Here is a 144,179-nt window from a genome sequence, read left to right as displayed (position 1 = left end):
GCAGCTGCCAATGCAAGTGAAACCCACATACCTCCTGGGTGTGGTGTTCTGTCTTCCCTAGTGTCACCGAGGCCACTTAGAGAGAGAGATTAATGAGCCTGCTACAGTCTTAGCTAAGGGCCATGTGGCTTTTAGCTCATGCAGTAGAGGCTCATGCATTTAGCTCCAGAGGTTCCCAGGTTCAATCCCGTCTACCAATGACCGGTGTCTGTTGGTGTTACAAAAGGACTATGGGTATTTTTGCATCTCCCTCCTCAAGTGGGATTTCTCTGGCAAAATTTATGATCTTCTGCCCGCAAAATCTGTCATTTACTGTGTACTTGTACAACCTCTCCCACCCCCTTCCTCCCCCCGGATGAAGTCTCTAGGTGTTACCACAATATGAATGTCAAATAAATAATAATAATGATTAAGGGCCATAGTGGCCATTTTGCATCACTGAGACGTTACTGGGCCTTCAGGTGGCTGCATCTTCCATTTTCTGGATGGTGATGTCTAAAAACAAAGCGGAGATTGTAGCAGCATCCAGAGATGTATTGGGTGTGGGCATAACATGAAGCAAATGCTCCTGACCCTTGTGAGCCATGTTCCTGAAATAATGAAGGGTTCTGAACAATGCTGGGATTTCCCAAATTGTGCAGGGGCTATTGGCAGAACACCCTTCCCAATTCTTTGCCCTCACAATTAGGCCATGGAGCTCTACAACCAAAATTCTTACTCTGCTCTGGTGGATCACAGATGGTGCTCTACGGATGCAAACGTTGGCTCACCTGGCAGGGTTCATAATGCCAGGACATTAAAAAATTCCATCCTGTGAAGGAAGAGACAACCAGGGATTCTGTTCCCCCAACACATCAGAGAAATATGTGGTGTATCTGCGCCAGCTGTGATTCTTTGCAAACCAGCCTACTCTGGCTAATGCAGCCATAGTCACATCAGGAGGATGTCAACAAAGGGTCATTAATACCACTTTGGTGATGTGACACAGACAGCAAGTGTTTGGGAGACTGAAGGGGAAATGGCAATTCCTACTGAAGCGAAATGGCACAGACTTGGAGTACATCCCTACAGTCATGGCTGCTTGCCTTGTGCTCCCTGTTGTTTGGAAAAGCTGGGAGAACACATGGGATGCTGAGGCTGGGCTTTTTCCTCAACTCACTGTGAGCCCCAGCACTTGACGTCTGGCATTCATGGTTGTATGTCATAAAATGAAGCATGTATTGAACTCTGTTCCCGGGCTTTTTATGCAGGCACATGTCATCACAGAACAGGATTTTTATGAGGAAAACAATCATGCAAAACACTTTTGGGGCTGTGCAAGCTGGAACAAAAGTGGCATTTAAATGTCAGCTCTGCTGCTTGCTTGCAGTTGATGGGTCACAGGGAGGTGACAGTTTTTGTCTCTTTCCATGCCGTACTGGTGGGAAGCAGTTCTGAGATTCCAGGATGGGGAGGAGGCATCAAGTTTGGAAGGTTGAATCACAGAATCGTAGAATCATAGAATATCAGTGAAATCTTAACAGTGAAATCCTTGATCTTAAAACACAAAAAAGAGGCTTACAAGAAGTGGAAGATTGGACAAATGACCAGGGATGAGTATATAAATATTGCTCGAGCATGTCGGAATGGAATCAGGAAGGCTGAATCACACCTGGAGTTGCAGCTAGCGAGGGATGTTAAGCGTAACAAGAAGGGTTTGTTCAGGTATGTTGGCAATAAGAAGAAAGCCAAGGAAAGTGTGGGCCCCTTACTAAATGAGGGAGGCAACCTAGTGACAGAGGATGTGGAAAAAGCTAATGTACTCAATGCTTTTTTTGCCTCTGTCTTCACGAACAAGGTCAGCTCCCAGACTACTGCACTGGGCAGCACAGCATGGGGAGGAGGTGGCCAGCTCTCTGTGAAGGAAGAAGTGGTTCGGGACTATTTCGAAAAACTGGACATGTACAAGCCCATGGGGCTGGATGCGTTGCATCCGAGAGTGCTAAAGGAATTGGCGGATGTGATTGCAGAGCCATTGGCCATTATCTTTGAAAACTCATGGCAATCGGAGGAAGTCCCGGAAGATTGGAAAAAGGCTAATGTAGTGCCCATCTTTAAAAAAGGGAAGAAGGATGATCCTGGGAACTACAGGCCGGTCAGCCTCACCTCAGTCCCCGGAAAAATCAAGGAGCATGTCCTCAAGGAATCAATTCTGAAGCACTTAGAGGAGAGGAAAGTGATCAGGAACAGTCAGCATGGATTCACCAAGGGAAAGTTATGCCTGACTAATCTAATTGCCTTCTATGATGAGATAACTGGTTCTGTGGATGAAGGGAAAGCAGTGGACGTGTTATTCCTCGACTTTAGCAAAGCTTTTGACACGGTCTCCCACAGTATTCTTGTCAGCAAGTTAAAGAAGTATGGGCTGGATGGATGCGCTACAAGGTGGGTAGAAAGTTGGCTAGATTGTCGGGCTCAACGGGTAGTGATCAATGGCTCCATGTCTAGTTGGCAGCCGGTATCTAGCGGAGTGCCCCAAGGGTCTGTCCTGGGGCCGGTTTTGTTCAATATCTTCATAAATGATCTGGAGGATGGTGTGAATTGCACCCTCAGCAAGTTTGCGGATGACACTAAACTGGGAGGAGTGGTAGATACGCTGGAGGGTAGGGATAGGATACAGAGGGACCTAGACAAATCGGAGGATTGGGCCAAAAGAAATCTGATGAGGTTCAACAAGGACAAGTGCAGAGTCCTGCACTTAGGACGGAAGAATCCAATGCACCGCTACAGACTAGGGACCGAACGGCTAGGCAGCAGTTCTGCAGAGAAGGACCTAGGGGTGACAGTGGACGAGAAGCTGGATATGAGTCAACAGCGTGCCCTTGTTGCCAAGAAGGCCAATGGCATTTTGGGGTGTATAAGTAGGGGCATTACCAGCAGATCAAGGGACGTGATCGTTCCCCTCTATTCGACATTGGTGAGGCCTCATCTGGAGTACTGTGTCCAGTTTTGGGCCCCACACTACAAGAAGGATGTGGAGAAATTGGAGAGAGTCCAGCAAAGGGCAACAAAAATGATTAGGGGACTGGAACACATGAGTTATGAGGAGAGGCTGAGGGAGCTGGGATTGTTTAGTCTGCGGAAGAGAAGAAGGAGGGGGGATTTGATAGCTGCTTTTAACTACCTGAAAGGTGGATCCAAAGAGGATGGATCTAGACTATTCTCAGAGATAGCAGATGACAGGACAAGGAGTAATGGTCTCAAGTTGCAGTGGGGGAGGTTTAGGCTGGATATTAGGAAAAACTTTTTCACTAGGAGGGTGGTGAAACACTGGAATGTGTTAGCTAGGGAGGTGGTGGAATCCCCTTCCTTAGAAGTTTTTAAGGTCAGGCTTGACAATGCCCTGGCTGGGATGATTTAGTTGGGATTGGTCCTGCTCTGGGCAGGGGGTTGGACTAGATGGCCTCCAGAGGTCCCTTCCAACTCTGTTATTCTATGATTCTATGATCAGGGTTGGAAGGGACCTCAGGAAGTCATCTAGTCCAATCCCCTGCTCAAAGCAGGACCAATTCCCAACTAAATCATCCCAGCCAGGGCTTTGTCAAGCCTCACCTTAAAAACTTGTAAGGAAGGAGATTCCACCACCTCCCTAGGTAACGCATTCCAATGTTTCACCACCCTCCTAGTGAAAAAGTTTTTCCTAATATCCAACCTAGAGCTCCCCCACTGCAACTTGAGACCATTACTCCTTGTCCTGTCATCTGCTATCTCTGAGAACAGTCTAGATCCATCCTCTTTGGAACCCCCTTTCAGGTAGTTAAAAGCAGCTATCAAATCCCCCCTCATTCTTCTCTTCCTCATACTAAACAATCCCAGTTCTCTGTCACCATTTCCATCATGTGACTCTATGCTTCCAAAGACTTTCTTCTGCTGCCTCTCCACCATCCTCCGCCTTCCTTTGATGGCTTCCCACTATCCCCAAAACACCAACATGCAGTCATCTCAAGAGGATCCAAGCACCTGCTCTCCTGTAGGAGACACTAGATACAACACAGGCACTATGTGTTTTGATAAAACCCTTTTTCCACTTCCAGCCCAGTTTCATTTTTTTCTGGGTCCTGCCATGACGTTGTAATGCTGTGCTTCATGATGGCTCCCGCTGGAAGCTATGCATGTCAGGAAAATCAGAATTTTGAATTTGCTGCAGGAAAGGAAGAGAGCTGGGATGGAGCAAACCTTCTTTCCACACAAATTGATTGCTAATTAGCAAACGAGAGTTTTATGGTTTTCATCTCCTGTACATGAAAGTTTCCCTCAGTCTGCAGGTCCCTCTTTAAAATACACTGTGGATCAGAAAGCATCCTTTATTTTTGCATTTCCACATCACTTCCCAGTGCTCTATCATTAATGTAAGTGCAGCCCTGAGGGTATCTCTATTTGTGTTAGAGGGTGTCAGTCTCATTTATGGTTAATTTGGGAGAGATCAACTCCACTTTGCTTTGCAGGACTGTAGCACAGATCTGTTTATGAGACACACTTTATTACAAATAGTGGTGCCCTCAGGGTACCACATCAATTTATAAATACTTAGTCCCCCTTACTCTCGTAACCCATTAATTGCCAGCATTTTCCATTTTGTTAGCTAAATAATAAGATGATTTATGGCTATACTCTGTTTCCACCTGGAAAGTGACATCCTAACGAATGAAACTGGGGTAAGAGAGATTTATTTGCAATCTAATAATACTAATGGGATATTTACATAGCAGCTTTTTGTCCAAGGATCTCAATGAACTTTACACACACTGAGGCCTGGTCTACACTACGAGTGTATGTCAGATTTAGCAGCGTTAAATCTGAATTAACCCTGCACCTGTCCACACAAAGAAGCCATTTTTTCGACATAAAGGGCTCTTAAAACCGATTTCTGTACTCCTCCCCAACGAGGGGATTAGCACTGAAAGCGACATCGCCATTTCGAATTAGGGTTAGTGTGGACGCAATTTGAAGGTATTGGCCTCCAGGAGCTATCCCACAGTGCACCTTTGTGACTGCTCTGGACAGCACTCTGAACTCGGATGCACTGGCCAGGTATACAGGAAAAGCCCCAGGAACTTTTGAATCTCATTTCCTGTTTGGCCAGGCGAGCTTATCAGCACAGGTGACCATGCAGAGCTCATCAGCACAGATAACCATGCAGTCCCAGAATCAAAAAAGAGCTCCAGCATGGACCAAATGGGAGGTACTGGATCTGATCGCTGTATGGGGAGAGGAATCTGTGCTATCAGAACTATGTTCCAAAAGACAAAATGCCAAAACATTTCAAAAAGTCTCAGAGGCTGTGAGGGTCAGAGGCTACATCAGGGACGCAACACAGTGCCGTGTGAAACTTAAGGAGCTCAGACAAGCGTACCAGAAAACCAAAGAATCAAACGGACGCTCTGGGACAGAGCCCCAGACATGCCGCTTCTACGCTGAGCTGCATGCAATTCTAGGGGGGCCACCACCACTACCCCACTGTCTGTGGACACCGATGATGGGGTACACTCCGCCATGCCTGAGGATTTTGCCAAGGATGGGAAAGATGAGGGGGAGGAGGATGAGCTTGGGGAGACCACACAGCACACCGTTCTCCCCGACAGCCAGGATCTTTTTATCACCCTGACTGAAATATCCTCCCAACCCAACGAAGCTGGAGAAGGGACCTCTGGTGAGGGTATGTTCTTAAATATAATACATGTTATAAAAGCAAGTGTTTAATGATTAAGTAGCCCTGAGGACTTGGGATGCATTCATGGCCAGTACTGCTACTGGAAAAGTCTGTTAACGTGTCTGGGGATGGAGCGGAAATCCTCCAGTGACATCTCCATGAAGCTGTCCTGGAGGTACTCTAAAAGCCTTTGCAGAAGGTTTCTGGGGAGAGCAGCCTTATTCCGTCCTCCATGGTAGGACACTTTACCACGCCATGCTAGTAGCAAGTAATCTGGTATCGTTGCATGACAAAACCTGGCAGCATATGGTCCCGGTGTTTGCTGGCATTCAAGTAACATCTGTTCTTTATCTCTCCATGTTAACCTCAGGAGAGTGATATCGTTCATGGTAACCTGGTTTAAATAGGGGAATTTAATTAAGCCGACATTCAGAGGTGCCCGTTCCTACTGGGCTGTTTGCCTGTGGCTGAAAAGAAATCCTCCCCACAGTTAGCCACATGGTGATGGGGGCATTGGCGCTGAGCTGTTCGCATTTGGCTAGCGGGGATCTTCCCTGATACCAGCCAGGCAGTGGGGGGATGGGAAAAGTGATCATCGCAGAGAATTGGATGGGGGGAGGGGGTTAGTTTGCTTTCTGCTGCTGCACGTTAACAGGAAAACCGCAGCACTAAATGGCCAACTCAATGGGCTTTGCTTGGTATGGGAAAGGAGGGCGCTGCTGTTATGCAGGTTGCAGAAGCCACAGGACTATGGCTTACCATGGCTACCTGCAAATCGAATTCTGTTGCCCGGCACTGCGTGTGTGATCTCTAACACCAAAGCCGCAGGCACTCAATATAAGATGCAAAATGCGACTTTGTACCAAATCACATGTGCTATGTAATGTGAATAGTGTTGTTCACCGTGAAAGAGTATAGCCATTGTTCTGTAAAATGTATCTTTTTAAATACTTCACTCCCTTTTTTTCCTCCAGCAGCTGCAAATATTTCAAGCCTCCCTCCTCTGTCCATCTCAGATAGGGCGGTAAAAAAAAACAAAAAAAAAACACACATGCGGTGAAATGTTCTCTGAGCTCATGCAGTCGTCCAGCACTGACAGAGCTGTGTGGAGGGACACAATAGCAGAGTACAGGACAGTGGCTGATGAAGGCTGTCATTCAACAAGTTTTAAAGTGGCCTTTTCCTTCCCTCCTCCCACACCCCACCCAGGCTACCTTGTGAGTTATCTCCCTATTTTTATAATCAATTAATAAAGAATATATGTTTTTTAAATGATAGTGACTTTATTTCCTTTGCAAGCAAGCTGTGATCGAAGGGGGGAGAGCAGGTGGCTTACAGGGAATTTAGAGGCAACCAAGGGAGAGGGTTTTCATCAAGGAGAAACAAACGGAAGTGTCACACAGTACCCTGGCCAGTCATGAAACTGGTTTTCAAAGCTTCTCTGATGCGCTCTTCTAACTGCCCTGGTGTCTGGCTGTGCGTATTCAGTGGCCAGGTGATTTGCATCAACCTCCCACCCAGCCATAAATGTCTCCCACTTACTCTCACAGAGATTGTGGAGCACACAGCAAGCAGCAATAACAATAGGAATATAGGTTTCGCTGAGGTCTGAGTGAGTCAGCAAACTGCACCAGCGACCCTTTAAATGTCCAAATGCACACTCTACCACCATTCTGCACTTGTTCAGCCTATAGCTGAACAGCTCCTTACTAGCGTCCAGGGTGCCTGTGTGCGGCTTCATAAGCCAGGGCATTAAGGGGTAGGCTGGGTCCCCAAGGATAACTATAGGCATTTCAACATCCCCAACAGTTATTTTCTGGTCTGGGAAGTAAATCCCTTCCTGCAGCCGTTTAAACAGACCAGAGTTCCTGAAGACGTGAGCGTCATGAACCTTTCCCGGCCATCCCATGTTGATGTTGGTGAAACATCCCTTGTGATTCACCAGTGCTTGCAGCACCATTGAAAAGTACCCCTTGCGGTTTATGTACTGGCTGCCCTGGTGGTCCAGTCCCAAGATAGGGATATGTGTTCCATCTATAGCCCCACCACAGTTAGGGAATCCCATTGCAGCAAAGCCATCTAGGATTACCTGCATATTTCCCAGAGTCACTACCTTTGATAGAAGCAGCTCAATGATTGCGTTGGCTACTTGCATCACAGCAACCCCCACAATAGATTTGCCCACTCCAAATTGATTACTGACTGACCGGTAGCTGTCTGGCGTTGCAAACTTCCACAGGGCTATTGCCACTCACTTGTGAACTGTGAGGGCTGCTCTCATCTTGGTATTCTTGCACTTCAGGGCAGGGGAAAGCAAGTCAAAGTTCCATGAAAGTGCCCTTACACATGCGAAAATTTTGGAGCCACTGGGAATCATCCCAGACCTGCAACACTATGCGGACCCACCACTCTGTGCTTGTTTCCCAGGCCCAGAATCGGTGTTCCATGGCATGAGCCTGCCCCATTAACACCATGATCTCCAAATTGTGGGGGAATGCGGTTTTAGAGAAAAAAGTGTGTTCATGTCCTCATCACCACACTTCCGTCACCTCCTCGCCTGTTTTTTCAGGTGCTGGTTCTGCATAAACTGAATGATAATGCGCGAGGTGTTTATAATGGTCATAACTGCCGTGGTGAGCTGAACGGGCTCCATGCTTGCTGTGCTATGGCGTCTGCTCCAGCTTGGGCAATCCAGGGAAAAGGGCACAAAACGATTGTTTGCCATTGCTCTGACGGAGGGAGGGGCAACCAACAACATGGCTTACAGGGTTGGCTTACAGGGAATTAAAATCAACAAAGGGGGTGGCCCCCTCAAGGGTAGAACTCAAAACCTCAAGGATAGAAGTCAAAATTGGGTTTAGCAGGCTGTTGATTTCACGGAGGGAGGGAGGAGAAAATGAATACAAAACAAATCTGGTCTATTTCTTGTTTTGATCCACTTCATCTATCTTTATACATCTTGCTGGCTGCAGACTGTGCAGTGTGGCCGCTAGCCATCGTCATCTCCTGGGTGCTCGGCAGAAGATGGTGCAGTAGGACTGCCAGTAGGACTGAATCGCCATGAGACGAAACTTAAAAGGGTAATGACCTGGCTGAGTCACTCTCATGTTTGCCCAGGCGCCCCTGACCTCATCGAGGTCGGTTAAAAGAGCAGTCTGGAATATGTTGATGACGGCTACCAGTCATACTGCACTGTCTGCTGCCAAGGCAATAAGCTGCTGCTGTGTAGCAATGCAGTACCGCCTCTGCCAGCACCCAGCAGACATACGGTGATGGTTAGCTGAGCGGGCTCCATGCTTGCCATGGTATGGCGTCTGCACAGGTAACCCAGGAAAAAAGGCACGAAAATGATTGTCTGCCGTTGCTTTCACGGAGGGAGGGAGGGAAGGGGGGGCCTGATGATATGTACCCAGAACCACCCGCGACAATGTTTTAGGCCCATCAGGCATTGGGATTTCTACCCAGAATTCAAATGGGCAGTGGAGACTGCGGGAACTGTGGGATAGCTACCCACAGTGCAACGCTCCGGAAGTTGATAGTTGCCTCGGTACTGTAGACGTGCTACCCCGACTACATGCACTTAGAGCATTTGTGTGGGGACACACACAATCGACTGTATAAAAACACTTTCTACAAAACTGACTTCAATAAATTCGACCTAATTTTATAGTATAGACAAAGCCTTCGAGAGCAGTTATGAGGATGAAGAAGGGATTAAGGACAAAATCCTCATGTGACACCTTGTCAGGGTGTGGGAGTGCAATCCAGACCAGTGAGGGGTTGTGTCACCACCTGTCCTGTAACCTTGGGTGCCTCACAATGCTTTGCTGGTTATAGCTCCCAACCTGGAATGCTCACAACCAGCCTGCCAGAATGCAGGTCACACCCTGAGTGTCTGTGTGCTATACAGCTCATACCCCAGCCCTTCTGTAGCCACACTCTGGCTTCCACCAACCTTAGTTATTACTTGCAGGGAGACCCCCCCAACACACTCCCAGTTCCAGATTTCCCCAAAACCATGTGCTTTGCATGTCCAGCCTTTCCCTGGACAGTTCAGAGAAAAATATGGTTTGATTGTTCCTTTAAAGACACAAAAACACATCGTGTAAATTTAACTGGGGGTAAATACACCCTTCCCTTTAAACACAGCACTGATTTAGTTTATGGATAAAATGAAATAAATGTATTAACAAAATAGACATAGGATTAAGTGAGGTCAAGTAGAAGGTAAAACAAAACAGAGCATGCTTCTAAAAGTCTAAAACCCAGTCTAGCAAGATTCAAGCTTTGTTCCAGATGTTTTCTCTCACCAATCATTATTCTTCCCAGTATGTCTGACTTTCCCTCAGTCAGCACCTTCCACAAAAGCACAAGGTGCTGGCATCCCTTGTCTTTCTAGATGAAAGAGCTTTGCCTAAGCAGGTTTCTCACCTATATTCAGCTCCAGAGCCTTCAACCCCTGCTTGGTTGAAGGACTCATCTTTCTCAACTTGCAAGAGCTCTGGCCTCTTGCCTCTGTCTAGTGATAGATGCCAAAGATGGCTTCGGTCCTTGCTTTTATCTTCCAAAGTTCTATGAACTTGTTTTAAGAGACAGGATGACCTCATGCTGTTCTTCCCTTCCTGTGGGCTTCCCCTTCCTCTGTACGATTTCTATGTGAACAGAGCTTTCATTGTTTCTGATTCCACCATGCTTAATTTACATAGAAGAGAGGTAGATACCTGTGACATTCCCTGCTATCTGGGCACACTGTACAGTCTAATATCAATGAGTACCCCTTACATAGTGTTAATACATACATTTCAAAATGATATTAATCACCAGTATGGCATTAGCTTTCAGTGAAGACCTCACTTTATACACTCTTATAATATAGTAATATTGTATAAAATCAGTCAATTCAATTTCTTTTCACTTGGAGGTTCAGAACCACCACAACCACCACCTCTGTCTTTATAGACCAATAAACCTTTGAAATGGGTTCTTCTGGGGGTTACCCCTCAAAGTAAAGTTTATTTAAGCTATGAGGAAGACAACATGGAGTCTGGTGGTGAAGGAAGCTCTGTGCTCTTCTTCCCCCACTTGTGTTTGCTGAAATGCAAATTGTTCTGTTTCTTGCCACTTCCTCTCCTTGCTGTCTTGATGGTCCTGTTTCTGCTTTTATGCAAATAAGGACCTTTGTTGTCATTGCTTGAAGATTGGACTGGTCGGAGAATCAAATATGCATACCTTTGTCTAAAGCAACCTGTTGACCAACTCCCCTTATGCGCCTGTCTAGTTTTCAGTCCAGCATATGTCCATAACTCTTAATATCCACCATGTACATACATCATGGAAGATTATTAATGATCAGTGAGTTATTCATTTTCAAATGATACCACACAAGGTATATTTTGTACAAAGATTATTGCAGTAGTGTGCAGGCTGTGAATACCGGGATGCTCAACTAGCTCTACTGAAGTCAATGCAAAACTCCAAAGAACTTCAATAGAGCAGGATTTCATTCCAAGTCTTCCAATGCCCAGAAGATAGGTAAACATTGTTATCCCCATTTTATAAATGGGCAGAGAGGTGAAGTGACTTGTCCAAGCTTACACAGCAAGCCTGTGGCAGAGACAGGAATAGAAGCTGCATCTCCTAACTTCCCAAGCCATCCCTTGCTCACTAGATCATGCTGTCATTCATTTCTGACAGTTTGTGTTTGGAAGATGAATGGGAAGCCAGGGAAATTCTATCCATGCAGAACTACTCCCTGTCTCTAAACATTGAATTACCTTCCACCCACGGCTTGGACTTTCATTTGTTAAGTAGATTACAGAACATCATTCCATTTACTGATTTGCAGTGTCAGAGCTACAAAATTAGCGGACCCTTCATGCTTTCCCTGCTCTGTTCTTTTCCACTTAATGCCCATCAGCCATTCTGAGTGACCATCCTTTGTAGTAAGCCTGTGTGAACATGTTGATTGGGTAGTTCCTCCCAGATGACAATTGGTTATCGAGAGAGAGACCAAGGAATCCTCCTCCTCCTCCACCATAGTGTCCACCAAACTTTGACCAGTGGTATTTGTCCAGACAGTAAATGGCCTGATTAATCATCAGCTCAGAATGCTTTCAATCAGTGTCAGACCCGAGTACCTCCTATTGCAAAGACATCTCCCCCTACCTTATGGATAAGGTCACCCTATCTAAGACAATCTCTCCAGCACTGAAGTGAAGGACTGCAAGCAGAGGTTAATGAACATGATTTCAGTCCAGTCTCACAACCAAATGTCCTGAGAGTACTGAGAGAAGCCAGCATCACCATACATGGAGGGGGATCCATGTCCCTATTAGTTGAAGTCTGGATCTGCCACTGCCCAAGAACTTCAGAGAAGAGAGCTACCAGCAAACATGAAATACACAATAATCCAGCCTGTGCTTGGGAAATCATCACTCAGTCCAACCAAATATTCCAGCTAATACCCTGACTCCAACCTTTCCTTTTCTGGCAAGCTTATCATGAAGTTGTTAGTGACTCAAATCCAGGAGCAACTGATCTTTCCTGGTTATCCTTCACCTTCTAAATCAAGCTTCAGATCAGGTTATTATAGAGCTGGTGCTAGCAGCATTCATTGAGGATCTCCTTTGCCGTGTCTCCATGGCTGATACTTTTAGGTCTATTACCACCTTTCACAGCAATCATGAGGTGCTGTTCCTCTGTGATCCCACAGGAGCTGAGACCAGCTGATGCTCCTGTCCCCTTGCTTTAATCATGAGGAGGCTGCTGACAGGGTGTTCTCAGTGAGGACTTCTCATTTCCCTCATCAGTTCAATGCAGCCTGGATTTGTTTACCTTCTGGTCACACTGCAACACTTCTCTGTTTCCCCAGGACTTTCTCAAGACAACTGAATGCTCGCTGGGTGAGGGTAGCATGAGATCTTGGCTTTTCTTCAGAAGAGCGATAGGTTCTGAAGGCTGCAAAGAGGCCCAGCCCTTGTTTTCATAACACTGGGCCTAATGTGTGACTGATAAACTAAGGCTGTATTGTGAGTAGGGGATGGGGCACTATCAGGAGTCAAAAGAAAATAAATAACTCAAAAAGAAAGAGGTGTTCATTTTGAAAAGAGAACTTCCTCTCTATTAAAAGTTACTAGTAGAGCTGGTCAAAAACTAGCCATCAGCATTTTTCCAATGAAAAATGTTTTTTTCAGTAAGTGGACATTTTCACACAAAAAAAGAAATTCTGTTCTCAAACATTTTTCAGTTCTCAAAATCCTAAAATTTGAATTTCTCAATGAAAACCAGAAGAAGTTCAACAAAGACAAAAAATTTCCATTTTTGTCAACATTTCTGCAGGGAAAGGGGGGAATCTTATCCCAGCCAGCTCTAGTTACTATCTTAAAATAGCCCCTTTTTACTCTACATATTGGCCCATGAATGATTTCAAGTTGTATCTGCTTGCTTCACTGAGAAAAAAAAATGCTTTCAGTCACTGCCTTTGTAACCATCACAGAGCAGTCTGCCTCATTTAGAGTTGCCAACTCTGACTGATGCCATTCCAGGAGATTCCCCCCCCCGTGACAGGGTTAAGGTGGGCAGATGGGGTCCACCTTAACCCTGTCACAGGGGGAGGGGGGAAGTGCACCTGCCTTTCTCAGGGAATAGGGGCTGGCGCACAAGCCTTTGTGCCTATCTCCGTCTGCTCAAGTCCGCATGTCTGGGCTTAGCTATGGGGTAGAGTGGCCCAATGGCCAGAATTTATGAAAAATGCCCCGCTCGTTTGGGGTAGTATGGCCTACCGGCCGGAGTCTATGAAACTTGCCCCTACTGTCAGGGCAGTGTGGCCCAATGGCCAGGGTCTATGGAAAATGCCCCACTCATTTGGGGTAGTTTGGCCTAGCAGCTGGAGTCCAGGAAACTTGCCCCTACTGTCAGGGCAATGTAGCCCAATGGCCAGAGTCTATGGTCGCTGCCGGCCAGAGGGTCAGCGGGGCCCCAGTAGGGGGGCTCAGACCCACCTGACCCCACCAGGCCCTGACCCAGGGCCCTAGTAGCGGTGGTACAACCAGCTACCAGCTCAGCCGGGAGTCCCACCAAAACACTCCAAGCTTACCTCCGTGGGAGATACCACTCCAACACCCCCCCCCCCCGGGTCACTTCCTACCGTAGTCTCGTGTGTTGCGGTCCAAGAGGCATTCAGATCTTTTAGTTCATCAGCAGTGGCTGCTCCCTGGGGCTCCATGGGCTGCTGGGGTCTAAGGCTGTGGTCTATGTCTCCACTCGCCTCTGGTACAGGCTGGAGGCCATCCTCAGCAGGAGCTCCTGGCACACATCCTTCCCCGCCAGCATCTCCTCCAGCCTGAGCTGGGGTGCATTCTTTTATACTGGTATAGCTGGAGCATGCCCAGTAGGGAGGTGGGTGCATGGCCTCCTCAGCCCACAATGTGGCATTAACCCCTTCCCGTCCAGTGAGGGGCGAGTGCACCCCATCACACCACCAACATAACGTAGTGTCATTTTCTTAAAATAGCCTATTAAAATCTCCAGGATTGCTTTCAATAGTCACCAGGAGATCGATGCCGACTCCAGGTCAACCCTGGAGGGTTGGCAGCCCTAGCCTCATTGCACCATCAGAAGAATGATTAAGCTTCTAATTGAAGAATCTTTATTCTACCGAGTATGAGGCAGAAAGTACAACAGCTTGATTTTCAGATGTCGGGGCAGTTTGTAGCTCTGGTTAGATTTGCTATGGAAATCATTGCAAGAGAATAAAGATGGAACCCCTGCAATGGCAGTTTTACTCCCATTTTTTGATTACAATCACACTTTAAGCAGCTTTTGTGCAGGAAAGACCTGGGTGAAAATGAGGACAAATCAGGGAACTGCAGGAAATGGCAATAGGAAGAACATGTCAAAAGAGTGTAATGGTCATCTTGCTTATGATGATGGACTGAATATTTCAGCACCCAGCATTTTAAAGCCCTGGGATTATCCTGGCTATGTGCCGTTGCAATTCATTATTAAATCATATTTAACTAATATGGTATTAACTGTGATTGTGACAAGTATTTCTGTATGATTTCCACTGTAATGCAGACATACTGAATGCAACATTAGTTTAAAGCATTGGCCTTGAATGGATAAGTTTCATGCCAGTTCCAGCTGGGAATATGGGATCAGCCTCTGTCTACAGAGGTTAAAAAAGGATGGATACATCCTTGCTACTATCTTCAATCCTGCACTTTTGACTCTCACGTTAAAAATAATCCATTTGCAAAAGCAGAGTCTTAATTGTGCTGTCTTGGCCAAATCCCAGCAGGGATAATTTTGCTGGCCTAGACAGAGAAGTTATCCTTCATTTCCCTTCAAAAACCTGCTGCATACTGTTGCTGTCACAGAAAGATTGCAGCGCTCCACCCCGGGTGTAGCTGTTTTTCAGTAGTTGGCCAGCGGCCCCTGTAGATACATTCTATCCAGTACTTCAGACCCCTGCAGGGGTGAGGATCACGCTAGTGAAAGGCCTTGATTCTCAAACACATGCAAGGCCATTCATCAGATGCATGTAATAAGGTCATTTTTTCAGTTATAATACTTCTCCAGGATGGACCAAAAAAAGCAGGTGACAGAGCTGGAAGTTCTAAGCCTGTAAGTGGAAAGTGAGGGTTCCCTCGAAGGTTTCATCTTTGCTATCCCAGGCTTTATGGAACACTAAAGCATTGTCACACTTGCCTCCATCTTCCTCTTTTATTATTTCCCTCTCCCCCTCATTGTTAAAGCTGACATAAGAATTGTGAAAACAACACCAGCAATTCCTGGAAGTTTTCCTGAGCTTTATGGAACGCTCCTAGTAACATGTATCCAGATGCAGTGACTGTGGCATCGATTGTCTCTATATATTGGGGATGGCTGGACTTTTTTTTTCCTAATCTTTCCGTTACCTACAATATTTTTACACACAAAGGGTTTATTGCTTAGAAAACAGTTACTGTCAGCCTTTGCACAGCTGAAGAGCTTCAGCATCTTAATGGAAAGTAAATTATTGGTGCTTTCACAATCAAAGACGTTTTGTAACCTGATGGGAATCTTACCCGTTTAATGTCTTTTTTTTTTTAATTTGTCTGCTCTTTTCAAAGTGAATGAGAATTTTGCAGAACAGTTACGGCATGTGCCGTAGCAGTGCTAGCTTCCCCACCAAGGTGTTTTGACCCTGAGCCAGATGGGCTTTCTTCTAGGGAGAGAGGATATTTCAGTTGGCCTGCCCATCCGTGCATTACCCCCTTCTGACTGCGAAAGGAGGATACCTAATGAATACCTGTCCCGTGGGACTTGGACTGACTTCAACTCTTCAATTTCACAGAGGCTACAACACTACAGTCAGATGGTGACAACTATTGGTGCAGTTGCATTCAGCCTGATTTCTTCGAGGCTACATATCCCATTGTCATTACCCTGATTCACTCACACTCTCAATCCGCTGGCAGTTTCAACAGGATTCTGTATTCATCACTCCACCTCCACTGTTGAGAAGTGTAGTTACTGCTAAAAAGTTGCTGTGTTTCAGTCTGGAAGGGCCTGTCTTTTAGCTGTGGGTGAAGTGCATGGGGAGGGGGTGCGCGGAGAGTTTGTAAAGTACTTTGGGATTCTTTGGGGACCAAACGTTGGCTGCCTTTACACCCTATAGAATCTCATTTATTAACCCGGGGCTCCACAAAGTGTATGTCACTGTTCAGATAGGTTCATATGAATAATTTCACATGTGCACACACACAGACGCTATCACACACAACTCTTAAAAGATAAAAGATCTTTCTACCTTTGTTGAAAAGGGTAAGGCAGAAGCCAAACTACCCACCTCAGAAAACAAAATCGTACCCAGGCTTGAAACACTCAATAGCTTCTCAGCAAAGGTGTGTGGCCGAGGACAGACACAGAGAGGCTCTGGCTAGGAAGCCAGTAAATAGAGGACAAAATTATCTCCAGTCTCTATGGTAGGACTCGACTCTGATATTTTGCTCTCCCTCCCTGTGACATAAATGGGAGGTCTGCATCTGTAGGGAGAATATCCTCCCACCTGTAGGTCTGGTTTGGCTGCCTGTCACCTCCTGACTGACAGCTAGACTGTAAGCTCTCTCTCAGGCAGGGAGTGTCTTGGTCACATGTCTGTACAGCACCACGTACAACAGGGTGCCCTACATGATTTGGATCCTAGATGCTACCATAACACAAATAATCCTGTGATGCTGATAGACCAGGTGCCAGCTCTTACCAAGTCTGTAGGAATCAGCTGAGCACTGACAAACTCATAGCTGGAAACCAGACCAGCTCAACTATATATTAGTATTGTTTGAGATAGGTGTTAGACGTGTAAGGATGTGGTTAGATTTTTGGATTCTATAAAGTGCTTGTAAGTTGCTGCCTGCATTAATCCTACTTGCAATGTCTGTATCCTGCAATAGAAAGTTTTGCTTTATAATTGTGAAAGGCCTGCTCTGATCTTGTGAAACTAGGCAGGAAGCGTGGTTCCCCCACTCATCAAGAAGGACCATCACAACTAAATGAACCATTGTATGAAAAAACTTTGTTGATTGCCCATCCACGCATGAAGAAGTTACGTGCAGGAGTGCTCATCCCATTGGTTTGAATTACGGGGGAAAGGTCATATAAATATGCTCACAAGACAAAATAGTTATCTCTTTGCTGTTTGGACTCTCATAAGGGCTGGAGATCCCTAGGGTCAACCTGGGTTAGACAGATTACTACATTTCTGTCACCTTTGGTAACCATCGATTGTAACTCATTTGTGCTTTAACCTGTAGAGAACTCTCTCACCTCTTTTAGGATATGTCTACACTACGAAATCAGGTCGATTTTATAGAAGTCAATTTTTACAGTCAATTGTGTATGTCCCCACTAAGCACATTAAGTCGGCGGAGTGTGTCCTTAATACCATGGCTAGCATCAACTTACGGAGTGGTACACTGTGGGTAGCTATCCCACAGTTCCCGCAGTCTCCGCTGCCCATTGGAATTCTGGGTTAAGCCCAATGCCTGATGGGGCAAAAACATTGTCGCAGGTGATTTTGGGTACATTTCGTCAGTTGCCCCTCCCTGCGTGAAAGCAACGGCAGAAATTGTTTTGCGCTTTTTTTCCTGGGTTACCCATGCAGACACCATACCATGGCAAACATGGAGCCCGCTCAGCTCACCACTGCTGTTGTGAGCATTGTAAACACCTCGTGCATTATCCTGGCATATATGCCGAACTGGGCTGAGACACCAGCATGAGGAGGATTTTGATGAGGCCATGGACACAGACGTTTCTGAAAGCACGGGCTGTGGAAATTGGGACGTCATGGTGGCAGTGGGGTGGACGATACAGTGGAACACCGATTCCGGGCCCGGCAAACAAACACAGACTGGTGGGACTGCATAGCGTTGCAGGTATGGGATGATTCACATTGGCTGCAAAACTTTCACATGCATAACGCCACTTTCCTTGAACTTTGTGAGTTGCTTTCCCCCCACCCTGAAGCGCAGGAATACCAAGATGAGAGCTGCCCTAAGAGATGAGAAGCGAGTGGCAATAGCCCTGTGGAAACTTGCAATGCCTGACTGCTACTGGTCAGTCGGGAATCAGTTTGGAGTGGGCAAGTCTACTGTGGGGACTGCTATGATCCAAATAGCCAATGCAAACACTGACGTTCTGCTGTCAAGGGTAGTGACTCTGGGAAATGTGCAGGTCATACTGGATGGCTTTGCTGCAGTGGTGTTCCCTAACTGTGCTGGGGCAATAGACGGAACATATATCCCTATCTTGACACTGGACCACCTTGCCAACCAGTACGTAAACCACAAGGGGTACTTCTCAATGGTGCTGCAAGCACAGGACACAGGGACGTTTCACCAACATCACAGTGGGATGGCTGGGAAAGGTGCATGACGCTCGCATCTTTAGGAATTCCAGGCTGTTCGAGCAGTTGCAAGAAGGGACTTACTTCCCAGACCAGAAAATAACCATTGGGGATGTTGAAATGCCAATAGTTATCCTTGGGGACCCAGCCTACCCCTTGCTCCGATGGCTCATGAAGCCGTAGACAGGTAGCCTGGACAGTAGTAAGGAGCAGTTCAATTATAGGTTGAGCAAGTGCAGAATGGTGGTAGAATGTGCCTTTGGACATTTAAAAGCTCGCTGGCGCAGTTTGCTGACTAGGTTAGACATCAGTGCAACCAACATTCCCATTGTTATTGCTGCTTGCTGTGTGCTCCATAATATCTGTGAGAGCAAGGGGGAGACATTTACGGTGGGGTAGGAGGTTGAGGCAAATTGCCTGGTGGCCGATTTTGAGGAGCCAGACACCAAGGCGATTAGAAGAGCACAGGTAGGTGCACTGCGCAACAGAGAGGCTTTGAAAACCAGTTTCATGACTGGCCAAGCTAGAGAGTGATAGTTGTGTGTGTTTCTCCTTGCTGCAAACCCACCCCCTTTGTTGATTTTATTTCCCTGTAAGCCAACCCCCTCCCCCTTCAATCACAACTGGCAAAGGAAATAAAGTAACTATTGTTTTGAAACCATGCATTCTTTCTTTATTAATTAAAAAAAAGTGAGATAACTGACAAGGTAGCCCGGGTGTAGTGGGGTGCGGAAGGAGGGAAGGACAAGGCCACATTGCTTATTGTAGTCACACTACAAATCAAAACTGTTTGAATGACAGCCTTCTGTTGCTTGGGCCATCCTCTGGAGTGGAGGGGCTGGGTGCCCGGAGCCTCCCCCCACCTCGTGTTCTTGAGCATTTGGGTGAGGAGGATATGGAACTTGGGGAGGAGGGCAGGCGGTTATACAATGGATGCAGTGGGGGTCTGTGCTCTTGTTGGTTTTCCTGCAGCTCCAACAGATGCTTCATCATGTCCGTTTGCTCCCCCATTAGCCTCGGCATCGCCTCCTGCCTCTGCTCTTCGCACTCCTGCCTCTGCTCTTCGTGCTCACTTAATGCTTTCCTGGCCTCTAGCACTGAATGCCTCCATGCATTAAGCTGTGCCTTCTCAGTGCGGGAGGACTGCATGAGCTTGGAAAACATGTCATCAAAAGTGCGTATTTTTTTGCCTTCTAATCTGCAATAACCTCAGGAAAGGAGATGATAGGGGGAGCATAGAAACATTTGCAAGTGGGGGGAGATAAAAAGGGAGAGTAAAATTTAAGATGATACATTTCTGAGAACATTTCTGACTCTTTCACAGTGAATCAAGCAATTCACAGCAGACAGCAGTTGCTTTAGGTACAAGGTCGTATTTTGCCTTTTATATTGAGCGCCTGCCGGTATGGTGACACATCACACACAGCTGGGCAACAGAATTCGGTTTCCAGGCAGCCATAGTAAGCCTTTTGGTATGCGGGGTTGGCTTCTTACGCCTTCATAACATGTGGGAATGGTTTCAAACTGCAGCGCCATCCTTTCCCATAGCAAGCAATGCCGGTCAGGTTTCACATTTAAAAGGAGGGGCTGCGGTTTTTGGGTGGATGTTCAGCACACACCTCCCCCCACTCCACCGCGTGGCTATTCTCTGGGATGATCCCTTCACCCCTCCCCCCACCACGTGGCTATTCTCTGGGATGATCCCTTTTAGCCAAGTGCAAACAACCCAGCACGAAGGGAGTCCTTTTACTGTTCCCTTACAAAAATTTCCCTATTTCAACCAGGTGACCATGAATGATATCTCTCTCCTGAGGCTAATACAGAAAGATAAAGACCGAATGTTGCTTAAATGCGACCAAAACCCAGGACCATTCGCTGCCATGCTTTGTGCTGCAATGATTCCAGACTACTTGATACTGGCTTGGCATGGTAAAGTGTCCTACCATGGAGGATGAAATCAGGCAGCCCTCCCCAGAAACCTTCTGCAAAGGCTTTCAAAGTACCTCCAGGAGAGCTTCATGGAGATGTCCCTGGAGAATTCCCGTTCCATCCCCAGACACGTTGACAGACTTTTCCAGTAGCTGTACTGGCTGCGAATGCATCCCAAGTCTTCAGGGAAAATCAAACATAAATACTATTGCTTTTAAACCTTGTACTGTAGTTACAAATGTGCACTCACCAGAGCTGCCTTCTCCAGCTTCAGGCTCGGGGATCCTGCCTTGGGAGGGTATTGGCTCCAGGGTGATGAAAAGGTCCTGGCTGCCGGGGAGAATGGATTCACCACTTGCCTGCTGCGCATTCTCCTCCTCCTCCTCCTCTTCCTCATCCACAAAATCCTCCTCCCTGTTGCATGAGACTCCCCCTTTGCAGGTGTCCATGGACAGTGGTGGGGTAGTGGTAGGGTCCCCTCCTAGAATGCCATGAAGCTGATCATAGAAGCGGCATATATTGGGCTCTGACCTGGAACGACCATTTGCCTCCTTTGTCTTTTGGTAGGCTTGCCTGAGCTACTTAACTTTCACGCGGCACTGCTGTGTGTCCCTGTTGTAGCCTCACTCCACCATGCCCTGTGCGATTTTGGCATATATATTAGCATTTCTGCTTTTTGATCAGAGTTTGGCCTCCACAGGTTCTTCTCCCCATACAGCAATCAGATCCAGTGTCTCCCTTTTGGTCCATGCTGGAGCTCGTTTGCGATTCTGCATGGTCACCTGTGCTGCTGAGCTCGCCACACTGACCAAACAGGAAATGAAATTCAAAAGTTCCCAGGGCTTTTCTGTGTACCTGGCTAGTGCATCGGAGTTCAAAGTGCTGTCCAGAGCGGTCACATTGAAGCACTCTGGTATAGCTCCCAGAGGCCAATACAGTCGAATTGTGTCGGCACTACCCCAAATTTGACGCAGCCAGGTCGATTTTAGCGCTACTCCCCTCACCGGGGAGGAGTACAGAAGTCGATTTTAAGAGCCCTTTAGGTTGACGGAATGGGGTTGGTTGTGTAGACGCATTCATTATAAAATCGACTTAAACAGCTAAATTTGACCTAACCCTGTAGTGTAGATCAGGGCTTAGTTAATAAATCCTTAGTTAGGTTACTATAAGATTGGCTACCAGTGTTATCTTTGGTGTGAGATATAAGGTACCAATTGATTTGGGGTAAGTGACTGGTCTCTTGGGACTGGGAATAAGCTGAATATTTTGTGATTTTTTTTGGTGTAAGTGACCGTTGATCACGATGTCCAGCTTGCTGGGGTGGCATGATACTCTGGAGAGCCCAAGGGGACTGTCTGTGATGCCATGGTAAGACTGTTATAGTACTTCAGGAGTTCACACTTGTTACTGGGTCAGTGAAATCTAATTATAGAACATGCCACCAGTTTGGGGCATCTGCCCTGGTTTTTGACAGCCTGTCCTGAAGTTGGCACTCAAAGTTTTGAACCACTCCAGGCAGCATGACAAATACTACTAAATCCTATTATGTGGCTGTGAGAGGAGCATTGTACACCACTGAGATGTGAAAGTAGGGACGGCAGTTCCCCTAGTTTTTGTTCCTCACCACTAAACCTACAAATTATTGCTGGAAAGGTATTTTACTCCCAGCTATATAGATGAGTTAATAAGCATATAATGTGTGGTCTACAATATAGACATCAATAGGAGTGTACATAGTGTAAAGCAGGTCAGAATATAGTCCACATGATAAGAAGCTCATATTATATATAAAAAACCTGGCTTTCTTTCGCTGTAATTTTCTTAACCCTGTTAAAGGGAAGGATTGAATTTAGCTCCTGACAGGTGAAAGATTTATGTCTAGAAATGTGAAGGATGGTGACCCCTTTCATCAGCAGCCCACATGCCTAGTGTGTGAGAAGCTGTGATACAACAAGGTCATAGTCATTACATACACCCTCACCCCGAGACACAGATGACAACTGCACTTCATCCTTCAGCCAGGAAGGCTGTAGTCCAGGCTGCTAAGGCAGCAGTGGTAATCCACACAACTCATTTTATTCCACCCCCAAAGAAAATTAACAATTTCACTTGTGATCCTAAATCCGATTCTAACCTAGGTGTCTAGATGGCAAAGGCAATTGCTTTAATCCATTAAGCTACTTTAGCTCCCTGTCTTTATCTGAAACTTGCAGACAGGAAGTGTCACTGGGAACTTGATGGACTTAAATACTTAGTGCAATCAAAGTTCACTGTGTGTAAATTACATTTTCTTGGGTAGCTTGTTTAAAAGGGAAAAAGCGAAAAACCGATCCTTATCACAAGCCTGGACTCTTCGGATACAGCTGTGGCCATGTTAAACAAACCATGGCAGTGAAGGATTTGAGAAGAGCTGGGGACAGAAGTGGTTTGTTTGTTGTTATTAATTTGGAAGTGGCTGCAGCCTGGCAGACAAGCCATTTTTAAGGGTGATGCTAACCCAACAAGAAAAAACAACAGAGCCTGTTAAATCAGTGATATTACGAGTAGACATTTGTGTGACATGTTGATTTCTTAGGTTTCAGAGTAGCAGCCGTGTTAGTCTGTATCCGCAAAAAGAAAAGGAGGACTTGTGGCACCTTAGAGACTAAGCATTTATTATGCTCAAATAAATTTGTTAGTCTCTAAGGTGCCACAAGTCCTCCTTTTCTTTTTGTTGATTTCTTAGTCTCTCCCTATTATTTGCTAAACTGCATAAGGTTTCCAACAACTTTATGCTGAATCTAGCTGTCACAGAACTGTAATTTAGCATATACACAGGAATCAGTGTTTGATGATTGGTAGCAGAGAGATGCCTAATGTCAGCCTTTTTGGCCTCAGGCATTTTAAATCCTCTAAAGCTGTTGTTATGTTTAGATTCTGATTGTGGAGAACATAAAACCTGCATCCAGAACTGCCCATCTGAAGGGGTAAGAGACTGCCATGCTCAGAAGCCCTCTTTCATTTACATTGAGCTTTCTTGTGCTACCTCAGTTCAAGATTTTAGAAAGTCCAGGGTTTGATTGTACTAACTCCCTAGGAAAGTCCTTCAGGGACTAAATGGTTTGAAAAGGAGTTGGACCTGAGATTGGAAACGTGGTCAGCTTTTCATGCTCATGCCCAAGGGCTGAAAATGAGAAAGGCTGGAAGCAGAGATACCTTTGCATTGAACAATCTGCTGGTGGCAACACACATGTTGACCCCATCTTGAAAAATTGGCCTCTTAATACCTTCAGGGAGTGTTACTTCCTAGTCCATGCTCATTAGTAGGGTGGACACAAATTGATGTTTAAAAAAACCCAGATTTTTTTAAAAATGTAAGTCACAAGTAAAAAATCAATACGTTAGTAAAAAGTTAAACTCTATAATTGCTTAAATAAATGTGTATAGCTTTAATGTATCCTCCTAGTTAACAAAACAGAAGCCCCAAAATTTAGTGTATTAATTGCAAATCAACATGTTTTAATGGTTGCCAACCACTGAGAATTCTTTAGGAAAATAATTATAAAATATATATACAAAACACGATTAAAATCGATTATGTAAACCAAGGTTTCCTGCTTGCTGATTTAAATCATGATTAAAATTGGAGATTTAAATGGTGATTAGTAAGAAAGCAGTCAAATTGAACACAAAGAGTCAGGGTCCTAGAAGGAAAAGCGTGTTTTCAATTGAGTAATAATTTGAACCATAGCTGCTTCTAAATGTCTTCCCTGATTTGCTGCAAGAGTAGTTTAATCTTGGAAAAGTTGGCTGAGATTTTCTTAAACCCTTGCATCATAACCACCCTACCCATGCTATGTAACTCAGCTTGACAGAAAACCTAAAATGCTTCATTACCTTTCATGAGATTATTAAAGCCAGTGAACTAATGGATTTTCAGAGATAGAAGCCACTGCAAGAGGCACTAACTCAGCAATGGGTGTTGAATCTGAATAAACTACCCTCTTACCAGGCTTTTAAAGTCCCAAAGAGAAGTGCAAGAAGCTCTGTTCTTGTGCTGGCTTAAATAATCCACATAGTCGTACGTCCATCTATTTCCCTGGACACGTTACTCCCAAAAGGCCAGATTCTGCTGTCTGGCTGCAATAATAGAATCCTACTGCAGCCACTTGCTGCACTGTTCTTGACTAGACTCTTCCAGAACCTTCCTTGCATGAGAGTTAAAATCAGAGGAGTCATTATGGACAATTAACTTTTATAGGAGGCACAGCAAGGACCCTGGAAATTTACAGATGAAGCTAAAATGTTGTCCTTTGTTCATTCCATTCTAATGAGGTTTTCCAGCTCATACACTCTCTCCTTGCTGCAGTCTGTAACTATTATTAAAATAAAGGAGTTTTGCATGCTGCAGCTGAGGAGCAATAGGGTTTAGGGTTGCCTTGTGTTCAGCTGCTTGTTGACAAAATTGTCCATAATGAGGAAAGATGAAGAATATTTCAGGTTTAGCTTTATTTGTGCGGAATTAAACTGGTCCCTTTATATAGCCTTTTTTAAACAGCCATCACATTTTTACAGTAGTCCTTCTAGCGCTAAAGGTAGGGTGACCAGACATCCTGTTTTTAAAGGGACAGTTCTGTATTTAAGCCCTCCTGCAGGTGTCCTGACTTTTTATTAAAAACAGACAAATTGTCCCATATTTTCTGCCTCCCTCACATAAGTACTGGCGTGTCCTGCTCCTGCTGGATCCCTGCTCGCCAGCCGCCCGCCCACCAGTGGCTGATGATGGGGGTGGGGGTGCGAGGCTGGAGGTGGGGAAAAGATGCACTGTGTGGGGCCAGCCACTCCCCCTGCCGGTCCATCAGCACAGCCCCCGCTGCGTGTTGGCTCTTGGCCAGCAGGTCCCCACCCCCAGTCCCATTTCCGGCCAGCACTGGCTGCACGGTGCAAGCTGCAGTGGCTGGTGAGTGTGGGCAGGCATCAGGCAGGGACCAGTTATGTGTCACCTCTGTTGCCCACCCGTCAGCCCTTTACATGTTCCCTCTCCTGCTGTCCTCTTCCTGCTTTGCCCCTTCACCCCACCAACCCCACTGCTCCTCCATATCCCTCCCCCCTGACGGGGCACGTTCCACTCCCAGCACCGTGTAGAGAACCAGTCCCTGGTCAGAGCAGTCAGCTCACCAACAGCCTGGTCAGCGGGCTCCTTCCTTCCCCCACTGCCTCTGGCTGGGCTGGCGCCCTGGAGAAGCCCAAGACCCTCCAGCCCAAAACCTCTCACAGCACTGGCATAGGGAAGCCTCTCTGCCCGTCAGCTAAGCTCTGGAGTGGCGGTGGGCAGAAAGGGGGCAAAGCGATTTCCAGCCTGTTCATGCCCTGAACCTGCAGGCGCCACAGCAATCCCCAGGGCAGGGGCCTAGCACCCTCTTCACCTGTGCCTCCCCTGCATCCTGCCCCTAGGGAGCGCGGGGCTGCTCCATGCCCTAGGCACCCTCCTCTGCTGAGCCACCTCTCTGGCTGGGTTCGCTGAAGCCCTTGCAGTGAGGTTCCCTGGGCCCTGGTGCATAATGCATCCTTAGGGCTTAACCCCATCTTGTCGTGCTGTAGCTGGGGGACAGGCGGTGGCTGGTGGTGGTGGCCAGCAGCAGCCTGGAGGTGTTAGCTGCCTTTCAACACTGTGGACAGGAAGGGACAAGCTGCTTCCAGCCACACAGGAGGGGACGGGAGGGGAAGAGATGAGCTCTGCAAAGACACGGGCCAGGTCATCCCTTCCCCTTTCTCCTCCCCTGCAGCTGGAAGCAGCTCCCATCCCTTCCCTCCCTCACAGTGTCGAAAGGCTGCTGCTGGCCACATTCTGATGCGACCCCTGGAGGAAATCTGGGGAGGAGGCATGGTGACCATGCATGACCCCCACGTGCTGCCTTGGGAGGACACGGTGCCAGATACTAGGAGAGGCGGGTCTGTCTTGGGGGCTCAGCCAGCCATGGAGGGCGGAGAGCGCTAGGCAGGGAAGATCAGGTCAGTCGGTCACCATCCTTGTGTGAGAGAGGTGTACAGGAGTGTGTGTGTGTCACTTCTCCCCGTGTGTGTGTGGGGGGGGGGTAAGAATGTGTGTTACCTCTCCCTGTGTGAACCCTAAAGCCTTCAAGATAAAAAGGTAAATAAAAAGAATCCAGCTACACAGTATTTCTTTTTAACAGGGGCTCAGACAACTTGATGTTAATTTGAACGTTTGTACAATTGATGGCCCTTGAGCTCATTTGAATACGAGTAATTTTACCAGGTGTCCCATATTCAGTATAGGGAAATACAATCACTCTATTTAAAGGAGACCTACAAAGGGTTATTAAGAAACTGCTCCCTTTTCACTCCTTTATAGTGTAGAAAGAGAACCTGATTTTGTTTAATTTGTTCTAAAAAAGTTCCTGCTTGTTTTTTCCCTTAGGAATATCAGGAACATTAAGTCTACTCTTCTCTGGTTTTGCTGGAGGATGTGTGGGAGGTCTTAGAGATAGCATCCTAATGGAAGACGGGAGGGTGGCAAAGCCTTAACAAAAGTTCCCTTTATTCAAAGTGTTGGTCAATCACTGAGGTCAAGTAAGTGTTAGCAAAAACAGTTTTAAAATAAAACTAAAAGTACATACATTTTAAGTAGTCTAACAAAAAATCCCATCCCTGTCAAGTTGTTCAACTTTCACTCTCCTGGGTCTTGTGATGTCACCATTTCACTAGTCTCCACACCTGGGGCAAATTGTCCCATTTTCCCCCCCCCCCCCCCGAGCAGCTCTGTAGCTTCCCTTTCCCTACTGTTTTTGTTGAGGGATGGCTGCTTCTGTTCCTTTGTCCACTGATTCCTTGGACTCATTCTCAGAGCACTGGGCAGTTTCTGGGCTTCTCTGCTTAATGTCCCCCTCTGGATTCCTTGTTCTGACTCTGTGACGTGCACCTCCACATCTGTTTTTTCATTCTTTGTCCCCTGTAAGCTGGGCTCTGTGGCCCCTCACATCTGAGGGGGTGGACCTTTCATTCTTTCTGTGGATTCTGCCCACCAACCCACAATCCAGGTAGGCTGACCTCTTTCGTGAGCATTAAAGTCATGGGCAGGATTTAAAAAGGAAGCGAAAACATGATTTTTTTTTTTTTAAAGAACACTTTTCTCTTACACTCCTCAGAATTTGCTCTCAGAGAGCTGCAGACCTGAGCCCGGCACAACCTGCCCTGTGCATTGTGGAAAAGCATTATCCTCTGCTGAAGCATTGCTCCCGCTGGCCAAATGGAGTCTGCTCAGGTATGTAGACTCCTAGGTTCAAAATGGTTAAACTATTTGCCAAATGCTGCTGCTGCTATTGCCCACAAACAAAAACAAACAAACAAACAAACAAACGCACAAACATGAGATGATTTAGGCTGCTTTGTCATAACCTCGTGTCTGCTCCAAGACACAGGATGTTACTAGCTCACAAGTAAGAATAATGACCACATGGTTAAAAACCAAGAGCAAATTGAAGGCCCCCTTGAAAACAGATGTTCAGACGACTCAGACCCTCTCTCCATTAATTTCAGAATTTAAATGCCCGTTAATTCCTCTTTTTATTGCACAGTGCCACACTGCAGCAGGTTCAATGTCAGAGAGAACCATCCTGCGGGGACACTTGATTGATCAAATCTGAAGGTCACTTAAAAATGTGGGAACTTTCAAAACAACGGGGGTGAAGGAGGGTGGTGCTTCAAGTGGCAAGTTTCCATTAGGAACCATCACGTTATATCGAACAGCTGCTGAAAATAGAAACAGTTAGATGTGGGGAGCTGGCAGCGACGACTTTGCCCATGACCTGTAGAAAGAGGGGGAAGAAGGCAATACACACAAAGGGATTTAACTGTGGAAGTTACCCAACTCCTAGCCAAATAACCGCTGGAAACTGGTGAATGTCTAGTTTCAAGGAGGGGCAGATGGGAGTGTTTTGGCAGCTGGTGAAGAGATTAAAGGGTATCCATTCTGCCATGTTTTCTCCTCTTTTTATTCTGCCTCTCTCCCTCTTGCTTCAGTCTACTTACCCCATCCACTCCCTCCCCTAATCTTCACCCTTTTCCCTCTCCCTCACTCTCTTTCCCAGACACTCATTCTGTCACATTCCCTCTATCTTGTTTCCTGTTTCCTCTACCTACCACCATTCAGCACTCCCCTCTCCTACAGAGAAAGTAAACAAAAGCACAGACGCCTTCCCCAGTGACTATATCTGGAGAAGGGGGTGGCTGAGTTGCTTATAGCCTTGCCGCTTAACCACTGCATAGTCTCCGACTCTCTATGGAACTCTAAATGTAGAGGAAGGCTGCCTCTGGAAGATTCACCGGGAGTTCTCACTGAGGACAGAAACATATGACCAACCTAGTGGATGGTGGATCTAGGAGACACACAACACAGCACCAGGCTGCTCTCAATTTCACCAGTTCAGCTGGCCAATGGCTATTTCAGAAAGCCAGAATCAGCAGCAGACGCAAATGCAATAAAGAGCCTATAAGACCAAGTAAATGGTCTATTCCATTTAGCATCCCTATATACATCTTCTTAGACTCGTCTATGGTGGAAGCTTGTCAGTTTGATATCTATAAAGTCAGAAGAAATCATAATTGAGAATATGTCCAACTGGTGCAGTATTAATTATCTGTAACAAACATGTCAAGTCATTATGCTGCTTGTACACATAAGAGTAGCTTCAGTTAGTACATTAAAAGGTCAGCAGGAAGGAGAGAGAAAATGAGAGATGTGAAAAATAACATCTCTGATGTTGGGGGATACGCTGTGGGTACTCCTGAGAGATTGTCTCCAGAGTATTCCAGTCCCATTCCCTAAATTAGCTGTACTTTCCTTCCATACAGTTACTATTAATCATGATGCTGTCAGTATAAAGGCATAGGAATATGTTATGTTAGCCAATGACTTTCCAATTAATTCCAACTCTTCTGTCCATAGAATATAAATCCTTTACCCACAGAAATATTATTTCTGATGGTCATCTAAGAGCCGCTCCTTAAAAGAACAGTAAGTGTTATGGCACTCTGCAATCATAAATGATATTACTACATGATAAAATTCAGGGTGGACTAGAACCTATTCAGAATATACATTACTCCCTTAGGACTAACAAAGTATCTTAATAATTCAAGAGAGATATCCAAGGTACAGGTTAGACATATTGATCATCTGATGCTGGTAATGAATTGAGGCACTATTTAGAAGTCTCCAAGGAATATGCTAATTGAGAAGGTATTGTTATGTTGCTACAGTGTGATGCATTAGTGACTATTAGACTTCTGTTTAATGGATAAAGACTAGGTGAAGGAGCCACCTCCAACCCATGCAAAGCAAGCAGATAAGACTAGAATATTTTTTAAATTTTTCCATATGGACAATATAGGCAAAAAGCCACGAAAGAATGGGTGGTCCTTTCTATGATGGTGTTCTATTTTGCTGAGTACATCACCCCTATCAATGCTGTTCAGAGTTATGTGTGCATCAAGGAAAGAATATAAACCAGTTTGAGCTGCAAAGTCTAGTTACAATGGAGTCAACTAAACAATAAGATTTCAGCCTTATCTGTAAATAATCCAGGCTTTTGTAGGTTTCCTTTAAACCTCAGACCTGCAACACTTTAGAGAATGTAGAAACCTACCTCAGAGAATACAGATTTGCAGATACATGGGTTAGTCTGTATTTTTAACTGAAAAAGCTGTTACAGCTCTAGTTGTATTTTGTAAATCTGTAATTGAGCTGATTTTACAGTGTATAAATTATTTAAACATGTGAGGAACATATATACTAAAGATAATGAAAACCATTCATATGCTGATTAAATATTTTAAATGTTACTAAAATAAAGTAGAGATTTGTAAGGACCTAACTCAATATTGTGGATTAACAGTGTAAAATAGTACTAAATCATGCCAGCTTTGAATTATAGACACCAGCTATTCAAGGATAGCAAACTATTTCCTTCCAGTCTTCCATTTTATGGATTCTGCTCTCCTCTCCCCCAAGATGTATAACACATGTAACTAGGAGTTAAAGACAAAGACATTAAATAACTTTCACCACACACGGAATCTTAAACCTTTGAAAACAGGGGTTTATAATGTAAATATTGACATACTGCTATGTCCTGAGCCCTTGCCACTAAAAACAGTAAGAAAGACCAGAACAGCCTTGTCACTCCAAGCATCACACTGTATCCAACTGTGATGTTCATCCCATTTACTAATATGAACAGACTTCTGATTTTATTTTTATTTTTTTGAGGCTACATGGATGAATGTCATTAGCATTGGCATCAGTTGCTACTTTCCTCCCCATTGTAGCCTGTTTGCTACAGATAAGTGTGACAAGTTACATTTATGCTGCAACAGAAGGGACTGATGAAAAAAATATTAAATCTAAATGAGGATTTTAATATAGCTTTTTTTCCAAAGGAGATGGCAGAAGACCTTCAGGAAGGCCATAATAATTCACATATATAGAGCCACTGAATCTTATCAAGTGATTAATGAAATTATTCGTCTTTTTAATTCTAAATGACTAAAATAGCCTCTTAGTTGAATGGCTAACTTTAATATCATATTGATTAAGATTTTGCCTCAGGGAACTTGCATCCTATACTAACAATCCAATCCGAGGAACCCATTTAACACTCTTATTAGCTCTATACAAAGATTAATTAAGCAATAATCTCTTCAAAATGGCTCCTCATCAGTGGTTAATAACAGGTTTGTTAGTTAACTTCCTAAAGCAAGATCCACAGTGGTGAATGTTCTAGCAAGCTGGTTAATTGTTTTAATGATTTTTGCAGCTTTTATTGCTGATTTAAATTCTACTTCACAATTTGTAACAGGAGTAATGTTCATAAATAATTATCCACAAGATGCTGTTATGGCAGCACAGATGGAAAAAGTCAGTCATTTAACTAAAGGGGTTCTGGAATTCATTTAGAATGAAGGCCAAAATTTACAGCAAGTAATTCTTTTTAATGCATTTTCAAATGTATCTAGGATTTCTTGGTTTAGCATTTTGATTTAATTTTTTTTATTATTGCTATCTAATACCATTTCATCATTTCCTTTTAACCTACACTCCAGAAAGCATAAATGTCTCCACTACCAAGCAAACAAAAACCACAACCACAGCAGAAGTGGAGGCTGGAGCAGGTGAGAAACATCTAAGGCCTATAAATAGGCCTGGCTATCAAATATAAAGACTCAAAGCTACATTAAAACTTACTATTGTAAAGTCTGGTAGAGCCCTTGGTAGATGCTGATGACTAGTATCCAACTGATTTCACCAACTACCTGTGCCTTGGAAAGATTTGCAGTGAAAAAAATAAAAATACAACCCCCTATTAAGAGATATGCTGACTTCTCAGAGGCGCTCTCACAAGATACGGCCAGAAGCAGACAATTTCAACTACACAGTGAAGACTGTAGCTAAAGGATTTCTCTTGCACCTGCAGACCTTGCATTGTTATAATCTGCTTAAAACAAACAAAATCTACCTAACTATCTATCTATCTAGTGTAAGCCAGGGTCTGAATGAGCTTTCCTCTGCTGTCTGTTGATGAACTGGGGGGAAAAGACCTCAGGAACTGACTGTATTTGCATAGACACACCTACTTTGCCTCAGTGATCAGCAGACAGACCTGCCTTGCCAAAGAGATTGATTTTGGTGTTTTGGGTTAAAATCCATTTTAGTCTTGGATGCAGGAGCAGTGAAAGTTAATTATCCTTATTGTTAGCATAACAGACAGCAGAACTGTACTTAATATGCCTTAATTGAGGGAGTCACCTTACACTGAACCTCACTGGCTAAGCAGGGGGTAGCGATGCTAACTTCAAGAGAAAGTCAGAGGGTGGGTGTAGCGTCCCTGAGGATACTCAGGGGGGTGTGGCACCTCACCAACACCTGCCTTTAGCGAGAGGAAGCCCTTGTTTTTGGCTCCTCTAGATCAGCTCCCTGAAACTATGAGGCTTTAGCAGCACAAGCAATACAATCCAGGCCTTGATGGCCCTGTGTGGGTAGTGACAGGCACACAGCGAGCTTCAAGTTTACTGAGCATTCCCCCTTTCCAATGAACACTCAACAGAATTACCAGGCCTGCTGTTCTCAAAGGAACACGTCACATCAGCTTGTAAGATTCAACTCAGGACCAGCACTTGCTTAACACCACAGCATTAGATATATTTATAGTGAAAACAAGAATATGTTTATTATCAAAGAACAGAGATTCAAGTGACAGTGAGTAAGAACACTGGAAAGAAGAGGTTACACTCAACTTGTGCAGCAACTGGAGTTCTTCGAGATATATGTCCCTATGGTTGTTCCACTTCAGGTATGCTCACACCCCATGCAACTTTAATCAGAGGTACTTGGTAGTAGTCTCTGTTTGACCAGTGCATGCACCTTATGTATCCCTGTGCCCCACTTGGAGGCTATATAGGGCTGCACGGGCAAACTGCCCTCAGTTCCTTCTCCATCACAAAGTCTCCAGAGGTAACTCCAAAGCAGAGGGGAAGGAGTGCAGGTGGTGAAGCACCCATATGGACATACATCTTGAAGAACTCCAGTTACCGCACAAGGTGAGTAACCTCTCCTTTTTAAAGTAGTGTCCTTAGGGTGTTCCACTTCAGGTAACTACCGAGCAGTGCCCCCAGTGCGGGAGGGGAGCCTTTGGAACCAAGTTCAAGACTCAAGACAAGATAACATTTCCAATCTAGAAGACTGGGCCACTGCAGAATGCTCGGGAAAAGTATGTATGGAGGTCCAGGTGGCAGCCTTACAAATGTCCAGAATAGGAATCCTCTTGAGTAATGCCATAGATATATAAAGAGAGATCTCATGGGCCAATACCCTAGGAGGCAGCTCTATGTCTGCAGCTACATAGTATAATCAGAAATCCCTCCAGAGAGTCTCTAGGTGGAAATTGCCAACCTTTAGACCTATCAGCAAGGGACACAAATATTCTGGTGATTTTCTAAATTACTTAGTTCTGTCCAAACGAAAGGCTAATGCCCTCCTAACATCCAAAGTGTGCAAAACAGCCTCCTCTCTGGACTCATGCAGCTTTGGGGCGGGGGAAACCACAAGATGGATATCTTGGTTGATGTTACACCTGGGGTAAAAATTTTGTGTGTGGACATAAAACTTTGTCCTTGAAAAATATTGTAAATGGAGGGCACACAACCATTAGAGACTCTTTCTCCAACCCTTTGGGCAGCGGTAACAGCCACCAGCTAGGCCATCTTCAGAGATAAATTAATGAGGGAAGTAGCTGCCATTGGCTCAAAAGGAGAATCCATAAAATCCTAAATTCAAATTCCAAATCAGAGTGGGATCCTTAACTGGAAGGGAAAGGTTCTCCGACCTTACAGTTGTGGGATGAGCGAAAACTGAGAATCTCTCAACCAGGGAATGAAAGGCTATCATAGTCACCAAGTGGTCCCTGATAGAACTCATAGATAGTTCTGTCTTTTTGGTCTCTAGGAGGTAATCTAGAAGTATTGAGAGGGAAGAGTGAGCAGATGCAAAATGTCTCTGGACACACGGAAGGCTGAACCTTTTCCACCTGTGATGGTAAATATAGCTTGTGGAATCTTTTCTACTGTTCAATAACACCTGTTGTATCTCCTCAGAACAAGTAGATTCTATTCTCACAAACCATTGAGGAGCCAAACTTTGAGACGAAGAATCTACAGATTTGGGTGAAGAGTCCTACCAGCATCTTGAGAAAGAACATGAGGCATGGGTGGAAGGCTGATTACCTGACAAGTGGGTGGGTAAAACATGTCTGTCTGGGCCACACTGAAACTATTAATATGATCTTGCTTGATTTTACCACTTTCAGAATCCAGGGTGTTGGTGGAAATGTATATAGAAGGCCTCTTGTCCACTGAAGAAGGAAGGCATTTTCCAATGAGAAAGGGCCTGACACCTCCCCCACCCCCTCAAGCAAAAGTGTTTACATTTCTTGTTGTTAACCGTGGAAAAGAGATCTACTTCTGGAAATCCCCAAGCCAGAAAGATTTGATTGAGAATCCAGGAATCTAACTCCCAGCATAGTTGTGGGAGAAGTGTTATCTGAGGTCATTCACTATCCTGTTTTGTTCCCTGGGAGGTAAATTACTGAGATTAGAATGCAATTGGCTATGCACCAGTTCCAGAACTTCATCACTTCAGCACAAAAGGAAGGAGATCTGACCCCTCCTTGTTGACTGATATAAAACATGCAAGGCTATACTGTCTGTCAAGATCTTTATGGACCTGTCTCTGATTAAAAGCAGGAAGTGGATATAAGGATTTCTGTCTGCCCTCAGCTTGAGGAGGTTGATATGTCGCCATGCCTCTTAGGCAGACCATTTGCTCTGAGTGGTGGAGGTCCCTAAAGGTGCTCCCACCCCACCCAGCTCATCAGGGTTGCATCTGTTGTTATGGTGAAGGAAGGAGGAAGTTGAACAAATAAAATCCCCATGCAGACATTATCTGGATCTTTCCACCAATTGAGAAACTCTCATGCTTGACAAGGGACCAGCACCAGCTTGTTCAGGCTGTGTTTGTTTGGAGTGTATAAACAGTCCTGAGCCAACCCAAAACATCAAAGGCAGAGCCTGGCATGTTGTGTCACAAAGGTGCAAGCTGCCATATGAGTGAGTAGTTAAAGACAAATTCTTCTTGATGTCTGTGGGCTGATTTGAATCTTTGAGATGAGATTTGTTAACATCAAGAATCTGTCAAGGGAAGATAAGTCTGGGGTGATATTGCATCTAAGGATGCTCCTGTGAACTCTAGTCTTTGTACCGGCCTCAAAGTGGATTTCTCGATGTTGAGCTGCAAACCTAGCTAACACAACAGGGATCTTATCTTTATGACAGCAAAAACTTCATTATAAGATTGGCCCTTGAGTAGCCAGTTCATCCCCAGGTGCTGAAGGTAAGCTGCAACCACTGCCAATATGTTCAAGAAGACTCTTGGGGAGAAAGAAAGGCCAAAAGGAATTACATGATACTGGAAGTGATCCTGACCTATCAAAAACTTCAGGAATTGTTTGTGAGATGAATGAATTGCAATCTGAAAATAGGCATCATGAAGATTGAGGGCTGAAAAACAGTCCCGCAGTTGTAATGATGGAATTATAACTGTGAGAGACACCATCCTGAATTTTTCTGATTTCACAAAGTTGTTAAGGAGTATTACAGCCAAAATCAGTCTCCATCCCCCATTCTTCTTCGTGACCAAAAAATAGTTGGAGTAAAAGCCCCTCCCCCTCTGTGCTGAACTGGAAATGGTTCTACAGCTCCTATGTGCAGAATGGAATTGACTTCCTGCTTTAAAAGGTACCTGTGAGAGGTGTTCCTGAGGCGAGATGAAGAACAGAGGTAGATAGAGGAGAAGGAGGTAAAATGGATGGAGTACCTGTTTTATAACCCAGCACCCATTTGGCTGACAATATTTGCTCCCATCAGGATTGAAAGTGGGAGAGACTGTCTCCAAAGGAAGGGAGGTGGGTAGAATGGTATAGATGCAGCTCAGTTTAATGGAGTTGTTCTGGGTCCTCGACCAGCCTGTCAGAACTGTCATTTAGATGATAATGGATGCTCAATAGTGGACACAGAAGAAGTAGATGGTCTCCTGCTCTGGAACCTTGATTTCTTCCAGGGTGATTCATAAGGTCTCTGAAACTTTGAGAATGGAGCGTGGTGGGATCTTTGGGGATCTGCTAAAGTTTCATTTGCTTGTAAGTGTGTACATCCTAAGGGATCTCAAGGTGGCTCTGAAATCCTTAAGGATATACTAGGACTCATCATTGGATTGAGTGAACAGTATGAGACCATTGGAGGGAAGTCCTCAACTGTATTTGGGACCTCCCTTGGGAATCCGGACAGCTGGAGCCAGGACACCTTCTGCATGACCACTGTCATAGATATGGATTGAGCAGCAGTGTTGGTCACATCCAGCAAGGCCTGTGCTAACAGTTTGCCCTCGTTAATAGCCTGAAACTGTTCACGCTGTTCAGCTGGCAGCTGCTCAATAAAGGTGGTGAACTTGGCATAATTTGAGTGGTTGTGTGGTGTCTTCTCAGTACTGAAGACATCTAGTGGTCAACTTGGATACAGACTGTACTTAAGGAGACCGTAGGTACTGATCTCATAGAGTACCTCTACACTGAAATAAAAATCCATGGCATAGCTGTGGCTGGTCCAGGTCAGCTGTCTCAGCCAACAGGGCTCAGGGGTGGGGCTAAAAATTGCTATGTAGATGTTTGGGCTCGGGCTGGAGCTTGAGCTCTGGGGCTCTCTCACCTTGTATGGTCCCAGAGCTCAGACTACAGCCTGAGCCCGAATGTTTACATAGCAATTTTACAGCCCCTCAGCCCAACCCCCATGCGTGAACTGTGTGGTGCTCTCTCAATGCTACGGGAAGCAGCTCTGATCGAGATAGATCATCATCTGCTGATGTACAGCACCTCAGATTAAAGATGAGATAGACCACGGGCTGCCATGAGGAATACTTTGGACCACATTCCAGAATGTGTTACTGCAGAGGGGTCAAATAGCAGGTGTCTAATTCTTTCCAAAGACTGCTCTATTTTATTTTTATTATTTAAATCCACAATCACAAAACATCTCAAATCACATCAAGTACAGTGTGTCATGCTTGGGAATGTTCCAGAATCCATTTGCTGCTGCTGTATGATTACAGAAATTCAATAATTCAGATGAGTAGAAATCCAGTACAGACGTTTTGCCTGCTCTCCATTTAATTTGCTGGTCCCAAACGCATCTCCTATCAAAGAAAAATACATTTCAGGGGTAATCAGGGCCCAACAACAGTCAAAAGATTATGCTGGTGCTGTTAACCTGTTACATTTGCTCCTCTTTTGACACTCAAATCAATACACCACTGACTAGTTGCTCTGAACATTGTCAGAAATATTTGTGTTGCTGTAAAGACAAACAAAACAAAAGAGAGTCTTCTTCACTATTCTTAAAGACTACAGTGCTGAAAACCAATTTCTGCCATTTAAAAGCAAGCACAGAAGGAAAACATCTTTCCAGGTATTAGATTTATCCACTTTGGGAGTATGCCATTTTAGTCATGTCATTCTCTTCACAGTTCATACTTTTTTCTACAAGTGAAAATGAGAGTTGAATCACCCATATGTAAACGTGATTATTCCTCTTCATCCAAAAGTGTGTGGTTGATTTAAGGCTAGGACTGATGTAGACCCCTTGCCAAATGAAAAAAAAAAATCGGACTATGAAATTCCTTGTCCAGCTACCTAATTCATTAACTAACCAGTACATTTTATTACAGGCTTCAGCAAATTAATGTGAAATGGGCCCATTTTATGCTATCATGGTATATGAGCAATGTAAAATTGCTTTTCCTAAAAAGGTACTCAAGTGTTGCCCTAACTTGAGTGTTTCCTTATGAACAAACACAGCAGCAATGCAGTATTTCCTTTGATGATATTTGCATATCCACTGAGAGGCCATTGCTCCAGTGCTCCCACTGAAACACTCATGTATCCCCATAAAAATGCACAAGGGATGTAGCAATTTTGCCTTTCACTTGTTTGAGATGACGAAGACCACTGCTAATATCAGTATATTTAAGTCTTCAGGAGATCTAGCAAGATCTCACACTTCCACCTGGACCACAGGAGACAGTAATTTATGTTAAGATGTCCTCAGATAGCTTTCCAATTTTTAGCACGTTTACTAGAAGTATGCAGTGAACTAAACCAATAAAATGTATGTTTATGAATCATTCTGCTAAGGACTCACTCATTCTAGAATGTACTGTACGGACTCAAATTTGTGTGCCAAAAAAGGGGGAATGGGTTAGAGTACAGCAATTAAAAAATGAAAGGGATGAGTATTTCTCAAATTTATTATTCTATAATTTCCAGTTTACTTTTGAGTTCAGGTTCTGACAGTCAGTGAATGTTTAGACAAAATTTGTAAGGAAAGGTACCACTGCCTAGCAGTGGCGAACAGAGCACATGCTGCTCAGTGTGGACACAATAATATGTAGCATTCCCCGAAAAGATATTTCCTTTTATCAGTTGAATTTGCCACTTCTCCATTTCATTGAATGTCTCCTTGTGTTACGAGACAGGAAGAACAAAAGCTCCCCGTCCACTTTCTCCGTACCATTATTTCATATATTTTATCATGTACTCTCATTCATCTCCTCGCCAAGGTAAACAAACCCAATCATTTTAATCTCGTTTTAGATGAGTTTTTCCATGTCCCTAAATCATTTTTGTCCCTTTCTCTGAACCTTTTCTAGTTCTGCAATATTCTTTTTGAGATGGGATGAATACTTCAGAGTATTCTTGATGAGGCTGCACTATTGATGATATATAATGACATTTTCCATATTATGCTCTGTCCCATTTCCTATTCATTCTAACATCGTTTGCTTTTTTGACTGCAGCTGTACATTGAGCACAGGTGTTCATTAAACTATCTGCAGTTATACTCAGCTCCCTTTCCTGGATTGATATAGTTAATTTAGAACCCTGAAAGACGTGCTAATAGTTCACTGTTTATTGATTTGCATTTGTCAACAGTGAATTTCATTTGCCGGCATGTTATCCATTCACTTTAGTTTGGTCTCTGAAATTCCTCACAGTTTTCTCTGGTTTTAACTTATCTAAATAAATGTATAATCTGTAACTTTTGCTACCTCACTACTTGCTCCTCTCTCACCACCACCCTTCCATGTCATTATTATATTAAACACGGGACCTGGAACGGAATCTTGAAGCACCCCCACTGTTAACCTTTTGCCATGAAGAAAACTGACCATTTATCCTCTGTGTCCTGTCTTCTAGCCAGCTTTTGATCCACAATACTTTGCCTCTTGACTAGTTAGTTTCTTTAATAGCCTCATGAGGGACCACATCACAGGTCTTTTGCAAGCCTAAACAAACTAAGTGAACTGGTTGTCCCGTAGCCGTTACTTTGACATGTTCAAAGAATTCTAATACATAAGGGATAGATTTTCTTTTGCAGAAGCCATGGTTAGACCCTATTCTATTTAACTTTCAGGTGTTTTACTCTATTTTTAATGATCATTTCAACAAATTTGCCCAGTACAGATGTAAGACTTACTAGTCTAATTACTCAGATGATGCCAAAGCCTTTTTTCAATACAGGTACAACATTTGCTACCCAACACTCCTCTCGTACACTAGCTGTTTCTAATGAGAGATTGATTGTTTTTGCCAACAGCTCAGCCACTTCACAGTGGAACTCCTTCAGAATTCTTGTATGTTTACCATCTAGGTCTAGTGATGCCTTGCTTTTTACATCATCAATTTGTTCTAGCCCATCTTCCGACACTTCAGTCTTTGATATTACCTCAACTTTGGGTTTGTCTACGCTACCACTAAAGTCGATGTAACTTACGTCACTCAGGGGTGTGAAAAAACACCTCCCTAAGCAACGTAAGTTACGCTGACTTAAAGCAGTGTCTCTACCATGCTATGTTGATGGGAGATGCTCTCCCGCCTGCATAGCTTCTGCCTTTCATTGAGGTGGAGTACTTACATCAATAGGAGAGTGCTCTCCAATCAACACAGCGCATCTTCACCAGATGCGCTACATGGGTGCAGCTGCACCAATGTAACTCAGTAGTGAAGACAAGCCCTTTGTTGCCAGAAAAGAGCAGGACAGGAGTCAGTATCTTCACAAACATCCTCTGTGGTGAAGATTGATGCAAGAAATTATTTAAGTGCTCCTTTTAGCCCCTCGGAAACCAACAGACCAACTTTTGGGGGGTTGGGAAGAGTGAGCTGCCTTCTTCTGATCTTTTTGTTTTTACACCTTTGGCTATTTGTTCTCTGAATTCCATTTTAACCCTTCTAACATCTTGCCTACTATAATGTGTCCTCCTAGTGTCAAATTTCCAAATTGTGAAGCATTTCTGTTTGGTCTTGAACGTTTCCCTTTAGACAGATCGGTTTACTCCTTGCCTCCCTGAGTCCCTTGTTGCTCAGCAATCCTATACCTCAAGAGCGAACGATGGTCCAGCTAGCCATCACTGGCGGTAAGAAGGAAGTGAAGGGGTGTGGGGTTGGCAGGGCCCTATTTTGGGCACCATGAAGGCGTGACTCCAGGGAGCGCCCAGGCCAACCCTACGGAGGCTGCTAAGGGAAAAATCTTCCGGCTGGTGTGCACGCGGCGCGCACACACCTGATTGGAATGGACATGAACAAGCACTCGAAGAACACCTCCAACAGGGGAGAGAGACAGCTGGACCCCAAAATAATCCTAGTGGTTAGGGCACTCACTTGCAATATGGGAAGCCTAAGTTCAAATCCCTGCTCTGACCCACACAGAGTGGGGACTTGAACCCAGCTCTTTCACGTGAATGTGCTAACCACAGGGCTAGAGGGTGTACCAGGAGGTAGGCTATGGCTCTCAAACTCCAGCCCATGGAGACCCCTGGTTGGCTGTAGAATGTTTTTTTAGAAGTAATCAGTGGGTGAATATGTCGTTGAAAAAGAAGTTAGTAGCCTTGCAGCAATCTGTATTCTAGTGTGATCCACAGCATGAAAGATTTAGACAGCCACTTATAAGGATTCTATAAATGCCCAAAAGAGAAATTTCTGGATGGAAAGGGCCAGAAGAGTAACCAAATAGAAAAGACCGTTACCTTTTCCGTAACTAGTGTGCTCCGAGATGTGTTGCTCATGTCCATTCCACAATAGGTGTGCATGCTTGCCACGTGCACCGGTGTCAGAAGTTTTTCCCCTAGCAGTACCCGTAGGGGAGGGCCCCTCATGCCCCCTGGAGTAGTGCCACCATGGTGCAGTATAAGGGGTGCTGCGCGCTCCCCCCACCCTCAGTTCCTTCTTGCCAGACAACTCCAACAGAGGGGAAGGAGGATGGGATGTGGAATGGACCTGAGCAACATATCTTGAAGAACACCAGTTCTTCTTCGAGTTATTGCTCGTGCATTCCACAATTGGTGATTCCAAGCTATATCTGTTGGAGGTGGGTAGGAGTTCACAGACACTCGGGACAGAATACAGCCCGGCCAAACCCGATGTCCTCCCTGGTTTGGGAGATGATCACATATTGCGAAGTGAATGTGTGAACTGAAGACCATATGGCAGCCCTACAAATGTCCTGGATGGGGACATGGGCCAAAAATGCAGCCGACAAGGCTTACGCCCTAGTCGAGTGGGCCCAGAGCTCCGAGACCCTAGTGTATGTGATCGCCCCCAGGAAGGCCACCTTCCATGAGAGGTGCGACCAGGAGCTTGTAGCTAGCAGTTCAAACAGGGGACCCGCAAACCTGGTCAGCATCAAGTTCAGGTCCCACTGTGGGACTGGGGGCCTAACATATGGGAAAAGACGATCCAAACCCTTAAGGAATTGGCCAGTCATGGCATGGGAGAACACTGTGTAGCCCTGCATCAGTGGGTGGAAGGCCAATATGGCCACCAAGTGCACCTTGATGGACAAGGGCGCTAGGCCTTGGGCTTTAAGGTGAAGGAGATAGTCTAAAATGAGCTGAATCGGAGCAGCCACAGGTGAAACGCCCTGATCAGCTGCCCATCCCAGGAAAACCGAGACCACTTTGTCAGGTAGGCCCGACATGTGGAGGGCTGTCTGCTTTCCAGGAGGACGCGCTGAACTCCTTCCGAGCAAGTCCTCTCCTCCTGGCCTAACCATTGAGCAGCAACACCGTGAGGTGGAGTGCCGCTAGGTTAGGGTGGAGGAGGCAGCCCTGGTCCTGGGATAGCAGGTCCGGGAGGGATGGCAGCGGCCACGGCGGGGCAACCGCCAGGCTCATGAGAGTCCTGTACCAATGTTGCTTGGGCCATGCCGGGGTGATCAGAAGGACCTGGGCCCTGTCGGCTTTTATCTTTTCCAAGACCTTGCCAATCAGCAGGACTGGGGGAAAGGCATAGAGAAACCGGCTGACCAGGACAGGAGGAAGGCATTGAAGATGGCGCCTATGCCCACCCCCCATCGGGGCAGAAGTGGGGACACCAGCAGTTCTGCCGTGTCGCGAACAGGTCCACCTGGGGAATGCCCCATGTTTGGAAAAGCCTGTGTACCATCTCCGGGTGTAGTGACCACTCATGCTGAGAGACGTCTCAGCTCAGGCAATCCACCAGAGAATTCTAGGCACCCAGTAAGTGGTGGGCTTCCAGGCAAACATCGTGAGCTATCCAGAAGTCCCACAGCCTGAGGGCTTCCTGGCAGAGGGCTGAGGAATGGGCCCTGTCTTGTAGAACATCGACACCGTATTGTCCATGAGAACCCTAACCACTCTGCCCTCCAGGTGCAAGTGAAAGGCCACGCACGCCAGACGGACGGCCCTGAGCTCCTTGACATCTATATGGAGGGCAAGGTCCTGCATGGACCACAGATGTTGGGGCTGAACATTCCCCACATTAACTCCCCACCCCAGGTCCGACACTGTGGACACCAGTTCCACTGACGGGGGCTGGCCCCTGAACAGGACCCCGTGGAGTACGTTCCCTGGGGAGGACCACCATCACAGAGAGGTGATCACTGGTTCAGACACAGTGAGGACTTTGTCCATCCGGCCTCTGGACTGGGAGAACACTGAGGCCAACCAGAGCTGGAGGGGCCATATCCTGAACCTGCTGTGGCAAACCACATATGTGCACGCCGACATACGACCCAGGAGCTGGAAGCACGCTCTGGCTGTGGTCACGGGGCACCTTGTAATTGTGCTGATGAGCTCCCTTAGGGTCTCGAATGTGTCCAGTGGGAGGGAGGCCCTGGCCGACATCACGTCCAGAACTGCCCCAATAAACTATGCGCTACACTGGGACTAACGTGGACTTGGTGTCATTTACCAACAGGCCCAGAGTGGCACAGGTGGACAGGAGTCCCACATGATCCTGCACCTGCGACCTGGAGCTGCCCTTGACCAGCCAGTCATCGAGATAGGAGTTCTGCGCCTTGCTGGACAATACAGACAGCAGGAGCAACGACGCCATCCTCTGACACCGCGTGGGCCACAGACTTTGCACCTGTAAGGCTGCCTGACGGGCCGCCCTGGCAGCAGCCGTACCCTCCTCCACCAGAGCCTTAAACTCTTTTTTATTGTCACACTCTTGGAGGGAGTCCTCAAATTTGGGCAGAGAGACCCACAAATTGAACTCATATCTCCCCAGGAGGGCTTGATGATTCACCACCATCAGTTGGAAACTTGAGGACTAATAAACCTTTCTACCGCATAGATCCAGTCTCCTCGAGTCCTTATTCTTAAGAGCAGGGGCTGGTTGGCCTTGCCTCTCCCTGTGGTTGACTGACTCAACCACTAGGGAGTTGGGGGCAGGGTCGGTGTACAGGTACTCATGCCCCTTGGTGGGCACGAAGTACTTCCGTTCTGCCCTCTTACAGATGGGGGGCAAGGAAGCCCGGGTTTGCCACAAAGTGTTTGAGATCTTTGCCACCCCTTCATGGAGTGGGAGAGTCACTCTGCCTGGTGCCAAAGCCGAGAGGACGTTGAAGAGGGAGTCCAAGGGTTCCTCCACCTCCTCGGCTTGAAGGTTGAGGCTCGATGCCACCTATTTCAACAGTTCCTGGTGGGTTTTAGTCCTCCTGTGGAACAGGCGGAGGAGGGGCCGTGATCGCCTCATCCGGGGAGGATGAGGATGGGGGTGCGGTACTCTGCATACCCACTAGTACCGTAGGTCCCACCACTTGGTCCCCTTCTGGGCACGGAACCGGGGATAAACGCTCCACCGACTCCTTTTCTTATGAGGTTGAGAAAGGTTCCAGCCACTTAGTGAGCCACCACTGAGGGCTGCGTTGGGGGTGTGACGTTGCACCCCATAATGCTTGATGGAAATATGCTTATGAGTGTAAATATGACATAACTGGAATATGTTTTGTGCTAGGTATGCCATGTAACATATCTTTGCAAAGGTTATGTTCTTCTGCATGTATGCATCCTATTTGTATGCATGCATCATTTTTGTGTTAGAAGTTATGAATATTGGCTGTTACTCCACCCCCAAAGGATACCTGAAAGAAACTGGAACAAAGGACAGTAACCACAGGGGTATGAGTGATTGCTGGACCCAGACTAGAAGGAGGCTAGTCTGTAAAAGAAAGTTATTGGAACATCTCTGAGGCTGAGATTTCATCTATAATCACTTTCTTAGTGTATTAGGCTTAGACTTCCGTGTTTTATTTTATTTTGCTTGGTAATTCATTTTGTTCTGTCTATTACTACTTGGAACCACTTAAATCCTCTTTTTGTATTTAATAAAATCACTGTTTATTTATTAAACAGCTGTGCATCTCAATATCAGCGTTATAGAGGGTGAACAATTTATGAGTTTACCCTACATAAGCTTTATACAGGGTAAAACTGATTTATTTGGGGTTTGGACCCCATTGGGAATTCAGTATCTGAGTGCTGGAGACGGGAGCACGTCTTAAGCTGTTTTCAGTTAAGCCAGCAGCTTTTGGGGGACACAGTTCAGATCTGGGTCTGTGTTTGTAGCAGGCTAGCGTGTCTGGCTCAAACCAGGCCAGGCACTGAAGTCCCAAGCTGCCAGGGAAAACGGGCTCAGAGGTAGTCTTGGCACGTCAGGTGGCAGTCCCCAAGGGGGTTTCTGTGATCCAACCCGTCACAGGGGGCCACTGGGCCCATTGGTACCATGGTGCCAGTCAAGGAGCCCAGTTCCACTGCACCTGCTGTGGCACCGGCGGAGCAGTCTGTTCAGCTTGACTAGCCTGGCCCATCAACTGACCGCAAAGGGAGGCTGGGCTGGCATATGATCTGCTGCTCTCCCGAGACCAGGACGAGCGGTGGCATCGGGAACGGTGCTGACCACAAGACTGTGATCCCGGCATGGAGGGGCGGGAGTACTGCCAGTAGCAGCTGCTCCGTGACTGGCTCTGACAGGCGGATCCGCGATGGCAAGGTGCCAGCAATTGACGCCCGGGACAGCGGGAATGGTGCTGTGGCTGGGACCTTGAGCAAGACAAAGAACGGGAGCAGCGTTGATGCCCGTACCATGAAGGGTTATGGTAGCCTCTCGGAGACAAGGACCTCCGGCGCCGTCTGTCCCGGCCTCGACGGGACACTCTCCTTGCAAGGTCTATGGTCCCTTGAGGCAGAGCCTGGAACCCCTGCCAGTTGGTACCCAGCCAGACAACCTGGTAGGGGTTGACGGGGACCGGCGCGGACTGCACACAGGGAGTCACTGAGTGGGGAAAGGCATCGGGATCCTTCCTTCGACCTTGAGTGGTACCGTCCAGGCGGCAACTGCGGGGGTCTGAGCTGTGGCTTGCCTCTGGAAGCTGATGATGGCAGTGCTACCGGTACCGGTAGAGACATAACATCTCGAGCCGCCTGCAGAGCCTCTGGCATTGAGGGCACCTGGATGTTCAGGGAGGTCGGCTAAGGGTGGGCCAGGCTACTCCGCTCAACTTGAGTCGGAGGCCAGGAGGCTGATGGGGACCAAGAGCTGCCCAACATGGGTCTAGTCTCGCCCCTGGTCTTGCTCCGGTGTCTCAGGGGAGAAGAGCTCTTCTTAGCCTTTTTGGAGTATCCCATGGATGGGGAGCAGTGCCGGCTGGTGGAAGGCACCGAAGGGTCACCGTGCACCAACACTGCGGTGCTTGGTGCAGACTCGGAGTGGCTCAACGGTGTTGGGGTCAAGGCTGACTCCATCAAAATGACTCAGAGCCGAATGTCCCACTCCTCCTTGGTCCGAGGCCTGAAGGATCTGCAAATCTTGCAGCTATCTCTGAGATGGGTTTCCCCCCAGACAGCATGAACAGTCCATGGGCAGATCACTCACGGGCATCGACTGCTTGCAAGTGTCGCACGACTTAAAGCTCGGGGCATGCCCTGACCCCAGGTGCACTAAACTACATGTACTACTAACTATGAACTAGCAGAGTCCAAAAGGGAAGCTGCAGCAAAGCTGGAGCAGAGCAGTTCCGACACACCTTCACTGGCAACAAGAAGGAACTGAAGGTGGGGGGAGCACGCAGCGCCCCTTATACCATGCCATGGCGGCGCCACTCCAGGGGTCGCTAGGGGTGCTGCCCTATGGGTAGTGCTAGGAGAAAAACTTCCAGCACCGGTGTATGGGACGAGCACGCACACCTATTGTGGAATGCACATGAGCAATCACTCGAAGAACTGATTGTCACATTTCTATCTCATTGGTTGTTGCTCACACTCATTATATCTGATATACACTACGGCAGTGGTTCTCAACCTATTTACTGTTGTGGGCCCCACATGCAGCCCTCTATGTATAACGTGGGCTGCATTCACACAATATATATACTACCTGTATGGTACTGAGGATGTCACATGGGCCACAGCTGTGAGCTGTTTGGGCCGCAAGTGGCCCACAGGCTGCAGGTTGAGAACTACTGCACTACAGCCTTTTCAGAGCCAGGATTGTTTTAGGTTTTTTTTTTTTAAATAAAAGATGCCTGAAAACCTCCTAGCACCCGCTGGGCATATCATCAATAGGGTGGACTACCTACTAACAGAAATTCCAGGTTAGAATACAAATACTGTACAGTGTGTGCATATGACTGATCACACCACACTGAAAGTGATGGTAATGAGTCACCACTGCAAGAACTTGTGGAGACTGCTAGAACCATAACAATGAGTCACTTCAGCTACAGAAATGTCACTTCAGGAAACAAATTAGCAAAAACAGTTTGTAATGCCATAAAAAACGGTTCCTTGGAACAGCTAGTCTCATAAAAGGTGAGAAGCTATTCTTGATGCAATCCCTGATAACATTAGGAATGGTTCAGGATGTAGGGTTAGACTAAAAGTTTTACAGCCAGTGGACAGAAGTGAAATTCCCCTTCCCTAAACTATTGTAAAATCAGCTAAATGCACTATGAGGGTTTTATAACTTATATTCTGAATTGGCCTCTCAGACAGGATTCCTGGCAATTCTTATGTTCTCCAAAACCAGAGGACTTCCCCACCTATAAACACATTCACATCACTTTTTGGGGCCTGTTGTTGCAATGACTGTGCAGGTGCGTTGCATAGAACTTTTTTCAGAGTCCCTCACTGCTACTACCAAAGCATCCAGGTTTCCTGCAGAGCACTGTAATGCACTTCTACATTCACAGGCAGAGCAAAGCCTCTCCACAGCACTCACATTTCTTGTCACACTGGAAGCAAAAGAGCATACTTGATTACTAGGGTTGAATTCAGTGCTGATTTCATGCAATACCATTAGATGAGGGTATATATCAGTGCTGCATTTGGCCCTTAATGTAAACAGCTACTGAGTGAAACACTCCACCACTAGCCCATCAAACCTACTCTATTTTGCATTGTTTATAGCGCAAAGTGAAAAATATTCTTCTACACGTTCAATGTGTATATAGACTCTGACTGTTTTACAAAGAAGATGAATAAAGAAAGTTCATTGTAATTACAGACCAAACAGTGAATCTATTTTGTGTACTACAGTCTTAAACAAGACTGTTTTAGCAATGAAACGTGTGTTTTGGAAAAGGAGACTAAAATAGGCTTTAACACAATTGGAAGCTATGATTTAATACATTCAGCTCAAAGGTTGCCTTGCCTTGTAGCTATAAAATAAGTAGAGCACTTTTAATGCCTAGACAGAACAGGTACGTTAACTCTTGCTCAGTTTAAACTACTGGTGTGTGTTTAAAATACACATTAAATCATAAAAAGAGATTAACAGCTATAAAACACGTAGGGAAGACCCCAACAGAATTAAAGTAATATAAGCCGTTCCAAAAATGTTAACGTGAGAGAGATAGAAAGAACGTAAGTTTTATATGGGCCACATTTTAGTTTAATGAGCATAAAACCAAAATTGTAAAACTTATGCAAAGGCATACCCTATACAGGTATAAATATACCTATATGTGTGCATACAACAAAGCTGCATATTTTCTTTAAAAAAATAACATGATTCTCTAAAAGCTACACTATTAGCATTTTGTGTGCATAACAGAGCTGGATGCCTGCATACTAGGAAAGCATTGTGGTACAAAATGGTTGCCTTTATGCAGAGCTACCTAAAAAAAGCTGAATTTGATTTGATGTTGATGGTCACACTGTTTTTAAGTATCTGAAATAATATATAAATTACTGGTCCCACAAAAAATTATTTCAGAATGGAGAAAAAAAGATACACAGACAGTTTTCTTCCTCCTTTAATATCAGGTGATGCAACAGACTTCTAAAAATGGACACCTTGAAATTATTACACTTGATGCATAAAACAGGTATGTGTTACAGTGTAAGATTCAATGTTATAAAAGTTGAAATGACCTGAAAACAAAGATCTTTGTATTTTTACTATTAGTTATTCCCTCTAAACACATAATAGAATTACCTGTAAAAACAGTCTTTTCTCCCATGTCTTACAGCTGCTTTCCAACCAAATCAAAAAGTTCAAAAGCTATAAATATCAACATTACTGATGGGAGATAAACTAGGAGTTCCAAAGTAGATATTGGCTTAAGACACACATACTTCCTGCTGGATATTTGGCTGTGGAAGTTTAGTATCTTCTGTTTTTTCCTGCCCAGGTCCTTGGCACACAGTCTTGCGTTTAAATAATCGTAGACTCAACCTTAACAAGTCACTGTCTACTACTGGGGAATTCGTGTAAGTTTGTTTTGTTGTGCCCTGTTTGGATTGAAGAAAGAAAAATCAGTGGCTTTTTGACAAGTGAGCTGAGATGTTAAGACTCAAATATCCTCAATAATTAAATAAATAACCATATATTCTTGGAAATGGTTCCTCCTGGCATTAATTCTAATAGTAATTTTGCCTTTTCTATTGACATGCAAAGTCAGGACGCCTAATTCAGCACGTGACAACTGACAAATCCTTACAGAAAATATTTTACGGGAATATTCAGTAATATTCCTAAACTAGAAAACTATACTTTTAAAAACATCATTTGTACAAAAGCTCATAGTATCCAAAGACATCAAGGGATTATTCAAAAACCATCCCTGCAACCACATCTTTAAATTATTTTAATTTATATATTTCACCTTTACAAAAGAGTGTTCCCGGAATTTAATTCAAATCTAGCATATGAGGGAGCACTCACCTCTAGTCACACATCTCAAATTAATCTCTTAGGCTAAAGTAAAATAAAAACCCCATGACCACTTAATGACAATGGAAGCCCGTCCTCCATTACATTTTAGTCAGTAAACATTGATTTTACCACACACATACAGACAAAAAAATATTTCCATCAATAATCAAAATGTACAAATAGGAAAAGTAAGAAAAAAAGCTGCTCGAGAACTCACTTTGATTTAAGAATATTCGTTTTGTATGTTTTGACATGTGAGGTTGACAACCTGTGTTTTAACGGTTATAAAACTTCAACATTGTGAACGTCACCATCTGCTGCCAAATACAATCTGACCTGACCACTCCCTTAATTTTGCACAACTGTGAAAATTTAAATCAATACAAATTGAAAAAATGCTTAAATACAAACATTGATATTATCCACTGAAATTATGAAAAAATAATCAAATTCTCCCAAGTCTCATTATTTGTTCATGGAGGGGGGGGTGAGAACAGAAATAGATCAGCAATGACATGTAAACTATATCAGAAGAAAAAGTTATATCATTGTAGAAATATTTTGAAGACAAAGACAATTTATGTTCTTATATTTTGTATGCTTTATGTAATCCATGCACTTGCCTTTTCATTTTTCACTAGCTGCTTGCGAATTGCAGAATCCCTTCTAAAGCACAGGGCTTTACAGCAAGGACCAAGGTTACTAAGAAGACCTGCTCTCTCTTCTTTTCGCAGTAATGCAGCCATGTTCAGGGCCCCAAGTTCATGTTCAAACAAATTTTCTGCATCTACAAAGAGATGATCAGCATATATAAGAATAACTTTGCCGACTGTGAAATATTTTTGTCCCACAGAAGAGTGAATTTGGTGAAGTTAAAAATTCTCACATGTGATTTATAGACTCCCTGGTCACGTATTATTTCTAAAATTCTTGCCTAAAGTTGAATTCAGTGTTGGAGGAAATAGGAGACGAGGTGACTCTTGGCCTCTGAGAAGAATACAAACAACAGTTCTTCACTTCACCCTTTCCACTGATTGGTGGAGCAGCATTAAATAGAAGAGTCTAAAATGAGTGTGCTTTTCACCTTCAGCACTGTAGAGAAAGGATTATGATGGCAGTCATAACTGAGGGTTAAAAACTTGGGCACAGCTCTAGAACGGAAGAATGGACTTCCTCGATGATCAGATGAGTGGGTGTGAAGACAAGGGGGTTCAAAGTTGGCATTAATCAAAGTCCTATGTTCCCCTTTTGTGTATGACATCACCATCAAAATGGACCAGAGGTAGCTAAACAGATGTGAGATGTAAAATATTTCCCCTTTCCCTAGTGCAGTTGCCACATCTCCCTCTGCAAAAGGGTGCCCAGGAACCATAGAGAACAAGTCAGGAAATAGATATTCTAACCAGCACACTTTTCCTAGGAGTCTCTCCCACCCCCAAAAAACTATCCTGTTAATGTTAAATCCATCCTCATCATCGTGTCCACTCATTATACTCCACACCTGAACATAGCCATTATATGAACAACATATCCTCATATCTCAATGTCTGTACTTTGACCCGTTAAACTTTTACCCCCAATTGGGGAGACTGCAGATTATGTATTCCTTACGCCACCCATTCCTAAACTGAATTTCACACCCCTTGATAATCTGTACCTTATTCCCTGATAACCAGAAACTTCTATGCTTAAACTCTGTACCGTTTTCTTTTTACTTCAACATCACCTTAATAAAATTATTTCCCCTTTCCCTAGTGCAGTTGCCACATCTCCCTCTGCAAAAGGGTGCCCAGGAAACATGGAGAACAAGTTAGGAAATAGATATTCTAACCACCACACTCTTCCTAGGAGTCTCTCCCACCACCAAAAAACTATCCTGTTAATGCTATTTGGAATGGAAGCATTAATACTTCCTCTATGTTCTGTAGAATATCTCTGCCAGAAGTGTCAGTGGGCAGCTGCAGCAGAGGAGGCCAGCCCCATTGCCACTGCTTTTTGTTGGGGGAATCACAGAGAAGTGTGGATTTGGACCTGAGCTTCCTTCTACTATTTTCGAGGTCACAACCTCTAACCCAGATAACATTGCCATCCATCGAAGAATAAAAAGGAGAGGACATATCCAAACTCACCTCTGATTAATGTAAAAACAGAGGGATAACATATTAAAGCATAACAGTGTGATCAAAAAACTTAAGTTACAAAGTATAATGGGACATGCTACAGAAAAAAAGCATGGTCTTAGGTACAATTCAGTGACATCTAGATATCAAAACTGTTTTATTTGGTGCTTGGCAGAGATCATGAGCATTTTACATGAAGCCTCACATATGGCACTGTAAAAAGCAAGAGACCTGGGACAAGTCTAACGGATAAAGGTTCGAAGGCTAATGCAGAGATCTAGGCAGAATACATACAGGGCATGAGGATACATTTTTTTAATCCACTTACAGAGTGATCTTTTGACCAGACTGAGCAGGACATTTTTCAGACAAGGTAGAAATAAAGAGGTACTCAGAATCAAGGATGGGTCAAAGAAAATAACAATGAAGTTGCCAAGACAATCCAGATGGCTAATCAGGAACTCAAGTAAATGACAGACCAACAGGCAACTTCAAAGCCAGCCTGTAACCAGCCTGTGGAGTCTGCCAAGGTACCAGATGCTGTTGCTCAAAGAGCATGTTTCACAGCTGAGCACCTGGGTCCTAAGAAGAAACAGTTGTAAATAGTAGATGGGGAGGAAACAACTAAAGACTAGAGAATTAAATTCCAGCACTTGCTAGAAAATGGATAAGCAAACGAGAATCCCAAAAGTGGTTTTCTTCCTTTTGTACTTCAATTCACTGATGGAAGCAAGAGATCCATGGATATGAATAGGTGAAAAAGTAAACACAAATCAACCTAAATCAATGGAGCCACTACAATAATACAAATATACACCTATACCGGCAAGTATCAACATAATATCTATGTGCGTCTTGAAACTAAAATGCTTACTAGTTCATTCTTTTCAAAGACACTTTATAGACTCATAGAAGATTAGGGTTGGAAGAGACCTCAGGAGGTCATCTAGTCCAAACCCCTGCCCTGCTCAAAGCAGGACCAACCCCAATTAAATCATCCCATCTAGCGCTTTGTTACTTTACTAATCCTGAAATGGCATTTTATCCCAGAGGGAAACAGAATTACCTTTAGGTTTTTCTAAAACTCTCTGGCAGGTTTCTTTAATTTTGGTGAAGAGTTCAGGGCCTGCCAGTCGTTTGGAAATGCCAACTCTCAACATAACAGCACATGGTGTGAATTTTAAGAGTGCCGCCCCAGGCTCCCGTGGCTCTTTTGGCTGCTTTGGCATAAGACTGGACCAATCCACATCTATGACATCAACAGGATCTGCAAAAAGATACAATGGAGAATGAGCTATCACATCGTCATCCCTTATTATGAATGGCTAGCTTCATCTGGCGGCTTGAAGGTAGTATAAATCAGCTGAATATTGTTCAGAAGCCCTCTCAAAAGGTGAATTCTTTCATATTTCAGAATTAAGATTGTGGTGTCAAACTCATGATGGTGGTGGTAAGCTGGATTAAGGGATTCCTCCAAAATCTAGGTCTCCTGTTTGTATTTAAAAAGAAAACCCAATTTCTGTTTTTAATATTCTTGAAACCTCTTGAGGAAGTGACTGCTTAGGCTCTGCTGAATCTGCGGGTCTGGAAATAGTCACTTCAGTAGGCATAGAAATCATAATAAAACTAAGAACACACTACAATGGACCTGATTTAAAATATTTAACTGATTGGTGTATGGATTAGACCTTTGGCTGCTATTCTCTGCTGCAGCATTGGTGCAGGCAATAAAATATATCTGCTCTTTAAGGAGACATGTGATTTACTGGACAGAACTGGAGCGGTGTTTTTGTCTAACATAGCAGGTATGTTGTAGCCAGCATGAACATATCCCACAGGACTTAGTATGAAATGTCTTTCCTACATTGGGTAGGTTGATAGGCATTCAATTCATTAAGATACATTGAAAAATATGAATCTTGGAACCATTACAGTATCTCTAAAATTTCATGTCCCTTTCAAACACACCAGTTCCCTAGTAATAATAATGAATGGGATACAAAGATACTTATCATTGAGTCAGCTGGTCCAATTTTTGCATTCAACTGCTAGTAAAAAGGGATTTACTATATATTTTACCTGGCATCTTCTCATCCTCCTGTTGATCCTCCCTCTTTTCAGCATCATCTGCCAGAATTTCATCTAGTTCATCATCACTGATTGGCTCATATTCTCCAGCAGCAGATCCCAGTGATTGCACATCATCTATCTTGGACTCATCTTCTCCTCCTACAGAAACAGACATGCACTGCAAGCTTAAAAAACAGTCATTTTTTAACATTTCAGCATCCTGATAACTAGGCTACTGCATGTACAGGCTTGAGCAAATAAACCTGATAGCTTTCTTGTGGAAGCACATTCAACACTGATAGAAGCTGTTCAGTTCTGTGGGTGGTCAAATAATTTTTTACACCTGACAGATAATAAACCCTTGAATTTAACCTGGCTCAAGTGAATTTCTACTTGTGCAATGTTAGGCAGCATGCATACTCAGGGTCAATAGGGTTAAAAGGAATACAGAAAGTGGTGCAAGTTTCATGAAGGTAGGTGTGTGTATCTTACACTTTCAAGCCCCTTTCTGGGAAGTGTAGAAAGGAGCTTGAAGACGGTTACACCAGGTTCTCTTAGTCTCTGTTTTGCTTGTTTGATAATTTGCAAACAAATTATACTACCCTGCACATCACCCCTAAATTCTATCCTTTGAATTAGAAACACCACACTGATGTCATAATTACAATAACTTATGTCATCTTGCAGCCCATGGAGAAATGGCTGGGACTGTGCCCCTCCTCTGGGATTGAAAGCCCACCCAAAGCAGTAATTCACCAGCACAGCCCACATGCAACCCACACTCCAGATGGGTACCCACAATCCAGATAAGGATGTGTACAGCCAACTGGTGGTCATCTACTCCGTAAGTCACCTCAAAGACAGCATCTACAAGCAGGAGTAGACTTTCTGGATCTGGGCACCTAGGAGATGTACTGATTCAATCCACTGAGTGAGCGGCCTCTGCCAGCAGGACTCTGATCAAGAAAGAGCTGGAATGTACAGATACCCTCTCCTTGTAGAGTGTAGCAGAAATATTGCCACCTCTCTTCCTCGCCCAGAAGCGAAACTCTGTGTGTGGAAGCTACCTCCAAGGGTATAGTTTGCTTGCCCTTGATACATTAAAAAATTATAAATCAATGCAGAAAACTCCGGGAAAGACAATAGTAAGAGTGTAAATTAACTACTCAGAACACCTGTCACTGCTTTGCAGGGAGTACAGCATCTCTGGCATCATTAAAGTCTTCACTTGACGCAAACACATTAAACGTTCAACACAAAATCATAACTAAGTAATTAAATCCTCACACATTTTATGTTAGGCCTATACACAATGACTGTAGCCTAAACAGAACAAGATAGCTGGTGCTGCACCAACAACAGAGTTGAAAGTTGTATTAAGACACAGTCTCTTTTCTCTCGAAAGGGAAATTTTAGAATCTACACTAAATTTCACTCTGGATCTCATCATAATTTTCAGTGTCAAAACTTATGTAACAAACTCCAGATTTTCATGATACATCCTCTATTTTCTAATAGACCCTCTGAATACTGTACTACTGAACACAGCCGTTCACATTTTTTCTCAACTACATGCTTGAGTAGAGCAGATATTTTCTGATTTTCAAAAATCGAATGACCTCCTTATGAAACAACATATGTGGCACACAAAATGTGCATGAGCCATAATGCAAACCTAACCACCAAAGTTCTTAGGTAATAATCAGTAGAAAGAATAGGAGAAAGAATGTGCATCACCCTTTTGTTTTAGCTCCCATTTTAAGAAATATTTTGCTTTGAATTACTGGAAGTGAATTAATTTATCTCTTTTCCTTGACACACACAAATTAAAACTCTGCTGTAATTAAAAAGGTAAATATAAACAAACAGATTTCAGACTGCTAAAAAGAATACAATACAACCAGGAAAATGAGTGACAAAATAATTAGGGAAGGAAAGTATGTGATCCTTTGGGAGAAGGTATGGACAATATAAACGTAGCAGGAAGAATTTATTGAATGTCAGAGACATGCACTGAGAATACAGTTTCTTATTCAGTCACAAATTTGTGCGTGTTCTTTTAGATTTTCCAAATAGGTTATGGAATTTTTCCCTGCTTCATAATGGACCAGACAATTCAATCTCTCTTAGATAAGTGCCAAACTCAAGCGACTTAGTTCAGCTCTTCCTTAGTGGGTTTTAAACGTAGTTTTCGCCTGAAGTGTTTGCCCATGTCTATGTTACCTTGTTTCTTAAACCAAAGCACATATTTTTTCAGAGCCAGAAAAACTCGCAAATTTTATTTGTGTTGAATAAAATTACTTTTCTGAAGTTATTCCTGGACAAGACCTATCGATCTATATGCTAAGAACTACACACATCTTAAAACTGTATCATCATCAGTTCTCCAGCAACTGGCTCTGTGGGAAAAAATAGCAAGACTGAGACATCACAAGTACTACCCTTTAATGATGCAACGTTTTTTAAAATGTAGGAAAATAAGACTGTCATCAATTTTCTTCTCCTAAACTGCTTTCTATCTCTCTACAGTTTTCCGTTTTAACTCTTCTTACCAATATCCTCCTTAGCTGCCACTCCCACACTGACAAAAAGGCTAATAGTGTAATGGGGTGATGAAGAAAAGGGAATTTTTGTTCTTTAAACCACCTTACTATTCAGAAATGTGGTGCCTAAGCAAATTATACCTGGTCTCATTTAGGTTTATTTGTCTCAAGACTGCTTTGAAAGTACACAATTAATGAAACACATGCTATAAAAGCTACTCATAGGGATTATGTCTCAGGGTACCTGCTTCTACAGTGGAAAAGCTGGAGCCAATCTGCATATCAGAGAGTGACCTTTCAGTGGAAAATTATTCTGATATACTGTAGTTCGATGTTATGCTAAAAGGGGAAGAAGTAAAATAATTGACACACTAGTTTCTGTTCCAGAACATCTCACCTTCTAAGCTCTCCACTTTCTCAGCTTCATTTCCATCTTCAAATCCTTGTGAAGTTCCCAAGTCCTTTTCTGTCCTTTCCTTCTCCAAAGCTGTAGTGTCCCGGCAAACCCCATCAGATTCCTTTTCATGATCCCTGTCCAGTTTTGGTTCATTGCGCTTTGTCTCTGTTTGAGAAGAAGTGTCAAGAGTTCTGTCCCTGTCTCTGTCTCTTTCAGTAGTATCAGGAAGTTGTCTCTCTCTTTCCCTGTCCAAGTCTCTTCTTTTTTCCCTCTCTCGCTCTCTGATTCTGTCACGATTCCGTGGCCAGTCTTTATCTACATCCCGGTCCCATTCTCTCTGCCTTACATCCCTCCTTTCTCTGTCTCGTTCACGATCGTGATCATGTCTATCTCGTTCCTGAAGCCTCTCCCGGCTATCAAAGGACCCAGATCTGGAATGGACCTGACGATCTGATTCAGGAGAACTTCTTCTTGAACTGTGGCTTCTTGAATCTTGACGATCTGAATAAAATATTAAAGAGACATGACTGTAGCAAATGACTGCAGTACACATTTATCTGTATCAAAACAGACAAAAATATCAAACACAACATTTTTACAAACTCTGATGTCAAAACAGACCTTTGAGGGCAAGAACAACACAGAATGAAGATTTCTTCACAAAAATCACCTTTATGTATTTGACCTTATTCAAGGGCATGACTTCATTCTTAATTAACCCCTCCCCCCCGGAAACATTTTTCAAAAGCTAAAAACTGCTTCTTTAAAAATCAAACTGTAGGCATTTCTGTATTTTGTATGTGAAACAAAAGGAGGGAAAACAAGTGTCAACATTTTGAAAATTTGCCATTCTGAAATCCAGTAAAGCCATGGTTGGCAAATAAATTTGTTTTGCAATGTCATCAGATGTCAATTTAAATCAAGATGTGGACTGACATTGGACTGGGGCCCTCCAGGATATACCAAACTGTGGCAAGAATTTTGCATTTCCCCCTTGAGTCAGTACTGAACGAATTCTCCAGCATGGTTTTAGGAAATAGTGTGTTGGTGGAGGATGCGTTCTAACCCATAGAAGAGGAAAATCAATTATCTGATCACTTGTAATCATCAACCATTTCAAATCAAGCAATGGTTTCTGCCTAATTTCCCCTTGCAATTCCATTCAGAGACTATTCTTCACTTACAAGAAGTACTTTGTAGCACTGCATGAAATGTTAAAACAGCTTTGTTCAAACAGACATGGCCATATTTCCACAGCGGGTGAAAATATTTTCTATACATTCCTTACCTGCCCTCAACAATCTTTAAATGAAAGGTCCTAGGCATGCGCAAGTTACGAAGATTGACATGTTTATTAACTAAGAGCTACCAGTATAGCTTTCTTCCCCCACTGAAGTTAAAGACCCAGTAGAAAGGCCGACAGTATTGTCAGGCCATCACACATAACCACTGCCCAGCAACAAGAGTACAGGATAGAGACAGAGGACCAAGTAACCGCTGCCCAATTCTCTGCAAAACAATTGAAAGTTTAAAACAAATATTCCACTGTGTCCAGTATCACCTAAAGGAAACCATTACCTACATAAAGCTTGCTATTGTATTTAAAGATCCATAACTTTAATTAGCATGTGTAAATGCTGTTTATTTTGAAATGTTTTCATATGGATATATTTGTGTTCTTGACAGTATCTTACTGTAAGAACATAAGAATGGCCATACTGGGTCACACCAAAGGTCCATCTAGCCCAGTATCCCGTCTTCCGACAGTGGCCAATACCAGGTGCCCCAGAGGGAATGAACAGAACTGGTAATCATCAAGTGATCCATCCCCTGTCACCCATTCCCAGCTTCTGGCAAAGAGAGGCTAGGAACACCATCCCTGCTCATCCTGTCTAACAGCCATTGATGGCCCTATTCTCCATGAATTTATCTAGTTTTTTTGAACCCTGTTATAGTCTTTGCCTTCACAACATACTCTGGCAAGGAGTTCCACAGGTTGACTGTGCGTTGTGTGAAAAAATACTTCCTTTTGTTTATGGCAAACCTTTACATATTTGAACCCATCAGGTTTAAAAAGTGTGGCACAAAGTCCATGGTATTTTCTTGATGCTAAATCAAGACGTTTTAGGAGAAGCTTGGTATGATTATTATCCTAATTTGAACTGAACTGGACTAGAAAGTGCAGGAGAAGACTCTGGAGGCTTGTCCAGACCCCTGAGGAGACAACTGGAAGTCACAGCCACATTTTTTCATCAGAAGACTGTAGGGAATAAGTTGGACAACAGAAACATCACCACAGAAGGTGCTGATGGAGATTTTACCTTAAAATGGAATCTGTAAATAAAATAAGGATACATAATATAGGGACATATTTTAACGTCCTAGAGGGTTGAATCCTCTGTTCATGGTTTAGCAATTAAGTTTGAAGATCATCCCTCTGGAGCAAGAAAATTTTTTCAATATAACAGCCTACCTGAAACAAACAGGGCGGGCGGGGGCGGAGAGACTTGAAAAACAATGCTATCTGGTCAGGGGTCAGGTCAAGTCTTTCAACCCCACAGCAGCAATCTCAGATTGCTATGTGTCAACAAAAATTATCTGCCATCTGAAAAGGTTAAAAAATAAATCAGAGTTTGGGACACAGATGCATGCCAATTTTGTCCTGACAACATCCAGGCTGCTCTTACTTTTTCCCTGCTCTCTTTTCATATGGAAGAACATCCACTGATGACTCTATCAGGCAAACATGTAATTGTTCCCCTTCTGCCAAGTGGGTGAAAAGCATTTTCAGTACTGCTAAGTTACGTATGATGTAGTACAGGAAGCAAGAAGAAAGCTGGAGCTCTCAAGCAGCCAGTTTGTTTCATGAGACCAGTAACTCTCCAATGAAGGGACCTAACATCTTAAATAATTTCTTGCCCGTTTTTCTCACTCTCCACGGGCATAAAGCTAAGCAATTCAGTTCCAACTGATTATTTTGGTTTAGGGCAAAGATGATTTTCATTTGTATTAAACTTACTATTAAGGGCCGCAACCTAATCACTTCACCACAAATTTCTCTCAGGAACCATGTTGAACATAGCTCCCTGAAACATGTAAAATTTAACTTCATGCATATAATTTCATAATTTCAGTATTAAAATTTAATTTCTATTTGTTTATAATTTTTAAAGTACATTTTATATAATAAAATTACTACTATGCTCTGCGTTAGCATAAGAGCTTTTCTAATTTAAAAGTTTAATTAATTCTACAGATATGTTTTAACCCTTACAGCATAAATTGCTATTTCTTGTTGAATATTCCAGGCTCAGCAAAGGGATAATTCATCCCCATTGATGCCAAGAGTTTTAAATCATAATCTGAAGGAATATTCAATTCCCTCTAATTTTGTTATGGAGGCAGAAGAGGCTTTTCCTTTCATATCCAGTGAACCAAGAGCTTAAGGCCATGCTAGAAGGATTTGGAAGTGGAGTCTGTTCACTTTCACACAGTATGATATAAATCACTCGTTAGGACAGTATCTTATTACCTGAAGACGTGCTGCGGCTGGGTTCCCCTCGTTTCAACTGATCAATTCTGGACTTCCGTTCCCCAGTGATTTCTAAGCTTTTTTTCTCTCTGTCCCTGGAGCTGCTGTGCAGGACCCTTTTCCGACCTGTCTGGTCATCTCCACTGCGATGAGCAGATTCATTGGAGGGTGATCGAAGTCTGCTTGATGTATGACTTCGATTGCTACCAAGACTGCTGCTGCGCTTCTGATCCACAGGTTTGCGATGAGGTGCATCTTCTATAGTAACATGTGGGGTTTCTACCTTGTCTCCCCTCAGTCTATGGCTTTTCCTGTGGGATTCTTCAGTGCTTCTTTCTGGAACAATGATTTCACCACGTTCTGGAACATCTTCATCTGACCAGTCACTAAATGTTGTGTCTTCTCTTTTTGGAGCAGCTTCTACTGCCACCGCTTTCTCAGCTACTGCTTCAACCAACTCCTCTTTTGTTGTTACAGGGGGAGTTCTTGGGCCTTTTTTCTTTTTATGGTGCGGGACAATTTCTTCATCAGAAACCTCAGAATCACCCTTTGACCTCTTACGCTTCTTCTCAACATTCTTCTTTTTTGGAACTTTCTTGGGTGAAAAGACCTGGCCCTCCTCTACAGTTGACTCAGTGTACCGTTCCACCCCGATGTCGTCATCTTTTTTCTTCTTTGCGGTCTTTTTCTGCACTTTAGATTTCTTCTTATTCTCCTCATGTATTCTATCAGATGCATCTTGTTCTTCAGAAGGGCGATGTCCTAAGCTCTCTTGAACCCTGGTCCGTGAGCTTTCAGTGACTTCTGTTTGTTCTCTCTGCTTATCTCCTGAAGACACCCTCTCTTTGAACTCTGGTTCTTCGTAACGTCTTGAACTTTCCTTTCTCTCTGGCTTTCGACTCTGCCTGTCTTCTGTAAGGTGCGTGGGGCTGAGAGATCGGGATTCTTGTGGTCGCACAACCTGACTTAACAGCCTGTGCTTCTCATCTACAAGTGGAAAAGATATATATTTTTATTGTTCAGGAAGGGGAAAATACACATTTTGTGCATCCTGTACATACCAAAGGAAGAGTCAATCAAAGCAATCCATTATTTCCAGCTACATTCTTCAAGCTTTTAGACATCTGGAGTATCAATGGATTTTTTCCACTTTTAATAGATATGCATCTTAAAGACAAATGTTGGGGCTACTGCCCCAGGACAATACCATTATAACAAAATTAGCATATAGAATAAACAATATGTCAAATATGTAGCCCCACCACTCAACAAGAAAAACAGCCTTACAATGAAAAAACAGGGAGACGACACTTTGAAAAGCTTAATCCCTCATTTTCTATTTAAGATTGCAAGAAACTTCTTCATAGTTACAGGTTAGCCTACATACTGTGGCAGAGACAACCCACTTTTACTTACTTTTATCATCTCCACTGTTGTAGGTATCGCTGTCAGGAGAATGCTCACGGCGGCGCTTGGGTGATGGACGAGGACTAGGGCTACTTTCATTTCTGTGACGCTTCCTATATTGGAAAAATAAATGCAAATTCCATGCAGATTCCTTTTAAAAAAACAGCTGTATTTCTTTATCACCTCTGCAAATATCAGAACCACCACCTGTACTCTATGCACCTCTCTCAAAATACAAGATACTAAAAGATGTCCCACAATTTTCTAGCTTCATTAGCAATACAGTTTCAAGTAAGATCAGTTTTGTTTGCACTCCAAATACTTAAAATACTTTCCTTGATGAGACTTCCCAACTTTTAAACAAAACATTATTTAAGATGATCACTGTCTTTTAGACAAAGGGAACTTCCAACCTTGTTAAGTATTGTTTCTGAGATGATCTTAATATCAATATTTTTTGTGACAAAGGTCCCACACTAGTCCATACAGATACCTAGAATCCTATGAACAGCAACACAGGCTATGCCAGAGGGGCAGTCATAACCTGCAGCACCCTGGTGGGCAGTTCAGCCACACCAGCCTTAAACTCCTAGGCTACGTCTACACTGCACTTTGGTCGGTAAAACTTTTGTTGATCAGAGATGTGAAAAAAACCACACCCTGACCGACAAAAGTTTTACCAACTAAAAGCACCGGTACAGACAGCACCACGTCGGCAGGAGACACTTGCCCACTAACAAAGCTACTTCAACTTGTTGAGGGTGCTTTTATTTTGTCACCGGGAGAGCACTCTCCTGTTGACAAAGAGCAGCTACATTGCATACCTTACAATGGTACGGCTGTAGTAGCTCAGCAGTGCTGCTGTGAAGTGCGCACTGTAGACACAGCCTTAGTGATGTTTCATCCTCTTTCTTCTAGGTTGATGCTCAGAATTCCAGTACCAAAAACCCTTTAGGACCTTTTTCTTGCCCCTTGGTAAGACAACCAAAAATGACACAGAAGTGACCTTAAAAGGAGTTCCTGCTTGAGGCTGAAGAAGAGATGGTGCCAACAAGGAGCCCACACTCAATGGCCTTTGGGTGTGGAACTAACTTTCTTAGCACTGAGGAAGATCCTGGCACTGTGTGAGTAGTCACACATTGTTCCACAGGAACAAATCTGTTCGGTGCCAAAGGTGTCTTCTGCACCAATACACCAACAGGTTCTTGCTTGTGACCTGGACCATACTTATAAGATCACCTTGGTAAGAAAGGCATAGAACCCACACTGCCTATTGGTCTGGGTTCCAAGTGTGACGGCCCTCCACACCAAGAATGATCCAGAGAAAAAAGCTTTTCCCAGGAAGTACATACATACAGACATGTGTATCTACTTCCAGGAGGAAGGAGCAGCATGATGAATACCACTTAAATCAATCTGGCATTTCTGTCCAAGTCTTTGGAGATACATCTGACGAAGGCCCAAAATAAAAACAAAGGACCAGAGTCTGGCCCCTGTTCCCACTCCTTTGCATGACTCAAGTGGTGTTCAGGCTGCAAAGACCAGGAAGCTCAAAATTCTACTGGAGTGCTGGAATCACTGGTAATTTAGAGTCAAGGAGGGGTTGGTTGCCTGAATACAGCTGTACATCTGGATGCAGAATGGGCCCTTGAGGGCTATTGCAACTTCACATAGTATAAGCTGCCTGGAGACTGCTCTAACTTAGACTAACAGTTAAACTGGGCCCTAGTTTATTTGCATTTATTTGTAAGCATGCCTTCTACTTGGAAAGGAAAGTGGAAAGGTCTGAGGCAATTCTTTGTTCCTGTGGGAGTTCCACAGTTTTGCACTAGCAACTGAGGCCTTAACTTTTGTAGACAAAACAGTGGAGGTGCACACTGAAATGCTTCTCCTGCCGATGTAACTCCCCTGGTATGCAGACACAATAAAACCACCTCAACAAGAGGCGTAGGGCTTATGTCAGCGTAGTTAGGACAATGCAGCGTCTGTATAGAAGACCCTGCATTCTTTACATTGGCTTCTCGCTGGGAGCATGGCAGCTGACCCGACTACAGGTGTGGATCTCCCCACCAGAAGTGAGAAGCCCGAGGTGGCTGACCCCTGCTCCTGGCTGGAAGTGCTGAGGTGAGAAGCCCGAGGTGGCAGCGTGGAGCTGCATGGAGCTGAGAACCCTCGCTTTCACTCCCACACATTGCCCCTCTTCAGTCAGTGAAAGCGCTCCTGGTGATGACACGCACCACTGACAGAAAGAGGGTTGTGTGGCCATCAGCCACTGCAGTAATTAATGCGGTGGCTCTAAGTCGACCTAACAAAGGTCGACTTACCTTTGTAGTACAGACATAGCCGAAGAAAGCACAAATAAACTTAACCCTTTCATTAAACTATTTAATTGTGCCAGTGGAATGGAGATGATTTGCAGCTTGATCCAGAGCATGAAACTCTCAAGTATTGCTGGGACAGCTGAGGAACTGGTCCTAAAAGTGAAACAGTGCAAGCTATTTCCTTTACAAACTAGCTAACCAACAATATATGAGAAATTAAAGGAGCTTTGAATAAAACCCAAGAAATTGCTTTGAATGCAGTGAAAAGATCCCAACATCCACAGCTGGCTACATAAAGAACGGATTGGGGTTAGTCTTGTAGCCCCATTGAGCACTGCTTTAAAGACAGTTCACAAAACTCAGACGTGCATCCTACAAGTGGAAATATACAGAGATCACGCCAATGGAGAATCAAGAATTTATTTGCCAGAAAGATCAAGAAAAAAGTGCAAAATCTATATTATCCTTCTAAACTTTTTAATTATTTAAACTAATTAGATTTTTAAAGAAAATTAATTCTGTATTTAAAGAGTAAATGCTGTAAGTTCAGGGAGGATACTCTATCTTATTCTCACATAACAGAGGTTTCATCTCACCTTTAAGCAAGAATCTCAACACAACCACAACCTAGGATCTGCTACAGTAACATCTGAATGAGACAAAGTGAACTCTCAGAGATCTGCTAGGGGCTCTGGCGTCAACACAGAACCTTTACAGGCTACTACTAGCAGGTGCGCTACTTGTGCCGTAGCAAATATTTGGTTTACAACAGTGAAAACAGAAACAGTTACACCATGAAACATTAAAGGATCGCATGGTATTTTACATTTTTGGTGAGAAAATAAATCACATGCAGAATCACTTACTTAGATTTCCTCTCCTCATGGACATCTCTTGTATTCCTTTCTTCTCGGACATCCTCTCTCTTATCTCTGCGGTCATCCCTTCCTTTTTCTTTATCCTCCCAGTCTCTCGGACGTTCTCGTTCCTTATCCCTGTCGCGACCCCGTTCTCTCTCTCGCTCTCGTTCTCTCTCCCGCTCTCGTTCTCTCTCCCGCTCTCGTTCCTCCCTCTCTCGCTCTCTTTCTTTCTCTCTCTCCCTTTCTCTCTCTCTCTCCCTCTCTCTGTCATGGTCTCGGTCTCTGTCCCGTTCGCGTTCTCTGTCTTTGTCCCGCTCTCTCTCTCTCTCTCGTTCTCGGGCACGATCTCGTTCTAGTTCTCTTTCCTTTTCTCTCTCCCTCTCCCGGTCTCTCTCTCTTTCCCTCTCTCGTTCTCTCTCCCTCTCTCGTTCCCTCTCCCTGGCCCTTTCATCTCTCCTATCATCAACCCGGTCTACCCTTCGTTCTTCTCTCCTTTCATCACGCTCAAGATCATCGCTCCTTCCTTGGTGCCGTACTGGTGAGCTTGGTCTTTGATCTGTAAAGAAAGTCAAGTTTCATTGCCAGTGACTAATTAAATGGATACGCCTCTCACAGTACACTAATCATTTAAAATTAGAATAGAAGCTTCTGTATTCTTATTGAAGTAGAAGGATACTATCTATATATCTGCATTAAACATAAACCAGAAGCTTCTTACAGAATGCTGGAAAAGGTTCTGAATAACATGAGGGGAAGGGCACTATCTTGAAATATTTTTAAAATTAAGAAATTTAAGTCTTTTCTACTTAAGCTTAAGGTCACTACAAACCATGACTATAAAGGTTTTATTTTGTATAAGTCTATTCGCAGTAATTTCAAACCTTTATCTGCTTGCCATTTGACTACTACTATTGCCAAGACCATGATCAGATATTTTCTATATGATTTCAATTAAACAGATGCTTAAAACGGACACTCATTTTAAAATGAAGTTTATCATTCTATTAAAGAATGCAGGATTTTACTTTACTTCAATCCATTCTCAGTTCTACGGTCCCTCTAGCCAGCACTTTCAATACTTAGAAAAATATGAAACAGACTGGCCCAGTGGCTCATCATCTGATCATTCAGGTGACTCAGACCAAGAGAAGGAGGCAAAGGGGAAATATTGGAAACATCAGAACTGAAATCATTTGAACATTCCTTGCGGCTTCACATGCAAAGCTGTTATAGGCATAGCCCACAGGAACTGGTGGTGATGGATGGGGGAAGAATACATGTGTAAATAGGAAATAACTAGTCTAGAATCACAGGGAAAGCCCTATTTAACTTGAATATTAGCAGCAGCAGGGGAGGAGGAAAGACTAGAAAGGAAGACAAATTCTGATGCCTAGGACCTTAGCAACAAAAAATATACATAGTTGCAGACATGTAAATCTCACTTAAGTGGATATAAATTGCAACTAATTTGCATCAATAACTATACTGTTATCTTAATTCCATTTTAGTAAAGAATAATGGAAAAATCCTCCATGGTGTATGCTAAAGACTTTACATAAAGGGGTGGAAGAAACATTTGTATGAATAAAGGAAAATGCAGATTTGATTTTTTGTCCATTATTGCAAAGCTGACATAATGCATATCTCCATACATTATTGAGAGAATATCCTTCAGGGGCATACATGTGGAGTTTGAACAGAACTGAGTCAATAAAACATACGTTCCCATCAGTTTAATCAATTTTCACCTGCGAGTGAATTAATAATGACTTAATGCTCCCTTGATTCCAGGTAAAATTAAAAGTAAATAGGAATGACATTTCCTGCTATGGCCGAAACAATCATTTTTTGGATATGAATCGTTAGTTCAGGCAACTTGGGTCCAGATACAGGATTTACATTCTTTATGCTGGTATGCCCACATCATTTCAATACCACTTATTGCAAGAGTACTACACTGTAATTCAAGGTCTTCATGTTTAAACTATTATTTTTCCACATTGTACGCCATGAGGAGTGGTATTAAGTATCTGCAAACAATGCTTAAATGTGAAACACGACAGACATCTGGAAGTATATATTTGCTAAATGCACATGGGTATGGATGGATTAATAATTACTACACTATACGTTCACATCTTTCTCCTTTGAAACACTATACTTGTGTTCGGAAACATCAGATTTAACTTTAAAAGTATTTCTGTTTTAGCTGAATATACGATACCTAATCCAGAAAATCTGTATTTTAAACCATATTAAAAACGACTCCTAGTGTATTTGGGAAGAAGTAAAATTTTCTCGTATGTGTTCCCTTTTTAAAGTACTCTCTTAGTATTTCTCAAACATCATGTAAATCGGTACTTAAAATTAACTCTTGGAGAAGATTTTAATGTTAGAAAAACTCCAGTTTTTTTTTTTTTTTTTTTTTAGAAACAGAGCAAAGTAAAACCATAGGAGCTAAGGAAAGATACTTAAGCCTGAGTAATTCTATTAGAGCTCCTTACAAACATTTATTGCCCTAATGAAATTCACTTCACTCTAAAACAAATGGCTTGCCTCCCATAAATTTCCTTTGTTTTACTGGTATCTTTATATTTACTTCTAAGTTTAAGATTTTTACTTAGGACTCAATAAGACATGAAAGTTCAAACTGCACTCTAATTTAATCAGCTGGTTACTGCAAAGGAGATAGAGATAAAAAGTAATTAGAAACTGCCAATGTCCAGGACACTTTCAGACTGCAGTCTATAGGCTAAGGACCAGAAGGAAGCTGCGGATTAGGTTCAACAAAATCCTTCATTGAAGGCAGAAGAAAAACTAAAGCAGAGCAGCAGTTAGAAAAACTTCCAGAGCTTTTCACAGGAACAGAAGACATGACATATTGCTGTTCTGTGGAGAGAAGAAAACTTGGCAGAGTAGTGCCAAGGAATGAACACAGGCAGCATCTGGGATTCAATGGCCACATCCAACACAATCAAAAGCTCCCTGAAGATCAAAAATTCATTGTAAGTTTACATTTATTCTCCTCACTGTCCCTAAACCCTGAGTTTGCCTTAATTAAGCTCTCTTGTTCTGCTAAGTGAGGAAGTCAGCAAGCCAACTTTTTCAGAAGCCAACTCTAGGATGACTCTTCAGACTGAATGTTAGAACAGAACTCCCTAGGGACAATTTCAGCACTCTTTCTGCTATGAAAATGAAGTATCTCATGCTAAGTCCAAAATGGCAGACGCTTATAAAAAATTGGACTCTCCCCATTCTCACCAGCATCTGTACCAAGATTTATTAGCCATATGACACTGACCACAGCAAAGCATTAATCAATATTAAATTCCCAAGTCAATAAAATGTCATACTGTATTAATCACAGTATTATACTGTGCCTTACTTTAATAGCCAGTCAAGGTTAGCTAAACTTTCACAACAGCATATTTAAATACTAAGACAAAAAATATTCTGTATGAGTCTATATCAACAAGTAACATTGTATTGAAATGTGACAGTAGGCACATGCTCATGTATATAAATAGGTAACATCCTCCAGAAAATAACAATGAAAAATGTGCAGTTCTTTTCAACTTATTCATTTTACACTGAAGTCACTCCAAGCTGTTTGCTTAAAACATAATGAATGAATAAAAACAGCAGTGGGGGAATGCCATAAGCCAGTCCTGGGAGAAAAAGAGCATATATTATATAGCTGTGTTAATGACCATTTGTACTAGATATGTCAATTTTCATTAGCCTCAGCACAAGACTGATGCCAAACTCCAATATCAGGTCGGCTGTATGTTTCTGAATTAGTGCATGCATGTTTGCATACCTCTCTCTCTGTTGTCACGTCTGTCCCTTTCTCCATGTCTTCTTTCAAAGGATGAATCCCTTGCTTGCTCTCGATTGTCATAGCGGTCTCGGTCAGGATAGCTACTCCGTGATTCCCAGCTGTCATGGTAGTTGCCACTACTGCTATGACTGTCAACTTGAGATCCTCTGGTTGCCCTACTTCCTATTGAAAACATTTTCACCCGCCGTATGAGTTCAGGTGTAAGAAAATCCCTTGACATTTCACAACAATTAACTATAAGATTTAAAATATCTAAGTTCATTTCATTATACCATTGAAACAGAAGTTAAATTCTAAATTCTATTTGACACAGAAAACTGTTTCAATGCTCAACTCCCCATCCTGATGGATTTAAAAGTTTATAGTTAACAAATCTGATACACGTATTTGGGATAATGAGATGACAACCTACCAAAACCAGAATTAAGATGCTGCACTTGTGTTCTAGGCAGCTGCAAATTATATACACCATGCCCAAATACTGTATTCTATTTTCAGGAGAAATCAACTTCCTCTAGTTACAATATGGGGCTTTCTGACTGGTAATAAGGTAGCAAGAAGGTGGCAGAAATTTGTCCTTAGAAGAACATAAGCCTGCAGACAATGTGCAGAAGGAAATGAGCAGACCAAACAGTCAAGAGATAATGGAGGTTATTTTAAAATTATTGGAAGCTTTTTAAAAAGAAAATAAAAAAAATTGTTACATTAAAAATAAGAAACCAAAGCAAAAAACAATGAATACAGATGACCAAATGGTGATAATATAAAAGAATTAACAGTTCTTCAAATACAAATTACAATGGAACGGGTTTTGGAAAGCCATAGATAAAGTTACATATTTTGTATGTGAGAAAAATGGGAGAAGTTGAACCTGGGTATACATGAGTATTTGAGAAGGAAGAGGGGTTGTGCAATGCATATGGTTAGAGAATCTGCCTCTGCTAGTCTTTCATTACACTTCAGGCTCTTATTTGTATTTCATGGCCCTTGGGAGAAGCTAAGGTTGCAGATACATTAAACAGAGTGGTGCAGGATTTTTAAGTACTATGGCAGAATGCCAATGCTACACTGTTTTAATGAATGGAAAACAGAGGAGTGCTATGCATTTAAGCAATAGCAGTTCTGTTTTGGTGAAAATACCACTTAAGATAGCTTTAACAGCATATGCTTATTTGGCAGAAGTTCATCATCAAATAATGTAGTACAGACATTTGAAAAAATAAATCATATAGTACCTTTGTCAGATAATTCTGGACCTCTGCCTCGACTTCTGCCAGTCCGGTCACTTCTAGTTTCATTTCTTGACTCATTTCTGGATTCATTCCGTGTGTCAGCACGGGAATTCTCTTCTCTACCATGGGTTCTTCCATAACTGCGTGGTTCCTCCTGATACTGGTCTTCCTTTTTATGGGTATCTCGATTCTCTCTGTCTCTGTAGTCATGGGTATCTCGTATAGAACGTGAGTCTCTCTGATCACGGCTATCTTTATTATCTCTGCTGTAATCCCTTGTATCCCTGGAGTCTCGAGTGTCCCTAGATTCCCTTGGCTCCCTGCGGTCTCTGTTATCCCTGGTATCCCTCCGATCCCTTCCATCCCGAGATTCTCGGTCATCTCTATGATCCCTGGAGGTACTCTGCTCTTGATCATAATCTCGTTCCTCTCTGGTTTCCCTCTCTTTTTCCCTTTTTCCTCTAGTTTCTGGAAAACAAAAAATTTAAATGTAATATTCAGCTTGATTAAAGTCTGTAATACTAGATTTTAACAATCCAAAGTAGAAAGGATATAAAATGATACAAGCAAATTAGATTTCTTACACAAAAGCCTACGGGGAGAGATTTACAAAGGCACAAATTGGAGTTGAGTGCCTAACTACCCTTGTTGCTTTAGAAAAATCTCCCCCATGGATTTGAATCTGTGACCTAGTGAGTATCACATTTCATTGTTTAGAGATTAAATGTATTCAGTAACCTCAAAATGCGTTAGGACGATGATTTGCTGCAATAATTTTAGGACCAGGAGCATATTCCTTTACAGAGTGCTGAGTTCAAGTGCTTTTCTTGTGGTAATTTCTCTTTTCAATTCCTTATTTACCTGACAATGTGCTCGGAGTGTATCTATGCTATCATCTTTGTTAAGATCTCTCATCACTGAAACCTGATTTTTAAAATATTTATTCACAATATGTTCCTATTATATATACACAGCAGAACCCTATTTATCCGATCTAATTGGAACTGGGGCCAGACTGGATCATCAAAAATTCAGATAATCCAGAATGGGAAAGTGTGAGACTGCAGCACCATCTAGCGGCTACCAGACAGATCGCTCACTTCTGGACCTGTGCGCACTGGTTGTTCGGTTAATATGGAGAGACGGATAATGGAAGGTCAGATAAATGGGGTTCTATTGTATTGTCTTATAGCTGGCCTATAAATCTTGACAAATGTTCTCTTCATAGGTTTGGGGGTGACAGTATTTTTGTTCATCAAGACTTGATAGGCTATGTGGCAGAGGGAGTGCTATAATCTTCCTTTGCACTTAGCTAACTAAAAACCACGGAGGGAGTCATCAGAGAGGATTGGATGATATACTTGGGCTCTTCCTGGTGAAAGGGGAGACAGTCATTTACAACTCTAGAGTTTTCTCTCAGCTGGTCCACTGGCAGGTATTTGGCATCTTGACAGAAGACCACTATCCTACTGTGATTGGTGCAGTCACTGCCATATACAGGAAAGAGTGGTTAAATGCTAGAGAGAAAAAATGAAGGCCTTTCTGGACTTAAACACATATCATATAGGTGAGACCTAATACAATGAAAGAGACCTTGCCTAAACGATCATTCTTGTTAAAGTCTCTCCCCTTTGCACTATCCCGGATACAGCGGGAACAGGAGTGCTGGCATAGATGTCTGCTGGCATTTTAACCAATGTGTTGTCCCACTGCTTGGAGCTCATTAGATGACACGATTAAAATAATCAGGTTTTTAAATTGTCAGCTAACTACAGTTTGGGGGCAATGTAAAACGTTTCTGAAAAGCATATTCTTCTTCGTACCATCCCTCCTTTCGTGGCGTCTATCATGCGACTGTGAAGTCCGGTCACGATCATGCCTCCCCTTCTCTCTCCCTGGGGATTGATGTCTTGAAGGACTTCGCTTCCTCTGAGGAGAGGATGAAGAGCGCGGGGGATAGGGAGAGGAGGAACGCCTCACAGGTGGGGAAGCTGTCCTTTGATAGGCTGGAGAAGGAGTTCTTTTGCGGCGGGGGGAAGGGGAATGTCTTTGAACAGAGGAGCCTGATTGTGATGAAGAGGAGTGATGTCTTGATGATATGGGAGAGTGATGCTGCCCTGGTGGGGAAGCAGACCTGCAGGACACATCATTAAAATAGTCACCACGTGCACTTTTTTATGATACTGTAAAATAAATAATAAACCCTCAATACAAAAAAAAAAATCTATTGAAAAAAATAAAATAATTTCTATATTCTCCGCCCTCTAGCCATCAACTGGAAAATAAAATCCTTCTAATTTCTAAAATATATAAATCGCGCCCCTCTCTCCCATGCATATCTACTGTTATCTCAAAAATAAAGATACTTTAAGAGTTTGTTATAACCACTCTATATTCCTAGTTTGATCTTTAGATAATATTCAAGAGCAGGTCATCCAGAAAAAAACCTAAATATTTCAGGGAAAAAAAGCACCTTCGATTACACAATGACAAGAACTTTGTTGCTTATGAAACATGCAGTTTTCCCCAACAACATAGCTATTTTACTAAATATGAGGTGCTTTCAAGAAATCCTGGTAACATGCAGCAGACAAATTATACATTTTCTTTCTTGGGTACACACTCTTAAGTATAGCTATATACAGCATCCCTGTGGCAAGAAACACTGACTTCTTAATTTCTGTTTTTGACAATTTAGGCCCCAATCCTGCAAACTCTTATGCACGTACATAACTTTATTCACCTGAATAACTACAGTGACGTCAACAGAACTACATATCTGCTTAAAGTTATGCGGGTGAGAAAGTTTGAAGGACCAGGGATTCACAGCTACTCATGTTAACAGTAAAGTAGATTATTCTTTAATACTGCTACTAGGGTAAATAATTCTGTATCAAAAGGCTCACGTTTGGAAAGAACACTGATATCATGTGATCTCACCAAAGAGAAAGTGACTTGATATGGTGAAAGTTTTAATTGTTTAGGAAAATAAGAACTATATATTAACTTCCCACCTGCGAGAGGGTGAGAAAGTATGCTTGTGTGTAGTTGACTTGGCTGGAGCTCGGGAGGTTTGTCTTCTCCTTGAGGCAGGAGGTGAATATTCTCTGGAAGGAGAGGAATTACTGCCAGAATGATCAGCAGGACTTGGAGAACGCTTCGGTCTATGGGAGCCTTCTGAAGGATCTCTAAGAAACATACAAGTAGCAGCTTGTTCAGCATGCACAATATGGGATCGGTACATCTCCAATCAATTAAAGTCAGCTCCAAGACCATACCCACAGTAGAGGATCAAGAATTACTTCTGGTAGAATAATCTGTTCATCATATATGAAATTATGTTCATCATATAGTGCTCTTCCAAAAGATCCCATTTAATACATTTTTCAATCTAATACAAAGAGGGTGAAGCCTGAACCCTTCATATTATCTGTAATTTGTTAAGCAGCTAGATGTCAATACAAATAGGGAATTTGTTGTTTTTGTTGCTTTAATTTAATGAATTCTGTAAAATCAGAAATTTACTATTAAAAAGTTCAGACACGTTTTCGGACCTTAACGATGGCTTCTGAAGGAAGAAAAGGACTGCTGGTATCTTGAACTGCCATTTGGCTTACTAAAAGATCAGGAGGATTTCCAGTATTTGTTTTCAATATTAAGTAACTTAAAAATTCACACACAAAGGTCACTGACATTTTTATAAACAGGGCTGCAGCCACTGCCATGGAAGCACCTGCTGCTATCATGGTACCACACGCACACAGGCTGCCAAATACACTCCCGCTTCTATCACAGCTGCAGTGAGTGCTCCCCACTACTGCTTGTGACCTTCTGCCACTAATTACGGAGAGGGGCATAACACTGCCTCAGATCCAACCACCTTTCTGAGTTTTTTTACTTTATCAGCTCATGACAGAATGTAAAGGTCTTCCTAAACTCCTTAGTCTTCACAAAGTAATAGCAAACTGCCCACTATACATCTTATTTTTGTGAGAGAGAGAATACAGGAGAGGGGAAAAGAGAATGAATATGACCTTCCTTCCCCAGGTGGACATATAGGTATAGGGATGGATAAGGTGGGCAGGTATTAGGGTGAATACAGAGAATGTAAGCATCCCAAAAGGTAGGGACTTTTAAGAGTCAATTTTTGAAGAAACAGCATTGCTAAAATACTAGATTTACTAAATGAGGCTTTAGGGACAGGAGAATGCCTCCTAATGGCCAATTTGCGGAATAATAGTGTTTTCTCTTCATAGGTCCACTGACCTGATATTCTGAAGAAGTGAAGTAGTATACTTCTACAAGGGGAAGTTCAAGGTATAATGGAAAAATTATGGCTTTAGAATGAAGATATGAGGACCCCAGACTGGACCACCAGTCAAGGTCTGACTCACTGATGGAGAACATGACAGCTATTTCAGAAGGGCATCTCAACAAGTTATTTTTATTAAAGTGACAACTCTATTAGCTGTAGTTTATTAGTCCACTATACAATGCATTTATTATATTTAATGAATTCAGAGAAAGGTTGGCAGCAAGTCAAATGTAAAACCCTCTCTATTTAGTGCAATATGAACTACAGATTTAACAGAAATGCAGACAACCTAAGCAAGGTTACATTAATTCTAAAAACCTAATAATGCAACAGAACTCACCTCTGTTTCTCTTTTTTCTCCTTATGTCTTTCAAAGTCACGTCCTCTCTCTTTCCCCTCTCTTGTTTTTTCTTCTAAACGCTCTTTTACTTTATGTTTTTCTTTATGCTTTTTCCCCAGGGGAGTCTCCTCTTGTACTGGAGGAGGTGGACTAGGTGTACGAGGACCCTTCTTTTTACTCTGGGTGCTTTTGGAACTCCTAAATGTATCAAAATACCAGAAAAAGCTATTTACAAGACTAAGTAAAATATTTGTTAATCACTCAGATAAGAGCAGCACCAATTTACAGAGCCAAGCGCTTTGAAGCTTTTGGGGCAGACTTCTCTATTCCATCAGCAGATAGTGGCACTTACAGCTGTACTTGACTGAATGGTGAATACAAAGGAAAATTAATGTCAAGCTCTCCTTTGAAGTCTCCCATAGCCATTTGAATTTATAACCCTTATTTCTGAAACAGGCTTGCAAAATTTGGAACTGCTCCCAAATGTGTAATTACTGCTTCCAAAGTTACAATGCCCTTGTAAAACTGCATGCATCAAAACACCAAAATCCTTTGTATCTTGTCCGCTTAACACTAGATTCTGCAACTGAATACAATACATCTGTGTGCAATACACTGCAGGGTCAGTGCCTCAAATTTTAAGCTGTTTGGGGTAGGGATCACTCATTCCTTGTATGTAAAGCATCCTACCATATTTTCAGGAGCTTTATGAATAAATATTGAACATTTTATTTCCACCATGAATTACAAGGAAATGTAAAGGTATTTCTTTACACCCATATGTATTTTTCATAAGTCAGTCACAAACAGATACAAACATATTAGTACCTAGATGTCACTGCATCTTAAAGTACTGTAGTAAGCAATCCCTTATACTAGTCTTTTACAGCAAAACCAACATTTACGAGTATTGTGCCCTTATTTAAGCATAACTTGCTTCAAAGGCAATTTGCTTGGCAAATATAGGTGCCTGTTTTTGTATTAGGGTTGCAATTTTCCTCACAGCTAATGGAGCTAAACATGGATTCCCAGGTTCTAGAGTCAGCAAGGTCTTTTTTAGTTGATTGATTTTTTTATGGCAAAAAGCCTAGTTGTAACAGCCTGTGATTTTGCCTACTTCATTCCCTCTCGTCTCCCTTTTCCAGTGCTATAACGCTCCAGCTCACTCCTTAACCTAGAAGGTCAAGTATTATCTCTTTTATAGCAACATGTAGTGTCAACAGAACACCTGACTCGGCAAACTTCAAAATTTCAATTCTATCCTAGATTAAATTGCATTTAACCACCACCAACACCCCACACCATTGAACAAATGTAATTTGATTTCTATTTAGATTTCTCCAGTGTATCTCACAGGCTCTAAGCAGTTCACATCATTTAAAGAAACAATGTTCAATGCAAAATCTACAAGTTATTAAAATCAATGGAGACATATATTTGCTGCCTTGTCCCAGGGATTTTTGTGAACTCTGCAAAAATCTACAGTTTCAAGACTGGTACATTGAATCCACACCTTAAGGGACAATGAAAATGAGTAGCTAAATCCACTGATTAGCACAAACATTTCATAATGTATTGACATACCACCCTGTTCCCCACCCATAATGTATGTCTACCTACTGACCTCTGCTGGTCCAAGAGCGGTGAAGACACTGTAGAAGTCTTCTTCTCTTTCTTACTAACTGAAGATGAAGATTTGGGACTTGACCTTCGTTTTGGAGATTTAGACTTTCTTGGCGAAGGAGATGGTGATAATTTAGATCTAACCACCTCTGGAGAAATCTTGGATAAAGAAAAAGTTTACACTACAACCAAATACTCATGTACTGCATATGTATCCTGAATAAGGATCCTAATATCATTCAAACTTTAGATAGTAATAACCACTGACACACCATCTGCCTCAGACATACTAACCACATATTTTTGCAGAAGTAGTTAATTACATTAGTATTAAAATATCTTAAAATAAAGCTGATCTTAAAGAAAATGCTGCACAAATGACCTACAACATAATTAAACAACAACTAACAGATCATTACATTTCATATCCATAAAATGGCTCTAATTATTACACTAAAGTTAGCCTGAAAAATTGCATTCCAGTAAGATTTACCTACAGTCCAAAAATTCTGGCTCTTAAGGTCCCCCACCCCAAACAGACATATTCTTTCCAGTTATGAACCACCCACCAAGATTATGCCTAATAAAATCCACTGTAATATGAAGACTGAGGGCAGATGGAGGACTGGCGTAGATAAAATGGTCCAGAATGAAGCATAAGAAATAAATTCACAGCTCCTAAACCCCAATGGGGGCAGACATGGGGAAGACCTCTCTCACATGTACTTCACAGGTTTCAGGTCAGCCAGTTTGAGTGTACAACGATTTGTGCCCCAAAGTTCCTCTCCTATCTGCCTCCTTCCCTGTCTACACAGAAAGGCTAGCCAGAACACAGCCCTGTGTTTGTAAAGTTATGCCCAACAGTCATTTATCATTTGCCCCGTGGTAGCACATAGAGGCTCCAGTCATGTAGAAAACAATTAGGACTCTAAGGACATAAAATGGCTGTTGATTAGTTATAAGAACACATGCCTATTTTCAAGATACAAACCTCCTTTTTAATGACTATTTCCTCTCGCTTCTCCATGTTTTCCTGTTCCAGCTTCATGAGTTCTCTCTGAATCTTTTGACGTTTCATTTCCAAAGACAGCTCATGGTCATAATCATAATTAACTTCTCCATTATCAGAGTCTTTATTTAAAAAAGATGACAGGCAATATATGACATAAGTGGTCTTAAACAGTCATACTTCTCAAAAAACATCACACCCGAGTGACTTATTTATGCACACCTAATTTTCTAACGTAGACCAGGCCTTATACTTAGATTATAAGCACTTTGGGACAGGCAGCATCTTTTTGTCCTATGTTTGTACAGAACCTAGCAAAACACATCATAATATTCAACTACTCAAAATAGCATGAAGTATTTCATAGTTATGTAGATATCACTTAGCTTCACTGGAAACCAGGATAACTTCATAGTAAGTCAGAACAAGTCAACTATCTCCCGCAACAAAGGGAAATGGAACAATTCTGGGGGAAGATCACCACTTCTGTCTCAATCCAAAAAATAGTTGGTACAGTTTTTTAGTTAAATGAAAGCTAAAAAATGAGTGCTTGTGACTGAGATCCTGGACACCAAAATCCTCTTTTTGACAACAGAACAAAGAGCAGTAGTAAGCTCTCTTTCGTCACCCTGACAATGGGCTTCAACAATGACCTATATGGGCTATGTGCAAAGATAATTTAGTTTTTGTGCTCAGTGAGACAGGCAAACATAAAAATTGTTGCAAAATTGAGTCCTTTTTTATTTTAAATGAGGTAAACACACCTAATTTCACTGATCAGCTGTTAACCAGCCACAACTGATGTAAGCTGGATTTGAACCAGTGACCTAGGTACGAAAGGCCCTGCCAGCCAGTCAGTGGCTGAGGGCCAATTTCTTTTTGCTTATGTACTGATCAAACAATTCTATGACTGCTGTCTTGTTCATCCAGTTTCAAAACAGATTGAGAGAGAGGGCAGACAATAACAACCTCTTGTTTTGCATTATATTTAACTTGGAAGGATTAGATTTTTAATGGCAGATGTCAGTAAATGTTGATTTCACAAACCAATAAATATATTTCTATTGATAATCAAAATTTATAGATAGGCAAAGTAAAAAAAAATGCTGCTTGAGAAATCAGAGTTTGATTTAAGGGTATTTACTTTGTATATTTTGACATGTGATCATGATATCATCTGATTGTAATGGTTATAAAGCTTTAATTTTTTTAATATTAATGTCTACTGCCATTAAATAATTGTCTGACGCACTCAATTTCCCACAACTGTGAAAATTTAAATAGATACAAATCTTAAAAAATGCTTAAATATAAACCAATATCTATTGAAAGTATTGAGGAAAAAAAAAGTCAAATTCCTGCCAACCCTAATTATATGACTTGATCCAATCCAAACCACTAAATTTATTTCTTGTCCCCAGATAAATTGAAACAATCCTTATTCATCAATAATTCATGAATAGTCAACATATCAGTCCATTGGTATGGACAAAACTTTCTACAAGCTGAGAATCTGTAGTATTTGGAATATTGTAATAGATTAAATGGAGAGTCTTACTTGAATTCAATTTACCTTCTCTATTTGTTTCCCAGTCTCCATTTTCCTCTTCACTTTCTGGAGTCCTCTCCTTCGTAATTTTGATGTCTTCCTTCTCTCTATGCCTTCCTCTTGAAGACTCTTTCTACAGGGAAAAAATGCTGAATTAGAGTAACAATTTTTTAAAACAGAAGCCTACAGAAGTCAATAAATTTGCACAGTATTTTGTGCTTTATAGAAAGAATTAAACTAATTGTTTTCTTTAGTTCGATTAGTCTAAATATCTTCTCAGCTAAGAAGCAAATTACACTGGGAAAATATTCTAATGTAATTTCATGTAATCAGTGGGTTGGGAGGAAAAACATTCATACAGGTGAAGTCAACAAAGACTTAAAGGTAGGCCAAGAAAGTGATATTTACAATGGAGACTGAAAGAAGAGCAGATCAGTTTTAAAGACCAGAAATTTTTATATGAGAAATTTAGTAAACATTTAGAAGTATTAGAACAGCTAGAAAAAGAGTAATACAATTTTAAATGAGAATGGTTATGTGCAATTTACAATTCAGCACCTGAGGATTGAACTGACAATGGATAACTAACTGCCTATTCCTTTAGAGGCTAAAGCCTGTGGAAAGTACCAAAAAGTCCTGTGTGGAGGTGGGGTGGGGAATTAAAAACATATAACAGGCTAAAATTTTCTTGACACCTTTACATCTCAATTATGTATTTTACTGGCCTAAACAAGTTAAAGTCTTTCTACCTACTGTAAGGGCACAGAGCCCCATGGATCCACAAGGAAAACAGAGGTCAATCTTACAGAAATAAGGTCACCAAAAAGACAGCTAGCCTTATGCTGCTCCTCTCCGCTCACCCAATCCCAGTAGCCAATGACAGCTGCTCCTGAGCTGCACTGTCTCTATGCCTGCTTCCCAGAGGGCTCTTTGGAGGGAGTGTGGGGAGGAGTATACTGCAGATCCACCACTTTCTCTCTGCCCCCAGCTCCTACAAATGCAGTGCCCATTCTGCCTCTTTTTATGGGCCTTCGTTACAGACTTCTAGAACACTTGTACAGTCAAGAAAAAAGTTACCCAGAAACCAACTCGGACACTTAATTTCTCTCTATTGGTAGCTTGAACTGGGTTTGATTTCAGACCTCAATCATCATCTTAGAATTACAGTAAGGAAACAAGATCACATAATCACTCCCAACTGCACAAAATTCTATTTCCTGGTTTTTGCATTAATAGTTTTAAATGTAGTCTCAGTTAAGATTTCCATAGCTTCCAAGGCCAGAAGGGACCATTATGATCATGTTGCATGACCTCCTGTGGACCACAGAACTTCCCCAACACAGGCCATAGAACTTCTCCAAAATAATTCCTAGAGTATATCTTCTAGAAAAATTTTCTTTTACAAAATGCACTACCACGTGAAAATACTGTGAATTTATTTGACACTGCCATTTCTGAAATAAATATGCAAATATGTTTATTTCAGTGCATAGCTATCTGAAGTTTCTCTTTGATGCACTGTTCAAAAGTTAAGTGAAATGCTTTCTCAAATGCTATACACATTTTTTCCTCAGACAAATTGTTTCAAACATGTCAAAGGCAATTATCATTTAAGAACTCAGGTGAAATTTAATTAAAAGCAGCACGTGTTATATGAAGGGCTTGGTTTTGAACTGGTTTTATTTTTTCCTTATTCATGGTTGGATATCTCAAAAATGCTAGGCCACATCCTCAACTGGTGCAAATCACATTACCTTCATTGACATAAGTGGTGTACACCACGTTCACGTCAGCTGAGCAGCTGACAATAACTTATCAAGCTTTCAAAGGAAAATTGCATCTGGTCTAAGGCCAAGTATGGAACATTTCAGCCAAAATACACATTTCTGAAAAAGACAGACAGCCCTATTACAGAAATCTCTTAGCTGTGCAATTCTATGAACGAACATCATTTGCAGCCTTTTTCCCTTAGAGATTCTTCATTTTCCAAGGTTCTTTTCCATCCAGTCTGCAAACACCCTCTTTTATAATGTTGACAGCTTACATTCACCATTAATTACCTGCTACTTAATTAAGCAATAATATTAATGGAATGTGACATTGATGCTTCAGTAAAAAATCTGACAGCGGATGTAACTAGCAATTTGAAATTTGCACATATAGTGGCAGATCCTCCACACATTGACTCCAATACACCTCTACATTCTCAAAGCCTATATACAAAATAACTTATCAACACAGTAGGTGCACTTATATGAGCTAGAAGGCCTGAAAACCAACACAACTTGTTAATACGACAGAATTTTTTATCCTCCAAAAATTAAAAACTGTATGCGATATACCTTGCGTAAATCTCTAATTCATGTATTACTGGAGCCCAAATTGCATTGTTAACTATTATTGCAGATTTACAACCAAGTCTAAGCCTCAAAAACAGTTTGCTTATATTCTTTCCTCTAAATAACAAAATGCAGAATGGTGGTTGTGATGGGACAGTCTGCCTTCTATAATATAATGGGGAACAAGCATGTTTTTGAAAGTAGTTCTTCCTTTAATTACCGATAAATTCAGTGAAAACAGCTACACAATCAGTTATGTGAGTAAGCTAACTTACGATTATTATTCTAGTTTAAGAAACATACAGTACACCTGTAGTTAAACAACTTCATCCTTTCAGTTGTCAAAAGAGATCAGAGCTTAGTAAGCACAGCATTTAAGAAACACCACTCAATTTATACATTCCTATTGTTGAATATATGTATTTTTCTAGAGGACAGAATTAAAAAATCTAAGTTATTATTTCCCTAATAGGTCCTGGATACATACTACTTCCATGAGACTTAGAACACATCCAGTGGCAAGTCTTCTACTTACTCATTTTAGTTTTATTTCACGCAAAAAACATTGTTTTTGTTCCATCAAAGTATGCACCAGACTTGCTGAGAAACCCCGTAACCTTATTAATGTTGCCCTTTCTTCAAACTTCCCTACAGGGATGGTACACTCCTCATTATTTGGTAAACACCTCTGGGCAAAGATTCTGCCTTATCTGTATTTGGAAGGATTTAATACACTTTTGGGTGCATTGTAAAACAGTCAAGCCTTTCCGCAGATTGTGAAAAAGGAAGTGCTTGCTCAGAAAACTGAGCTAGAATAGAGCCTTTCACAGCACTTTAAAATTTTTATCTTCTATAACAACTTTATTTATGGAACAATGCTGTAAGCATAGACAATAATTTAGTAACCCCCTCTCCATTTGGCTTCAGAGGCACAATGGGATCATTCATAAAATGTAGCTACTGAAAAAGAATCTGTTCCCCAGAGGTATGTTTACAGATTAATGGCCTGATGCAGAAGTTAAAGGGATCTGGTACTTAGAAAAATATCAGATCTTAAGGGACCAATTCCGTGAGATGTGGAGTACACTGAGCTCCTAGTTAAAATCAGAGTTGTAGGAGCTCTGCCTCTCAAAAAAGGTGTGCAGCACCTCAAAATTGGACTCTTATGGCCTGATCCATATCTAGAGCAATTTCCTATTAAAGTCAATGAAGTTTGCCTGGGTAAGGATGTCAAGCCAAGAAGTTTCATTACCTTACTAATGTTAATTGAGAGAAGGTTCATGGTTCTCCTGTATCCCGCAATTCTTTTATACTAAATGTCTTATGCTTACCTGGTGTAGTAATAACCTATCAGTACATGTGCACACAATAGTAGTATAAACTAAAATATGTACACAGATTCTAAACCACAGAAGGTTTGGCGTTTAGTACAATTAAGCTTCTACTGATTGTAGCTAGAATCTTTTGGACAAGCACAAAACTATTTAGCTTTCATAACATACGTTACACTTCAAAGCACTGCACAAATACTGATTAATCTCCAAAGCTCCCGATTGAGGTAGGAAGGTACTGACTCCACTTTAGAGAAGATAATGGAAGACAGAATTAAGGACTTTCCCTAGGTCAGCAAACCAGTGGTAAAACTGGGATTAGAATTCAGGTGTTTTTGTTCTAAGAGGCCCTTATTTGCTGCATTATTAGACTCCAATGGTCTCTCTCATTCACATGGTCAGTAATTCCATTCCAGTCACAAACATGTTACTACATGCTGGTATCTGTTCTCACATCAGACATTCAGATACCACAGTGATAGAGTATAAGCACGTGGATTAGACATACATACGCCTTACATTCCTCCCAATAATCTTGCCTATCTGCATGCTTTAAGACCTTCTCTCCCTCTCAGCTTCATGCTGCGTCTGCTCTTGGAACTGCCTCCCACTATGTGCACCAACCCATCCACACTCTTCATAAGTTTTGTGAAATTTCCCAGTATCAAGCCCCCAATTGGAATGTATCTGCTCATACTCACATTTGAGCTGCTCTAAGTATTATACTTCTCTAAATTAGATTGTAAGCACAGTGATCTTGTCCCATTATTCATAAAATATTTTGCATACACTTACTTATATTTGCATACAAAATAATTCCATATAAATATCTAGGAACATAGGAATAGCCAAACTAGATAAGAGCAGTTGTCCACATAGTCCAGTATACTCTCTCTGAAAGTGGCCAGGAGCTAAATAGGTCCAAGGAAGATGCAAGAATGCCCAAAATGGACAATTATGGAATATCCAATTCATATGGGAAGTTTCTTCCTAATTTCAGGCAGTTATTCATTAGCTGAAGCATGAGGATTTATATCCCGTCTAAAAAAAGTTTTTTTCCCCCTATCTAATGTAACTGTCTAGTCCTTTTATGAAACATACTAAACTCTTGGACTGTGCCTTACGGCAATGAGTCCCCCAGGTTAGTTACACATACTGTAAGAAATTTCCTTATTTTTACATTTGTTGTCTTTTAGTTTCATTGGAATACTCCATGTTCTTCTAGTATGAGAAAGTGTAAACAGGAGTGCCTAATTTACATTCTATTTACCGTTCACTATCATATACCTCTATCACGTCCCCGCTTATTTGGCTCCTCTCCGAACAGTGCCATTCTCACCTCATTGTTCACCTTCCAGACATCATCTTCTATTATATCTTCTTTCAGATGGGGTGATCAGAAACAAACAGTGTTTCAGATGAGGGTGGACTATTAATTTACATCATGGCATTTTTTAAGAATTATTTTCTACTCCATTACTTATACACCTTAATATTTGTTTGCTGTTTTGACTACTACTGCACATTGAACCATGTTTTCATTGAGCTATCCACAATAATCCCAGGTCTTTTTCCTGAGTGGTTGCAATTACTTTAAAACCCAGTAATGTGAATGAGTGCTTTAAGTTACTCCCGTTAATGTGCATTACCTTGCATTTGTTAACACTGAATTACATCTGCCATTGTACTGACCCAAAACGGCTTCCTTTTTAGGTTCCTGTGAAATTCCTCATAACTGTCCCTAGTTTTGACTAACCTACATATAATTTTTTTATCTTCGCAAATTGTCTTCTTACTGGTCAACCCTTTCTCCAGAATCTCCTTGAAGCATCCCATTGTGGAAAACTGACTATTTCTTTCTTTTTGTCTTCTGTCTCTTGGCCAGTTTCTAATCACACCTTGACTGTTTAGTTCTTTCAGAAAGCTTTTGTTTCAAGAGAGGCTACTCAAGTCCAATTTATGTCAACCAGTTCTCCTTTAGCCACTATTTTGTGGACAAGTTTCAATTCTAGTAGAATAAAGAAATACAATTTTAATTTACAAGAGCGGTGTTCATTTTCCCTATCATATCATATTCCAAAAAGTGTTTTGTAACTATCTTTACTTATTTCAAAATAAAGCTTACTTGTTTTTGATTCTCAACTTCACCTCTAGAGCTTGCTTTTTTTTTTTAGATCCAGTTGCGACTGTCCAGTCCTTTGGAATAGTAGCTGTTATAAGACGACTGTATATTTTCGTTAATAACTCAGTCACTTCATTCTTCCTTCAGAACTCTTGGTTGTTTACTGACTGGTCTTGGTGACCCATTACCCTTTACCAATTTGTTCCAGCACCACCTCTTTTGACAACTCATTCTGTGACTTTGCTTCATCTTTAATACCTGAAAAGAGTATGTCCAGGGTAGCTATCTCCCCAACATTGCATCAATCTTCACCACAGGCAAAGGACTAGTTTTGCTTCTCTGCAAAGTCTTTATCTTCCTTAATTGCTCCCTTTACTCACTGGTAGTTCAGCAGATCCACAACTTCTCTTGCAAGATTCCTGCTTTTGATATACTTAAAAGATTATCTTGGATTTTTTATTTGTGTGTCTTCAGTTACTCAGGAATAGAATATTATAGCTGCCTAGTTAAGTGCTCAAAAAACGTCCACATTGAGGTTGCACACAGCAACTAAGTCATAATACCTTTTTTTATTCATGGGAAAAATACACTTTTCCCACTCTCGTTGTACTCAAGAACTGAACCATTTTTGCTCTAACTTAAAAAAAAAAATCACCTTAGTGTAGAGAGTTGACAGCACTGAAAATTTCAGCAAGTTATCAGCAACTGAAAACAAGGTTAGAATGGAAACCATTATGTAACTTTAGTGACAGCAGTTCCTGTTGATTCCTTTATAGCAGTCTTTCAAATTTCCACTTACATACAGCAAGTAGGAACAGACCCAGAAGAGAAATAATGCCAACAATGCTCGCAGAATTCAAAACATTCATTTAAAAACAAAAAGGTTTTAGCCCTTATGGTTGCAAAAAAAATTTAAATACTTAAAAGTAAACCAATGTTGCAGCTGTTGTCCAATTGCAGAAGAGCTCTACCAACTTTGTCTCTCTTCATTAGCAATGTCAGTAGAGGAGAAGGTGATATAGACTTCGTTGAGAAAAAAATTGATTGGGGGGGATGGGATTGGATGATGGCAGAGAACAAGAATTGGTGAATTTGTTGCAGAGGTAAAAACTGATGAACTAGGGTGAATGATGGGAAAATCGCAGGGAATGAATACATGGAGTAGTGACTACATGGGCTTATAAAGGGGGTGTTTTCTGATAAGCAAGATGGAGTTGGGGGTGACTAACAAGTAAAAGATGTGTTATAATGTGAATAAGAGTGGGTGCTTTATACATGTCAGTGTTTAAAGTAAAAATGAGCTAGTAGGTGTTTGCCGAGGCTGGTACATTTTATTGACAATTTCAAAAGGTTCTGCTATATTGTTAAATAGCTTCCATGTTTCACACTAGAGGTAGCCAAATGTCAAAATTTTATAATATGCATTTCAGCTTGTGGAATTTGTAAGGAATTCTGGTAACTTTCAAGACACTACTATACAGATGCACGATAATATTAAATACTAAATATTTAATATAAAATATGAAATTAAATATTTTATAACACATTATGTTATTTATTTAATATTAAACAATTCACAATGACCATGTTTCTGAAACACACTAACCTATTGCTATTGAGGGAGGCTGGATATTCCATGCACTCCATTCTTACCCTAACGGGAGAGGACGATTCCTCTGTATTTCGTTTCTGTGGCTCAGTCTCCACGTCCTGACGCTTGTTCTTCATTCTCTCCCGAAGATCCCCAGTGGGCCTTTCTGGTGACCTGTATAAGGCAGAAAGACATATGATGTAGCCACTTCCTTTTAAGGAAAAGGACACTCAATTTCCTTTACTGATTTTTGTAACTAATTTTTATAGAAAAATCTGTTCACAAAATTTGATTTTAAGTAATTCAGCCATGACGCCTAAGATCCCCACCCAGCAAAAGTGAGGAAAACTAGTTAAATCTTAATGGGTTTGGTGTTACTAAACAGCTTTCAGAAATTAAAATCACGTAACAGCTTCCTAGCAGTCAAGAAAGGCTGAACTTCAGGAATGGGTTATTTTCTCACTGGAAGCAAAATGACTTGGTACAATATTGTATTACTAGTCCAATTAAACTGACATATGCAGGGCTGAGTGCAGCTTATAACTCAGATGCAGCATCACTTTCACAACTGTATTCAAAATTCCAGCCAGGCTGACTGTGTCTCCCTTTTCCCAACTATTGTCTAGCTCTAGTTTTCACACTCATGACCCACTAAACCCTTCCAGTTATCTCTGGCTCTGTATAAATTCAAAGATGCACTAGACTTAAAGAAAAACCATACTTTTATTTAAACCAGTGCAACTCTGAACATAGACCAGACCTTTGAGCAGAGATCATTCAAAGTTGCCACTCACACATTGCCTTGGCCTTTTTGCCAAACAAAAGGAAGCCTACCTGAATTCAGGTTTCAACAACCTGCACCCTAAGCCCAAGACTACATGCAATTTTTGTGCTCATATAACTATCCTGATTAGGTGTACGATTTTTTTTAAAAACTGAAATAGTTATAACAGTACAACACCCCTAGTTCAGATGTAGTTATGGTACAGAGGTGCCTTATACCAATATAGCTTATTCCCCCTCTTAGGGAATACCTTGTATTGGAATAAGGCACCATTATACCAAATATAACAGTATAATTAAATCAGTACAACTTTTGTGGTTAGATAAGTCCTTAAACAGAAGGGCTAAAGTGAATGATATGCACGGCCTTTTAAGTTAAAAGCCATCTATTGTTCTCACTAAATAAACCTAGCTGAATACTGAGCTGTGTGAATCTGCAATGGCTGTTAATTCCTACTGCTGATGCTCATCTCAGATAATTCTGTAAGGTTATTAGCTTTATATCTTTACCAATTTTGCTATAGCTACACTGAAAGATACTGATCAACTACTAGCTCCAGAAAGCCTGTCTAATATTTGAAATAATGAAACTTCCATTTGCTTCAGGACAGAAGTTTTCAACCCCTGGGGGCCCACAGACTATGTCTAAGGGGTCTGCAAAAGGTGACTATGAAAATAAAGTTTCAGATCCCAGAAAAGGCATTTAAATTTCCCTCATCAATAAAAAGTATGTGACTACCCCCACCTACAGGTCAAAACCCAGAAGTGTTATTGTTACCACAGAAGCCCAAAGGTTAGCACCCTTTCTCAAGCTGCATCAAATGCCATGCCATGCCAAGCACGTGCAACATCTACAACTGAATTCTGTTCAGCCAGTTTTCAGTCTAAGACTTCTGTGGCAGAGAACCACAGACCACAGGTTGAATTTCCAAATGGATCTGCACCACCACTTGAAAATTTTTAGGGATCCACAAATGAAAAAAAGGTTGAAAACCACTGCTCGGAGCATTTGGTTTTTTCCTAGAGGGATTGGGAATAAGTATTTCCTGTACATGCAGATATTTAAGAACAAAAATAAAATTTGTTTCTACTTTTAAAAATTGCTTATTTGAAGCCTTGTTATTTATGTTTCAATTTTCTCTTCTGCAATATTTTCCATCATTAAAATGTTAAATACGGCCATAAGGTACTATCTTAAAAAGATCCAATGAAAAGGCCAGTGACTCCTATTTATCCTCCTCCTGCTTTTTAATATATTTAATGTGCAGCAAAATTGTACACACAAGTCAGGGGAAAGGTTTAACAGTAACAGGGGTTTTTCCATCTGCTCTCTTTCCCAGCAGTACTAATCAATAAAATACCCTGCACATAAATATAATTAAAAGTCACCTTCCTAATATGTGTACTTTCACCATATTTTAAATTTACAGTTTTAAGTAAATTATAGCTCATTTTTAAAAGTAATTTTTTAATCCTCTAAAACAAGTTCCTTTCAGCTGTATCAATATTTTTTCAAAGACCCTCTATGCTACTCGTTCCCTCCACAAATAGCTTTCAGCATTACAAAAAGTGGTTTTTTTTTAATGTTTTGTGTCAATTTTATTTAAAAATCAGTTCCATCAAAAATCCCAAACTTGCTACATGAGGGAGGACTTGTGGAATTGACCAAATTTCATTTACATGGCAGAGAAATTACATATATAATCTAAGGATGACATACTTTGCCACAAGAACACTGGTTGAAGCATTGTTCTCATAATACCCTCTGTGGGCAAATCAGAGAAGCAACAGAACCTAGTGAGAATGCAACTCATGTACCTTCCAACAGAAAGAATCTGATGCTACTAGAATGCATAGGTCTTTCTCCTTAAGTTTCAGGATAAGTGAGGAAACCCACCAAACCCACCACTCTCAATACACATTTCTAAGTTGGAAAAAGCTGGAAACCAAAACAGCTCAATTTATTTAGGCATTATTCAAAACTACTTTAAGATGAGGAAGGCCATCAGGAAATTAGAAGCAGAAAAAAGCATTGTGTGGTTGTCATCTTTTATTGCTTTGGGAGATAAACACTGAGGTGAAATGAAGGTAAACCCTTTTCCCCTGCAAATAATAAAACAAAGACAGTAGAAATAAGTAATTTGGTAAAACTAAGTTAATAGGTTTACTTCTTAGCAGGTGGTTGCTTAGGAGGCATTGGCTGGTTTGGGTACTTTGGTTTAGGGCACAGAAAAAAACCCCATGAACTGACTGAATTTTCTAGCAAGTTTTCTGCAAATGTTTCATCTGGTACACTGGAAATTGTTTCTTTTAAATAATGTTTGCTCCTTAAGTTTGATTTATATATAAACTACACCACAGACATGTACAATGTATATTGATATATAGCATATATTCTGTGTGCACATATTATGCTTGAGTGGTCGCGAGGCAGTAATTAAGGTTGCGTCAGAATTTTCAGTTCATCTCTCTCTTATTAGTTGTGCCTCTCAATACATCATACACATATTTGTACCTGATAACTTTACGCTGTATTTGGTTTCATCGGTGGTTTGTTCCAACAATTGTTTCAAGTGGTTTTGTACAGCTTGCATAGTTTGCGATGAGCGTGAGCTGTGCCTTCAAACAACTCTACGACAACACTATTGCAGAAGGCAACCAGATCTCCCTACACCTGCTGATGGCACTATGTGCCTGGATTCTGCTATAACAATCCAGGATACGGAGGGAAGACATCTCTCCAGGAAAAATAATGAAGTCCAGCCAGTCATCTTGTACCTCATGCCCCACCCCATGAAATGATCCCTCAAGAAGGTGTATCAGACATCAGGTAGTATATGAGGAGTGATGAACAACTGGCTACTGAGGTACCATTAGCAGGTAAGTAGAGAACTAGGATTCACTTTGGGATGTGGAGTACCTCTGATGTCTCAAAGATAGGGCTCAGGCAGCTGTTTACCGTGATGCCATCCTTGTCCCCCAGTAACGTACATAGTAATTTATTGGTGTGTTATTAAATTCTTAATTTTCTCAAGAGGAATGCAGCATATGTGCTGATGTGTCTCTCTGATGATCTATTTTATGTTGTGGTTGTCATTAATAGACCAAGGCCCATGGGGAGAGAACAGGGAATGTTAAAGTTCAAATAAAGTTTTATGTTAATGTTTCTGAAGTTTGAAGAAGCTAATATATGTCCTGTCTTCCTACCCTTGGGTTAGGGTTTGCGGAGGGTGTAATGGTCAGGATAGATACATTAAGTATCACTGCGGCTTCTTTTGGGCAGGCCTGGAATCGGAGGGGCAGGGACAGGTGGCAATGTTTTCTGCTACCAAAGTTGCTTGCAAGACAATCATGGGACTACGCTGAGAGGATCAACTGACCCAGTGCAACCATAACACCTGGGCTTCCCAGATACTGTAGAACTGACAATGTCTGAGCTGAAATAGTGCAGACGGAAGCATTTACAAGACTTACTTGGAGACAGTATAACTGTACAGGTTCTTGGAACATAGTGTTTGACAGATGTTCCCTGATACAAAATGGTACAGAAGATGCCAAAATTCTTTAGTGTAGAACAGACTCTTTTGTGCCTTGCTAAGATCTATAGATGAGTTAAAGCAAGCTTCCAAATGCTCTGGTTGCTCACTTATCTAAAGTTTCAAGTCAGTAAGCAGCAAGCTATGCAATTTGACTTTCATATAAAACTTATAGGAGAAAAGAGTTAATATAAACAAAGATGTAAACCAACATTATTCCTGAATACCAGTGATAACTTCATGCCTTTATATGAAGCAAAAAATTAAAAACAAAAAAACTGCTAGTCATTAAAAGTAAACATCTTTTTAAAAAAAAATGAGCAAGAAGGGCTATACACTCAATGCTCCAAATACTGCAGCAAGGGAAAGTGACATTCAGCACATAAAGGTAAGTTTAGAATCATTTACATGTAAAGTACCTCTCTTCCTTTGCTGTTTGGAGAATTCAGCACATAACATTACAATAAGTTCCCTTGCATACTGAGAAAAAAGCTTAAAGATAACCTGTATTTTGTATCCCAGTTGCTATAGCTTTATAAGCAATGACAGTTAGGATGGTCTTAAGATTAAGGCATAGAAATGGGAAACAGAGCTAGGAACAGAACCATAACATCCATGCCAGACATCCTGTTTGACCTTCAACAAGTCACTTAACTTCTGTGCCTCAGTTTACCCATCTATACAGTGAGGCTAGTTCCTACCTCAAAGGGACATTGTGAAGCATTATTAATGTTTGTGACATCTTTGTATGAAAGGTGCTGAAGTGAAAATTATTAAGTCATTTTTTCCCCTTCAGAAAGAATGATACAGGCTTGCTGAATACAGTTCTGGTTAGGCAGCATGGACTCATGCTACTACACAGTGCCCTTTTTGAAAGATAGCACTGGATATAATATTATAAGTCATTATAAAGTGCATTCATTTTACTTAACAAAGGCACATTTTTTTAATCTCTCTGCTGGACATTTGTCTGCAGAGGTGGTCATGAAACCACACTTTCCTATCCTAGCACAGTGGTTCTCACCCAGGGGCATGTGTATTTCTGGGGCGAAGCAGAGGTCTTTCAGTGGGTACATCAGCTCATCTAGATATTTGCTTAGTCAGTACAAACTAAAATTTCATACAATGACTTGTTTATACTGCTCTCATACTTACATTTCAATTGGTTTATTTTATATATAATTATATGGTAAAAATAAGAAAGTAAGCAATTTTTCAGTAATAGTGTGCTGTGACACTTTCATATTTTTTGTCTGATTTTGTAAGCAAGTAGTTTTTGAATGAGGTGAAACTTGGGAGGTACATGAGACAAATCAGACTCCTGAATGGGACACAGTAGTCTGGAAAAGTTGAGAGCCACTGTCCTAGCGTGTCTCCTCACAACTGGAGAAAAAGAACAGCCACCTCACTCTCCAACAAAAATACTGTTACTGGTGAAGGCAAAGGGATATGGGCTGTGATTTTCAAAGTATTGCCTTAAACAGTTGCAAAACAGCATTTTAGTAGCAGAAAGAGAGGCAGACAGAAGTTGCAGTGACACACTACACAAAAATCCATTTATTAAAGTACTTGCATGTCCCATTTCAAGGCAGGTTAAAACACTGTTATGCAAAAGAAGTTAATCTGCATCCAGAGCACTTTATTAATTATTTTTTAAAATTACACACACAAGAAAATCCAGGGAAAACCCACTGCATCTTGCCAAGGTACTTGTTTTCAGCAGCTTCACAATCCAATAAGGTTACTGATAAAACATACCATTAGGCACACCACAGCATTTCAAATTTTTACAGAAGACATATTTGAAAAAGCTATTTTCCTACAGCATGTGAACAATTCAAAGTGAGTTCTTGATTTACCTTCTATAACTGCTGCTATAGCCTTTACCTCGTGGTGAAGGGCCATGTACGAATCTACATGTGTTCCCATAGAGGCAGTTGCCAGTCTTCAGCCAGTTACGGCACTGTGTCTAAGAGACAGACATTACTAGGTGAATTTCACACTCATTTCTGGAAATACCATTGGTGTGAGTGTGGCAGAACAAACAAATGAGTCCACATTTACTCCCATTTATCTGAGATTTCCATCCACCAGTAATTTACTTTATTAAAAACCAACAATGAGCATTAAGTCTGCCAGATAAAAAATTTAGGTTTATAAAAATATTAGTAAATGTACATTGTTACCGCTCCTCACTAGAAGCTGGAACACCACAAGTAATTTGAAAATCTAAAGATTAATAATATCTTGAACATCTAAGTGTGAATGTGTTCTCTTTACCTTTACTAACATGACTAATGACTGAATATTCAGTACTCATGAACAACTCTACCCCACTAATGTCCTGGAAGAGAAGATGCTGGGGTGGGAAGGAAGAGAAAAACACTTTTACAACTCACCTCTGCAGTACTTCCAGTGCTGGGTCCAAGCCTTTCAAACACACTGGGTCTTCGGGATGTGCTATCGGATATGGTCTTGGTATTTTCCACTGTGACCTTCCTTCTAATTTTTGACATTTTGTACTACTTCAACCAAAAAAAAAAGCAAAACTGTAAAATCCTTTAGTTTGGAGCTACTGCCACTGAATTCACAAGAAAAATTTATTATGCTATAAATTACAGGAGAATTTCTGCAGAGCTGATGAATAATGGAACGGAAGAATCATAAATAAATGGAATGTACCTGATTAAAGGGATGCCTTTGATTATTAACAAAATTGGTTCAAACTAGTCAACTGAACACCAACAAGGAAAAGTTTTAAATTTTATTCTATGACCTGCTTTGGATTCCCCAACATCCCTTTGGGAGAACATCAGATGCTGTTCTGCTCATTCAGGCAGCAAACACAAAACAGCTGCTTTCTTTGGTCATGTGTGTTTGGCCATTACCTCTGATTTCAAGTGTAAAGAGCACTTTGAATGGTATTTAATCACTCTTTCGAGAGATGGGGTTTGACTGGTAAAGAGGGCTCAGTTTAGCAACTTAACGATTCTAAGGAACTCCCATTTCTCCCCCTCACTGTTTATGACAATTTATTGGCAGCCATCCTCTCCTCTCCCCTCCCCTCCCATACTTTAGCCATGCTCATTGTTCATGCTGGTTTGTTATTGTATGGCTGTTTGCAACTGCTGTGCTTGAAAGAAAGAATGCTGATGTACTTCTGATTACTAAAAGAACTGAATACATTTTGCAAACAGATACACCTTATGCTTGACAAATCTTCCTAGCCATAATCTGTCTTACCTGGGACCAAGGAGGGAAGCTATAAGGGGAGAGGAGGATATGAGACAGGAGAAAGAGGCTACAAAGGAAGGAGAACTGAGTCCAAAATGATTCTCCATTTGTTTAAGTGATATCAATTTATACAGAAAAATCAGCTTGGGAAAGCCAGTCTGTGTGAAAACAATCCACAAGCAGTTTTAAGAAAAATCCATTACATAAGAAAAAAATACTACTAATGTAACCTACATTTTACATTTCTGGCACCTTTGACAATGTCTCTTGATTTCTTCACTACACTGAAACTTCGTTATCTGACTCTCATGGTTATCTGAATGTTGGCTCTTTCCCTGAGTTTTGACTTCAGGGCAATGTTCTCTCTGTAGAAAACTAGACACTGAACTCCTTAAGCTCTTTAACCCTTCTATAAACTGCAGGAGACAGCTTAGGGCTCTGCAAGAGGCTTTCCCAGTCCCCTGACTATTTATCCAAATCTTTGCTTGGGACATAACATTCTTTCAGATAATCAATGTTCACATTACCACATTTTTATTGTATGCGCAAGGTTGCTACATGCTGTGAGAGAAGTTAATTGTAGGATGTACTAGGGATTAGAAACAATGGTTAACATTTATTAATGATCTGAAGGGTGAAGACAGACAGCAAAACAGTAAAACTTGCCAGTAACAAGAAGTTATTTAGGTTAGTAAAAACTGTGGAGAATATTGAGGAACTCCAGAAAGTTCTACTGAAGCTAGAAGACTGAGCAATATAACAGCAAATGAAATGTAAATAAATGCAATGTAATGCACACCAGGAGAAATTATTTCAATTTGTATATAGATGATGAGTTCAAATTAGCCCAGTCTTCTGAGAAAAATAATTAGGAGTCATTGTGGATAGCTCAATGTGCAGCAGTGGTTAAAAAGTTTAAAGATAAATTGTCCAAGTTAGAGAATGAAACATCAAGTCCAGACTAGCCCAGCTCCCTTCCAGTTCAAGGTTGTTCCCTACAGTTTAGAGTGAACGAAACACCTGGATAATTTTTAAGGTACCATGCAATTAGATCCTTGGATGGGGGGCGGGGGGGAGAGAGAATACAGAATATATTAAAAAGGCATTGTATATATTAATAATAAGACCACACATCAAATACTGCATTCACTTTCACAGGCTTCATTTTAAAAGAGACATCTGAAACAGAAAAGTTTACAAGAACAGTATGAAAGACTGCATGGGAAGCGGGGAGGGTCAACATATGAAAGGTGAGTAAAATGGGATTATTTAGCACAAAAAGGAGTCACAGGAACATAGTAGAAGCATATGATATATGGAATAGGAACACACTGATAAGGGGTTCCCATTCATCTTGCCTTGTAAGAAGAATGCCCCTTTATTTTCAAAAAAACAAAGGCAACAAACAGAACTGGTTATTTGTAATTTACTCTTCACTCAGCAACTAATAAACTTTTAGAATTCACGGCTACAGAAAAGTTAAGATGATTTTCAATTTTAAAAGGATAGATCTTTTATAGTATTGTGATAATAACAGCATACTTATGACTAAAGAGGTACTTTCATTTTAACTACCTGCTATTAGGCACCTATAACATTCACACAAAAATTACACTTTGGACCATAATTGCTTCACACTCTTTTGAGCCAAAAAGAATTTTTAGTTAAATTCCATTCAGCCCTTTGAGTTTTATGAACATGGAAAAAGTGTTTTCACACTTCACCAAGTTTTTTTTTTAAATGGAGTTTTGTATGCATGTGTTCAGATACCATAAGATCAATTCCATTTTTAAATTTTGGCACGTTTCCAGCTGTCAACGAGAATCATGTACTTTGCTAACTGAAAAAAAATTGGTGAGACAAACCATTCCAAGTGAAAACAGCATGCTATGAGTGCACAGCATGTTGCTTTCAAGGACCATCAAAGTGCACATAAGGGTCTCAATCCTGTAATCAGATCTGCCTGGTCAGACCCCTGACCCTAGAATAAAGGCCCACTGACTTCCATGGGGATCTATGCATTTGGAGCCAGTTACAGGATCAGGGCCCAAGCATGGTTATGGAGACAGAGGCAAGTATATCTGAGAACCAAATATACTGTAACACACATTTATGAAATTAAGTAGAATGCATTTATTTGAATCACTAATTTTTTATTCTTCAACAACCAAGGAAATTAAATGCACAAAATACAGTCGATATTTTACATGCAAGTAGCAAGGAAAATTGTTTTTTGACTATGTTGTGGCAAGAGTAAGGAACATTCCCCTTGCCTTCCTCCATATGCACTCTTGAGGGCAAAGGGAAGGAGGGATTCCAAAATTTTAAGGGGGAAGTTTTATTTCTGACTCTCTCAGCCAACAATTTAACAGATAGCCAAGAGCAATTGAACTGTAGTGTCCCCATAAAATTCAGCAAATTACTTTAATTCTTCCTAGGTTTCTCTAAGAAGTGCTTTTACACTTGCTTGACCACAGTCCAAAAAAACCAGTCCTACAATGATCACCAATGCAGTTCAGACTCCTGATCCCATCTGATCTGCTTCTGTGTCTCCTCTTTCAACTTGTTCAACAAATTTTGTTTGAGCCCCAGTGAGGATAGAGCCTTAAGCACTCAACAGTTTCCAACTCAGTCAATAAATACATTAAATGCACAAAATTGGGAAATATCTTTTTAAAATTAATTTAATTAGAAGGAATTATTGTTAATTATTTATTTCAGTGACATGACATAACTTAGTAACTAAATACATTTAGGAATATCTAGAAGTTTGCAACTTCCATGACATCTTATCACTATTAATGAATATCATAGAAAAATAATAAGGAAAACAGGACAGGAAAATCAATTTTATAATACTTAATCAATTTACAGGATTAATTGTATTATTTAAACTGTCTAACAACAAAATACTGCTCCCCCCCCCATTTATATACAATCCAAAGGCGGCACTATAAAAAAAATAGCAATACACCATGAACACAATTATACCTTATTCTCTTGTAGATACTTCTATACCACTCTGCAGTACAAAAGATGGCTTATTATTAAATGAAGTTTTTTCAAGCGCATGACACATAACATTTAGTGAACAGAATTAACTGTATTACTATATTGCAAATGAATTCACATGTACTCCCCATCAATGCATCTGTATCCATTTGTTGTCTCTTTCTTATAGTTAGATAGTAAGCTCTCTGGAGCAAGGACTGCCTTTTCGTTCAGGGTCCTGATCCATGACGGTGGCTCCCAGGCACCACAACAATACAAATAATAATGTTTGGGTAATATTTTCCTTTCCTTCTGTTAATGATGTGTAACGGGTGGAACAATTTAAATCGAAGTGATTTAAGTCACCAATATTAATCATGATTTAAATCAAAAAGCAGGAAACCTTAATTTAAATAATGGATTTTAATGTTGTATTGCATTTGTACTTTTTAATTATTTTCCTAAAGAAAGGCGGATTCTCATTAGCTGGTAACCATTAAAACATGTTAATTTCCAAGTAAATACAGCCTTTACACAAAATTTGGTACTTCTTTTTGCTAACCAGAAGGATATACTATATCTACAGACACTTATTTAAGCTGTTACAGTACAAGTTTTGTTATTCGGCATGTTGAGGGAATGGGAATGGGGATGTGTGTGTGTGTGTGTGCTGGTAAGTCAGAAATTCCGGTTAACAAAGAGGGAGGGAGTTTGGCAGCGGGAGTGGGCTCAGGGCAGGGGCGCCAAATCCAGGCGGTGCTCACCTTGGGCAACTCCCCGAAAGCGGCGACATGTCCCTGTTGCTCCGGCAGTTCTGCACGCTGCCTCCGCCTGCAGGCGCCACCCCGCAGCTCCCCTTGGCCACTGTCCTAGGCCAATGGGAGCTGCTGAGCCAGCGGGCTGGGGGCAGCAACAGCAGGGACATGCTGCCACTTGTAGGGAGGTGCCCAAGGTGAGCGCTGCCCAGATCCGGCACCCCAAAATTTCCCCCGCACCCCAACCCCCTCCCCCCTCCTACACCCAAACTCACTCCCAGAGACGGTGCCCCGCACGCCCTCCCAAAATGCTGGTTTCTAGAGTTTTCCAGTTGGCAAAGTGCGGAATAACACAGCTTTTACTGTATATAATTTAACTTGCATTTATTTGGAATCTTATTTTTTCCCTTTTTATGATGTTAGAAAATGGTGAACAATGCATTTCTTGTTTACTAGATGATTAATTTTTTTTTACTTGTGAATTGTGTCAAACTATTTGGATGGAAACAAATTCAATTAAATGCACAAAGAGCATTTTAAATTTTTGTATTAGTTTATTACCTTATAGGTATTAGTGTATTACCTTATAGGTACTCGCAAAAAGAAAAGGAGTACTTGTGGCACCTTAGAGAGTAACCAATTTATTTGAGCATAAGCTTTCGTGAGCTACAGCTCACTTCATCATCCGATGTCTGATGAAGTGAGCTGTAGCTCACGAAAGCTTATGCTCAAATAAATTGGTTAGTCTCTAAGGTGCCACAAGTACTCCTTTTCTTTTTGCAAATACAGACTAACACGGCTGTTCCTCTGAAACCTTATAGGTACTGAGTATGTAAGAAAAAAGTTTACCAAAACAGATTCATAGATATTAAGGTCAGAAGGGACCATTATGATCATCTAGTCTGACCTCCTGCACAACGCAGGCCACAGAATCTCACCTACCCGCTCCTGCGATAAACCTCTCACCTATGTCTGAGCTATCAAAGTCCTCAAATCATGGTTTAAAGACTTCAAGGAGCAGAGAATCCTCCAGCAAATGACCCGTGCCCCATGCTACAGAGGAAGGCAAAAAACCTCCAGGGCCTCTTCCAATCTGCCCTGGAGGAAAATGTTTTGCATTTAGAACTGATTTATTAAACAAAGCAAGTATTATCTGTAGTTAGTGAATTGAATTGATTGTTTCTAGTCACCATGTCGTTCAAGATAATCATGGAACTGAACTAGCTGAATAAACTAAAATAAAGAAAGAACGAGGAGCACTTGTGGCACCTTAGAGACTAACAAATTTATTTGAGCATAAGCTTTCGTGGGATAAGCCCACTTTATCCGACACATGCAGTGGAAAATACAGTAGGAAGATATAGATATATATATACAGATATAGATATATATACAGAGAACATGAAAAAATGGGGGTTGCCACACCAACTCTTAACGAGACCAATCGATTAAGGTGGGCTATGATCAGCAGGAGGAAAAAAAATTTTCTGTACTGATAATCAGGATGGCCCATTTCAAACAGTTGACAAGAAGGAGTGAGTAACAGTAGGGGGATAATTAGCATGGGGAAATAGTTTTTAGTTAGTGTAATGACTCATCCACTCCCAGTCTTTATTCAAGCATAATTTAATGGTGTCCAGTTTGCAAATTAATTCCAGTTCTGCTGTTTCTCGTTGGAGTCTGTTTTTGAAGTGTTTTTGCTGAATAATTGCAACTTTTAGGTCTGTAATTGAGTGTCCAGAGGCATTGCTGGCACATGATGGCATATATCACATTGGTAGATGTGCAGGTGAACGAACCTCTGATAGCGTGTCTGATGTGACTAGGTCCTCTGATGGTGTCCCTTGAATAGATATGTGGACAGAGTTGGCAACGGGCTTTGTTGCAAGGATAGGTTTTTCCCCCTACTGTTGCTCACACCTTCTTGTTAACTGTTTGAAATGGGCCATCCTGATTATCACTTCACAAGGTTTTTTTCTCCTGCTGCTAAGAGCCCCACCTTAATCGATTGGTCTCGTTAAGAGTTGGTATGGCAACCCACATTTTTTCATGTTCTCTGTGTGTATCTATATATCTATATATATCTTCCTACTGTATTTTCTACTGCATGTATCTGATGAAGTGGGCCCACTAAATTTGTTAGTCTCTAAGGTGCCACAAGTACTCCTCGTTCTTTCTGCCGATACAGACTAACACGGCTACCACTCTAAAATGAAGAAAACACTCTCTCTACACCTACAGAAGAAACTACTGCTGTCAAAAGCTGGTCTAGTACTTCAACAAATTCTGGTTCTAGGTGCTTAGTCAGTGATTTCCACCAGTTCAGTGGTTTGACTTTCTTTAAGACTTCTGTAGCAAACGTGTACTGCTTAATATTTACTTTACATTATTTTAATATATTATAATAAATGTAGGCCTTAATGAACTGTCATAATTTCACATTTAATTTTAAATAGTTTTTTTTAATAAGTTGGTATTTAAATAAAAAATCCAATTTCAATACAAATCATTTTTAAATTTTTTTTTAAATCATTGATTTTTATTACACACTTGAAGGAGATTACACCCATTGGGTTTACTTAAGTAACAGCAGCTGCTATACTATGATACTATGCCATGATTCAGGATAGAATATAGTGTACATTTAAATTAATAGTAATGATATACCTATAGTTCAAATGTAGTCCAACATTTAGATTTTGTAAAAATACAATTTCACAAAATCTAAAGTTAACAAAAATGTTCACACGAAACATTGTTGATTTATCACTGATTTTGTTTTAAAAAGCAGAAAAAACGAACACTTTCCCTTGCAATAATAGCATCCTGCTTCAGTAGAAAAGCTAGCAATTGAGAGTAAATGGAAACTGATTATAAACAAAAGTGGTACTGAGTAGACTATTTTCATTGTCTAAGTGAAATGTAAAAACTAAAAGAACAAATGATAATAAGGTGGCACTAACAAGAAAGGCAATTTATGTGTATTGTCTGACTATACAAGTTATCATCCTCTGCCATGTTGAATAGTGTCCATCTTTAAAATGCTATAAATCAGGAGTTCTCAAACTTCATTCCACTGTACCCCCCTTCTGACAACAAAAATTACTACAGGACCCCAGGAATGGGGACCAAAGCTGAGCCAAGCCAACCCTCACCACCGGGGGTTGGGAGGGGACACAGCGGCAAAGCCCAAGCCCCACATCAAAGCCGATGTGCAAGGGCTTCAGCCCCAGGCAGGAGGCCTGTAACCTTAGCTACACCGCCCAGGGCTGAAGCTCTCAGGGGTGGGCTTTGGCCCTGGGCCCCAGCAAGTCTAAGCCAGCTCTGGCTATAAATAATATCCCATTAGAAAACAAGTCTTTTTTTAAATTGAAAATATTTTTAAAAATTTAACTGTACACTGATTATGCTACGGTATTCTGGGATATAGCAAACTAATGTCATTAAGAGATAAATAATGACACTTTTCTCCACACATTAGAGTGCTAAAAAAAGGTTAAATGTTGTATGTTCATATAGAGAAGCCAATTTTCAGATGCATAACATACAAAAACTGGAATGTCAACTTAAAATTAAAACCAAATTACCAGTCTTCAAGTTACGCATGAAAATTTGTGTCCGACATCCAACAAATAACTACTCAGAATTTGGTTTTTACAACCCTCTGCTATGAACATGTCTTCTTTTTTAAGTTAACTACACCTCTTATTTAACACAAAGCATCTTTATCATCTTAAGTGTATAGACCAGTAATGGTAAGTAACTGATAGCAATGTGTTTACATTTGTGAATTGGGGTTAGCCTGCTACTGGTAAAATGCAACAATTCAGTCCCTAGGATTACAGAAAAAGGTAAGCAATAAAAAAAGTATGGATGATGTCTTATATGCATGGTATTTCACATTTTGTCTGAAAAGGTAGGGAGCCACTTCCCAAAACAACTTTTACCATGCTAAGGCCTGGTCTTCACTATGGGGAGACTGACACTGCTGGAATCGATCCAGTGAAAACCCGCTACATCGACAGTCACCCCCGTTATTCCAGCTCCCCAAGAAGATTAAGGCAAGTCGACCGGAGAGAGTCTCCCATTGAGGCAGTGGAGTGAAGACACCCTGGTAAATTGACCTAAGCTACATCAACTCCAGCAGCTAGCATAACTCCCCCACCCCAGTGAAGATAAGTCCTTTGTCTTTAAATGCAACGGCCAGTTCCCGTTAGGTCCCATTCAGTAGCACACAATCTACTGTACAGTAGAATCTACACCGCAAAAGATCTTGAAGCAGACCAATCTAAAAAAAAGCAATGGTCTAGGTCTAGCGAGGAGCCAATAGAAATCCCCAGGTGTGATGCTGGAGACAAAAGGAAGAATCTATAATACTAGTCACACAAACCCATATCCTCAAAGATACGTAAGCACCCGACTCCTGTTGATTTCAATGGGAATCAGGCACCTAAATGCCTTTGAGGATCTGGGCCATCAGCGTACACCAGTGTTTTTCAAAGTACGCATCATGACCCAGTACCGGGTCATGGAATGTCAGACACATAACAGACTAGCTAATTAAAATTATAACGATCGTTGCTGCGCAGCAGCTCTCAAGGGCCGCACAGCAGGGACCTGGAGAGGAGAGAGGTGGGGGTGGGCGGGAATTGGGGAGGGGAGCAAGTTGGGGCTTCCAGGGCTACTGTGTGCCTCTCCCCCAGCCCCAGAGCCAGAAGGGGGAGAGACAGAAAGGCCCCTCGCCCAGAGCTAGCTGCTGCCGGCAGGGAGAGGATGGGGGGAGTCTTCTGGCCCCAGCCCTGGGGCAGCCTGCTTGCACCCCAAACTCCTCATCCCTGGCCCCACCCCCGAGCCTGCACCCCCAGCCAGAGCCCTCACCCTCCCGCATCCCAACCCTCTGCCCCAGCCCTGAGCCCCCTCCTGCATCCTGAACGCCTCAACCCCAGCGCCATCCCACAGCCCTCACCCCCACATCCCAACTCTCTGTCCCGGCCCTGAGCCCCCTCTTGCACCCTGAACCACTCATCCCCAGCTCCACCCTAGAGCACTCAGCCCCACACACCACCCTCTGCCCTACTCTGGGTCACCTCCCACACTCCTTACCATAACTTACTAAGACTAATGTCTAGTGTTAGTTATGTAAAGTGGGTTAAGCTGGAATGTATTGCAATATTATGATTTTATGAAAACTCTAGTGAAAAGATATCATTATGTTAGGTCATGGGTATCAACAATTTTCTTCAACTGGGTCACAAGGAAAAAAGGCTGAAAACCACTGGCCTAAACTACAAGTTCTGGATGGTCGTCAATGACAGAAGACTTTAAAGAAAAGACAAAAGCACCAAGGTTCAGGATCGATGCTACAAGGGCTGACAAGTTCTAAATTCAGCTAAAAAGGCTGATTACATTTCACTGCTCTCAGCAGCTGTGACAGGGACCCCAGTACCCTGAAGCCCACAGAGGACAGAGATCACGTATCTGGGAGGCAATGAGGAGCCCACAACAGGGTTCCCCTCTGTAAAGCATCAACCACAGAAGATGGCAGGATGGCAGGTCTAGCTGGCAGTTCAAGTGTCGCAGGCTCACTGGCTGATCGGTGCCTTGCCTGACCCACAGCTCTACCCCTGCTTCTTCTCACAAATCACACCCCGCACAATCTGCCCCCCCACTTCCTCTCTCCCTCCCCCCGCCATTCCCATCTCAGCGCCAGGGCAGAGTCGCCCCCACAGCCTGGGGCCGATCCGCTCCCGCCTGCCCCTGCATCACGATTCCCCCCTCCCCCCCATCGCCTGGTACAACCCGCGCCCCCCACCAGCTACTCTCCGACTCCCTCCCCGGGAGCCACCTGCCATCGCCCTTCGGCCCCGCTGCCCTCCCAAGCCACAGCCCCTCAGCCCAGCGCTTCCACCGGGACCCCCGGCCTCTGCAGCCGCTCTGGCCGGCCCGCGGGGCGCAGGATGGCGGCGCGGGTAGGGAGGCGCCGCCAGCACCGAGCTCCCCTCCCCCCGCCGCACGGGGATGCGGGGCCCCGCCGGCCTCCTCCTCGCGGCGGTGGGGGGAGGGGCCTATTCCCCGGGGAGGAGCCCCGCCCCGCCCAGGCCCGGTTTCCCCGCCGGGGCGCCACACTCACCTGCTCCTTCCGCTGCCTGGCCGGTCCCCGCCGCCTCCTCCGCCGCCGCCCGGGGCGGAGAGGGTGGGAGGGGGCGAGGGGGGAGTCCGTCCTCCCGGGCCTGAGCGCCGAGCCACACGGGGAGGAAGACAAGGAGCGCGGCCCGCTCCGGCAACCGAACGGCGCTTCCCAAGCCCAGGGGCTGCCGGGAAAGCAGCGCAACCAACCGGCCGGCCCCAGCGCCGCCGCCGCCGCTGCTGCCGCCGCCGTCGAGAGGAGGAGCCTTGGCTCACCGGAAGCCGCCGTGCCGCCATGATCGTGCGTAGCAGCGCAACTTCCGGCCGCGCAGGGCAACGATGAGCCGGGAGGGGGAGCGGGGGACGAGACGTCGAGGCTGAAATGCGGAAGGGTGGGGCCTAGTCAGGGAAAACGAAGGGGGCGGGCCCTGAAATGAGGGAGGGGCCTGTCAGGAGAAGAGAAGGGGGCGGGGCCTGAAATGAGGGAGGGGCGGGGCCTAGCCTGGGGTAGAGAAGTAGGGTTACCACCTTTCTAATTGCTGGTAAAAGGATCCCTCAAGGCCTCACCCCTGACCTGCCTCTTCCCCCCAAGGCTCCACCCCTGTTTCACTTTATCCCTTGAGGTTCTGCCCCCTTCACCAGCTGCTCCCCCAGGCTTCGCTCCTCCTCTGCCTCTTCTCCCCAAAGCCTCGCCCTCGTCACTCAGTCGTTTGCCCCCCTTCTCCCCATCGCTCACTGGATCATCTTCACCTCCCTCCCCCACCAGTTGGCCGTCCTTTGCTCCGAGGCTGGGGCAGGAGCTGCTGCAGCCTGACAAGGTGCCTGCCTGTAGGTAGGAGGCGGCCCTGGCTATGCAGGGACTGGCGAGGGTTAATCACGTGGTACCTCCACCGCCCCGCAGTAAGCAGACTTTTGGTGTCCGGTCAGGACGTCTGACTGGATACTGCCAGTTCCCCTTTTTGACTGGACTTTCCATAGGCATATCTCTTCAGTCTGTTCAGATGCTGGCCTGATTGGGAATATTGGACATTTGAGCTGTGTTGTGTAATAGTGAGCGGTTAGCTCAGTCATATGGTGTTGTTCCCACTTCCATGGCGAGGCACCTCAAAGGTAACTGCCACCATCTTGGCCGAAACATGAGGGATTAAACCAGGGACTTCTAGTGCTAAAAACATACGTGGCTACATCATGGCTACAGAGCCATGGTTCTCTAGCTGGGGTTGTAAGACATTCATACCCTCTGTGGATCTGGCACAGGGAGGTACCTGTAGCATAGTCATCAGTGACTTACACAAGCACTTCAGGTACAAATATTACAATTTGTTTTAAAAGTTGCTTTTCACCATTGTTGGTGTGAGTGAACTGGATTATTCAAAAGTTCTCCAAAAGCAAACACTAAAGAGGTACTAAAACGGACAACATGTATTTGTTTGAATATTATTGGGCTTGGGAGGTTGCATTTGCACGGTTGTAGTTTATCTGTCACTACCCTTCTCACTCTACAGATGGCTACATTTAAGCCAAATTGTGAAGCAATTTAATATATGTCAAGGTGAAAGGTAATAAATGAAACACCAACCTATTGCTCCTAAACAAATAATAATTATAATAACTCAGTAAGTAATTCCTTTTATTTGAGTGAACTAAAAAAAAACCACACTCGAATGAATGACACTGCCCATCAGGTCACCTAAATTACCAGTTCAAGCAATGAAATGCCAAATTAAAATATAGCACATTAAATATTGTTGGTAACATGTAAAGCTATTGCTTTGATACCACTAAGTGCTTCCATACAAGTGGGTTTAATTAGATTTGTAGGAAGCAAAAATCCATGTGTTCCTCTGTCCCGAAGTTCAAAGGTAAAAGAATACTTAATGCCAAGATCATAAGCCCAGTCATCTGAACCTCCAGGAGCTAAATCTGTAGGAGAATGAAAAGGAAACAGATTATTACCTGCAACGTTGGCCTCAGTCCTACACACTGCCTTGTGGTAGAGAGGATATTCTGTCATACTGATTATAGTACTAAAAATGATACTTACAGATAGTTTGTGCACCAGGGCCAGACTCATATATTTTGTGAGTTGTTTTTCTAATAGATTGAACTACTTTATTTGCCACAGATAGCTGAAATCAATAAAATATTAATTAACTTTTATAATTTAGTAAAAGTGTTTCACACTGACTCTGTTAGGGCATTGTAACCATCCACTATGGGTACAATAAAGAGAGAGGATCTGTTTACAGCATGGTTGTCCCCAGACCTGGCTGCATTGCAGTTTGTAATGTGAATATGTGGTTGGCTTTAGAATGCTTATAAGATGTGGCTAAACATGTTTAGGTTATGTCCATGATACAAATAGCATCTATGCTGCAATTGGACAGCAAACTCATCACCAAATCCATGATTCTGTGTAGCTGTCCTGTATTTTCCAATTCCTGTCAAATATTGTTTAAGTAACCTTTAAGTATTTTAAAGTTAATGTTAATGTTAAAGCATACAAAAAAGGATTTAATAATGGAACTGTACACTACCCTTGAACAACTGACTAGAATGAACTATTCTGTAATTAGTTTACAGGATGTCACATCTCTGCTTCACAGGTAAAGATGTGACAAATCTATATTTTCTTTACCCTCTTTCACAAATGCATTCGCTAGGATAAAAAAATTAATTTAAAAGGGATATAAACCCTCAACTTTCAGGCCATAAGATGGTCACTAATTGAGGAGGCTTAGGAACAAACATTCCCCTAGGAGCAAGTTATTTCATGTTGGCTACAGGATTTTTTCCTCCTTCCTGTGAAGGCTGGCACAGGTCACTGCTAGAAACAGCATACTGGACTGGATAGAGATCTGGTCTGATCAAATATGACAGTGTCAATGTTCCTACTGTATCACTGTACAAAGCCCATTAATTTAAAAAAAGAAAAAAAAATTCCATTAAAGAGACAGTAACAGCTAATTTTTAAAATCTTCTTTAAAGACCTTAGATCTGTGTGGGGAAAGAACGGATGGAATGGGAAGGTTGGAGGCAACATGGAGGAGCAATCCCAAATAGCCATCACCTGTTGCTGCTGCTTGGCTCCATGCCAGAGATGCTGTGGCATAAAGAATGTCATGAGACTGCCAAGGGAAGTTGTGGAAGCTCCTTCTCTGGAGGATTTCAGAAGGAGGCTGGATAGCAATGTTCCCTCCAATTTTTTATATCCATGTGTGGAATGATTTTGTTATGTGTACCAATATGGAGGTGATGTATGATGGGAGTGGGACCGAGGGGTTTGGAGTGCGGTAGGGGGCTCGGGGCTAGGGCAGAGGATTGAGGTGCGGGGGGGGGGGTGTGAAGGCTCTGGCCGGGGGTGAGGCGCCTTTCCCCAGCTGCAGCAGCTCTGGGGGTGCCAGGGCCGGTGCTCCTCTCCCCAGCCACGGCAGCTCTGGCAGGGCCAGGGCTGGGGGAGAGACACCAGTGCCGCGCAGCTTACAGGAACTTTGCTGGATAGCCATCTGTCTTGGATGGTTTAGACCAGTGGTGGGCAACCAGCGGGCCGCACGCGGCCCGTCAGGGTAATCCGCTCGCCACTGGGAGTTGCGGGCAATCGTGCAAATGTAAACAAAATGTCTGGCGACGCACCGGATTACCCTGATGGGCTGCATGTGGCCTGCGGGCCACAGGTTGCTCACCACTGGTTTAGACATGACAAATCCTGGATCTTTGAAGGAGGTTAGACTAGATGACCCTTGCAGTCCCTTCTAACCCTATGATTCTATGTCCACCCTGATGATGTCCTGTGTCTTCACATAGCAGGTCCCATGGAGTGAAAAGCCCTTCCCTATTCTGTCAGCCACTTCCTGCTCCTTCTCTGGTCCCATGCAGGAGGCACTTGGAGTAAAGAACCCCTGACCCACTCCCCCATGCACGGAAAGCATTAGGAAATTGGCCAGAGGGAGCAAGGAAAGGTTTCTTTACTCTGTGGTGCTTCTCTTCTTACTTCTTACCCCAGGAAATCTTGTGAGGCTCTTCAGCAACCCAAGTAGCCTAACTGGCCTGCATATATTGGCTAACTCCAACCTAGCCTGGATCTCTTTTCCTAATCTAGATAAACCTGAAGGTTTGGGGGCTAACCAGTGGAGGAAAAAGAACAATGGTGTTCTTCACTTCCCAGCTTCCCCTGTTTATCCTGTTGATTAATAGAACGGGAGCTGATCCTACACAATTCCTAGACTCTGCAGGAGAGAGGACCCCTGATTGTGTGGACCTCCAGAACTTCACAGGACTTAGACTTCTTTTATATAGGCCTTAGGAGACCTTTAGCCCCAGGACCCTGGCTAGCGGACAACTTCATGACCTGCAGAATCAAAGAGGTGTTCTGCTTCAGTGGACTACCTATGATCTGCTGGTCCTCCTGAGGACCTCAAGGTCTGTAAAAAAGGGCTTGTCTCCATCAGACCATTAGGACCATTTAAACATATTTCCCATAGAAAAAGATTTACAGAAGGTGCAGTAAAGGCTGCAGGCACCTATCAGTGTTATGGATGCACACTATTCAAGAGTAACAGAGTTAAAAAATGTTACAGACTCAGAAGGTTCAGATATAGGGAAAAACTTACAAGAAACCTGCACTTGAATGTATTGAAATGCAGTACTAAGGTACCCAAGTTACCTTTACTTTGCCCCCTTAGCGATGCCTTGAAAATATCAGAAAGTCAGGCTACCTTATTCATCCAGAATAAACACTTTCATCTCATCAGTGTCCTCCAAAACTAGAATACTTTCTTGTAATCATATAGCGGTTGTGCCAACAACCAGCTTCCTCATGCTCTTATCCATCAAAAAATCAATTTTCCCAAATCTTGAACAGACTCAAAGCCTACTGAAGGTGTCATTCACATTTCTCATTAAATGTCCATTCCTGCAAGGTGATGAAGGTGGGAGGTATAGATGAAACTTAATAAGTGGTAACACTTACCAGCTCATCATGGTCTTTACTTTTATTTGTAGTGTAGGAATATGGAAACAGTACCATCTGTGAGTAAGAGTGCATAGTTATATATGACTTAATGTGATCTTTATGCTTTTGGAGAAAATTAGCTACAGCTTTCACTTCTGGTTCAGACTCAGGATACGGTCCACAGTATATCTCATGACAATCATTATGAGAGGCACCTTTACCTGTAATAAAATAGAGGATACAATGTCACCTGTTGAGTTCTTATAGTATATACTGAATTGTCTCATGGCTCAGTGACAAAATAAAGCATTAGGATGCTATACAAGTGAGCATAGAATCTGGGAGACCTTGGATGCATCATTACTGCATGTATCATTATTGCACCATTTAAGCATCTTGGCCTGGTTCTCCTCTACCTTGCCTTATGTTAAAAAAATTGGAGAGGATACAGAAAAGGGCCACAAAAATTATTTGAGGGCTAGAGAAAATGCTTTACATTCAGAGACCTAAAAGCATAATAGGTTTAGCTGATCAAAAAGAAGTTTGAGAGGTGACTTGATTACAGTGTATAAGTACCTTTGTGGGGAGAAAACATGGGTACTAAGGGATTCTTTAATTTAGCAGAGAAGGACATAACAAGAACCAATGGCTGAAAGCTGAAGCTAGCTAAATTCAAATTGGAAATAAGGCAAACATTTGTAACAGTGAGGGTGATTAACCATTGGAACAAACTACCAGGGGAAGTGGTAAAATTTGAACAAACTCTGCACATGGACTGCCTGTTGGATTATAACCTTTTAAATTGATTCCTGAAGGATTTTTACAAATCAGCAGCCTCACCATCTCTGTTATGAAACTGACCTAAGAACTTTATTCATATCTCTATGTATATTGATCTTTTAACCATAGCAACTCTCTTTCTTTTTTCTTTTTATTAATAAATCTTAGATTTAGTTAATACAGATTGACTATAAATGTGTATTTGGGTGAGATCTGATATATTCATTGACCTGGTGAGCAATGTGTCCAGTCTCTTGGCATTGGTAAAACTTTATATAATGTGAATTAGGTTTTTAGTAGTCCTCCCTATGTTAGACTTGGCTGTGTGGGTGGGAGCCAAAGGCTGGATTGCTTAAAGGGGACTGTATTTTGGCTTCTTGGTAAATGTTGGATAGATGTTTGGTTACTGGCTTGGTGAAATCTAATTACAGAATAAATCACCAGTTTTGGGGATTGTCTGCCATATACTTTGTAGTTTGCCTTGAATAAGCATTCTCAGTGAAGCCCCTCCAGGCACCATGGTCACACCAGATCTACACTACAGACTTACGTCGGTATAATTACGTCATTCAGGAGTGTGAAAAATCCATACCCCTGAATGATGTAGTTATACTGATCTTAGCCTCCCATATAGACAATGCTATGTCAACAGGAGATCTTCTGCCTCTCCGGGAGGTGGATTAACTACACCAATGGGAGAGCTCTCTCCTGTCAGTAGAGGAGCGTCTTCACTTCAGTGCTACAGCGGCACAGCCCTCAGAGTTTCACAGCTAAATACAAGGTGGAACAAATTGTTTAGCATAAATAATTAACACATATTTCAAGGGACCATTCAAGGAGAAGTGGCCCATTAACACATCTCCAGTTAGAGACGGGAAAGGAAGGGATGGGGGCAAAAGGCAGCTGGGTGCGGACGTGGGGGCATTGTTAGTGGGTTGTAGATTGTTGTAATAAGCCATAAATCCAGTGTCTCTATTCAGTCCATGATTTCTAATGTCTAGCAAAGTTATGTATTTAAGCTCCCAAGCTAATCTTTTGAAGATCATGAGCAGATTTCCTTTGAGAAGGAGGATTGAGAAGTCACATATAGAGTGATTGTTTTGTAAAAAATTGTTCACACACAGGCAATATGGTGTTTATGTCTTCTATCATTTTTCTGTATGAGGGTTTCACCCATATAATTGTTATTGGGCATTTAGTGCACTGGATGAGATACATCACACGTTGTGATAGGCATGTGTAGGACCCATGGATCTTAATAGCTGTGTTGTTGGGGTGGTGATCATCATAGCAGTGGAGATACGTTGACAGGTTTTGCATATCTTGTTCTGGCAGGATCTGGTTCTGCTTTAAGTTAGTGTGTTCTGGTCCATAATGCCAACTGAAGTCAGTTGTAATTGTGCCTGCTCAACACCTCTGAAAATGAAGCCCTTCCTTTAAAGAGTGGTTCTACTTTGAAAAATACCTGTTAAATTGAAATTGTTGGCTTCCATCTTTATTGTTTCACCATGATTGTGTGTCAGATGCGTTCAGTTTAAGTAAAAAATATTTTAAAAAGAATTATAAAACTCAACCATCATCGATAATGAAGAGTCTGCAGCCAAGATTACGTTGTGATTTACACCTATGCAATCCCATTACTTTCAATGGGGTTGCTAAGGTGTATATTATTGAAATGTAGTAAGCAATTCTATTGAGGATGTCCAAGAAGGAATAGAATTCAGTTTGCTTTCTGGTAGCTATATTGGTTCCGCAAAATAGAAACTTACTTTAGTTACTGAAGTCATCTGATATGACTCAGTATACCCAGAAAGTAGGTCTGTTGCATGTAAAGGTGCCCTTTTTTGCCATGTGCTGGCCACCGCTTCCCGCAGCTCCCACTGGCTGGGAACAGCGAACCGTGGCCACTAGGAGCTGCGGGTGGCCGTGCAAATGTAAACAAAATGTCTGGTGGCCCACCAGCGGATTACCCTGGTAGGCCACGTACGGCCTGTAGGCCGCAGGTTGCCCACCAATGCTCTAACCTCAGTGTGCCTGTTTCCTCACTTTTAAAGTAGAGATGATGTTGGAGTTGCTAAGCATTTTGAGTGCTTTGAAAATTAAATGTGCTATATGAATCCCTGCTGTAATTAATATTCACAGCATATACATTTCCTATTAAACGTACTGATTTCTCCAACTTCTGTACTGATTAAGTATTTTACGTTTGATATTACTCTTAAATCTTATATGGTCCCCATCACCACAGTAGCTTAGCATCTCACAAACTTTAATGAATTTATCCTCACAACACTCGGTAGGGAAGTTTCCTTATTCCCATTTTACTGATGGGAAAATAGGCACATAGAGCTTAAGTGTCTTGCAGATAACCATACAGGAAGTATATGGCAAAACTGGGAATTGTTGTCTGGACTCCTGACCTTGTTATAAACATTTCTATTAAGTTCATTACTAAGGTACATTATCTTTATATCAGAAATTACTTTATGAATAGATAAATAAAAATATTTGAACTTTGAAGGTTAAAACGGAAATGTCTGTAATAAAATATAAAGAAAATTGCATCGTACCACACCAGCCTGCATCAAAATTCCTGTTCATGTCGGTACCAATGCACCTGTTGTTGCCATGCTTTGAGCGGTTCTTCCTCCACAACCGATTCTGTGGACAGAGACACAAAAATGTGGGTTTACATAAAAGTTTAGAAAAATGCTTAACACTATTTCACTTGCTAGTGAAAATGCAACTTTTACACTTCTAGATGTCGAGGCTAGAAACCTCCAATGAAGTGGAGCAAAAAAGCAGATTTGGGGAGCCTATAAAACAATAAGCTAGTTATCTGCATGGAATCATAGAAGGGAAGGACTGGAAGGGATCTCCAGAGGTCATCAAATCCAGTCCCCTGCACTCAAGGCAGGACTATGTAATAACTAGACCATTCCTGACAGGTGTTTGTACAACTTGTTCTTAAAAACCTCCAATGACGGAGATTCCACAACCTCCCTAGGCAATTTGTATGGTGTTTAACTACCATGACAGTTAGGAAGATTTTCCTAATATCCAATCTAAACCTCCCTTGCTGCAGTTTAAGCCCATTGCTTCTTGTCCTATCCTCTGAAATTAACGAGAACATTTTTTCACCCTCCTCTTGTAACAACTTTTTATGTACTTGAAAACGGTTATCATGTCCCCTCTCAGTCTTCTCTTCTCCAGACTAAACAAACCCAATTTTTTTCAATCTTTCCCTCATTTTCTAGACCTTAAATCATTTTTGTTGCTCTTCTCTGGACTTTCTCCAGTTTGTCCACATCTTTCCTGAAATGTGGCTCCTAGAACTGGACACAGTACTCCAGCTGAGGTCTTATCAGTGCAGAGCAGAGCGGAAGAAAGCAAGTCGTGTCTTGCTTTCAACACTCCTGCTAATACATCCCAGAATGCTGTTTGCTTTTTTTGCAACTGTGTTATACTGTTGACTCATATTTAGCTTGTGATCCACTGTGACCCTCAGATCCCTTTCCGCAGTACTCCTTCCAAGGCAGTCATTTCCCATTTTATATGTGTACCATTGATTGTTCCTTCCTAAGTGGAGTACTTGGCATTTGTCCTTATTAGATTTCATCCTATTTACTTCAGACCATTTCTCCAGTTTGTCCAGATCATTTTGAATTTTAATGCTATCCTCCAAAGCACTTGCAGTCCCTCCCAATTTGATATTGTCCACAAACTTTATAAGTGTACTCTCTATGCCATTATCTAAATCATTTATAAAGCTATTGAACAGAACCGAACCCAGGACTGCTCCTTTCGGGACCCCATTCAATATGCCCTTCCAGCTTCACTGTGAACCACTGAAAACCACTCTCTGGAAATGGTTTTCCAACCATTTATGCATTCACTTTATAGTAGCTCCATCTAGGTTGTATTTCCCTAGTTTGTTTATGAGAAGGTCATGGGAGATGATATCAAAAGTCTTACTAAAGTCAAGATATACCACATCTACCTCTTCCTCCCTATCCACAAGGCTTATTACCCTGTCAAACAAAGCTATTAGGTTGGTTTGACACAATTTGTTCTTGAAAAACATGTTGACTTACTTGTCACCTTATTATCTTCTAGCTGTTTGCGAATTGATTACTTGATTATTTGCTCCCGGTTATCTTTCCAGGCACTGGAATTAAGTAACGCTAAACATGCTAGGTAACAAGACGAAAAGTTGTACAGTACAACGCCTGGTAGTGTCTGGTATAATGATTCTGATTTGACTAGAACTTGGACTACACAAATAGGGAAGGACTCAAAAGATTTGTCCAGACACCCAAGTTGACAGCTGCAAATCAAAACCACATTTGAGCTTAATGAAAGATTTTGTTAAAAGTCTTCTGAGGGGGGTAATTAAGAGAATTTCAAAAGATGCTGTTTAAAATAAAGATTGCACAATTCTTGCATACAAAAGGGGAAATCGTGACATTCTTAACCAGTCTCTGTTCAGTCAAACTCTCATTGAGGTCCATGGGAGTTTGCCCACATAAGGACAAAGTAAAAATTGAGTCAGTATTTTAGAATGTGGCTCCATGATCCAAATTCTCCTGTTACCTTAATCTCACTCCATTGATTTCAATGGCACTATGCATTATAACTAGGAGGTGAACTACTGCTAATGATAGAATTTTCATACACCAAACTCTTTTGCATGCACACATTGAGATCCATTGGGTATATCAGATGTAAAGTCTATGAATTGTGGGTGCAACTGGTAGCCTGTAAAGACTGTGTATATAAAGTTGAACATACACAAATAGAGGCTGGATTGCGGCCCTTTTAAAAATATAGCCCAAAGTTTATAGAAATGGAGAAGACAGGTTTCTGCCTAAAAAGGGAATCTGGAAACTAAGAAAAAAGATAAATTCATAAAGCAAATAAATCATTCAGCCTCTGGGATTGTTGAACCTTCTTCTCATAGTGAGTAAGTAAAATACCTGATAAGACACTGGGATGTTGTCTGAGCTTACCTGTTTCTCCATTCATTTACTTGAAACAACAAGTACTGGGAAAACTATGCTATCTGGCCTTAGACCACAGAAAGGAGAAGTGAGTTGTTCAGTCAGGCCTTTGCGCCCTTATGGTGGATTGTCATAGTATTGGCAGTCTTGCTGATGCAGTCTACCATAGTTATCACCTGACATCCAAAAGAATTAAAATCATAGGGTGGATGCTCTGACACTCCAGAGCATTGGTTTGACCTGGGATTTGGAAAATGCCTGTGTTCTATGAGTTAAAAACACATATTTGCAGTAACTATTGTGAAGGGGCAAAGAATAGAGAAATTCCAAGTGCGAGTTAAGAGGTTTGGGCTCAAAACTGCCACATGGCACTTTGAAAAGTATGCCTTTAAATCTGTCCAGTATATCAGCCCTCACAGTACTTGTGAATAACATGCTGGAATATTCCACGGTCTGTCTAGAAACCTACGTACAGTGGTCCATGTGTATTCATAGCCATCTACATTCATCACAGGCATGACGTAGAAATCAAGATGCTGCAGAAGTCTTGTCATGATCCGATCTTTCTCACGGAAGTAGGTTGTCTATAGAACATGAAAAGAACTTGTTCATAATGTTTATAATAATGTTTTCCTCACCATCCTTGAAAGGCACCTGACAGGTCCTCAGTTGGCCCTATATAAAATAATAATGTGATGGTGGTGGCGGCATCAGTCCAGCCCCTGGAGGAAAAATACCCACATCACAGAAGACACCACTACAACCAAAACCTTAGTTAGCACAGAGAGGCTTGGAATTCAATTAAAATGGAGATTCAGCTGTCCGCTTACCCAACTGGGTGGTCACTCTAGGCCAGGACTGAGGCATATTGGTGAGGAAGCTTGTACTTTTGCTGCTTGTGCAGATAAATAGTGTAAGTCTCCAAAGTTGCCACATGCACTAAAACTGCTTAATAATAGCATTTGAAATGGCTGTTGCAAGTATGCATTGTTTGGGGTTTTTAAAATTATTAAAAATGAAATACATCCTTGTGCAAAGGACCACCACAAGACCTAGCACTACTTACGTCCCACCTAAGACCTATGTTGAGGGCTTAAGTGGGACATAAGTGGCATCTAAGCCTTTTATTTGTCCTCTGCATAAGGGTAAATTGTACCCTAATAGGTTTAGCTGGGTTACTAAATATAAAGAGTTAAGTTTAATAGTATCTTTTTTCCCCCTCGTATGTCTTGCATTCGGCATGTCCTATTATTGTAACTTCTCCTGTCCTTTTTATTCCCTGGCAATTGTTTTTCTCTGATGTGAATATAAAGTGGCAGTCTTTATTGTGCCTCAAAACACAATTCAAAACATCATTAAGGAGAAGCTACTACATGGAATGTGTATGGCTATGTCTGTGACAATTTTAATAGAAGTGTTCCTTCATGAAGTGACATGGGAATAAAGTTTTGGATTGAATTTAAAATGCTCAGGTAAATTAGATGAAGGAGATAGGGAGTTTACATTTTCTCTCAACTTGTTAACTGCTTACAGATGTTACAGGTACATTTCAGTGGCATGACAGCAGCACAGTGGGTCATCATTTAGACCAACAGCAAGAGGTTAATTAGCATTAGCCCCTAAGGGAATGTTTAAGGCTGACCTTTTTCAAAGGAGCTTGATGGAGTTAGGTGCCCAAATCCTATGGACTTTCAAAGAGATTTGGGAACCTAACTCCTGTAGGCTCCTTTGAAATCTCCTATCTAAACTCTTTCACATACTGCCAGCCAGTTCTGGATCCACACTGATTTCAGTGGCGTTTTATAGGTGTAAATGAGGGCTGAAGTTAGACCCTTGTGTTTATTCTGATGCCTTTACTCTCTATATACCATTCAACTTCATAGTGGACAAACTGTTATTCCACCTTCTGGTTGGGTAACTCTACATTTGGACTTTACCATTCAAATGCACTCTTAAGGTATGTCTGCACTGTCAAGCTGGAGGTGTAAATTCCATCTGGAGGAGACATACCCATGCTAGCTCTGATTGAACTAGTGCACAAAAAATAATGTACTATAGTGGCAGGAGGGGCTAGCTGCCCTGAGTATGATACCGTCCGAGATATTAGGCCCGTACGCAGGGCAGTTAGCCCTTCTGCCATTCGTACCATCACAGCTACACTCCTATTTTTAGCTCACTAGCTTAGTCAGAGCTAGCATGGGTATGTCTCCTCCAGCTCGAAGTGTAGACATAGGTTTAGTTTGAAATACAATAACCTGTGTTCTCCACTCCTGACCATTCCATAAATATGAAAGACTTGGCGTAACTTACTGCTCATGTGAAAAATTTACCCTTATATCTGCTATACAAACTGAGCTTTTTAATCTCTGTCTCATGCAGACACTTTATTCTTCAGTGCTGTTGCATTAAATTGAATAGGAAGTTGTTGAGATAGAGCACAGTTTGCAAGAGAAGGAAAATAGGATCAAGGTATTTTGTTTTGTTTTAAATATTGTAATGAAATCTACTCACATGTCCTATGAACCACAGGCAAAAAGCAGGAGAAATCCATTCCCTTGCATGGATACCACAGTCAATCCATATGGCACTTTTTTGTGTTCTGTCTCTATTAGATGAAAGCTAATGAAAGAATATGATATGTTTAAGGCTGTAAGAAAGTTGTGGATTTTTGTTTGTTTGTTTCATTAAAGTTGTTGTTTATTAAAGTTGTGGTTTTGGTGCAATCAGCATGTCAACATGGCACTAGGCAGACACTACCCTGGAGGTCTCTCAGGCTTCCCCTCAACCTGTTTCCTGATGGGGAATGAAGACCCCCTCTGAGTACCCCGACAGGAGCAGCAGCCCTGGGTGCACACCCACATGTAAACTCCAGCACCTTCTTCCAAGGCATGCAGCCTTCCAAAGCAGGGCAGCAGCACAAAAGGACACATGGTGTATCCTATTTTGCTCTCAGAGGCAAGCATGGCAGAAGGCCATTTGGGCCAAATTTGAGTGAGTGTCATTGCAATGTGGTGCACAGGGTCGCAACACCACTCAAATTTGCGGCAACTATAAAAAGATGCAGTTTCCACACAAAAATTGTGGCCGGTGATTTTCTTACAGCCTTATTTATGTTGAAATGGCACATGAGAATGGAAATAGAACAGTAAACAAAAAGAAGAAAGAGAGACAAGAAAAGGAAGTGCTCTCTCTCCCTCTCTCTTGCATGGCATTCTCAAGGAGACACTGGGCTGGATGCTGATCTCATTGACACTAGTTTATGTGCCCAGTATCTCAAATGACTTACTGTAGTGTAAAGGAGAGCAGTATTTGACCCACTATGTATGCCAAAGTTTAGTGGCACCCTGTTTACTTTTGGGAAGGGAGGAGTGGAGCATTTACAAAACTTAAAAAAAAAATCACACATTTTTCTATCAAAACCATTTTTGATTGAGCTACTAGTACCATTTTTTAAAATTCTCTCTGACAAAAACCTAGACCTGCAGTTTAAATTACTACAGAAAAAGAGCGCACATTAAATCATAACGGTACCTTCAATATATAAAGTGGGCGTTTCTCAAACGAGGATCCAATATATATTTTCTGGAGGAGATCAGCATTCATCACTGTTATTTCCTCCATCCAAGAATATATCTATAAAGATGGAGTGGATCAGTTAGCAAATATAGTTTCAGTTTAAAAGTCTTCAGCCCCAACTCTCCTCTCCATGCACAGGAAATATTCCCACTGAAGTTAATGGGAGGTTTCCCATTCATTGCAAGGAATGCATGGCTGTGCCTTCTTTTTAGAAAGGGAAGGAGGGATTTTTCCAAAGTGCTTACATGACTTAGCTGCACAAGTTCCCACTCGCAATCAGTGACTAATTATCCATAGCCAGCTCTTCTATCTCATACAATTTGAGTGACAAAAGAAGAACAAGGCGAGTGAGGTAGTATCTTTTATTGGACCAACTTCTATTAGTAAGTGAGACAAGCTGTCGAGCTACACGGAGCTCTTTGTCACGTCTGGGAAAGGTACCAAGAGTGTCACAATTAAATACAAGTTCTAACAGATAGTTTAACATGAGTATTTAGCATGTATTTTTAGGGACCATTCAAGGTAAAGTGGCCTGAAATAATACATTCAAGAGAGAAGATAGGTTTCTTTAAAAGCTGTCTGGGTAGGGGAGAAAGGGCAGAGAATGCTTTTGGATAATTTTTTTCAGACTTTTTAAAGGCAATATATAAAACCAAAAAATGAATTAAAAGTGCTGTACTGAACACGATATGGAAGCTTGGAAGAATGTCAACAAAATATTCATTAAGAAGGTTTTTATGGGGAAATATTAACTGGATATGGAAAAAAGTTAAATGTTTTGGGCCTTATGTTCAAAATTAGGTGTTTAGAGAAATACAGGCATATTTGTGTATCTAATTTACATGCACACATCAAGTAATTGTATATGCAAATGGATAGTTACACTTCTAGTAATTTGTGCATGCATTTTCATGTAGTTAAATGAAAATTGAAAAGTGGATACTTTCTGACAGCTATCTTGAATACATGTTATGTCAACAGATATAAAATCAGCTGGAGCAGAAATACTATGTTCTCAATTTTTTTTCCAGTTTGCTGATCCTTCATTTTTTAGCTTAATTAGAAAACGTGTGTAAACTGTTAATAAAGTTATTAATGCAGTACTCTGTGATTTATATTCTTTCCCAGCTCCACCACAGAAACCCTAAACAAGACATTGCAAGATCAAATTAGGAAAGGAGCTAAAATACGATTATACTAGGATAATTTATCTAGAACCAAAGCCTTTAGTTCAAACTGAATTTTTACTCAATTCATTACACCTGTAAGATAGACTTGTAAGACATTTTACAACAAATATAGTTTCTTAAGCTGTTCTTCTGTTTCTCCTCCATGATTTAGAAAAAAATATTCAATCATCCCTGACTGTATGTGAGGCCAGTAGAACTCGGTATTTATTAAGGTTTTGCCTAACACTTCCCATTATGAGACCCTATTTTCAATTGCTTATAATTTTGTTAAACTCTAAAAGTTTAGGCTGAAATTTTACATGCCAAATGTCAGCCACAGGCTGTTAAAAAAAACCAACAACTGCCAAAAAGGCCCAAGGAAAATGTTGTTTTGCACATGTTAAAAAATTCTAGTTACCTTTTTAATATTTTTTCTTAATGTTCTAGCACCCCCATGCTTGGAACAGGTACTTGAAGTTTGGCAGGGGGTGACCTTTGTGTCAAGGATGTGCCTTTGGCCATCCCTGTAAAAATCCACCCAAATGTGGCCAAGTTATATGCCTTTGAAAAATCACATACTCAGTTTGCACATACTCAGTAGAGACTTCTCTGATTTTACCAGCTAAAAACGCTGACTATTCCAGCCTCACTGAGCATGCTCGAGCGTCTCATAGCTCCTTGTGCTGAATAAATAGTATGCGATCAGATACTTGACGACTGTGTGCTAATGCATATCCACAAAGGGCCAAATTAGGAGTACACAGGAACCTTAACTCTGGCATTTTCTAACTTCTGAGTGCTTGACTTTGCAATCTTAATAATGTTTTTTTAACATAGTTTTTTGTGTGGAATATAAATATACAGTATAACCTGCACAAAGGATTATCTTTATTAGGAGCCTAATTTAACACTCATTGAAGGTCAGTTTCACAAAGATTAAAACAATTTTGATCCTGATCAGCTGGAAGGAAGAAGTCAATCAGAAAAATGTGAATGGTAATTGGGAATCTTTTACGAACACCTTACTAGGTGCCCAAAAAGCTACAGTCCCAGCCTGACATTGATCCTGGGCAAGATAATGGAGAGGCTGATACAGGACTTGGTTAATAAAGAATTAAAGGAGGGTAATTAATGCAAATCAGCATGACCTTATGGGAAATAGATCCTGTCAAACTAACTTGGTATCTTTTTTTGAGGAGATTACAAGTTTGGTTGATAAGGGTAATAGTGTTGATGTAATAGACTTCTGTAAGGCATTCAACTTGGTACCACATAGCATTTTGAATAAAAAACTAGAGTGATATAAAGATTCACATTTATAATGGCACACATTAAATGGATTAAAAACTGGCTAGTTGATAGGTCTCAAAATGTAATTGTAAATGGGGAATCATCATCAAGCAGAGGTGTTTCTAGTGGGGTCCCACAGGGATCGGCTCCTGGCTATACACCAAGGATCAGCAACCTTTGGCATGCAGCCCGTCAGGGTTCCCTTGTTGGATCATATTAAAGAAGTTCTGTATTAAAATCACAAATGAGTTTGATTCCCCATAGTTTAAATTCCAGGGTATTACTAATTAAGAGGTCTCTTGGTTTTTGGTACTGTTTCTCTCCCTCTATGTGTGAAACTTGCAAGCTGCTAATTGTGTTAGTACATTCTAAGACAGAGTCTATTCTCAAAGGTTTCAGAGTAGCAGCCGTGTTAGTCTGTATTCGCAAAAAGAAAAGGAAAGGAGTACTTGTGGCACCTTAGAGACTAACAAATTTATTTGAGCAGAAGCTACAGCTCACTTCATCGGATGCATTCAGTGCAGTCTCTAAGGTGCCACAAGTACTCCTTTTCTTTCTCTTCTCAAAGCAATTCTTTGTAACAATAACTACTCACACAGAGAGAGACTCAAAGCAATACTCTGTAACAACAGAAACAGCACCCAGAGACTCCCCGCCCTTTTGTTGTATTCATCTCGCTTTGTTAACAATTGTGATTAAAATAGAGATAGAGGATGTATGTGGATGGATGCTTGGTGTGGATAATAACTGAATGATCAGGGAGGTGCCAGCCTAAGAATCCAGTCTCCATCGGCCGCAGAAGGTGTCAAGTGGAAATAACAGAGGACCCCTGGAGGGCAGACTGGAATCCACCCAACAGCCTCAAGAATGGGAGAACCAAAGAACAAGATAACATCTGGCAGCACGGAGCCGTCAGGAATGTGCCATCTGCTGATTGATTCAGCAACAGCATGATGAAGCAATTCCTGTAGACTGGCATAGGAAGAAATTCCTATAAAAATGGACTCTAGAAAGTGAGAACTTTGGGGTCTGATTCTGAAAACCAACTTCCAGTAGCATCAGATGAGCATCTGACAAGGCCCTGCTCCCTCCTCATGTCCAGGCCACCTGGCCAGTGGCTTGGCATGAGCAACTCTAAGGCTGATAACAACCTTGCAGAGCCTGTGTGTGTGTGTATGAATGAATGTGTGAATAAATATGAAATTGAATGGAATGTTAAAGCTATAACTGCTTACTATGATTCTTTCTGTATTCACAATAAATGTGGCATTTTGCCTTTTCCCCTTTAATAAGCTCCTGCTGGTTTTTATTTTATTGGTATAATACCCTCCCCACTCTGGACTCTAGGGTACAGATGTGGGGACCTGCATGAAAGACCCCTTAAGCTTATTTCTACCAGCTTAGGTTAAAACTTCCCCAAGGCGCAAACTCTTTGCCCTTGGATTAGATAAAACGCTGCCACCACCAAGTGATTTAGACCAAGAACAGGGAAAGGACCACTTGGAGTTCCTATTTCCCCAAAATACCCCCTCAAGCCTTTACACCCCCTTTCCTGGGGAGTCTTGAGAATAAAAAAGATGAGCACAGACCAGCTTTGGATTTTTAAGATCCAAAAAACCCAATCAGATTCTTAAAAAACAGAACTTTATTAGAAGAACAAAAAAAGATAAGAGAACAACTCTGTAAGATCAGAATGGAAGATAATCTTACAGGCAGTCAGATTCAAAACAGAGAGAATCCCTCTAGGCAAAACCTTAAGTTACAAAAAGACACAAAAACAGGAATACACATTTCCTCCAGCACAGCGAATTTCACAAGCCAAAACAAAGAAAACTTAACATATTTTCTAGCTAGATTACTTACTAACTTTACAGGAGTTGGAGGGCTTCCATCCTTGATCTGTTCCTGGCAAAGGTATCACACAGACAGACAGACCAAAGCCTTCCCCTCCCCCCCTCCCCCCCGCTCCAGATTTGAAAGTATCTTGTCCCCTCATTGGTCATTTTGGGTCAGGTGCCAGCCAGTTACCTGAGCTTCTTAACCCTTTACAACTAAAAAGACTTTGCCTCTGGCCAGGAGGGATTTTATAGCACTGTATACGGAAAGGTGGTTACCTTTATATTTATGACACAGCACATCAGGGAAATCCACTGGCGGGCTGGGACGGTTTGTTTACCTGCAGCGTCCACAGGTTTGGCCAATTGCAGCTCCCACTGGCCGCAGTTCACCGCTCCAGGCCAATGGGGGCTGTGGGAAGCAGCAGCCAGCACATCCCTCAGCCTGCCCTGCTTCCCGCAGTCCCCATTGGCCTGGAACAGTGAACTGTGGCCAGTGGGAGCTACAATCGGCCAAATCTGCGGACGCTGAAGGTAAACAAACTGGCCTGGCCCTCCAGCAGCTTTCCCTGATGGACCACGTGCCAAAGGTTGCCGATCCCTGCCCTACACGATCTAACATTTTTATCAGTGACCTGAAAGAAAAAGTAAAATCATCACTGATTAAGTTTACAGATGACACAACAACTGGGGGAGTGGTAAATAATGAAGAGGACAGGTCACTGATTCATTTCTATCTGGATTATTTGATAAACTGGATGCAAGCAAACAATATGTGTTTTAATATGATTAACTCTAAATGTATGCATGAAGGAACAGAGAATATAGACCATACTTACCGGTTGGGGGACTCTATCCTGGGAAGCAGTGTTTCTGAAAAAGATTTGGTGGTCGTGGTGGATGATCAGTTGAACATGAGCTTCTAATGTGATACTGTGGCTAAAAGAGCTAATGCGATCTTTGGATGCATAAAAGGGCAATCTTGATTAGGAGCAGAGAAGTTGTTTTACCTCTGCATTTGGCACTGGTGTGACCACTCCTAGAATATTGTGTCTAGTTCTGATGCTCACAATTCAAGAAGGATGTTGATAAATTGGAGAGAGTTCAGAGAAGAGCCACAAGAGCAATTAAAGGATGAGAAAACATGCTGTATTCTGATAGACTCCAAGGGCTCAAACTATTTAGCTTAACAAAGAGAAGGTTAAGGGGTGACTTGATGGCAGTCTATGAGTACATGGGGAAGAAATATTTAATAATGGGCTCTCAATCTAGCAGGGAAAGACATAACATGATCCAATGGCTGGAAGATGAAGCTAGACAAATTCAGACTGGAAATAATGTGTAAATTTTTAACAGTGAGTTAACTATTGGAACTAATCACAAAGGTTCATGGTGGATTCTCCATCACTGACTATTTTTAAACCACGAATGGATATTTTTCTAAAAGAGATGGTCTAGGAATTATTCTGGGGACGTTGTATGGCCTGTGTTACACAGGAGGCCAGACTAGATGAGTGCAGTGGTCGCTTCTGGCCTTGGAATCAAAGAATCTGTAAATGGAGCTTTTTCCACTGGTTTCAGTGGGCACTGGATCAAGCCTTGGGTGACCTCCTGTCTTAAGAGACCACCCTAATGTACACCCAAATATAGTCAGTATACACAATTCAATCCCATCTTTATATGATGACCCCCTGTGTTAAGTAACCCCGTGTAATCTCTCCTTGACAATTGTCACTGCATTTTAAGAGTGGGCCAAGCAGGGGAACCTCACCCTAATTTTTCAGAAAGGGGCACATTTTGGTGACATACTTTAAACTAGGGCGGTTGATTAATCGCAAATAACTCACACGATTAACTCAAAAAAACTAATCTCAATTAAAAAGTTGATCATTAATCGCACTGTTACACACTAGAATACTAATTGAAATTTATTAAATATTTTTCATGTTTTTCTACATTTGCAAATACATTGAGTTCTGTAACAACACAACATTACAGAGTGCACAGTGCTCACTTTATATTATAATTTTTATTATAAATATTTGCACTGTAAAAATGAAAAACAAGAGAAATAGTATTTTTCAATTCACCTCAGACAAGTACTGTCGTGCAATCTCTTTGTCATGAAAGTGTAATATTTGAAAGTGCTTCACCACCCTCCTAGTGAAATAGTGCTTCCTAATATCCAGCCTAGACCTCCCCCACTGCAACTTGAGACCATTGCTTCTTGTTCTGTCATCTGCCACGACTGAGAACAGCCGAGCTCCATCCTCTTTGGAACCCCTTTGGAACTCCATCCTTGTATGCCCCTTCATGCTTTGGCCACCATTCCAGATCACAAGTCCAGATCTAATGCATCCAAGGGTGCTGAGGAAGTTGGCTGATGTGATTGCAGAGCCATTGGCCATTATCTTTGAAAATTCATGGTGATCGGGGGAGGTCCCGGACGATTGGAAAAAGGCAAATATAGTGCCCATATTTTAAAAAGGGACGAAAGAGAACCCTGGTAACTACAGACCAGTCTGCCTCACTTCAGTCCCTGGCAAAATCATGGAGCAAGTCCTCAAGGAATCCATTCTGAAGCACTTGGAGGAGAGGAAGGTGATCAGGAACAGGCAACATGGATTCACCAAGGGCAAGTCATGCCTGACCAACCTGATTGCCTTCTATGATGAGATAACTGGCTCTGTGGCTATGGGACAAGCGGTGGATGTAATATAGCTTGACTTTAGCAAAGCTTTTGATATGGTCTCCCACAGTATTCTTGCCAGCAAATTAAAAAAGTATGGATTGAATGAAAGGACTATAAAGTGGATAGAAAGCTGGCTAGATTGTCGGGCTCAACAGGTAGTGATCAATGGCTCGATGTCTAGTTGGCAGCCAGTGTCAAGCGGAGTGCCCCGGGGATCGGTCCTGGGGCCAGTTTGGTTCAACATCTTTATTAATGATCTGGATGATGGGATTAATTGCCCCCTGAACAAGTTTGCAGGTGACACTAAGCTGTGGGGAGAGGTAGATATGCTGGAAGGTAAGGATAGGGTCCAGAGTGACCTAAACAAATTGGAGGATTGGGCCAAAAGAAATCTGATGAGGTTCAACAAGGACAGGTGCAGAGTCCTGCACTTAGGAAGAAAGAATCCCATGCACCGCTACAGGCTGGTGACCGACTGGCTAAGCAGCAGTTCTGCAGAAAACGACCTGGGGATTACAGTGGACGAGAAGCTGGATATGAGTCAGCAGTGTGCCCTCGTTGCCAAGAAGACCAACGGCATATTGGGCTGTATTAGTAGGAGCATTGCCAGCAGATCGAGGGAAGTGATTATTCCCCTCTATTCGACACTGGTGAGGCCACCACTGGAGTACTGTTTCCAGTTTTGGTCCCCCCCCCACTACAGAAGGGATGTGACAAATTGGAGAGAGTCCACCGGAGGGCACAAAAATGATCAGGGGGCTGGGGCACATGACTTACGAGGAGAGGCTGAGGGAACTGGGGTTATTTAGTCTGCAGAAGATAAGAGTGAGAGGGATTTGATAGCAGCCTTCAATTACCTGAAGGGGGGTTCCAAAGAGAATGGAGCTAGGCTGTTCGCAGTGGTGGCAGATGACAGAACAAGAAGCAATGGTTTCAACTTGCAGTGGGGGAGGTCTAGGTTGGATATTTAGGAAACACTATTTCACTAGGAGGGTGGTGAAGCACCACCTAGAGAGGTGGTGGAATCTCCATCCTTAGAGGTTTTTAAGGCCCGGCTTGACAAAGCCCTGGCTGGGATAATTTAGTTGGTGTTGGTCCTGCTTTGAGCAGCAGGTTGGACTAGATGACCTCCTGAGGTCTCTTCCAACCCTAATATTCTATGATTCTATGAAATCACAGGTGGAAGATTAGAGATGTAAAACACGCAGCAGGTCATCTAGCATAACTTTTTGCAGCAGCAAGGAAGAAAAGATATTAATCAAGAAAGAAAAACATATTCCTTTCTTTGCATTTTCCCTAACCTTGCTTTCAATGAGCTTTCCACATTATTCTTACTAAAGACTTCTTTGGAGTGAACACTCAATCCATGTTAAGGCAATTTTGGCAGAAATACACAACTGCACCATGCAGAGTGCCTTTTTAGGTGAACTACAGAATGATCCATTGGAATTACATTTTCAGAAGCAACTGAAGTTATGATTGTAGACTTAGGGTGAGCATTTACATGAAATCTAAAATGTCTTGACCAAATTTCATTGTAGGTAATTACATTGCACCTACCTTAAATTTCTCATATGGTTTCAGTTGGTGGGTAAAGTGGTTCTTATGCAGTGTGTTTTGTAAGGTGCTGGGATCCTTCTTTAGTAAAGGTACTGTATTAAAGTGAACTATTATTAGCTAATCAATACAAATCTAATCGTTTCCCCTATAGGGCTGTAATGTAACAGTCCATATCTCCACCAGACAGTCCATATCACCAACATCATCAAATTAAATTTAAGCCCTTGTTAATGAAATAACAATAAATGCATAAAGGATCACGAGAAAAATATAACGTATCTTACTTCATTCAGAGAGTGATATTGTTCATAATAGGATGCAGAACTGCGGGGGTTGACTGTGTCATTGACAGTTTGTTTTTTGATAACTTCTTGAACATCGTCCATCAAAACTCTGAACAACAAACAAAGAGCATAAACCATTCTTAAGCAGTGTCACCAATTGGCTTGAATTTCTGATTTCATATCTTCACAGCGAGAAATAAGAATCATACTTGTATCGGATGGTGGATCGGTTTAGCTCAGCTTTCACATCATTTATATCAGACACATTGACATAGAAATGGACTTCTTTGTTCTTCATAATGTTTTCAGCCGAATCAGGTTTCCAGAGAATAACCTACAAAGTTTCCAAGAACAATTTTTTTCACAAGGAAAGAAAAAATACTTTACCATTTAGTAAACATTCTGAACACGATCAAAACACAATACATGTCTTCAATCTACTAGGTCATGTGTGGGAAGCAGTTTCATGTGTTGTGCTGTCACATCATGCTATTGCTGAAAATGAAAAGTGTGTGGGTAAGAAAAATTTACAACAGCTGAATATAAATTCATAAATCAAGAACAAAGGCAGGAACATCACCTTTCATGATATAATATTACTAGTTTAATATATCTGTTTAGCTGATTATTACAATCCAAATCCTCAAATCATTGGAGGGTTATTTTTCCTGAGGGTATTTGGGGAATTAATGCAGCTCAGACTAGTCTTTGCAGTTATTGTATTCAGTGATTACTTTGATTATAGCTGAACCAAATGCCAGAAGGGATTTCAGAATAAATCCAGATGAAGCAGCAATATAAAGGGGCCTAGAGAGATTAAAATTGGGCAGAAAATAAAATGAAATTCAAGTTAGGAAAATGAAAGTTAATGAAATAAAATAATCTGAAACTCAGCTATTCAGTGGGAGATTGAAAATTGGGAAGCAATAATGTTGAAAAGACTTAGGGGTGGTAGTGGACAGCAAATTAGACATGAATTTATAATGCGAAAAAAGGCCAGTGCAATTTTTTTGCTGCATATTCAACATCAACGTGTCATGAAGTAGGTAAATAATAGCTCTTCTCTCCTTGGATCTGGTGCAACTACACTTTGAATATTGTATTCATTTTGATGCACCATATAGGACTATGTTAATTACAGGCGCCAACTTTCCAATGTGCTGGGGCGTGCTTGACCCCCACTTTGTCCCAGGCCCTGCCCCCACTCCACCTCTTCTCCCAAGCCCCTGTCTCTTCCCGCTCCACCCCTGCCCTGCCTCTTCCCGCCCCATTCCGCTCTCTCCCCGGAGCGTGCGGTGCCCTCACTCCTCCCCAGAGCCCCTGTACGCTGTGAAACAGCTGATCGTGATGGACAGGAGATGCAGGGAAAGAGGGGGAAGTGCTGATCGGCGGGGCCCACCGACGGGCAGGAGGCACTGGGGTGGGAAAAGGGGAGTTGAGGGGGGTTGCCGGTGGGTGCTTAGCATCTGCCACTTTTTCCCTATGGGTGCTTCAGCCCCAGAGCACCCATGGAGTCGACGCCTATGATGTTAATGCAAACTAGGTAGTTTTTAGTTCACACCAGCAGCATCCACATGGGGCAGTTAGCACCCAACATTTTGGTGTGCTCTGCAATTCATACCTCCATAGCCTGCACTGCAGTGCAATGTAGCTATAGCCTTTGAAACAACCAATGTACAGAAAGCCTCTGGAGAATATATTCTAAATTTTAAACAAGATTAAGGGCCAGATTCCCAAAGGTACTTGGGTACCTAGTCTCCTCTTTAGGTGCTTATGTCCACCATTAGAGGCTGGAGACGTTCTCAGAACTAGTGCTTAGCTTCTGCCTAACCCAATAGGCACTGACATTGCTGCTGGTGGGCATGCACAAAACTGCCTTTGTCCTGATGCCACCCCATAGCTAAATAGCTACTTGGAGACCTAGCTCAAGCCAAAGTCCTAACAGTCCCCAAGCGGGATTCTCAAACTGTGTGTTTCCTTGCCTGTCTTTCCAGCAGACCTGATCCCACAGCCACATGCACAGCGCACCTTCAGGCTTGGGCCCTGCATGCACGTATATATACACACACAGAGAGAGAGTACATGTTCAGAATACCTAGTAGTTAGGGCACTCACCACATTTAAATCCTCACTCTGCCTAATTTGGAGTAGGGACTTGAACCCCGTTCTGCTTACACCTCAGATGAGTGCCCTAATCACGGGGCTATTGGGTATACTAGACTGGGTTTTTCTCAACCTCTCCTGCAGGAGCTGTTCCTCTTTGTATAAAATAATTAAATATTTATTGTAAAAGGGACTTGAACCTGAGTCTCCCACATCCTAGCTAAGTGCCCTGACTTCTGGCCTATAAAGTTAGTCTCCCTCTGACTCAGTGAATAGTTAATTATTCATTTAAACTGGAACAGCTTCAGCAGGCGACTGAGAGAGAGAGCAAGAGACCTACCCGAGAATACCTCATAGCATGGTGATGAGGGCACTCACCTAGGATTCAAGCAACCTGGGTTAGAGTCCCTGCTCTAAATCAGGCTGAGTGGGAACTCAAAGCTGGTTTTCTTACATCCTATGGAAATGCTGGGCATTCGGGGCACACACACTTTTAAAAAAATAATAATAAGGGTGTCGTTCTATTTTTCTGTGAGAAAGTGCTGCCCTGATGCAGAGGTTCCAGGCAGGGGGAGGCACCTAAGATCCAGATCAATGGGAGGTAGGCACCTAAATACTTTTGAAGACCTGGGCTCTGAGCCCCACACTTTTCCTCTGCTATCTTCTGGCAATGAATTCCACAGGCTAACTGTGTATTGTGTGAAAAACTATTTCCTTTATCAGTTATCCTTAAATGTTACATGTTCTGAAACCTTTCACTTTTCCTCCCTTCTGGCTGGCTTAGGCTGCTTCTCACTCTTCTTTCTTAGGGTTTGTCTACACTTAAAATGTGACAGTGGCTCAGCTGTGCTGCTGTGGCACTTCAATGTAGATACTACCTATACCTATGGTAACTAGGTTGACAGAAGAATTCTTCCGTCCGATCTAGCGCTATCTACAAAGGGTCTTCGATCAGTTTAACTACACCACACAGGGGCATGGACTAGGGTCAAGGCACAAAACATTGAGAGTTGCAATGCCTACGTCCCCTATATGAATCTAGCCTTGGGTGCCTATCTCAGGGGCGGACTAGGGGTAAGGCCTGCAACATAGGCATTGACTCCGTGGTTGCTCTGGGGCTGGAGCACCCATGGGAAAAAAATAGAGGGTGCTCAGAACCCACTGGCAGCCCTGCAGGTCAGCATCTCTCCCTTCACCCCCAGTGCCTCCCGCCCGCCGGCAGCCCCGCCAATCGGCTCCTTGCCTCCCTCCCAACGCCTCCCACCCGCCGTGATCAGCTGTTCCATGGTGTGCAGGAGGCGCCTGGGGATAGGGGGGAGGAATGAGGGCTGGGAAGAGGCAGGGTGGGTGGGGCCAGGGCCTTGGGGGAAGGGGTGGAGTGTGGGTGGGGTCTGGGGCGGAATGGGAGTCAAGCACTCCCCCGGGACATTAGAAAATCAGCACCTCTGGCCCGCAATGCCTAAGTACCTTTGTGAATCTAGCCCTCAGTCTGTAGTATAGGCAGGACAATAGAGGTTTAAATTAGTTTTAAGGAGACGTATCATACAATCTGAATGCAATCAATTAAGCTGCTAGTCTTGAATACTCAGTATGAAGGCCGTATTCAAAGGTGAATCTAAATCTGGAGGGAGTGTAAACTGGTGTAACTTACACTTTCTTTGCAGCCCCACTAAAATATATATTGCATCAACTTATGTATTTGTTTAATAACCACTTTAAGAACATGCAACCTTCTAGTACATATTTCTCTAAATCTGGCCTACTAAGTCTGAGTATAAGGAAGTACAATGAAGTCTAAGTTGGTATAACGAAGTTAGCACAGAGTCTAGCAGGTGAATGAAGTAATACAGGTAACACAGGAATTGTCAGAATGGCTCAGACCATTGGTCCATTTTGTCCAGTATCCTGTCACCAAAGTGGCCAATACTAACTACGTCAGAGGCAGACACAAGAATCTCTGCAGGAGGCAGTGATGGGCTAACTTGCCCCCAGAGAGAGGTTAGCTTATGCCCACAAGCATGACAGTTTATATCCCTTCCAAAACTCTCGTTAATTTTCAGATATTTATTATTATAACTCTGTCAGTGTACAATGCTTTGCTGAATACTGCCAACCTCTTGACCCCAGTGATATCTTCTGGCAATGAATTCCACAGGCTAATTGAGTATTGTGTGAAAAACTATTTGCTTTGTCAGTTATGCTTAAATGTTACATATTCTGAAACCTTTCAGTTTCAATAGACATTTTTTGTTCTTATATTAGGAGATGAACGGCAGTGGTCATTCTATCTTCTATATATCATTAATTACTAAAGGCAGTACTGCCTATATTTAAGGTTGCCTGATATTTCCCATTATAAGACCCTGTTTTCCACTGCATTTGCTTTTAACTTTGCCAAACTGGCCTACTAAATTGGGGTAAAATTTTCCATGCCACATGACAGCCTCAGGCTGATTTTTATTTTTTACGTTTCAGCTAAAATAGCTCCACTGTTTCTGAGAACAAGAATTCATTGTTTTGCCCATGTTAAAAAAGTTCTTACAGCTGTTTAATTAAGAAGCTTTAGTGCCCTCATGCTTTGCAGCAGGGACTTGAAATTTGGCATGGGGTTGACCTTTGTGCCTTTTGGCATCCCCATGAAAATCCACCCAAATGTGGCCAAGTTATAACCCTCTGAACATTCTCAGTTCACACATGATCAGTAGAGGCTAATTAGAATTTGGCAGGAAAATCACAGAATGCTCTACCTTCACTGAGCATGCTTCAACCCAGTTCTGCAGGAACTGAGCAAGACTTTCCCTTTGTGATGCTGGAAATCAAATGTCAGCTCTGGCCAAGGCCATAGGCTTTAACTAGGAACTGACAAACCCATAGCTGGAAACCAAACCAGCTCACCTGTATGTTAATTTTGTTCAAAATAGGTATTAGTCTTACAAGAATGTATTTAGTGTTTAGACTCTATGAAATGCTTGTAAGTTACTGCATGCATTAATCTCATTTGTAACATCTGCATTCCATGCTAAAAGGTAAAATATAAGTTTGTTTTATAATTGTAAAATGCCTGCTCTGAACTTGTGAGCTCAGACGGGAAGAGTAGTTCCTTTGCCCATCAAGAAGGACTATCAAGACTTAATGAGCCATCAAGGACAAAAAGCTTTTTTGATTGCCCCAGCCACCCAGGAAGAAGTTACGTGCAAGAGCCCTCATCCCATTGGCTTGATCTCTGGAGGAAGGTCATATAGAGATGCTCACAAGAAGAAATGGTGATCTCTTTGCTGTTTGAATTTTCACAGGGCCAGAGACACTAAACTAAGGCAAAAATCCCCAGGAGTTATCCCTAGGTCTGCCCGGAAAGACATTTTGAATTGACAGATAACTACATCTCTGTCATCTTTAGGAACTGTAGATGATAACTCATTTGTGTGTATGTTTGCTTGCTTTAATCTATAAATAACTCTCTCAATTTTCTTCCTAGCTATTACACCTTTAGACAGATTGGCTTCAGGCATTGTCTTTGGTGTAGGAGCTAGGGTACCAATTGATCTGTGGTAAGTGACTGGTCTTTTGGGATTGAAAGCAACCTGATTATTTTGTGGTTTTTGGTGTAAGTGACCATATATCACTAAGTCCAGTTTGTCTGAGTGGCAAGATAGACTAGAGAGCCAAAGAGGATTGTCTGTGACTTCATGGTAAGACTGTTATAGTAATCCAGGAATTCACACTCGTTACTGGGTAGGTGAAATCTAATTACAGAACATACCACCAGTTTGGGGTGTCTGCCCTGTTTTTGACAGTCTGCCCTGAGGTTGGCACTCTCAGTTGTGAGGCACTCCAGACAGCATGAAACCCTTTACTTACTCTTTCTGGCATGTAGGGGGTGTGGCACCATGGACCGGAACTGCGTACAGGGAGATTGTCTCTCCTCTGCTTTCCGTGCCCCCCCCCCCAGCCACACTGGAATGCAGAGTGAGGGAAGAGGGGATTACAATAGCTGGAAAGAGAGGAGGGTGATCCACAGCTAGAGGCTGGGATGCAGCAGAAAGGGGAGGGAAACGGGAGCTGGTGTGGAGGAGGTGGATAGGAGCAGTTGGTGAGGGAGATAAGAAGCGGGGAAGGATAGGTGAAGGGTGGGAGGGCGACAGGAGTCAGGGGAGCAAATTGGACAGAGACAGGCTATGGGCACAGGGGCTGTTAAAGGCTCTGATGATCAGGACACATCATGAGGGATCCTGGTAACGACACTGATTAGGGAAATGGTTATGCTTTTCATTACGGGGTGCTGACTTCAAATGAAAATATGATGAAATAATGGGGGAAGTGCTTTAAAACAAAATTGGATGCCTTATTTTAATTAAATGCTCTTTCCTGTAATGGCAGATGGAAATCACAAAATCCTGTTGGTGTTCTAAGAGATTGTGAGTTCTAGATGAAGAGATTCTTATTATCTAAACTCTGTCTTTAGCAAAACACCACCAAGTACTGTAAAATCCAGTCCTGCGTGTCGGGTCCTAGAAGTCATACAGTCAGAAATTGCATCAGCTTATGCTCCTGGGACTTCCTGACAAATGATTTTACCAACCATCACATGTCAGTACTTTATCATCTTTGTTTTGTTGCTGCTAATATACAAAATCAATTACATAATTCTGAAATCGGGTGCTTGATATAATATGATAAAATGTTATCAGTCAACGGAATCTGCTCATCTCAATCAGTAGATATTAAATTGATGGAAATAAAGCATCTATTGCACTTCTACAAACTAAAAAAATATATAACATAAGAGAATGAAAGGGGGAGCTAAATCTTCCTCCCAGTGGAATGGCATTGGTGTGCCTGAGAACAGAATTTGGCCTAGAGTTTATAGAGAACAAATTACCTCAAAGTTGATGGTTAAATTCTGAAGGAATTCAGCTTGTCTGTCCGATCGTGGGAGAGCGCACAACACTTGATCACTGGAAAGAAAAAGACATTCAGAAAAAGCAAAGGCTTGAGTGTGAACATGGAAACATTTTGTATTGATGTACAAGTCTGAACAGTCCATCTCAGTCCCAATTGGCTTCTCTGACTTAGGGGCTAGTGGAGCCAAAGGAGGTTCAAGCAATGAAAGTGCTGTGCCAGATTCTATCCCCTTTGCATTGCTGGAAAGCTCCTGGAGCTCCCCCAAATGGAGGAGTCCCCAGCTGATAAAAAGCTGAAGTAGACAGTTCTTACACTGCTCTCCCATAGCCCCGGGGTGTGTCTGGAACCAGCCTGACCTATTTTAGAGCAGCCCGAGGTACTGTAAAGGACATCAGGGCTGGTGAATAACTGGTCCCAGGATTAGAAAGCTGTAACTAGCTCTTATGCTGCAGTCCCAAGAGGATGCTGAGTGCAGCAGAGAAACTGGCCCTCTCTCTTTACCTGATGAGGTCATACTGTGAGCACCTGATGGCAGGGATTTCCCTAAGCTCCCCCCCTATACCCCCCCTGAATTTCCCCAACACCCCCCCCCACCCCGTTTTGTGAACTAGTTACATGCAGTGTTGCCAATTTAGTGACTGTTTGGACATTTGTTCCACAAGTACTCCTTTTCTTTTTGTGAAACATTAATACACACTTTAAAACCATACGTATGATAAAATACGTGTATCTGCAAAAGTATAATACATTTGAGAAGTATGAACATAGACTAGCTTCCTTATACAGCTGTTGTTTTTTTATGACAATGTCAGTGCATTCATTTCGGTGATGTTGGCCAACCTAATACTTTCAAATTATGATTTGTAAGCAAAGTCTAAATGAGCTCTCCCTGATAGCTAGTGATGGGCTGGGGGGAAAGGCTTCAGGACCAAACTGTATTTACATTCACACCTAATCTACCTAGGTATCCAGCAAACAGAGCTGTGTTGCCCAGGTGCATAGATTTTGGCTGGCGTTGGGTTACAAATCACTTGAATGCAGGGGGGAGGGTAATTAAATATTGTTGACCTTATTGTCTGAGTAAAGGGCAGTGGAACTGTACTTAGCCTCTGCTGATTGAGTGCATCAGGAGAGAGGGTGGAGACAGGTGTTTTGCTTGATGGTCTGCCTGAGTCACAAGTACTATTTGACCTGCCCCTCTCCACTGTTTAAAGACTGAGCTGATTAGGCTCCATGGATAGTTTCTTGTTTTGTTAAGTGACCACTACAGCTGAAATCACTGATAATCAGGTCAAAGTGCTAAGACCTGCTGTGGGACAGCATTTCTGTGGAAGAGATGGCCCAGCCTGCACTAGCAGTGAGGTTCACCCACTAAGAGCTCAGCCGAAATCACTGAGAGCTGGGTGGAACCTCAAGAGACCAACTGGCAGAGGTCACAGTGGCAGGTGGCAGCAGAAGGTGATGGTGCAGGGCCATTGGCAATAGAGTGATGGAGTGAACGGTGGCACAATGAATAACAGTGGCCAGAGCTAACAGTGAGCAGCTGGAGGAATGAGCAAGGTGCCTTCTTGCCCCCCACCTGGGAGGTGAACTCATGTGAAAGCACCTCTGAACTCTGAGTCTCCACTGACCCAGGACACCGGTGAGTGTTAATGAGGCTGTTAAAAATGCGGGAGACATAACACAGTTCATGCGAACAAACATGGCTGTGGCATCATACTTTCTATTTAAGCAAGAGATACCACACACTACAGACTGGAGGCCAATGTTAAGTGCATTGTCACTTGTTCATCCTGAAGCTGAACACTGGTTCTGAACAAGACAAGCAAATGCTCACTATCTTTCTGCAAGAAACTCAGCTGACTGGCTAGAAGCATGTGATGCAACACTGAAAGACTCAACAGTTGAAAAAGTGAAGAACTCTCTCACCACATTCAAAAAATTTGCATACATGGCTGATGAATGCACCTATGCAAATGGGCATCAAGTATTAAGTCATTGTGTACATTATCTTGATTTCTGTGGTAGGCCAGTAGATGCATTTCTAGATGTTCAAGTTATAGAAGACACACTGGCTGCATCTGTGACAACCCACATCTTAGAAGAGTTAATTGCTTCTCAGTTGGACCCCAAACAGATAGCTGCTTGTGCATTTGATGGAGCTGCAAACTTCTCTGGAAGACATGGTGGAGTACAAGCTTTGCTTAGAGAAAAGTGTAACCCTAATCTCTCCTATACACACTGTAAAGGCCATCTACTCCAACTAGCGTTTGTACGAGCTGCAGACTCTTCAAAAGACATTTAAAAAGCTACACATTTAATGTCTTCATTATATTCTTTTTTCAGCAAGAGTCCAAAAAGACTGAATATCTTGGAAAATATAGAAGATACAGTGGGACTGAAGTTCAAATTAGTCCAACCTGGGAAAACCCTCTGGTTTTCTCATGAACGATCCTTGGCTGTTGTCTTAAAATTACTCCAGCCGTTATTACTGGCTTTGGAAAGTATCTACGAAGATGGGATGGATCTAAGTAGTGAGGCTGGTGGATTACTTTTGCTACTACATTCAGAGAAGACTATTGCCTTTCTCTCTTTTATAAGTCTACTGTTGAAACCACTTGGGTCATTAACAATGCCATCCAGGCATCTGCTACAACAGTAGTAGATCTTTGTCCAGCAATAGAAGCTACATTAATTGGATTGGATTAATACATTGGATTAATCAGAGAGCTATGCATTGAAAAAGTACTGGAAGAAGCAAAGACTTCAGTCCAGAAGTTGACTAATGAAGGCATTTATATTGAATCCTTAAGTGAAGAGGACAAGAGGTGTTTGTTAAGACAACTGAAAAAAGTACACAGACATGATTCTTAAAAATCTACAACAGCGACTTCTAGATTCTACTCAACCTCTATGTAGCTTTTACGGATCCCTGTCCTATAAAACACCGACAGTTGAGTGGAGTGAGGCACTACCAGCAATGGGGATTCTATGTGCTCAGGACAGAATAGAGAATTTGAACACAGAGTGGAATATCATTCAACGAATGAATGAAGATTTGACTTCTACTTCTTTTTTATCATCACTAGTGACTCGACTTGATCTTTGTGCTATGTTTCCTGGGATGAAAGAAGTAGGAAGTCATCTCTTGCTACTTCCAGTCACAACAGCTACAGCTGAGCATTCTTTTTCATCACTGAATAGAATTTTGTGTTCTGAAAAAAGTCGCCTTCTGCCTGATCATGTGAATGAACTAATGAGCATATCAGTTGAAGGAATGGAAGTTCCAGACACACAAGAAGCCACCAAAGATGAATGCATTGCATTCAAGAAGTTCATTAGCAGAGTTGTGCAAAATTATAACAAGAAACCAAGAAGGATGTAGATGTAGTGCTTCATAGAAGGCTTGAGTAGCCAACTTTAATTTGTGTGATGATTTTAAAACATGATTTAAATCTAATAAAATGGTCATGAAACATTTTTCAGTTTTTACTATGGTGCCATACAGCCCACCTTCACCCTCATGGTCTCACCCCTCATCGGCCCTGACACCTCCCTCCCGTAATTTTGAACACCCCCACTAATTTCAATTCCTGGGGAAAACACTGCCTGATGGCATGTCCTGGATTGCCACAAAATATGAATATACTCTTCCTTACACATATTAAAGATGCCCCAGCTCTCTTTTCTTCCCAGCACCCAATCCTGTTCATCTCCGCCTTCCTTTGCTCCCCTCCCCTACCATCTACCTGCCTGCGGGTCATTTGGAACCCTATATACCACTGACTGGCTCCTCTTTCTCATTCTTTACAGTTACTGATACTCATCATCCTGCTTGAAACCCATAGCCAGAGTGGCCAGCTATCTGTTGTGCTGCTTAGTGCCCCACTTGTTCAGTTCAGAGCTAGGTGTCCTTCCTCTGACTGCATCCCTCACCCAAATCATTGCCTGTTCACCACTGTAGGGAGGGACTGAGATGGGAAGCAGACCAGAGATGCACACACGCTGCTGACTGGGAGTTAAGGAATAACTTTCAACCCCTATATAAGTGCAGAACAGTGGTGGTTTAAATGCACCCTTATCAGGGAGTTAGGAGAAGCTTGAAATAGTACATGTGTATCAGGGATGCCAAGGGTTGGCTGTCCTTAAGAGTGAGATTTATAGCCTCAAAGAGTCAGGTGGTGTGCTAGGTCATTGCTGAAAACAGGGACTCTCATCTTAACCTATAAATAACTCTCTCAATTTTCTTCCTAACTATTACACCTTTAGACAGATTGGCTTCAGGCATTGTCTTTGGTGTAGGAGCTAGGGTACCAATTGATCTGTGGTAAGTGACTGGTCTTTTGGGATTGAAAGCAACCTGATTATTTTGTGGTTTTTGGTGTAAGTGACCATTTATCACTAAGTCCAGTTTGTCTGAGTGGCAAGATAGACTAGAGAGCCAAAGAGGACTGTCTGTGACTTCATGGTAAGACTGTTATAGTGATCCAGGAATTCACACTCGTTACTGGGTAGGTGAAATCTAATTACAGAACATACCACCAGTTTGGGGTGTCTACCCTGTTTTTGACAGTCTGCCCTTGGCAACATCCAATAGTCCCAGTTTTTAATTCAACCAGCACTTAATAGTTTGTTTTAAAATATGCGTTGTTTAATATTGCATATGGAATACTTAAATGTCCTCATTCATAGTAAGTCTAGGGCACGTGAGAACTCTAGATGCAATGCAAACCAGTGGATTTTAATAAAAACAATTATTTGCTGGTTGGAACAAAATCCTGGATGGTTGACGATCCCTGGGACATAAATTTGTCCAGTGTGGTTTACATTTTGAACTGTATTTTGCAAAACCCTACCATCTTTTGATCAAGTCCTGCTCATTTTTTGGGTGAATTCAGATTTTTTTTTTGCCTGCCAAGTATTCACACACACAAACAACCCACCCACCCCCGCTGCGTAGCTTCTTCTCTCCTCTTGTGCGCGTATAGAACGTGGGCCAGTAATCTCCATGGTTACCACAGTACACAAGTTTGGAAAGTGGCTTTCCAAGCTCTAAGCCTTGTGCCTGAGGCCCTCGATATATTGTTGTCTCTTGCAGTGCCTGAGTAAAAATATTTTAAATCTTTATATATTTACTCAAAATGAGTGGGATAAGCTCAAGAATCTGTGTGAGAGTGAGACAGCTTGCTAACGGGTGAGTCTCACACCCAATGAGAAAGACTTGACATGTCTGGTGTATAGGTAGAGGGAACGGGGAGAGGAGCCGGTGCAGGTCTGAGCTCCATTTCCATTTTCTTGGAGTGGAAGCTGCTGACCCAGAAACCCCATGGTGCTGGTGACAGTGCATGAAGCAAGCTCTTGAAGGATGACTGACAACACCATTTCAGAAGATTGCCCTTAAAACAAAACAGACAGGGCTCTCAAAACATGTAGTTTTAATCCGTGGATCATGATTGTCACAACCCACTGCTGTGATTGATTTCTAGCTGTGACCTGACTGAGGCTAGCAACCAAGTGATTTATCATTTCTGATTTTAGCTGTGTTCCATGCAATCACTGTTGTTTCTCAGGCAGAACCAACAATGTGCCAGCTTCTTCCCCTCCCCCCCCCATCATACGAGAGAGAACCAAACAGCAATCAGAGTTATGCAGCATTGGCTACTTGTCCACTTCTCAGGGCAAGTGCACTACATAGCTTGTCATTGGGGTTGTTTTGAAAAGGAGCTTGTCTCCTGATGCTGCTATCTACCATGGGAGTTAATTTTACAAAGGGTGCCTGAACTGGGCTGCCTGCATGTGACTTCTTCATGTAATTTCCATCACTCATTATAGTGCAAAGTTTTACAATAAGGTGACTACTGTGTATTCATATCACTGTCTTCTGTTGGATGGAATCAGAACTGCTCAGCTGACTGTTACAGGCATTACATTAGTCAACAGTTAATTGAGATTCTCCTATAACTTATGTTGGAGGGGCCTGAGCTTTTGGAGCAGAAGGATCTGAGTTCTGTCCTTATTGTTATTGTGAAATTTGGTGTGCACCCTGGAGAAATTGTGAAATCCTACTGATATATCTGGAGGACAGGAACTGAGAATTCTTATCCTAGACCCTCTCCAATCTGGCTTCTGTCACGTTCCCGTAACTGAAACCACTCTCTCCAAAGTCTCTAATGACCTCTTCCTAGCCAAATCTAGAACTAGTACTCCATCCTCATCCTTCTTGATGTGTCAGCTACCTTTTACATCATCAAACATGCTTTCTTCTTGAAACCCAGTCCTCTCTGGGCTTCCATGACTTTATCCTCTCCTGGTTTTCCTCCTCTCTCTCTAATTGCTTTTCAGTGTGCCTGTCATAAATATAAAGGGAAGGGTAAACATCTTTAAATCCCTCCTGGCCAGAGGAAAAACCCTTTCACCTGTAAAGGGTTAAGAAGCTAGGATAACCTCGCTGGCACCTGACCAAAATGACCAATGAGGAGACAAGATACTTTCAAACCTGGGGCGGGGAGGCTGGGGGGAGAAACAAAGGGTTCTCTCTGTCTGTGTGATGCTTTTGCCGGGAACAGAAAAGGAATGGAGTCTTAGAACTTAGTAAGTATTCTAGCTAGATATGCGTTAGGTTCTGTTTTGTTTAAATGGCTGATAAAATAAGCTGTGCTGAATGGAATGTATATTCCTGTCTTTGTGTCTTTTTGTAACTTAAGGTTTTGCCTAGAGGAATTCTCTATGTTTTGAATTTGATTACCTTCTAAGGTATTTACCATCCTGATTTTACAGAGGTGATTCTTTTACTTTTTTTCTTCAATTAAAATTCTTCTTTTAAGAACCTGATTGCTTTTTCATTGTTCTTAAGATCCAAGGGTTTGGGTCTATGTTCACCTATGCAAATTGGTGAGGATTTTTATCAAGCCTTCCCCAGGAAAGGGGGTGTAGGGTTTCGGGAGGATTTTGGGGGGAAAGACGTTTCCAAGCGGGCTCTTTCCCGGTTATATATTTGTTAGACGCTTGGTGGTGGCAGCAATAAAGTCCAAGGGCAAAAGGTAAAATAGTTTGTACCTTGGGAAAGTTTTAACCTAAGCTGGTAAAAACAAGCTTAGGGGGTTTTCATGCAGGTCCCCACATCTGTACCCTAGAATTCAGAGTGGGGAAAGAACCTTGACAGTGCCTGTTAAGGGCTCCTCCTCATCCCCCCTCCAACTTCCTGTGGGTGTTCCATAGGGCTCTGTCCTTGTTCCCTTTCTCATCTTCCTCTGGACATTAGCTCTGGGTAATCTTATGTACAAAGACAAATTCAACTACCATTTCCATGCTGACAACTCACAGATCCCTCTCTACTCCAGACCTGTCTCCTTCTGTCCAAACTAAAATTTCAGACTGTTTCTTTGACATCTCCTCATGGATGTCTAGTTGCCAATTCAAACTCAAAACAGAGCTCTTAATCTTCTCCACAACCTATCCCCACTATCTCCTCTCTCGATAATTGTGGACACCACCACCATCCTGCCTGTCATTCAGGCCTGTAACCTGGGTGTCATCTTTGACTCAGACCTCTCTCTAGATCCTCATATCAAGTCTATGTCTAAATCATGAAGATCCTTTCTGGATAACATATCTATGATATGGCCTTTCCTATCAATCTACACAGCTAAAGCTCTCATCCAATGTTTTCATCATCTCATGTCTCAATTATTGCAACATCCTTTTCTCTGGTCTTGAAAAATGCGGTATTGCCCCACTCATATTTATTCAGTATGCTGCTACAAGGATCATTCTGCTAGTCAATTGCATTGACTGTCAATCTTCTCTTTCCATCCCTCCACAAACTTTGCCTTCTCTATCTCTTGAAACGTGACCTACCTATCTTTAGTTTCAAGGCCCTTCATTTCTATGCCTACCTATGATTTCTCCTCTGATCGGCCATCACCCACTTGTTAAATTTTCAGACACCTCCAGTATTTCTCTCATGTTGTTCTTCATGCTTGGGAGCTGCTCCTTGTAAACGTCAGCAAAGCTATCTTATTATCCACCTTCACATCCCTCCTTAAATCTCTCCTTTCCCATGATGCCTATAAAAAACTTGGCAACAGCCAGACTTTGATGTTCTGAGAGACCACTGTCCATCATGCTGCCCACTATTGTCTCATTATGTTCTTGTACTCCCTCGTCAGTCAGTCTGTATCCATGTGTTGTCACTTATCTTCTACATAGATCGCAAGCTCTCTTTTTGTTCTGTGTTTGTACATTGCCTAGCACAAAGGAATCCTGGTGTACAAATAGGGCTCTTGGGCACCATGGTAATACAAATAGTAAATAAGCATAACAGGTGGTCATGGATTTGTTATAGCTTCTTTCTGGCAGCCATGAGTGTCCTTAATCTCACCCTGTACGTATCTTGCTTTCCACCACTACTCATGGCTTGTATTTTTGACACATAAAACTGTCCCTCGTGACTAGGAATTAAGATATTTCATGACAATGGAGAACAGAGTTGTGAACAATGGAGTCTGTTCCCTCCCACACACCTTTTAGGTGCTGTAAAACCATCTCCACCCTTATCCCCTCCCTAAAACAGTTCAGTGAGATGGACACATTCCAGCATTGCCAACTTTCATGATCTTATCACTAGCCTTGCAATATTTGGCATTTTTCTTAAAGATCCACCTTCTGGAATCATGCTACAGGCATTGTGGTTACAGAGAAAAGTTTGGAAATGTGATCCCTAAATGCTCTGACTCCAGTAGTCAAATAAAATGCATTAGTTTTAAAATCTCATGACTTTTCAGCCAATTTCAATGTTTTTAGGGGACCTGACTCATGATTTTTGAACACTGGCAGTTGCAAATACTGCATTTCTGCTGACTAGGTCAAATCTTAACTATTTTGTTTAAACGTTAAAAAAAGCTTCAACTGGTCTAAATTGGTGTAGCTCCATTGACTTCACCCAAAGGTTATTTTAATGAACCTGTCCACTTCCTTCCCTATTTATCCCATTGTGTGTAACCAGTTGTAACCTGTATTTAGGTAACCGTTGGAAAATGTGATTACAACACAAGGCAATAAAAGACTTCGGGCACAAGACTAGGAGCTGGCAGACCGGCATCTAGCTTCTATTCCCAGTTCTGCCACAAACTTTTAGTGTGAACCTGAGTAAGTACATAATAACAGTGTTGTGAGGTTTAATTCATTAATATTTGTGTAGCAGTTTGATATCTTCCGATAGTAGATGCTATTTAATCATGATTATTTTTGTTACTGGTTTTGCTCAATATTTGCATTATCTTTTTATCTCCACATAGCACAGCGTTTCAGATTTTAAAACCAACTAAATATTAGAAAATATAATCTTTTTGGCTGTTTTTGTTTCTGGCATCTGTTTTCATGTTTTCACCAGAGCTTTTTGGTTTCAGGCCATTTCTGAGGTTTATCAATAGGTAACAATAAAGCTGGTTCTCAGATGTCATACACGGATGAAATGGCTATTCGAAAATGAATTATGGCAGGAAAAAACAATCATAAAAACTCTTTTAGAAAGAAAACAGATTGTTAGCACTTTCAGAAATGGTTTCTATTTCCACTTCAAGAAGTAATTCATTTAAAGCCTTGTTTTAAGGCAAATGAAGCAAATTATTTTTTCCCATTAAGCTTAAGTATGCCATTTAACTGCATTCCAGAGCACTGACTGAACAGAATTGATTTGCACTTAAACCAAAAAGAATAGTTTTAATATGATTAAAAACATAGGATTTATGGTTGCAAAGGAGACATATATTAATTTCATTGCCTACGTCATCTATATATTATATTGATCTACACATCCAATTACAAATACAATAAATAACCTCAGATCTTTGTAAAATGTTTGTTTATACCAGTAGGAGATATTATGGTTCAGCCAGACAACCTTCCGTACCCACAGCCATTAAAATACAGATAGTACCAGGAGTTTGTTACCTTTGAAAAGTGAAGACATGCTTTTGCTGAATGCAGATAGCTAGGGTGACAAATAGGAGGTAAAACTTCATCTCAGCAGCATCTGCCATGAAATCAAGTGCCGTTTGAGGAAGCCAAGGGTTCAGGACCTACACTATAGATTTCTAAAACCATTATTTGAAGAGTGGTTAAAATTTAATACTGTCACTCTTCTCTGTCCCCTGCTTCCTGTGGTTGAGTAAATGTGACTTAATTCCTGTGGGAGATTCTGATCATATTGATGAAGCAAATACTAGAAGGGACATGGTACATTTTAATCATTTTCATATTGATGAGTCACTTTGTCTTCTGAGCTTTTAAATATTTTATTGTGGCTACAAAATTCGGACCTAAACAAAAAGTCACATTGATACCTAAATTGTTGATGTTATCATTCTATACAGCATACAGGAAATCATGGTCTAATGTGAAATGGGGATGGTGCTCTCAGTCCCAACAGAAGCAGATAGATATCCA

At 42.1% G+C, this 144,179-nt stretch overlaps 2 protein-coding genes and 2 long non-coding RNA genes across 8 annotated transcripts; 2 read left to right on the top strand and 2 right to left on the bottom strand.

Moving 5' to 3' along the window:
* Window positions 1-31,535: 31,535 nt before the first annotated feature.
* On the top strand, window positions 31,536-37,891 carry LOC122461709. Its single transcript, XR_006283822.1, has 3 exons — window positions 31,536-31,679; window positions 34,009-34,098; window positions 34,370-37,891. It is a non-coding gene; the product is annotated as an uncharacterized LOC122461709 (long non-coding RNA).
* Window positions 37,892-48,706: 10,815 nt separating this feature from the next.
* ZC3H13 (zinc finger CCCH-type containing 13) lies at window positions 48,707-103,888 on the bottom strand. 5 transcript variants are annotated; one of them, XM_037894212.2, is made up of 20 exons: window positions 103,596-103,824; window positions 92,885-93,007; window positions 92,345-92,454; window positions 86,229-86,340; window positions 78,808-78,916; window positions 77,217-77,356; window positions 76,227-76,384; window positions 74,603-74,800; window positions 72,962-73,135; window positions 71,771-72,081; window positions 69,951-70,415; window positions 68,695-68,877; window positions 64,881-65,430; window positions 61,703-61,806; window positions 60,287-61,273; window positions 56,755-57,255; window positions 53,824-53,973; window positions 52,811-53,011; window positions 50,248-50,411; window positions 48,707-49,200 (listed from the first exon to the last, which is right to left on the bottom strand). In XM_037894212.2, exons 2-20 carry the CDS (start codon window positions 92,999-93,001, stop codon window positions 49,030-49,032), a joined length of 4,905 nt encoding a protein of 1,634 aa, XP_037750140.1. In that variant the 5' UTR covers window positions 93,002-93,007; window positions 103,596-103,824; the 3' UTR covers window positions 48,707-49,029. The 5 variants fall into 5 exon arrangements, with proteins under 5 accessions (XP_037750140.1, XP_037750135.1, XP_037750123.1 ...); XM_037894207.2 differs by having other exon boundaries at window positions 92,885-93,010; window positions 103,596-103,734; XM_037894195.2 differs by lacking the exon at window positions 92,345-92,454 and having other exon boundaries at window positions 92,885-93,010; window positions 103,596-103,888.
* Window positions 89,573-98,444, top strand: LOC122461706. The gene is made up of 4 exons (XR_006283819.1): window positions 89,573-89,829; window positions 94,878-94,969; window positions 96,901-97,003; window positions 98,287-98,444. It is a non-coding gene; the product is annotated as an uncharacterized LOC122461706 (long non-coding RNA).
* A 1,319-nt stretch (window positions 103,889-105,207) lies between the features above and the next one.
* On the bottom strand, window positions 105,208-143,837 carry CPB2 (carboxypeptidase B2). Its single transcript, XM_043522592.1, is given in 12 exon segments — window positions 105,208-105,514; window positions 105,636-105,720; window positions 108,561-108,763; window positions 111,893-111,983; window positions 114,796-114,906; window positions 116,834-116,941; window positions 117,854-117,955; window positions 126,729-126,837; window positions 126,938-127,062; window positions 133,711-133,786; window positions 143,685-143,791; window positions 143,793-143,837. Coding segments are annotated over 12 exon segments (1,347 nt in total). The 3' UTR covers window positions 105,208-105,329.
* Between the last annotated feature and the right edge of the window lie 342 nt (window positions 143,838-144,179).

The sequence above is a fragment of the Chelonia mydas genome, chromosome 1 (genome assembly GCF_015237465.2).
Source record: "Chelonia mydas isolate rCheMyd1 chromosome 1, rCheMyd1.pri.v2, whole genome shotgun sequence".
NCBI lineage: Eukaryota > Metazoa > Chordata > Testudines > Cheloniidae > Chelonia > Chelonia mydas.
The sequence above is the reverse complement of the archived record's forward strand: the minus strand, read 5'-3'. Positions and strand labels throughout refer to the sequence as shown.

Coding starts and splice junctions, on each gene's coding strand:
- ZC3H13 (XM_037894195.2), bottom strand. CDS start 103,888: ATGGCGGCACGGCGGCTTCCGGTGAGCCAAGGCTCCTCCTCTCGACGG. Junction 93,011..103,595: donor CCAGGCAGCGGAAGGAGCAG/GTGAGTGTGGCG, acceptor TTTTGGTTGAAG/TAGTACAAAATGTCAAAAAT. Junction 61,807..64,880: donor CATGAGGAGAGGAAATCTAA/GTAAGTGATTCT, acceptor TTTCCAATATAG/GAAGCGTCACAGAAATGAAA.